Below are 144,179 nucleotides of genomic sequence, written 5' to 3'. Positions count from 1 at the left end.
GATGAGGACACACTGTAATGTTTTTATTTGACAGAAATTGCCATATACCACAAGCAGTGTGTGACATGGAGCGTTGTCATGATGGAGGATGATTTACAGCACACTTTAAACACACCTTCTTTCAACCGTAGCTCACATCTGACTGACTGCCCTGAACAAGTTGAAACTTGTCACACACTGTTACTAAGGTTTGATGTGCTGCTTACCATATTGAAGATCCCTGCCTTTCCATTGGATGGCACTTGGCAGTAGCATTCACCATATTTTTTTTTTTTTTATCACACTTTATCTGCTAATGTGACATAATGCATACACCATAAACTATAAAAAGTGAACATCTTCAAGGTATGTTCTAAAAATAATTATACAGAAGAGTTCTAATACTTTCTTTCCACATCTTTTGAAGTACATTATTTTCCCTCCAGTATCTCAGGAGGCCACTACTGTAGTTCAATAATTCACAGCCCAGGGATGGGGGAGGTGAGTTTCCTGACGTAAAAGAAAAGGGAATTAGAGAAGAGTAGTGTCATTTCAAAAACATGTCATTCCAGATAGCTAATAGTTAAATCTGAATCCAATAGCAAGGAAAGTCTAGGAATTTTTACATATTATCTAGGTACTCAGAGAATAAGCACAATCCCTAAAATAGCTAAAGCCCATTTTCACATTTGTAACTTGTCAATAATAAATTTTAAAACAATAATTATTATTATGTATATTAATTTGTGTATTAGTTGACATTCATGGGAGTGGTGTATGGTTTCGTCCTAAGCAATACAATAATGGACAAGGAGCAGAAGCCAAGAGAAGTGAAAATGGAGCGTTATAAATAACCAAGAAAGAAAAACATTTGTAATGCTATTACATCTAAAACAACTTTGTTAACCTTGTTAGTCAAATGTTTATAGTGATTTCAAATCATTCCCTAACATCGAATTGGTTTTCCTTTCCAAATCCATGTGCTCTGGGCATCTCAACATATTAAATGCAGGTTGGTAAGCCTGATTTAAATATCCAGATTAGTTGATTAAAATGCTAATGAACAACTTGAATCATGTTAGTACATAGCTGACGACTTCCATCTCTGCCTTGGCTCACTAGTTAAGTAAAGGTAGAAATGAAACAAATGATGTGTGTAAGATAACTGAGCTACTTGATTTTCCATCAAAATCAAAGATTGTCTCTTTATAGGGTGTCTGTACGCAAAAAATAAATTATGTTTTGTAGTTTGTATTTATCAAGACTATGTTCACTCTCTTAGGTAAAACAAAGATTCACTGAGTGACCTACAATAGCACGTTATTTATTTATTTTAATACAGGCTAAGAGGCTAAATGTTATAATTAACCAAGTTTTTCTCACCTCCTATTTATATATAACACACCCACTGGGGTATGAAAAGTGGGTTGCGATAATTCTAACTCATCCTTGGCTGGGGAGAATCAGTCATTAATTTTCTGAGCAGTAGAGCTCAAAGTATGCTTTCTCTTTTCAAGTTTTGGAAAGTAGGTTTGCAAATCCCGAGAGGTTTCCTTTACTATTCTAGGTCAAGCATCAGGTTCTTTTATACAGAATGAATGTCACTTATGAAAACTGCTTGTGAAAAAAGACTTCATGTCTTTTAGAAATGTCAGGCTTTGGTCTACTAGATATCTCCAACCTTATCCTTTCGCTGTCCCAATGCACATCCTAACAACTAAACTGTGAACTAACCAAGGGAATTAAATTTTTTTTTTTTTTTTTTCTCTAGTAGTAAAAGTTTCCCTGATACAGAAAACAAACTGATGTTGCTAGAGGGGAGGAAGGCTGGAAGAAGGGTTAAAAAAGTGAATGGGGATAAAAAGTACAAATTTCCAGTTGTAAAATAAATAAGTCACGGGGATGTAATGTACAGCACAGAGAAAATAATCAGTAACATTGTAACAACTTTGTATGGTGACAGATGGGTACTAGATTTATTGCGGTTATCACATTGTAAGGTATAGTCATGTCTAATCACTATGCTGTATACCTGAAATGAATATGATATCGTATATCAACTATACTTTAATAAATCATAAATTTTAATTTTAAGAGAAAAAACAAATTTTATTCAAGAGCCCTTGACTTCTATTGTGTTGTAAAACTAGTACAGTGACATAAAGGATCAGCAATAATAAACTGCTCCGAGCTGATCGCTGAATGATTTATTTTATAAAGATACACCATTTATAAATTTGAAAGAAGATTACAGAATGGGGATTAAAGAATATTAATTAAATTACATTTATGATCTCTTATTTAAAATATAATTTGGGAGAATTATATGATTCATTTTTGTACCACTATAATTTAGTATACAATGGAGATGATTTGCATATACCCCTCATTGCTTTATGGCTTTCATGTTGCATGAGACCTAGAAAGGATAGTTTCAAATTCCTAATTCTGTGGCCTGGCATATTCTAAAGCACTGCAAGTTTTCTATGAATTTCTAGAGACTCACTTTTTATGGCTTCTGTTGTAGTGTTAACCAATACTTGTCACTTACAAACAATTTTGTAAAAAGACGGAACAAAACAAAACAAAAATCCATCCCATGATTAGTATCTCCAGCCAATGTCTGGGCCCATCAAAAATTGTCAAAAGTACTAATTTTCCTTTCTACAGAATGGTTTTTTAATCTGTAGTCACATGGCACTAGTTTTAGACAATGTCAGCTCAGAATCTATGGGAACATGGGTTCCCGCGCCCCTCCCCCTCACCCCGTCCCCTCCAGTGTAAAAAATCCCTTCTACCTCAAACTGGATGTCTCTGCTACCCTATATTGTATCACTCCTCATCATTTCTTAGGACATCAAAGTTTCTCATTTATATACTGACAAGGAGCCTCACCATTTTTCCTCTTTTCCCCTTTTATAGCAAAGGCGGATTACAAGGTGTTATTTGAACGGTAACGCAATGTACAATCTGCCTCCCTCCTTTTCTTGCAGCACACGCATGCGTAAGATGAGAGGATCGCGCCCCTTTTGTACGTGAACCGATCCACACACCTGGCCCTGACACTAACCTGCCAATACCAACCTTGTCCCTCATTACTCAAAAGCGCTGTTACAGAAGTGTTGCCTATCACGTTACATAAAAATTTACATTTAAATAATATTTCACTTTATAACTGTGAACATTTACACAGCCCAAGGTGATACTTAGAAAAGGTATTATTACACAAATGAATGTGGTTTGGGGTATTTATTGTTCGACTTAATAAAAATTGTAAAAATATGATAAGTAATACAGGAGGCAGATGACACTAGTGAGTGATAAACGATTGCTGGTTTTATCAGTTTAAATGTTTGCACAGTAGTGGTTTTAGTAAATCCTGTAATGAAACTTTCAAAATCCAAAAATGATTGGCAAAATAGATTGGTATAGTTACCTGGTGTTCTGCTTTTAAAATTTTGGTTGTTTGGATTTTCCACAATGTGTTTATTGTGTTGGCGCTTTTTAGCCCTATTGTCTGTCAAAAGAATTTGGCAAATAGTTCTGAATTTTATGGCTTTTGTTGGTAGTAAATAGTTAATTGTTTTCAAAACTAAAAGCAGCTGTAGACATTATTGAGTTTAGCAATAGTTTTATTTATATATTTACATATCTCACAAATAGAAAAGCATAAACATATTTCAGAGTAAATTTAAGCAGTACAAATATTCTCTAAATACTTTTACATTATTTTCAACAATAATATATTTGAAAAACTGTTTTTATGATATAATGTAATGACTGAAATTTTAGAGTTGATATGAACATGCTGTGATTATAGAATTTTATATGAGAAAAAATTTAAAAGTAAGAATTTGTATTAGGCAAAATGTACAAGTATGATGGGAATGACAACATACATTCCATCTGCCTAATGAAAAGAAAACAGAAATAGCTACTACATTCTTAAATTAAAGAATATGTTGAGGGCTGATTAGCTGGGTTTGAATTCGACCTTTAATTCACATTATTCACTCTGTGACCTTAGGCTTGTTACTTTATATTTCTATTCTTTGACTTTCTACATATTTAAGATGGAGAAGAAATTGTGCTTGTTTGCCTCCTTGGTTGCTGTAAGGATATATATATATATATATATATATATATATATATATATATATATATATAATGCTTGGTAAGCATTTTGGTGTTAGTTTTTTTTACTAGACCTTTTGAATAAGAAATATCTGTCAAGTTGGATGTCTCAGAATTAATGCAAGATAAAAGTTAGTGGAATGACCCAATAAGACAGATGGAAAAGGACAGAATCCATACTTGGTAGAGCATAATAAGGCTGGAAATAATACGTAAAATGCCCAATGTCACAGACATAACTAATTGAGTTGATAAAAGTTTCAAGATAGCCACTCCCAAGTAGACAGGATCCAAAGTTCTCTGAGAAGTATTTTCTCCTGTGTGTCCATTTACCTACTAATGTCAGAATTGTTGGTGTACTTCCTATAATCTTATAAGAAACACTTCACTTTATCAGTTTATAGTCCCATTCATATCTACCCCTCCTCCTTCATGTTGCTTCTTTGTTTCTTCCTCCTTTTGCTTTATTGGGATTATACTATGTTAAAGGCTTTGAAATATCATCACATCAGTGAGAAATATTAATATTAAGGGTATATTGTTGATATAACAATCTGCTCTGAATTATAGAAACTATGATATTAATAACAAATAAACCACCCAACCCCTCAAAATCGATCTAGAGCAGAAAAAGGAAAGAGAAAGAGGCATTGGCAAAAATGCAGCTCAAAATCTTTCCCCACATTTTTACCTTTATAGTGGGGTACAGCACATGTACTACTTTTGAATTCCATTAAGGCCAAGAATGTTAGGGAAGTGAAAAAAATCCCGGAATGTAAAACATTCTCAAATTGCAAAAGAACTGAAAGAACTGTGAAATTGCCTATAATAGTTCAAGTTTCTTTTTAAGACATTGTAGCATATTCTATATCAGATACTTTCATTATTTTCAAATCCTAATGAGAAAATTAAACAAAGCTCATTACTCTACAAATACAGTTTATAATTATACTGTATAACACTTACTTTATTTTCCATTTCAATGAAAACCTTAACATCAAGATTATACCTATGCAATAACTAATACAATGAGAAAGAAAAAAAATAGATAAAACAATGAATGCACTTACCTAGAAATGTTTTTATTTTAAAATATATTGCTATTGTTTTGTTACAGTCTAGTCCCTATTGTTTAGTCTAGTCCCTTAATGACAAACACTATTAAGCCAATTCTTGTAAAACTTTTTCATCTATTCTTTGCTTATTAAACTTGACTTATTTTTGTTAGTAATTACAAAATGGGGTAATAAAAATAACAACAGCAATAGCAATTAATTGAGGAATAAAATGTATATCTTAAACTAACAGGTGTTACCACTAGAATATATTTCATTTAAAATGAATTTATACAATAAAAATAGAGATTCCCAAGAAGTTATAGAATTTTCCAAGACCTAAACTTCACAGTAGTAGAAGGATACACAAATGATCTAGGTTTTTGAAAAATATAAACGATAATTTTTTAAAAGGGGAGGGGGTTAGTAAGAAAAAATGTTATAAAAATCTAAGGATCTCAGGGTTGATAAAAATTATTGTACTAACAATAAATATTAACATTTATGTAATATTTTATAATCAATAAAGGTCTTACATATGGTAGAGCATAGTAGTGAGAGCTCAATAACATCATGATTAAAACTATAGGCTCTTGATCCCAAGTATTTGGGTTTGAATCCTGGCTGTTTCTTTTTGTTTGTTTTGTTTTGTTTTTATGTCTATAAAATGTCAATTAAAATACTTCCCATTTCTCAATTTATTTGAGAATTCAGTAAATAAATGCATGTATAATATGTACAAGAATACCTGGCTCATATAATCCTGGCTCTTTTCATAAATGTTAGCTATTTGAGTTATAATTACTTAGATTATTATGCCTTCCAACAGCACCTTGGGTACATAGATAGGTTAGGCACAAATCTGTGTACTTTTTCAGATTTCCTTGATCACTTCCTTCCTTTCACTGGGACTGCCCACCTCCAGAACAGTGTTGCCATGGCCTTTATTGGTGGCATGCACATCTCACACTGCCTGGAGTGGCCCTCACACCCTGCAGGCCAAGCTCCATCTGTGCCAATTTACCTTTCCACTTCCAGATGAGCATGAAATGTCACACTTGTGGATATGGACTATGATTGATTTCCTAAGCCACCACAAAGGAGCCAAATGACAGAATCCTGAATGGTCCATGGAGCAATCTTGACCTGTAGTTAGGAATACCTGGGTTTGTGTGAGGCAATTTTGTTTTTCACTGTTGTCAAGTGTAATTATTGATAGTAACCTTTGTACATCTAAAACTTTCACAATAAAAAGTACAAGGTAGGGAATATAGTCAATAATATTTTAATAACTATCTATAGTGTCAGATGGGTAATAGAATTATTGTGGTTATCACTTTGAAGTATATAAATGCCTAATCACTATGTTATTTTGTACATCTAAAACTAATATAATGTCAATAGTAATTGAAAACTAAATTTTTAAAAATTAAAAAGAGCTAAAATTATAAAATACTAGAAAGAAATATAGGAGAAAATCTTTGTGATCTTGAAAAAGGGAAATATTTTAATATAACATCAACAGCATGATCCATTTAAAAAAATGGCTAAGTTGGACTTCGTCAAAATTTAAAACTGCTCTCCCCATGATGCTATTTAAAAAATGAAAAGACAGGCCACAGCTTGGTAGAAATTATCTGCAAATCATATATCTGATAGAGGATTTGATTCTAGAATATAAAAAGAATGTGTAAGCTGAATAATAATCAAATAAACAATCTAATAAAAATGAGGACAAAATATATGAATACATACTGTGTCAAAGAAAAGATGCACATAGAAACTTAGTTCATGAAGGATGCTCAATATGATTAGTCATTAACGGAGTAAAATTAAAACCACAATAAGAGGTAATACACAAATATTAGAATGTCAAAAATGCTAAACGCAGTAAAGATATGGGACTACTTGAATTCTCAAAAATTACTGATGGGCAGCAACTCTGGAAACTGGTATGGCACTTTCTTAACATATGTCGCAGCAACTTCACTCTTAAGTGTTTATTTACTCAAGAGAAATGAAAACTTACATAAAAACCTATATGAAAATATTTATTTGTAATCACCAAAATGGTAAAAAACACACAAATAAACACAAAAAGAATGCTATTGCAACTTTCATATACCCATATAATTGAATAATACTTAGCAATAAAAAGAACTAAACTATGTAACAATATGTTTGAGTCTCAAGTGCATTTTGTTAAATGACAGGTGCCAGCCTCAGAAGTATACAAAGTGAACTATTTCGTTTATATAACTTTTTGAAGACGAAACACTATTGTGACAAAAAAAATAGATAAGTAGTTGCCAGAGTCTAGAGAGAAGAAATAGCTACAAAAGGACACAAATAAATTTTTTGTGTAATAGAACTGATCTTCCCCTTGGTTGTGGATACAAGGCTACATGAGTTTTTCAAAACTCTTAAAACCATACAAAAACAACAACAAAATAATTTTCCTTTATATAAATTATACTTCAATCAAAAAAAGCAAGTTAAAAGGAAAAACAGAGTGAGATTTTAAAGGATTTACTTTTCTGAGAAAAGGAAATTAAAGAATCCTAGAAATATATAAATAAAAAAGAAAAATAACATTTTGAAGATTTCAAAATCTCTTGCTTTAGAATTCTCTAATATTCCTTCAAATTTATAGAGCATTAACTATATTTAAAAATACTATTTCTATGGGACACAAATCAAACTTTATCAAAGAATTTGTAAGTCATATAAGTGTAATGAGATCAATTGGGGGGGTAGTGTTTATTTTTTATGGAAATCACTTTCGCACATTTCAGTATTTACTTTTTTATTCATTTTCTTATCTGAAAAATAGACTACATATTCCAAGGTAATTTGTAGCCTAGAGCTCTAGTTCTATGTCTACACTATCCTAATATAAAATTAGAAATACTTTATGCAATTTCCTTTTCTTTCATTTATCACTGATAAAAGAGAGAAATGCTTAGCATATTTGGTACCCTCTCCATATAATAACATCTGGACTTGAAATTTTTTGTTTTCTTAGTAATGGTGTCACACCACTGCACAAAGGCAAACTTGATTGCAAGTTGTGGTATTGATAAATAATTAATATAGAACCTAAGAATTCAATGTTTATATATATATATATATATATATATATATATATATATATATCACATATGTAATATGTGTTTGCCTGCACTACATATATATATAGTGCAGGCATATAGGTATATATATATATATATATATATATATATATATATATATATATATATAGAATGCAGGCACATATATATTATATATGTGAGGTATAGTCATGCATATATATATATATATATTTCACATATACACATGCATAAATATATCACTGCAATAAATATATGTCACATGCACACACAATGACTATATATGTGTCTATATATGTATATATGTGTGTATATATATTCATAAATATATGAATCTGTATAATTGCATATACTCTTTTTCATTTAACATATTTTCTCAAATTATAAAATGCATTTATAATTTACCTTAATGTTTTCTTAATCAGAAATCAACTTGTCAAGGCCATTAAAATGTAACTTATTTCTTATATATTCTAGGACCATGGACTGACAAAAGAAATAGATGCCTTAGAATTTTCCATACCATCCAGTGAAGAATTTAGAATAATCCACTAGAAATAACTCCCAGATACGCCCCTTCATTTTGAAGTTGTCAAAATTCCAACCAGTGTCTTAAGCCACACAACTGTGTATTATTATCCACAGTGAATTTAATAGACACATAAGTGACCCATCCAAACTTTGCATCTGCCAGTTCTTTGCGCTCCCTATTGTCAAAACCATGTTTTGCTTTTCACCACAGTCACTCAAGCACTGTCATATCTTGCCGATTACTTTTTGGAAGATAATCTCCATGGATCTCACTCACATTTCTACATATCTTGTGAGCAGAGGTACAGATTGTCTTTGTTCTGGATTATCTTTCCAAGGATATTTGTATAACAAACACCCGTGGAATGTAGAGATCGTGTTTTCCTGAGGAACAAAGGACAGGGGTGCTTAGTTCCCATTTTCAAGTATTCAGGATTCCTGAACTCAGAGACAACACAAATGATTGTACGTGCAGGTGTGACCAGGCCCTCTTTGTGATATTTTTTGGGAACTGAGGCTTGGGGAAACAGTACAAAAAAATGCTCATACTCTGGCCATTGCTATTGCTATGAGTCATACATTTGTCTATAACCCAGGATTCTTATTTCTTTGACCAGCTTCCATGAAACTGTCAGCTTAACTTGTTAGCTGTTAAGTGGAGGCTTTCTGGAAGAGGCAGGAAGAGAAAAAAATGGTAATGTAGCCAATAACAGGATTTGAGTGAAGTCCATGTGAATTGGTAGTGAACAAAATGACTAAATTTTATGGTTGACTGGACGATAATGATTTCCCACTCTATTGTCTATTAATAAGGATGAGCAGGAGAGGGGGTTGCCGGCTGAATACTAGGAAGTAGGTTCAAAGACAGTTGCCCCTAAGTGTCCAGTTTGTTGCTCACTCTCTCCTGCTCTGGAAACATCCTTGTCAATCTGGTGATCAGATTGACACTCTTCTATAACAACTGGTACTAAGTTTCACTGTGGATGAGCAGAAGATTCTGCCCCTTTCAAACAATAGTTACAGAGACCCACATACCTACATCACTACACTGAACATAAAAGAGAGAAATTTGTATATGCTACGGGCCCAAACCTGGTGTATTATTAGAATTTTGGCTGGTTCACTTGGGAGAAGAGAAGGCAAAATGTGCAATGTCTGTTAAGGAAAACAGCAATGCTGTGTTGTCTTAAGACTCAGCCCCTCCTAAAGTCTATATTACATCAACCCTAGATAAATTCAGAGATGGCATTAAGAATATCAATGTTTGTCAGTGGATTCTGGCTTTATAAGATAGATTTCCCTGAGACGGTAAAGATGAGGCAATAACTGCCATTCATACTCTTACTATTCTGGATACAGTTTTCAATGATGAACTAGGTGAACTGTTGGAGAAAGAGAAACTGACCCAAATAAATCTAGATAATTGTTTTCCGTTAGTCCTATACCTGGGGAAACTCTGCTAGTCGTTATGTTGACTCTAAGAGATAAGCTAGTAAATGTTATCTTGATAATGGAGGCAGCAAATGCCTGACAAGATGGACTCTTCAAACCAGGTACAAACTTTGCAAGTCAAGCCTGTGTGAGTCAAAGGGCACAAAACCTATAGCCATAGCCAAAATCAATGTGTCTGTGTCTCTGTGACAAAAGTCCCAAAGCTGTCAGTAATGATGACCTTTCTGCCAACTACAAAGCTCCAGGTAGACTGCAAACTTTGCAAGTTCGTTTGATTGAGCCATAAGCAGACATCACAGTACTGGAAAGTTTCTCCTTCAAACACACACTGTGATGAGTTCCTTCCCACTATCCCTGCCTTAGCTGTTTTTAAGAAATTGAATGTTTGTGAGATTAAGGTCTCCTGGAACCCAAAGGGGACTGGAGGCCATGTGCATCCTTTTGAGTATGTACAGGAATATGGGGAAGAGAAACCAAACTTTTATGGCTCTGTTTGATATACACATCCAAGTCACCATTTTGCTGGGCCCCTTTGGGATTAAGTAGTACCAAATTAAACTGATAATGTTTCAAGAGGGTTCTCAATGGAGGAGAACAGTTGACATGACAATTTGAGTGTGGTCTTATAAGCCAATTCAATTTACTCTTCTTATTTCTTTTACAGATGAATGTATAGTAGGAATTAGTGTGTTATATGCTAATACTTCTTGGTCCCATAAATGACAGAAGGAATTCTCCTGATTGGAAAAACTCACATACGATTATAAAGTAGTTTGGGCACTACAACACTAATGACATCTTCAGGATACAAATTCTATGACGGCTGACTTTGCTGGAGACTCTGGAAAAGGGAGGCAGGATTCCCCTAGGGATACCCTGAAAGGGTTTGAATTCATTACCTTTCTGACATAGCTAATGTGTGCTCTGAGTTTTTGAAGCAGTTATTAGGGCTCTTGTTGAATCTGAATGCCTATCCTATGGAGGCTAACTCTCTAGACTGATATTTCCATTATGGATGATCAACTCAGATTCAGTGGTAAATAAGGTTCTTAGGAGTCTATAAGTGTTACTTGTAGAAAATAAATGGTATGCATGAAGGCTCTGTCAGCCTGGTCCTAGTCGTATCTGTACTATACGTGAGAAAGTAAACAAAGTGAAAGCTACCCTTTGGGGGAATCGTTATCCCTCACTTTGCCATCTGAAGCAAAGCTTGTTGCTCATTGGTATCTTCAAGCCACAGACATTCCCATAAGTTCTTGAACCTGGTCTAGTGATGGCTCAACCATGCTGAAACCAGCTGGTCTCCATTCAAGCTCATTGCCAGCTGTGCAGAACAAAAGAATGGGTGTAAATTCTCACTTGTTGGGTATAACTCAAGGGATTATCATTGTTCTGGCCAATATTCCTTGATGAACCTTGTTTGATTTTACTAATTCTTGAGTTGTTACCAGTAGCCTTAATCTACCACTTGGAAAACTACAGATTAGCATATTAAAACACTCTTGTTTGGGGCTACACACCTGGGAGGCAAATCACAGCTGTTGATCTAATCATTAAGGTCATTCATATACATAGATGCCTGCACCATGCCCATTCTCAGATGACGCCATGTAGGAAAGAAGCCAGCTGCTGATTGAGCCTGTACACAGCAGATTGCAAACATTTCTGCCTGGATCCATCATCACACCAGATTTGGCAAGACATCCACCATCATAGATTGTACACAAAATAAAGGACTCTGTTTCTGATGCAGAGGCTACCACTGCATGATCTTATGACTCATCTGGCTGTGTCTTGGCATGCTGCTTCTTTTTATTTTCCTATCTATAACTCAATGCCATCTGAATGATATTTCTACTGGTTATTAGTCTGACCCCAAAGAATCCTGGATTCAAATCTAATTCTGATTTGCAGCTACCTTTGTCCATGGACCCAGATGAAAAGAATAATAATGACTACTTGGTAGAGTGTACTGCTTGGTGAGTCACTCAAAGTGGCTCACAGGCTCACAGAGACCAAGTTAAGGGGCATGACATTTTTCTATAGATTTTATAAACATGCCCTTCTCCCTCAAACTTTTAATGCTTCTGTATGAAAAAAAAAAAAAAAATTGTTTTCCCCTGTGTAAGCAGAGAGAGTATGATTGGGAAAGTAGTGAATTTTTACCTACCAAAATGGAAAACTCTGATTTTTCATGCTGAAGGGAAAGCAATAACCCAAGCATCTGGGAAAGATGAGGACGGGAGGATGTTAATGTTGTTTGTGTTTTTCTAAAGACTATCTGGAGGTGTTGTGTCTAGGAAAATGCACTGGGACGTGGGGAACACTCTCATCTTGTACTGCAGACTGATGCCCTACTTGGCAGACTCTAATAGGCCCTAATATTTATAAGCAATATTTTCTTTCTAGAGGCACCATTTGTACTTCATACTGTACTTATGGTGTGGAAGGTAGGAATTAAATTGACTCCCTCTCAAATTTAGGACTTGCACTTTAGAAGGAACTGTAGCAGAACTGGAAGTGCTTAAGGAACCCCACCAGCAGATCACGGGCCCCTCAGAAGACTGTGGTGATCTTTTCAAATTGATGCTACCCTTACTTACTTACAGAAGCTTCCTGGAAGGATAAATAATTTACTTATACACAACCTGTGGGCAGTTTTTCATAGACTGTGATACAAAATTTGTTTCTGACTCTCGCTTCTATCAGACCTGGGGAAACTTCTTATGATCTAGATTGAAGACCAGACACAGAAATGTATCTCTTTTGGCACCATGACAATCATGGCCAAAACAAAATGCTTATTTGCAATGTTGAAAGAAAAGCCTAGACCCAAACACAATGTTAAATTTGTTGCTAGTTCTTGGGGGGGGGGGGGGTTAAACAATTTGAGAATCATTATTCATCACATGATGTGAAAGTGAGTCTGTGAGTGCTGAAGTGAAGGCAGCTGAAGAATTATTGGAAACTCTAGATAAATTGATTGTGGGGGAAAGTTACTTGCCAGAGCAAATATTCAATATGTATGAAATCTCCCAATTCTAGAGGCAGATGTTAAAAAGGATTTTCATCCATGAGGAGATCAAATCAATGCCAATTTTTAAGGCTTTAAAGGACAGGATAACAGTCTTGCTTAGGGGCAATGTTTCCGCCTACAAATTGAAACCCTTTGTGATGTGGCACAGTGAGAACCCTAAGGCCTGCAAATATACCAATAAGCATATACTATCACTGTATTACAGGAGCAATAAGAAGTCATGGATGACACAGCTCTTCTTCCAAGACGCCCTCCTGGATTGCTGTGCCAGTGATTGGAGAAGTACTGTTTGGAGCATAACTTACCTTTCAAGATTTCACTAGCTGTTAGTAATGCTCCCAAATATCCTCCCTTCCTAGGTGATCTTCATCCCATCATCAAAGTGGTGCTTCAGATACCACCTCTTTGATCCAACGGATGGATTAAGAAGCTATAGTAGTTTTTAAGGCCTGCTACCTGAAGATGACCTCTGCCCCGGCTATTTCTGCAACTGAAAGACACTGAGAAGACACTGATGCAATTCTGGAAGGATTACATCTATGAGCACATCAGGATCCTGGCTTTGGCTTGGGGTGATGTCACCAAGGAGAGTATAAATGGCATCTGGAGGGAGATACCCAAGAGGTTCGCCCAGGACTTCAAACAATTTGCCAAGAATGAGGAGGTTGCAAAAATCAACAAGGTTGTGGTTGAGATGGCAAACAGCTTTAACCTGAGTGTGGATGAGGATGACATTGAGAAGCCCCTAGAGGTGGTGCCTGTGGAATTGACTAATGAGGAGTTGTTGGAAATAGAAAAGGGATGCATAGCTGAAGAAGAGGCAAGAAAAGAGAAAACGGCAGGAGGAGAAAAAGAAAAGCCTCCAGGAAATTTACAGTGAAGGATTTAGCAGAAGCTTTTGCAGACCTCAACAAGCTCCTTAAAATGTTTGAAAACACAAACCCCAACACCAAAAGGTTTTCATTAATAGAGAGGAATGTTCATGCTGCATTATCTGCTTACAAGCAAATTTATGATAACATAAAGGAACACCAGCAAACCCCCATGGACAGACAGATGTCTGAAAAAAATGACACCCCCACAAGAGGAGCTCTGGCAGGTCCTCCAGGAAGCATTCCAGAAGAAGGCATTGGTATCCTAGGAGATGACAGCTCCATGTGTATTACTGCCCCTGAAGACCTTCCAGTGGGACAAGACGTGGAGGTGGAGACCGTGATATTGATAATCCTGACCCTGTGTAGGCCTAGGCTAATGTGTGTGTGTCTTAGCTTTTAACAAAAAAAGTTTTAAAAGTTAAGATAAAATAAAATAAAAATAGAAAAAGTTTATAGGCTTATTCTAGATAAAGAAAGAAAACATTTTGTACTGTTGTACAATGTGCTGATGTTTTAAGCTGTGTTATTACAAAAGAGTCAAAAAGTTTAAAACAATTTAAATTGGCAAAGTAAAAATGTTCCCATAAGCTTAAGTTAATTTATTATTGAGGAAAGAAAACGACTTTTAATTTACTGCAGCTTACATGGACAGTGTTTATAAAGTGCACAGTGATGTCCTAGACCTCCATGTTCACTCGCCACAGAGCCAAGGCCAGTTCTGTTAGCTCCATTCAGGGTCAGTTCCCTATACAGGTGTGCCAGTTTTTATCTTTTATGCCATATTTTTATTGTACCTTTCCTATAGATACACAAATACTTACCACTGTTTTTCAGTTGCCTATAGTATTCAGTACCTTAACTCTGCACAGGTTTATAGCCTGGGAGCAATGAGCTAAATGTGTAGTGGGCTGTACCCTCTAGGTGCACTCTATGATGTTTGCACAAAGGGGAAATCACATTAACAACACATTTCTCAGAATGTATCCCCTTTTCTCAGAATATACCCTTGTTAAGCAATGCATGACTGCGCTTTGAAAGAGATGTAATTAATTTGTACTCTGAACTCCTAAGACATTAAGCTCAATTGAGAGAAAAAAAAAGGCTAACCTGAAACATAGTAGCATGCACTACACTGGATGAAGTACAAAACCACCTAATGCGAAAAGCACCAACAAAAAAAAAGAACAGGACCAGTTGAGAATCATTCAAAAGACAGGCCAAAATGGTTTGCAAATGGGAACAAAGGATGTTTTAGTAATCAATAGTTGAATGCAAAGCTAAATGATGAATAAATTTAGAAGGAATGCCTCTAAATTTCACAGACCTAGGATAAAAGACAGGATTTTTCTAAAGCAGAATGACACAATGCCTTAGTTATTCTTTATTCTTGAGTACAAATTTGTTACTCTCTCTTGAAATTATATGCATTAAGTGGTCTCAATGGATTGCCTTTTTAATACTACTGGTAAGAAATCCTAACAAAGTCAGAATTATATAAAGCCTGATTGAACCCAGATCTACTTAGTGGTTAAAAAAAAAAAAAAAGTGGGTAATTTGTTACTTAAACTTTACTGAATAGGGCTCAATTTTGCTATTATATATGTCACAGAAAACAAAGAAAGAAACTTATTTATTTTGTTCTGGAAATATTGTATAACATTCCTTTGAGGCTGAAGTAATAAATTTTAATATCAAGTTCTGAAATTATATTAGAGATGTTGGTTATAAAATGTTGAAATAGAAAATATATTCTGTTGGGAAGAAACAGAAAAATGTTGATAATTATTCTTTTAAATAGAAGAAAGAAGGTGATCTCAAGTGGGAAACAATAAGTCAAAAGTAACTCAAAAAGAAACAAAAGCTGAATGTATTTTAGAAACCTAGAGGAACAAATACAAGACTAAATAGATCATCAGAAAATGGAGATATGAAGGGAGAAAGTGAAAAATAGAACTACAGAAATAAAAAAAACACACACACAATGAAATTAAAAGTAAAAATCTAAGAGATAATGACAATAATAATACCAGAAAAGATAAATGGTTATATTTAAATTTTTAAAATATGTTTTGTATTAAAAAGACAAATTGCACTTTAAAATGATCTCCTATTAAATCTACTAAAATTGCTTGAAGGAGGCTGACCAGGAGTATTACTTATATTTAAGCGTGCCATTTTTTTTAAAACTTCATTTCAATGTTTATTTCTTGAAAATATTTTTAATATTCTCTAAAATGTTTGACCAAAAAAATGACAACTGAGTGACAAATATAATTTTCATGATTATAATGTAAGGAAATCTTTCCAACATTCTTCTTAAGTGATCAATTAATTCATTAAATAAAACCACAACCATTCTTTTAAAAATCACATACACATACTGAAGCATCATAGTGACATTGAGGACACAGCAATACAAAACCTTTTATGAAAAATATTAAGATGTTGAAGTGTCAGCTACTGTCATAGTCTTACAAGTATATGTAAGATAAAGATAAGAGCAGAAAGGTTTGGCTTACGGTCTGATATTCCTGTGGTTCGGCATATGGTCTCATATTCAACGTTGATTGAAAAGAAAATCTCATGATTGTGGTTTTTGCAAGACTGTGACATCTGAGTTATCTGTCCCAATTTCTAGAAATTAGCAGGAGTCCAAGATAGATATAGTTAGCTGTTGGTTTATTGTTTTTCTTGCCATCTTCAGATGAGAAGTGCTTTGGTTAACATTTGTTTAGGTGACTGCCCAGGCTGTATGTAATAAGAGTCCAGCTTTCTTCCTAAATTATTTGCATATGTATATATAAATAGAATCAATGTATTTTAAAGTAGTGTACTATCTCCTTCTTTTCTCCATCCTTACTGGGTAGTTTGGAAAGTGATAGTGGTTTAATTATAAACTCTCCTGGGGAACATTTTGTATTTTATAGAGTGCTTTCTGGAGAAATAACAGCCAGAAGTATTTTGAGCTCTGCCATCAAAGAAAAGTGATGAAGAGATTGGTGATAAGTTAGCATTTGATTTCCTTTGAAATTGAATTGATTACCCTAAAATCTTTGCTATGATCAGTCCCAGATTCACAAGGTAAAAAATAAAATTTCCACATGGCTTAGGAATTTACTCTGGGAAATGAGTGGTTGAAACCTTGCCTTATTTGGGGACAGAGTAAACAAAAGACTAGAAATTGGAATCTTTTAATGCTTTAAAAAGTTCCCAAGTAGATTTTTCTTTGGTTAGGAGACCATCTTAATGGTTTTGCAATGGTTAGGTAGGCCAAGAAATTTTGGGGCTTAGGGAAGAAACTAAAACTCTTTTAGACATGAAATCAATGAGAGTTCAAGACTTAATGAGTGAGAGAGGAAAAGGGAAGAATTTCATGAGGTATTGGGGTTCCCGGGGAGGGATAAAGAGAAAGTAAGTAAAAGACAAGTAACAAGAGACAGACTGATGCAGAAATAAGAGGTACGCAGCCAGTAGGAACATCTACATGGTAAGAACTTTTAAGACACAAGTATGTAGTACTCAATTTAAGTTAGAGCCTGTATTATGCAATGCTTCAATCTGTGGAGTTTCTTTAAATTGGAATAGCAAACATAAATTGAATTTGTTGATTAAATCAAGGAGAATGAGAAAAGAGCGAAAACTGTTTGAGAAAATGATGCCTTTATAAGAAGTGAGTGAGAACAAAACAGACGTAGAACTCTGGAAACAGCACAGAAAAAATAGGTCTGAGAGAAACATAAGTTTTCTGAGAATCTGTGTATGCAAGGTAAGGATTGGCTCTGTCACTCAGAGGATGTTCTAAAAAGGCCGTGAAGATATTGCTCTTAAACATTAATGGAGCAGTGACTATAGCATTCTGGAGGACTCAGGTAATGGGCTCCGATGAAAGTTTAGGATTTAAACCAACTGGATGAATATAAATTTGAAAATGTCTCTTTCACTACTATTAATTTTAATTCACTTACATTTATCTGATTTGTATTGATTGATATATTGCCTGTTTTGCAATATTATTTAATCCCTGTGGTGGTGTTCCCATTGACCTCACATGACTCTTAGAAATAAAAATGTATGTTTGTTGTAAGATAGACATAACAACTTAATATTTTGAGAAAGGAATATCCAATGCTTTTTTAAAAATAAAGTTTATCTCACATATCTAGAGAGGCCCAGGTATAGAATGCATGCATAAATAATGTAATTAATAGTCTTTATTTCAGGATAATAATTTGTCATTTCTCTAGGCACTACTCTGTTTATTTCAGTTCCCTAGAAAAGCTTACTGCTATCACATATGATGAGGCTATTGTGTAATTTATTAGAATGGAGAGGCTATTGTCTAATTAATTAGACTGGTTTAAAAAAATCATTTTTTTAAAGTCCTACTCTTCCATGAAATCCATTAGTAATTCTTATTTTCTGATGTGACAAGTCCAAAGCTTGACAATACCTAGTGCAAAATGCTATCACCTCTATCCTGCAAGAGTAGTGAGATCATAGGGGAAAAAAGTGTCCTTTAGCTTTTGTGAAGTATTCTTGCATGACTTTTCACAGTGCAAAGTTCATTCTACATTTAACTAAACTCTTTCCATACACACATGCACTACGCTATGTAAGAGGAATGACATAACACAGAGAAACAAATGATGGAAAACATTGGTATGGATATTTAAACTTCCTTGTAATTCTGTAGAACAAAGACAGATGGGATTTAAATATCTACAGGCATCATTCAGGGTTTAGTCAAGAAACCAACGTCACTTAGAGTAAGTGGGTTATTTAGTTACTTAGAGTAAGTGGGTTATTTAGTTACTTAGAGTAAGTGGGTTAATGTAGGGAACTCATAGCTTAATTAATACCTGTTAGAAGACTGGAGAAGCTTAGATCAGGAATTTTGCAGGGAACTGTAGAGCAGTGTTTGCATGGAGGCTTCCACCAGTCTCGGGTTGCTGTAATTCCAAAGTGGTTCTTGTAGAAGAACCCTTAAGAATCTGGGTGCAATCTCAAATTGGCCATTTGCTGAAACCAATATTCTTGCCTGAGGTGCTTGGGAGAATAATTGCTGCTTCCATTTTCTAAATCTTTTGTGACTACCTCTCATTGATTGGTATGAACTAGAGTCCTACTAGAAACTAAATATCAGTGATAAATTTCAAGGATTTATTTTTTCAGTAGTAGATGACACCAAATGTTAATAATATCTAACAACGGAGTAAAAAAGCATACTGACTTCGACAAATATGTGGTACATTTTGATTTGTCAGAGAATAATTATAAATGTTACAATAATCACTACTTCAGAAAAGTTTAATATTTGAATAGGAAATATAAACACATTCACAGGGTTTCAAATAAACTAAGTTAACCACTCTCTATATTATCCATGTATTTGCTTAATAAAGGGGGTAAAAAGAAAATATATGAGTATATATTTTAAAAAGGTGCATGAAAGAATGTAGAAGTTAGCACCAATGGTGACTTGCTTTGCTGAGGTGTGTGTGGGGAGGTGACTAAAGAGTTGGTAGAGATCAGTACGAGGAAATTTTTCAATACACAGTCTCTAATAATTTCTAAAAAAATTTTTGTACTTTTTGATTGGGAATTTATTTTCCATTCAAACAATAGACAATTTAAAAAGTATGATTTCTGCCACATTTTATATTTACCACTGATACAAACATTCACAAGGGCATACCTACTGGATAAATTCTTATAAGTGAAATTGAGCCTGAGGCATTATTATTGAAGGTGTAGTTTGCAAAGAGGCAACATTAGTAACATGTGGAAGGCTATTAGAAATGAAATTTATTACTTCCACCCCAGACTTACTGAATCCAAATTTCAAGAAGTGGGACTCAGGAATTTGCATTTAATGAGCTCTATAGGTGATACTTACGCATGCTGACCTAAAGAAAATGTTTTCATACGTTATGGGCAAATCTCTCTCACGGAGGTTGGTACCAATTTACATTTTTTCAGCAATTCATTCTTCATGTAATGCAAGGCATCAAACTTTGGGATTTTCACCAAGTTGGTAGGTGAAAAATAGTGTTATAGTGTAATTTTAACTTTTATTTGGACACTTACTATTGAGTTTATAATACATATTTTCACATCTTTAAAAGGCACTCAAATTTCTCTATATATTCTAACAGCATAGATGTATTTGTATTTCATATAAATGGAATTATATGTTATGCACACATTTATGTCTGACTTCTTTTGTTCAACATGTTTGTGAGAATCATCTATATTGTTTTGCGTGGTTGTAGATCGTCGATTCCCCGTTACCTAAACCGCATTTTCATTCATATGAATGTACCAACATCTATTTATCCATTAAAACAATGAATGGTTTTAGGGTACTTTGAAGTTTGGTGCTATTATAAATAGTGATGCTGAGCACATTCTATGTCTTTTGGTAAATATATGAGAACAGTTCTATTGGGGATGTATCTTAGATGAGAACTGTTAAATCATTCTGTATGCATTGATCCAAATTCAGTAGATATTGCCAAATGATATTTCAAAGTATTTGTACAAATTTATTCTCACATCTGCAGTGTATAGGATTTTTTAATTGTTCCACATTGTTGATAACACTTGGCGTGTCAGCCTTTTTAATTTTAGGCATTCTTGTGGTGTATACTGGTATCTCATTGTAAGTTTAATTGCATTTTCCCTATGACTAATAAAGTTGAGCACCTTTTCATGTTTAATGTCCTTTTTAATAAAGTATCCTTTCTCCAGGGGAAGCCTATATCTAATGACTGGCTAATATGGAGTATACAAACACCTAACTACATTATCTGAAATTTGGGATGTCTCTGAGGGGATATTCTAGCTCCAGAGCTCTCCATGAGATTGAATAAAATCCATGTTGTAATTGCCTCCCAGTTCAGTTTTTACCCCTAACTAATCCTGTTTCTCTCAGTCTCTTGCAAACTTTGGAAGCAGATTTTAAATTTTATTTTGGATTTCAGAAAGGGAACATCTGCTGGTCATCTGTCAATATATTGTTATAACCTGCATCAGTCACCTAATTTCTGAATTTGTAAAATTTCCTGGAGCAAGGTGTGGCCTGGATTAGTCCTACTTTTGGTTCTGTTTCTCTGGAGAACCCTGTAATGGTCCACACTAAATGAAAAAGAGAAAGAAGAAGGTGAAGAAGGAAGAAGTAGAGCAAGGAAGGTGGCCCACGTTAAAAGTTGTAGAAATGCCGCCACTGCAATAGCAGAGGGTTGGAGAAAGAGATCAAAAGCCTTTGATAATTGGGCATGTTAGTATGAATATTAAACTAGAGCTTGAAACTGCCATTGGAAAATGTCCATGAAAAGGCACAAAGGACTCTCTGTTTACCACACAGATAAGGAAATTTCCAGTGTGTGAGCAGCAGGAGCAATGAGAATCTCAGTGGTAACTGCCCTGTGTAAGGCAGGGCTACGATTACAGGTGCTACTACTGCACAACTGGACTCCCTTTTAGTAATGGGAATAGTAGGATCCTGAAATAATAGAGGCCAACATATGGTCTCAATTATTAGAAGGTATGAAGGAGCAATTATTGTAATGAGTTTCAAGTTCAAAGTGGCAGGCAGAGAAGCCTGACATGAAGAGAATTATGGAGATGGCTAATAGACATGATGAATTTAGGAAAAGAATAGATTGGCAATCAACAGGTCTGTTATTTAATTTACAATAAAAAAATGGATGATCAGTCAGCTGAGAATCATCAAACCATTAAAATTATCATTCCATATCTGGGTTTTGTGGTTTATGGATTTGTAAACCTTTGCCTGAAGAAGAGGACTTATTTCCATTAGAAGAGCCCCTGTATATGGTTATGATACCTCCAATTCTGTCCATTTAATCGGGTAACCATATGTTGCAAAATCGGAACATTCTGATATTTTGAGAATTCCTGGAGATAGATAGGATTTGAGGTGACATTAATACCCAGGGATGTGACATAGCATCATGTCCTCCCCCACAATGAGTGCAGGGTATGTGATGTGAAGTCTAAGAGGTAATCGGAGCCTTGGCATACTTCATAGACATAGACAGCAGTCGTTTCCTTGGTCTGAAATGTAAAGTTAGAATGTTCGTGTTTGTGAGTTGGTAAAAACTACTTATTTGTTCTTGGCATGTGGGATAAGAACTACTTTAATGGAGAAAATCAAATGGAAGCTTCTGATTTTGATCTTCATTCTGACCAAGATAGTAAATCCAATAAAATGTTACATCCCAGGGGTATGGCAGAGCACAGTGTCACCGTTAAGCAATGCAGGCATGGTAGTCCCATCATAACCCCATCTGATTCACCAGTCTATAACGTACAAAAGCTTCCACACCAGACATCATCTGTGAGCAACATATTGACAGTTTAAAGACACAATATGCAGCCATTGTGAGAATGTAAATTGCATTCTCTTCCATCCCTGTTGGCAAAAAGTATCAGAAATACTTCACGTCCATGCTGGACTATATTAGTCAGAATCTTAACAGGTGACAAAAACCACACAGTAGTTTGAACAGAAAAGTTTTATATAAAGTATTATATTAGCTCCCTATTGCTTCTGTAACATATCACCACAACCTTAGTGTCATAAACAACACTAGTATTCTCTTAAAATTTTGGAAGCCAGAACTCAATTTCTCAGGCCTAAGCTCGGGGTGTTGGCATTGCTAATCCCTTCTAGAGGTTCCAGAGGAGAGCCCATTCCCAGCCTCCTTCAGCTTCTGGAGCCTGTCAGCATTCCTTGATTTGTGAATGCATCACTTCAGTGTCTGTTTCCCTGGTCACATTGTCTTATCCTCTTCTGTAGTCATGTATCCCTTTGCCCACCTCTCAAAAAGATACTTGTGACTACATTAAGACCTACCTGAAAATTTCAGGCAAATTTCTGTCTCTTAATATTTTTAATTTAATCACATCTTCTGAGTACCTTTTGACATATAAGGGAACATAGTCACAGAATGCAGGGCAGCTATTTTGGGGGGGCCATTATTCAACCTGCCACAAATATTATAAGTAAGAGATTGGAGTAATGGGAAATTAGCTAGCAAGAGAAAAAGAGAAGCTTAAAGAAGATAAGAGTAGCAGATATAAGCAGCAGCTACTACCCCTAGGACTGAGAAAGCACATACACAGACCAGAGGACTGATACAAATCTAACTAGAAAGGGCGCAGCTATAGCTCCAGGGAGAGCAAAGATGTTTTCTAAGATTCATTGGAAATTTCCTCTCTGGACTGTTGGGAGTATCTGTCACAGTCACGTGTCCTTGTGGTGGCAATTTGCTGCAAAGCTGCCTAAGAAGGTCCCTGGAGAAGCCTGCCATAGGGGAAGCAGCCCACCAGTGACACTGCTACGAAGTAACATGAGTAGGGTATGCTGAGACAGGTCAGTCATAGAGAAGTGTTTTGCAACTCTGGGACAATACTATTTTAGTGGGTGCTGAGGGAAGCTGCCTTTTGTAAGATGCCATATTCTCCTGGCTGCAAGGTGCCATATTCTCCTGGCTGCAAGGTGCTGAAGCAAAAGCAAAACAAAACAAAACTGGATCACTTGTCTGATGAGAGGATCACTCCAAAACAAGGGAGAGAAATCTCATTCTCTATCGTTGTCCCTCATTGCCCTCTATTGACAAAATTTAGCATTGTGCCAGCTAGCAAAATAAAAGTACTTATAGCTCCACTCTTTTTCCCCCAGAGCAAGCAACATAAGGTGGATTGGAGTTGAGAATCATTAAGTTGATAAATGACACTGTCCACCTATTTGGATATTTAGCTTCTGCATGTACCTTTCTACATGCATTTGAACTTCTATACACGAAAAAAAATCACTTCATATTTCCACCATAAGATACAACTATCATTATAACAAGTGAAGAAGTTCTCACTATTTCTCCCTAATGAGGAAATTCACAATCCTGAGTCATTATAGCCATTGTTTATATTAATCAGGCATCAGATTTATTGCAATTCCACTGACTATTGTGTTACCTACAGACTAAATCTCCAACAACTTGTACATTAAACAAAGGAAAAATAAGAGAGAAGAATAAAATGGTTACAATAGACACAAAACAATAAATATATAATTGGCAAAATATCTAATTGACAAATACAGTTCTTGATTTCATAATTAGTCACAGGCTGTAATTGTTATCTATGGCTTCCTTCTACTACTCGTTTGGTATTTCTCTATTCTTAGCCAGAACCTCAGATGGTCAGTTCTTTTACTTGATAGAGTGACCCAAAGCCATTGCGTCCTCATTGCTTTTCTGTGTGTTTTGTTTTAACTATAGATTTCCATTAACTCTTGGCTATGGAAGTACTAAGAGTTGCCTCATAGAATTCCATGGGCTTCAGAAATAGTCCCATGTTTTCACTGTGTAGGACTAACCCAATTTCCCTTGATAGCTGAGATCAATTACTTGAACCTGAAGACTAACCCTTGTTTCTTCTTATTGGTTTACTGGAATAAGAAATTCAAAAGGCCAGGTGGTAGTCTCATCTACCAATCTGATGGAGAGAATCCCACTTGGGGATTAAGAACTCCAGACCACCAGAGTTCAATTTTGCTAGAATGGGGAGCAAAACTTATGTAAGAATTGAATTTAATAGTGAGAGGAGTGACTTCTCCTCTTTGATTCCTGGACCCACATATTCTGGCTATGGGGGAGATATCACTATATAATGGTCTCTGATTCATCCTGTAAGATTGCCCCCACTCTTCAAGGATGTTTTCTCCCAACTGACTACATAACAAAATCTTCAGTAAGCCATTTTTTTTTATTAGACCAGGCGCTAATTGTTACAAAGTTTGTTGTGAAAAGAGTTCCTTGTCAGATGTCATTAATATGGCAGATACAATGATGGATAGAAGCAATACTGGCAAGGAAGACAAAGTCATATAAAGAATATGTGTCTATGCACATGAGGAGGAATTTTAATCCCCTTTATGATGAAATAGGCCTGATGAAGGCCCAGTGGAGGTACTGGTCTCCCTGGAGAATGGTGCCATATCAGAGCTCATTGCTGATTTCTGCTTTTGATAGAAGAGCCATTTAACAGTAACATTTGCAAGATTAGCCTTGGTAAAGGACGCTTATGGTATTGTGCCATGTGTAGCCTTTATCTCCATCAGCATGGCCACCATTAGGGCATATGAATTGATGAACCAGGTCCCTATGTCATCCGTTACTGTTGCTTGGGATCTTTCCCTTAGGACATGCAATAATTAGTCTCTTATGATAGAATGAAGAGGGGGAGAAAAGGCCAAGTTTGGTATATAGGTTAGCCAACAATTTTTCTTACAATTTTTTTATATATCGTATAAATATTATGCATACTATGTAATTATGTCTAACAAAATTAACCTTCTTATCAAATGTACAGGGAAAAATATAAAAATGACCATATACTAATCCATAAAATAAACTCTCTATACATTTAATAACTGAAATTATTCAGATTATTCTCTGATCACAAGTAAATTAACCTAGAAATGCATTTTAAAAAAATAAAGAGAAAATACCTAATTGTATGAAAACAATGCAACTCTGTGCACTCCATCGATCAAAGAAGACATTATAGCATGAATCAGAAAATGTAATTAACTGAATAAAGGTGTAAAAACATATGTCAAAATTTGTGGGAAGATGCTAAAATGATATTGAAATGAGAACGTATAAAAATAATCCTATGTTAGAAGAGCAGAAAAAATGAAAGCTAAAATCAGTACTTCAATTTTCCTCTTAATAATGACAGTAAAAAAGAGAAAAACTTAAGAAAGTAAAAGAAAGAGTAAATAAAAAGAAAAAAATGAGATAGGAATGCACCTAGAAACTCTAGAAAGACAAACAATTATATTATAAACACATAGTGATAATTATCAGGAAAAAAGAAAACATTAACATTGCCTGTATTTAAAATTTTTAAAAATGATATGTCACTGAAGATACGATAGGTATCAAAAAGACAAAAATGATATATAAGACTTTTCATTAATAAATTAAACATTTTTGTATGAAATAGAAAAAATACTTAAGAATACAAATGAACAATGTTAGAAATGGACAAAAAAAATTGAAAATCTGGATACTTGGAAATCTATTTTAAAGAAAACCTGCATACAAATGTCTTTACCAATAAACTGTCCAAATCACAGAGGCAGAAGTAATTCAATCCAGAAACATATAAAGAAGGTTCCTAGTGGGGTTTACTTCACATACTCGTATGCAAGGTTGATTTAATATTGGAAAAGTCATTTACATAATTGTCATGCTAACAGTACTATTTAATTCTTACTGATTTTGTCTAATTTTTCTATCATCTATTGAGAGAAATATGTTTCAAATTACCATTTCTGTTTTTGTTTTTTTTCTAGTTTTACTTTTTTTTTCAACTTGCTCTATATCTTTTGAAGTTATGCTATTAGGTATAAACATATTTGTTATGCATTTTGTGAGCATGGCTTTTTTCTGTTTTTTTTTTCTAATCCAGTTTACCAATTTTACTATTTTACATGTATATTTATTCTATTTTCCTTCAGTTTAATTATTGATATAGTTCGTTTTGTGTCCACCTTTTTTATTTGTTTTCTATTTGGACCACCTAACTTGTATTCCTTTAAAAACAACTTCTTTTCTGTGTTCCTTTGGATTGATAAAAATATTTCATTTATCCATTTATTAATTTATTTCAGCCCTGTAAATATTCCATCCCATTCCCTTCTGGATTCAATAATTTATTTGGTGATGTAACTTTCAATTTTATTGTTCCTTTGAAGATAATGTGTGTTTAATCTCTGGATGATTTGACTTTTTTTTCTTTAGATTGCCTTACTGTGATATTTCCAGGTGTGTTCTTCTGTCTTTTTATCTTTATTCATGTTTACAGTAATTCTTGAATCTGTATCTCGATGACTATCTTCAGTGTTTCAAAGCTCTTGGTAATTATCTCTTCAAGAATTGTATTTCTCCCACTCTCTTTCGCTTATTCTTCTGAGGCCTTCATTGTTTCTATATTTAAAAAAAACTAATTTGCCCCACGTGACTCTTTTTCTCTTCCTTGAGTTTTATCCATTTTTATTTTCCTGCTTCAATCTGTCATTGACCTATATTTCAGTTTATTAACTATTTCATCCAAGTCTAATTTACTTATTATACCTACTTACTAAATTCTTATTTTGAGATATCATATCTTTAGTTGTATAATTTCCATTTGATATGTTAATTTCAGTTATCAGATGAACTAGAGAATCTTATTACCTATCTTATTGAACATATTAATCACAATTAAAGTCCATATATGAAAAACTCATTATCTATATCACCTGTTTTAGAAATAGAAATAGTTTCAATTCTATTTGTGTTTCTTATTCCTGCCACCACGTACACATTATAATTTGTTATTGAATGCTATCAAAATATGTAGAAGTTCTGCTTGGTATGATCTTCCCACACTGTGTGTTGTTTCTACATTAGGCATTCAGAGTAAGGAGAGATAAATTAAATTTGGAGGACTCCAATATGTTTCGCATAGAGGCTATCATGAAAATGACACAAGATGAGACTGGACATGCAGTAGGAAAAGATCATGAAGAGCCTTGTAGATCATCTTAATGCATTTGCATTTCATCCTGTTGGATGGGGAGACATTAAAATATTTTAGACTGGACAGAAAAATCAAATTTTCATTTAAGAAAAATATCTTGGCACAGTTCAAATGGTGAAGTCTGTGGACATCAAATAGGGCTTTTGCTTTTCAATAGTGTTAGAGCAAAATTCTAAACAGTAGTCCTGGAAAGTGTGTAACAGGCCTTATTTTAGCAAAATGCTAAAGTTGGATTTACTTTAAAATAACTCTAGGGATGGCCGGTTAGCTCAGTTGGTTAGAACTTAGAACGTGGTGCTAATAGCACCAGGGTTGCCGGTTCGATCCTCCATGGGCCACTGTGAGCTGCGCCCTCCTTAATGAATGAATAAATACATACATACATACATACATACATAAAGAATAAATAAAATAATTCTAAAAGCTAGAATTAATAATCACCTCTCAGAATTATGTTATAATGTCAAAGTAAATATCTATTTATTAGTTTGCTCAATAAATAGGTACTGCATTGTACTGTTTACACAATTGTACACAATGTTTGTTTACAAAGCTGCAATGTTTTGTAAACATTGGACAAAGGCATTCAATAATCTAGCCATTCTTTTGTACATTGTACATTTGTACATTGACTCCAAACTTTGTATAAACCTTCCTTGCATTTACTATTTATTTTGTCATGATTTCCACAGCCAATTTCTGCTCTGTGACTATAAAGAAGTCTTCTGGTTAAGTTGTGAAAGTTAAAAAAAAAAAAAAAAATGCTTGATTTAGATAAATTAATTTACAGTAGAGTTCTATAATATTTACATTAGTAATATGATCACCCAGAAATAACATATAGTAAAGTAGATGTTTAATGTGTAAAGATTGCAATGGTTTAGTGGAAAAACAGGTATTTTAATGTATCTAATAATTGTCCACTTACAAATAAATTGGAACCATTGATTAATCAGAAACTAATTCATGAGCTTTAAAAATGATTATAGTAGAAAAAATAAAAGACATACTGATTTCTATGGATTACCCCATACTTTCTAAATACAAAATTCAGTGTAATTCTGAGACTTCTAGTATGATAATAACTTCTTTATAATAAGTAGGAATATATTAATCATTGAATGAAATATTGAAGTATTCTGCCACCCCATGTTATTCTATAATATGAATGACAGTTTATATATTCAGTGCAGAAACTCAAGGACCCACAGTTACTTTTGCCTCTTAGGTTAGGACTGAAAATTATGTTTAAGACTAAACAATATGTCTTTTCTTTGTTAATTACCACTTTGGATATCATGAAAGCAGGCTCTTCTGCTTTCAATAACACAATTGAACTCAGATGAAAAATATATTTAAGTAAAATCTCAAATCCTATTCTTACTTTGCATAAGTCAAGAATTGCCTGAGCTACCTAATTTTCTAGATTTTATGCATACTTATGTACATATATACATGTGTAATTTTTTTTGCTAAGGAAATAGACTTGACTGTGTCAAGTAGAGCAATTACTCTAAAATAATCAAGGCTTATACTAATAATTTACAACCTTAAAATATTAATTAGTCTAGAGCTCTTTGGGGTTAGTTACTAGTTTCAGATAGACTTGAAACAGTACAAATGTATAATACCATTTCATCACTAGACACTTGCTTTGCTTAGAAATCTGAAAACATGGAATTTTAGATAATGAAAATTCCAGATGATAACTGGAACATTTTAGTATTCTTCTTGAAACTATATCAAAACAATTCTACAGCTGTACAGAGTGATAAAAGTAGTCAACCATGTTTAGAAGACATTCTGGAATGAAATTTCTGTGTTATACAAGAAAACACATTTCAAGCCCTGGTGCTCAGGTGTACCATCAAATTAAAGCAGAAGAAAATTATTAAACAATTATGATAATGTGAAATTAGCTCAACGATCTGCTTTCACCAAATATTATCCAATGTGAACATTTTATGACTAAGTAGACTTCCAAGTCTTCAGGATAATTACTAACTCATTAAATCCTTAGATGTGATGTAGTGTGTGTGTGTGTGTGTGTGTGTGTGTGTGTAAATTAAAATGAAGAGATGGTGCTTGAGTTCAGGTGTTGTGGAGTGCAATCAAGAGGTATGCACAGAAAGAGGTGAGCAGAAGAACAAAGAATGAGAAGGTAAACAGAGAAGTTGTGGTTTGAGGTAAATTTACATAAATATTTCCAAACTGAGAGACCCCAGTTGAAGTCAGGATGCTTACTTTAACTCCCCATCTATTCATCATTCTATATATTTCTCTCTCTCTCTCTCTCTCTCTCTCTCTCTCTCTCTCTCTCTCTCTCTGTATTTGTTTGTGTTATAAGTGACAGAAATTGTGTTTGAATCAGTCCAAAGGAGTAATAGAAAAGAAGAATAAAGAACATTTTTGAAAGAATTAAAATGTACAGTATAGGATCCTATTCCCTGTTTTTATCAGCGAAAAAAATGTTAGTGACAATAAAGCAACAGAGATACTTAAAAATCGTGCATTAAGATAGAAAGTCTCAGTTTGGATAAAACATGTTAACTCAAGTACAAAATCCAGCTGCTGTATATGCTCTTTACAAGAATAATTACAGGCAAACTCCCAGACAAACCTCCCCAGTTAGACAACTTTGGATAAAATAATGCAGAATTGGTATTAATTTCTATTTCTCAGAAACTAATGGAAGGGCAGATAATCAACAAAATGTAGAAGAATTGAACATTATTAAAAAGTCACATTTTATAAAGCACTTGTGAAAAATTAACTCACTATATACATCAGACAGAAAGATCCAAGGGGTCTGATCGAATATCTAAAACAAAGGAAGCATCGCTCTTAATCTTATTTTATAAAGAAAATAAATAATATTGATTTATAAGCCATTGTTAATTGGATTTTCTGATATTTCATTCAAACTATTTCTGAAATAAATGCACCAAATTCCGGATAAGACATATTCTTTTGTCACAGCACTCTAAGTCTTATAGCAATTCCTGTAGATATTTAATGTCTTTTTAAATATGTTAAATTACAGTAAGGCTGTTAATTTTTGCCTCTGTTTATAAAGATTTTGAGTAATTTCCCCTAAACACATTTTTTCCCATTGGTTTCTTTATTTATTGGAGATTGAAAAAAATAAATAGGCATGTGAGTGGAATTATACCGACAACATGTATATTATATGAAAAGGGAGGAAACTGAAAGGATAAAGAGGAGAGTTTTAACCTTTTAGGTTCCAGTTTTAGGGAACTGCTTTTTATTTAAAAGACATACTAAAATCTGTCAAAATGTTAGTGTTATTAAAACTATGACCATTCATGATATATTAACCTTTGAATCTTTTCTTGTTAGTAATTGAATAATTTTATGAAAATTTAAAAATAATTATTTAATGACTTCTGACATTATAATTGGAAAACATGAGAATTCCATCTGTTATGCTAAACCTATGGAATTTGTATATTCAAATCATTTGTGGAATTTCAGAGTCTCTAACCATGGGAGATAATTATCTAAACTGGAATATGGCATAATGATGTATCTTTTTTTTTCAAGCTCCTATCTCAGAAAAAAGAATGCTTCCCTCTACTTGCGTCATCTTTGAAATCAAATACTGCATTTGTAAGCATTCATCAAGAGTGGGGAAGTGGTGGTGTTAGGTGAGAAAGGAGTATTGTATAAAAATTAGTGAACATACCTACATAAGTAACAATATTTATTTATCAAACATTGTGCTAATTTTGCTTGCAATCTGTACTTGTAACTCTCTGGATAATTTAAGTTCATTAACTGAATGAACTTGGCCATCAGGTGAGTGCACTTCAGTGCATGGTGCATCTTCTAAAGAATAATGAGATGTCTTTCTTTGTTGAGGACTGTGTGACTTGATAATGTGAAGTTATTGACAGCTTCTTTAGGCTATGCATTATTTATTGAAACTTAGAAAATTATTTAATATGCTTGTCCTTATTTCAACAGATTACATTTTGCCCTGGGGCTACAGAAAGCATAACACTTTTATTAGCTTACAAGTTACGACTATGCTTAACTCCGGTATAAATGGCTTTATTTTATATAGTAAAATGCATTTTTTATATTATATAATATTGTGTGAATTATTTTATTATTTATTGGTTTAATTTTTAAAATATATGGTAGCTCACTTTATAGTTTCACTTTTCTTTCTTTTAAATTTTGAAACATTGAAAAAAAATGAATAGAATACGAAACCCAGATCGCTTGAATGGGACTTCTTTGTTCGGTTCTTCGTGGGTGGTTCTCTTCATTGTCTTTTTAGTTGTAGAACAGCTCCACTACATTTTTTTGGTATTTCAGAACATGGCTGTTTGGAAGAGTACAGGATAAAGTGTTGTAGAATTAATTTCAGATTGTTTCCTCTGCATTGTTTTTAAAGTTAATCTTTTAGAGTCTTTTATTTATTTTATTTAAACTTTAAAAAAAATTTACATGAAAGAGAGACTTTGATATAGACCCAAATTTAAGAGGATATGCCCAGATATTTTTTCAAACACTGCTTTATTAAGATACAATTCACATCAAATATAATTTCACCTATCTGAAGTATATGATTCAGCAGTTTTTTTTGTTGTTGTTGTTGTTGTTTTTGTATATCCACAGAGTTATGCATCAACACCAGCTAATTTCAGAATATTTTCATCACCTCAATAAGCACCAGATTCATTGGTAATCATTCACATTCTTCCTATTCTTTTCTTCTGGCACCCACTAATCTATATTCTCTTTCTTTGAATTTTCATAATTGGGACATTTCATTTAAATTGAATCATACAATAATCATACAATACGTGGACTTTTGTGACTGGCTTCTTTCAATTAACATAGTCTTCTAGATTTACCCATGATATATCAAGTATCAGTACTTCATTAGTCTTATTACCATAGTAGTTCCTTATATATTTCCACATTTTATTTAGCTATTTTGTTTAGTTGATGAGCAATTGGTTTACATTTTTCAACTCTTAAGAATAATGATTCTATAGACAATTATGTACAAGGTTTTTTTTTTGGTTTTTTTTGTGAACATATGCTTTCAATTTCCTTGAATATATATCTAAGAGTGGAATTCCTAGGTCATAAAGTAACTGTTTATTTAACATTTTGAAGTACTATGGAGCTGTTTTCCAAAATGACTGCATTATTTTATAACTTCACAACTAATTTCTCCACATCCTTGCTAATATTTGTTATTACTTATCTTTTAGTTTGTGTGAAGTAATATCTCATTGTGGTTTTGATTTGCATTGTCCAAATGACTAATGATGTTGAGCATTGTTCCATATGTTTATTGCTATTTACATATGTTCTTTGGATAAATGTTTATTTTAATTATTTCCACATTTTCATTTCTTTTTGTGCTCTTATTGTTGAATTGTAAGAGTTCTTTATGTATTTTGGAAACTATACCCCAGCAGATTTATCATTTGCAAAAAAATTATTTCATTTATATTTGTTTTTCAGTATGTGTTTAATTTTTTATTTAAATTTATTGAGGTGACATTGGATAATAATATTATATAAGTTTCAAATGTACAATTCTTTAATACATCATCTGTGTATTGAATTGTCCGCTAACCACCTAAAGTCTAGTCTCCTTTCCATCACCATATATTTGACCCCTTTTGCCCTCTTCAACCTCCCCGATGCCCCGTTTCCCTCTAGTAACCACCATACTATTGTCTGTGTCTGAGTTCACTTGTTTATTTATTGCTTTCTGTTTTGTATCCCACATATTAGTGAAATCGTATGATTTTTACCCTTTTCCATCTAACTTATTTCACTTAGCACGACACTCTCAAGATCCATCTGTGTTGTCGCAAATGGCAATATTTCATCATTTTTTATGGCTGAGTAATATTTCATTGTATATATGAAAATGTGAAATGTGGTGATGTATGTGGTGGAAAATGTGTATGTGGTGTTTCCCTGAAAATAAGACCTACCCTGAAAATAAGTCTCAGTTAAGATCGTCAGCCAGATGGTCACATTTGGTACTTTATGACGATGTTCCAGAAGAAGATGACATGACTGTATTTGAATTAATGTAGATTGTTGTACATGAAAAAGTAAGACATCCCCTGAAAATATGCCCTACTTCATCTTTTGGAGCAAAAATTAATATAAGTCCCAGTCTTATTGTCAGAGAAATACAGTATAAGATCCAGTCTTATTTTTGGGGGAACAGTATATATATATGTATATGTATGTGTGTATATATATATATATATATATATATGTATTAATTGTATATATATATACACACACACTACATTAATTGTATATATATACACACACACACATACATATATATATATACACATACACACATATATATGTGTGTGTATATATATATATATATATGTGTGTGTGTGTGTGTGTGTGTGTATATACATAATCATATGTTGAAGGACACTTAGGTTGATTCCGTGTGTTGACTTGTGAATAATGCTACAGTGAATGCAGTGGTACATACATCTTTATGAACAAGTGTTTTCAAATTTTTAGGGTGGATACCATGAAGAGGTATTGCTGAGTTATAATGTAGCTCTATTCTTAATTTTTTGAGGAAACTCTATACTGTTTTCTATAGAGGCCACACCAATTTACATTCCTCCCAACAGTGTATGAGAGTTCCTTTTACTCCATATTCTTTCCAACAATTGTTATTTCTCTAGATGAGGGCAGCAGGGGGAGAATAAAGAGGGTAAAAGGGGTCAAATATATGGTGATGGAAGAAGATTAGACTTTGGGTGGAGAGCACACAATAACTGCATATCATACATATGATGTATTATAGAATTGTACACCTGAAACTTATATAATATCATTAACCAATGTTACCCTGTTAAATTTAATTAAAAATAATGAAGTCGTTATAATGGAATTGCTTTCATAAATTTATTTTCAGATGGCTCATTGCTAGTCTATAGAAATACAATGGATTTTTGTCTAAGGACTTGTATTCTGCAACTTTGTTTAACTCTTTTTTAGTTTTCATGCTTTTTTTTTGTGTGTGGATTCCTTAGAATTTTCTACATATAAGATTATGTCATTTGTAAATAGATATAATTTTCTTTTTTTCTTTTTACTCTTGTCTTCTTTTATTTCACTTCCTTGCCTGATTGCCCAACCTAGAACCTCCAGGACATTGTTGAATAATAGTGGGGAGAGTGGACATCATTGTCTTGTCCTGACTTTAAGAGGAAAGCACTAGTAAATATAAGGTTAAGTAGGGATTTTTCCTAACTGCCTTTCATCATTTTGAGTGTTTTTACCATGACAGGGTTTTTTGATTTTTGTCAAATGCTTTTTTCTGTGTCTTTTGAGTTGACCATATGTTTTTCCATTTCTTCTCTACATGACATATTACAGTGATTGATTTTTGTATATTAAACCAACCCAGCATTCCTGAGATATACTTGGTTATAGGGTATTATCATACCATTAGGTTATGATGTATTATCCTTTATATATGTTGCTCAATTCAATTTGCTAGTCTTTTATTGAATGTTTAGATCTAATTTGTAAAGGACATTTGCTTGTAGTTTTCATTAATATCTGTCTGGATTTGATATTCCGATAATACTAATTTCACAGAATGAGTTGGGAAGAAGTTCTCCTAGTTTTGAATTGGTTTGTGAAAAATAAGTGCTAATTCTTTAAACATTTATTAAAACTCATTAGTAAAACCATCTGAGCCTCGATTTTTCTTTATGAAACATTTTTGATTACTAATTTATTTTGATGTATTTAACAATGATTTTATTATTTTCATGGAGAAGCTAATTTTGGAAGTCTTTATTGTGCCATCCTGGAACTGTATCTTTTTTGAATTTAATTTTAAAAGCAAAGTGTCTCACAAGAAATCTTCACTTTTAATAAACATTGGTAGTGTCAATCTGCATCCCCTTCAAGATTTTAGGTTCTTAGTAGTTTAGATTAAGCTTTAATCTAAGTTTTTGTAAACATTGAAGATATGTATGAATATTGCATAATAATATTTAGAAATAGTGGTGAAGTGCAAATTGAACACATCAATAGCTATTTGTTTGAAAGGTAGAAAGTATTTAATTAATCTATAAATATTGTGTTCTAATATATTTAAGTAGATATCATGGTGTTGAATAACTGCCTCATTTTTGTTAAATTTCTTGAGAGATAGTATTTTTGGTTTTCATTTAGACTTTTTTGTGAACAGAATATTTAAAGAAAAGAAATATATGATGTGGTCTCTCTAACAGATTCCAGAATAAAATTTAGCTCTACCTATGATGATTCTTATAAATATGTGGGGATATGCCCCTACTTGTCTGCCTATCCTGGGTCCTGAATTTTGATGTCAGGTTATAGTCATGTAGTTCTAATGTGGATAATGTAAAGTAAGAAATATTAATAGGTAATAATATCCTTGTTTTTCGGGGACATTTGAAAATTGATATGAAACTATTTTACTACAATATGAAGTCAGGATACTATATATGCAACTGGATGACTAATGGACTTACGTGTCATTTATACATGATAATCTGACAGAATAATATTTTCAGAGTGAAATGAATCTCAAAATGCACCTCCAGGAATTTTTTGAGGGAGAATTGGAGCAAGTTTACAAAACTGATGAAGTTGAAATTAACCAGATAGAATTCTATCTAAAGTAAAAATAGAAAGTACAAGTTACAATTTATGTATAAAATATATAGACATAGGATAAAATATGGAACAACTACTTATATTGTTATTTTCACAATTTATTTAGGATAAATCTATATTGTTTAAAAAGTTATATCACATTTGTACTTTAATTAAGTATACACTGTTTATATCATCCCCGATTTTTAACACCAAGTACCCATGTGTCTAACCTACAGCTTTCCAATAAATAGTTTATTTTACATTTTACATATCTGGATTTTGCACTTCTTCTTTCCAGGTTTCTTTCCTTTAAGTTTTAAACCATAAAGGAAAATCTGAACAAGTCATGAGTGACTCAGCCCCTCTCTTCCCAACAAAGTGGCTCAGGTAAAATAATCATGTACATCTGACCTTTAAATATACTACTGCAGTGATTGCCAAAAGGGCAGTTCGATGCTTTACTGCTCTGCTGCACTTTTACATGTAATACTCAGGAGTTGACATTTATAAAACTGCTAGTGAACTCTGGAGACATCCTGATAGCTGAGGTGTTATATAAATCTCTTTATCATTATAATAAATATGTGTGTTAGAGAATAGCACTGAGATCTTTTGAAAGAAAAGGGATGTTTTATCATTTAGTTGGATATCTGAAGGATAAATATAATTTCATAAAGTTATTTGCTGTGAATATGCAAATTCATATTCATCTTACTCAAAGTAACCATTTAAGTAAAAATGTCAAAAGCAAATGTAAAATATTTTATATAATCCCCATCTGTTATTGCTTTTTATTTGTTACTTTCCCCATATAATATCCCTGATACAATGTTTATTTGGCAATAATTTTCCTCATAGACAGTTAATGGGAGATATTTCATGTGCAGCAAAAACAAAACAAAAATCTTACTAAAATAATTTTGTGGGCTTCGTTGAGACAAATTATTGCGAATTTGTTTCTATATTTTAATAAATTCAAATAAGAAAATGAGTGCATATTTAAAAAAATATAATGATGCTTTTAGCTATGATATCTAACTTTAGAACATTTTCAGTCATCAAATATATGTGCCATACATAGGTTTAACCATCCTGGTGAATTTCCTCAAGACTACAATTACACAGAATTTAATTTTGGGATAGGCATTTATTTCTATGCTAATGTGTTCTTCAAAAATTGAAATATAGTGTCCAATCATTTGCATTAAAAACATCACTACATTTGTCATGTTTAAACTTTGATACCCATATTTAATGGGAACCACATTTTCAGTTGATTCTTCCTGAATTCAACTACTTATATAATATTTATGTGTATAATTACATTTATTATTTTAATTTAAATATACTTTTAAAAAAACATGCAAGATCAAATTTCACTAAATTTAAAAATCAGTGAAATTTACTGATAATACCATAGAAAATTTTTGTTGCACATTATGGTGTTGTACAGCAAATTGACTAATGATACATTTCTGGATCGACACCCACATAAACACACTCACCAATAAATATATTTTTAAATTAATTCATATTGTATTGTAGACCTAAAGATAAGAGCTAAAGCTATAAAAATTTCTAGAAAAACTGTGGGAAATTTTGCATGACATTCATTTACTTAAAGCATGATTCATAAAAGTATACAATTGATAAGCTGGACTTCACTGAAATTAAAAATTTTAAGAAAATGCAAATTGAAACACAGAAAGGGAGAAAATATTTGTAAATGACCTATTTTATAAAGAACTTGTATACAGATTATATAAAGAATACTCAAAATGCAATAGAAAGTAAACAACTAACCCAATTGAAAAATTGATCAGATACTTTACCAGAGAAGAAATATACCTGGCAAGTAATCATATTAAAAGATACTCAACATCATTACTTGTTAATGAAATGCAAACTAAAATGCACTTATTAGAATGTCTTTAAAAATACAGGGAGTACTAATACTTGTAAAAGATACGGCACAATTAGAACTCTCATATTGCTGGGGGAATGCAAAATATTACATCCTTCTAGTAACAGTTCAGCAATTACTGATAGAATTAAACATACATTCATCAAATGACCCAATAACCACACTTCCAGAAATTTGACCAAGTAATATGAAAACCTATGTTTGCACAAACCTGTACATGAATGTGTATGGAGACTTTCTTTATTCACAATTACTTCAAACTGGAATCAGCCACATGTTCCTCAACTGTGAAATAAATTATGAAATATCCAAATCCCAATAATAGAACACTATCCTTCCACAATAAGGAACGAGCTATGTCTACAAGTGACAATACAGATGAATCTCAAATACATTTTGCTAAGTGAAGGAATCCAAACTCAAAAAGTCACAGGATTTCATTTATGTGTCTTTCATTCAAAGGCAAACTTTAGGAACAGATAACAGGTCAATGATTACCAGAGCCTGGAGGAAAGTGGAGGGGTTGACTACAAAAAGACCTAAGAAAATTTGGGGAATGATGTACTTTTCATATCCTGATTTTCAGCAGTAGCTATAAGACTGTATACATTTGTAAAGATTCACAGAACAAGGCAATTAATTGTGTGAATTATACAGTATGTTAATTATGGCTTAAATTTTAAAATGGAAAAATCTATATTCAGCACTTCATACAAAGCTTGGATGTTATAATTGCTCAATCAATATAACCTAGTAATATAATTGTAATTGATTGCACAAAGATATATAAAAATGAATAAAGATGTAAAGATTCAAAAATAGAGAAACAATTTCAGTGCAAGTTACTTTGTTGTCCTTCACATTTTCTCAAAAACCTCTTTTATGGACCCAGTCTCTAAAATTGAAAAAGATTATTTCTCCTCTGTGCATTTTAATTCACCATTTGAATAAAACAACATTATACCTTGCCCTAGGCATGTAATCTGTCATTAGCATAAAACTGATTTAAAATATATCAACATAGAATATGAACAGTAGTATTCAATGAATTGTTCATACAGCTTTTTTGAGTTTATTAGAAACAGGTTTCCTTTGCCTTTTCAAATTTCTTGTAATACAATCTTCATTGTTAAATCAAAATACCCCTAGAAGAATTAACCTGTGAGATAAATCTAAAAGTAATTTAATATTCCTTAAAACATCTTCTTAAGCAGTATTCAGTATCTTTTAATCTTTAAATGGAAGCTGAAGTAATTATTAAAGTAGTAAGTTTTTTCAAAGTATGACACAACTACTAAAAGTGATATTGTCTTTAATCAGTTTCCAAAAATTTTAATAAAATGTACAAAAACCCAAGACAACTGTTCAATAGTAATAAAGTTACATAAATTTGCTATGCAGGAATTACGGTTTCAGAATGTGCATTCTATAACAATAATAGAGGACTTTTATTGTAACGTTAAAACTGAAAGTAAATATTAAATTCATTTTGAATAGGAAGGTACTTTGGTGTTATTTTTATAGTATTTTATGGTACTTCATGCTCTGCCCTTTGACTCATCTACCTGTTTAAATTTAAAATGGGTTTTTCTTTTGTAACATTAATTGGGTCTTATTTTATTTATTCATGTTGAAATCTGTTTTTCAATTGGTGTATTTAGAATATTCCTATTTGAAGATACTATAGTTGGAATAATATCTATTATATTTATATCTGTGTTCTATGAATTGCATTTTTTGTTGTTTCTCCCTCTCCCTCTTTCTGCCTCCCCTTGTTTTAACTATTTAATATGATCCCGTTTCTCTCCTCCCTTAGCATATCATTTATATCTCTTTTTGAAAATATTTAATGGTAGCACTAGAGTTTATATTGTATATTTCAAAACAATCTAAGTTTCTTTGAATGAGCCTCTACTGTTACATGTACCCTTACTGTGCTGCTACACATGTAGTGCCAAGTACCTTAGAGTATTTCCATCCTTCCCTCCCTCCCTCCCTCCCTTTTCTGTCATTGCTTTCACTCTGTTTACTTATCCACATGCCATAATCACCCAACACTTGTATACTATTATTATTTTAGAAAGGGTCATCTTTTAAAACATTTACAAATAAGATTTTTCCCCCTCTTTATTTATTCCTTTTCTGGTGCTCTTCCTTTATGTAGATCCAGTGTCAGAAATTTTCCTTCTCCTTGAAGAACTTCTTTTAACATATCTTGCAGGGCAGGTCTGCTAGTGATGAATTCTCTCAGTTTTTACTCATAAGAGTCTTTATTTCTCTTTCGCTTCTGAAGGATAATTTCCTGGAGATGAAGTTCTAGTTTGTTTCCTTTTTTTATGCAACACATTACGTACTTAACACTCGTTGCTTGGATAGTTTGTGCAAGAATTCCACTGTAATTTTCATCCTTTTCCTCTACAAGTAAGGTGTCATCATGTCATCCCCTGGCCATCTCTTTGTATGTGTTTTTCTGCAGTTTGAGTATAATGTGTCTAGATATGAATTTTTTGGTATTCATCGTAAAAATTGATTTACTCTTATCTCCCTGGGGGGGTGGCTTGGCCATTATTTCTTTTAACATTTTCTGCTCTTCGCCATTATTTCTTTTTAACATTTTTCTGCTCCATTTTCTACTTCTTGTATTCTACTTAGATGTTGTTACATCTTTTGATATTGTTAAGCAGTTCTTGGATGTTCTTTTTTCTTTTGTTGTTATTTAAATCATTCTTTTCTCTCTCTCTCTCTCTCTCTCTCTCTCTCTCTCTCTCTTTGCATTTTGGTCTGTAAAGTTTTGATTGATCTTTCTTATTCTTCACAGATGCTTTTCGGCCATATTGAGTCTACCAATGAGTTCATTAAAGTCATTCTTCATTTCTATTACTATTTGATTTCTAGCATTGCCTTTAAAAATATTATTTCATTGTGTGAACATTGCCTAATTTTTTTATAGCTTTCCATCTTTCTCTTTACATTGCCCACCCATTCTTGCATGATGTCTTCTCTCTTCAGTAGAGCCCTTACCATATTAATTATAGTTATTTTTAAATCCTTTTGTCACAATCCCAGTATCTATTTCATATCTAAATGTGGTTCTGATGCTTGCTTTGTCTTTTCAGACTGTATTTTTTGTTGCCTTTAGCATGCTTTTAAATGTTTTATTGAAAGCTGGACAATTTGTACTGTTGCAGTAGGCTAGGTGATGCCTCTGCCTCCCGCAGGCCCAGAGAAGGCGCCTCAACCAGTGAGTTCTTGGCAGCTCACAGGAAAAAATTCTAGCACCAGCTGAAATGCAAGTAAAGCAAGGACAAGTTTACTCAAGCATAGAAAAGACAAGAGGCAGGCTATTCCATAGACAGAGCAGCACTGCTCCTGCTGGGGTTTGAACCTTTATCATATGTCCTTTTAATTAGGGGCTGTACATTCTAATTTGTAGGAAGAATATTCAGGGTTTCTTGGGAAAGGGTGGAAAATTCACAGAAGGGATCCATCAGGCATTTTGTGTCCTTTTAAGGTCATTCTGTTTCTGATAATGGTGGTTTGGGGTGTGCCATTTAGCATGTTACTCTATTATAATGAGCATATAATGAGTTTTTGGGTCACTCTCAGGTGAAGTCTGCTGCCTTGTTGGATTTAACTGGTTTAAACCAGCTCACAAACTTCTAACTGTCCATCCCACCTTGTGGTCTGGTGCTACGTTTCAGTCTCAGTTTCTTGTTCCACAGCCAGCCCTGCCTTTCATCTACCTCAGTACCAAATAATAGAACCAAGGAACATAAATGTTTAGTAAGAACTTATGCTAATTTGGCTAGTGCTTGAATTGTGTTATTTAATGGTTAATATGTCTAATGTTTATTTTAGCTTTATGTACAAGAGGCTTTAACTTATTCCTCTAGCATATTTTGTTTTTGTTTCCTTTGGTGGCTTTGAGGCTTTCCTATACGCTGCTCTTGGGAGAGAGTCTTTGTCTTATAACTCTTTAGATATAATCTACTATAATTAAACTGGAGCCCTGTTGGAGTGGTAGTAAGGTGTTAAGAGGAACATTTCTGTAAAGTTTAAATTTAATATCCATCTTTTAACGGCCCTGCGTCTCAGATGGCTGTCACAGTGCTTCTAGTTCTTCTCTAATGCTTTCATTTTTTTTTCTCCTCATGCTCTACTCCTTTCTCTAACTGCAGAATTACCAATCTGTTTCTTTAAAGTTCTGTCCCCTGATGAAAAAAAACTTTTTATTTTTTCTTCCCTCCAGGAAGACTGGAGAGGCTGAAACAAGGAGAAATTCTCTTCCCCTAGATGGAATATAGTTTCAGAATTGCACTCTGGTGAAGTTCTTTCCCTTGGCATATAGGCCTTTGTTATTGTTAAGTCTCTGCTTGTTTCAGAGTGGTTACTTTTTCCCTTTGTCTTCTAATGCCATTAGAGATCTTTCTCAAATTCTCGCTTTGAGAATCTGATGGGATTCTCAAAGGAAAATTCACAAAAGACTGGAGTCCCCTTATAATAGAGTAGCACCCCTTAAGACTGAAACCTGTAGTTTCTCATTCTCACATTGTACCCTTTTCTGAAAAATCTCTGGAACTCTTAAGTCAGCCTCTTAGCAGTACCAGATGAGTTCTAATAAATGTTAGAAATATTTCTCTATGAAAGTACTCATCATGGTATAGACAAATTGGTCATGTATCACCTATCAACAACTTAATTCTGGCACACTGTAAATGTGATACAGCCAGAAGCAAATCCTCCAGGAATGTTTGAGCAATGTGAAGTGGATTTTACCTGATTTGCATCCTCTGTGGGCTGTAACTATGTTTTAGCTATTACATATCTATTTTTAGAATGAATTGAAAATTCAGTTTGCCAAAAACTTGCAGCCCTAATAGTCACTAGAATACTGTTTGATTTTATGTTCCAACTTGGGGCATTCCAATGTTTATATCATGTGATCAAAGTACACTCTTTCTGGAAAGAATTATAAAAGAACTCTGATAGCTGATACCCTTTACTCAAAAAATCACACTGTCTTAACCACCCATAATTTTCTGTAAAGGTTGAAAGACACTACTGGCATCCTTAAATTAAAATGAGTAAAACTTTCAGAAAACCTTGAATTCCTTTGGCCAAAGTCACTCCGATTAACCCACAGGGCCATAGAGTTCGCTCATTCATAGACATTTGATTATTTTCCATGAATTGATAACTAAAATGTCTATGCATTTAGAGATTTTAAAATATTTTATGCTAGCCTGGGCCCTGCTACATGCCCATGAGGCAAAAATACTGCAAAGGACTCCTGTACTGTATCCTAACCCATAACTAATAAGTTGAGATTGCCTTCCCTCCTCGTGATCTTGAACAAGGACAATCCATTTATTAGAAGAAACATCACAGAAAAAACTACTCTTGAACCTTCTTGTAAGCAGTTTTACCAGGTCATTAACAACAATACCAGCAAGTTTCAGGGAGTCAATCCTTGGGTTTAAATTTCACAACTGAAGAAGTAATTCAGAATTACACATAATTGGAAGGATACCTCAATAGGGGACCTCAAAGTGAGGATTCTTAGATGTCATAAAGAAACAGCTCATCTTCCCAAGTACACAGGTGGTCCAAGACCTTCAGGATAAGCAGATGATGTCATATAGAGCAATGTTTCCACTCAAAACATCAAACCTGGACCCATGTCTAAGTTCTGTTTTGTTTCTTATTTTCTTGCTTATGATCATTCTTCTTATTTTTTTATAGACCCCTGGTTTTTGTGTGGTTTTTTTTATTTGTTTGTTTTGTATTTAAAATGATCCTTTTTCCTCTTTCTTTTACCTTTACTGTGTTTTAAAAATCAAAACACAAAATGTGACACAACTTTTAGAATAGCCCAAACATAGTTACTACCCTCAATTTCACCTACTACTGCATATGCCATCCATCATCAGAAACCCCACTATAAGCATTTCTGGCCAATTCTCTCATTAAATTCCTTAGGGAATTACAACTGAATAGTATTTCCACTTGTAACTATATGGACACATGACCATAAATAAATTTGATTTTGCTAGTGTTACTCCCTTTTAGAAAAAGAAAAAAAAAATTGTTACAAATCTATTTATAGGCAATTCTAAATTTGAATTCAATAATCTTCACAGGGAAATAAGCCAAATAATTGCCACCTGAAGAGATTGATAGAGATCCAAATATGTAACCAAGCTAATGTAAGGCTTTGATTCTGACTTTGTATTTTGAACAACTTTTTTTTTTTTTTTTTTTCCATGCACCTCTAAGTGCCCCTAGCAGATACTACTTTATTTGCAACCAGGGTTCCTGAACTTGTTTGCCTCCGAAAAATACCTCATGAAATTTAAGAATACATTTAAAGAGTTGTCTGTACATGGAGACCCTAATTCTATAAATAACCAAGTCTGGAAATTCTAACCCAGGCACAATGTCCAAAACAAGGCCACTCTTGATTATTTAAACATTGTATTCTTCAAAATCACTGATTTTTTTTTTTTTTTTTTTTTTTTTTTTTTTTTTTAGTATGAACCAGTGTCCCCTCTGGTGCTAATCATGCAAACAGAAAAGATTGAAACACACATCTAGTATTTCTAACAGAAGTTGTCAAATCTATCACCTCTGTCCTAGGTGGCATATAGGTCAGTCTCAACTCGTTGACATGACTAGTGACATAGACATTTACACTGCTCCCAATTTCTTGTTGGCTAGTAGACATGGTGATGTCTGTGCCATTGCTGATACTTCTTGCTATATTTGCATGAATGAAGCAAGCAAAGCAGAACAGGCTATATATTGTCTTAAGGAAGAAGCTACTTGGATGTTTATGTGCGATCCTCATGGCCTGTGAAATTTGGCCTGGGTTGGGAAGTTTGTGTTCCTGATTCCAAAGCATCTTGCATGGACTATTTACTATTGTTTTTGTTGTAGTAGTAATTATGCTGTTCCATTACACTCTAGCCAGAATCTTAAATGCTTCTGGGCAGCTGCTCTCTTGTCATGTTTATACATGACATGATTACCCTGATGACACAACAACAAAAAGGCTAAGAAGAGCTTGTCATATAGTTGCATAAGGACACCGCAGACAATTATCAAGCAGTGAAGATCTAGGTCTAGCCTTTTTTCAATTGGTCAACTTCTCACAAGTGACAGCATGATAAAAAAAAAAAAAAAAAAAAAAAAAAAAAGAAACAAAACACACACACCTGAGAAACTGAATACACAAATGAACAATGGCCAGATCAGATATGACAATTAGAATTCTGACCCACAACCTCTGAAGGAAATGGCCCAGGAAGATAAACCACAATTTGTGCAGAAATTGACCCAGAAAAGTCTATAATTGCTGATTTGGCTGTTTTCCCTTGCTTCCAGCTAATGACCAACAAATGAAGACCAAGTCAACACCAGTAGTTATGGTTTGAGGAGATTTGGGGAGAAATAGCCCATACTTGATACAAAATTGTTTTGCAGCAAGAGTGAAGGACAGGAAACTCCTTTCTAATGTATAAGAATGAAAGTCCAGGAGCTAGAAGTCGGGAATTTACAATGAATGTATTTCATTAAATAAATGTTTAACACATTCCTTCTTATTCATTTCAAATTGCTACTGGTACAACCTGCATTAACAGCCATGACTAAAGTTCCCTATAAACATCGCAGTAAAAGTACTCTTTCCAGTCTAGATATTTTGTTTTGTTTTTGCTTTGACATGCTTTCTTTCCCATTTAAAGAAAATCACCTTTTCCAAGGCACAGGTCATTCAGTTTATGTGCTAGCTTCCACTTTCTCCTCCAGCTGGGCAAAAGGCAAAGTCTTGCACTGTAAGATGTTCTTTTTCCCACTTTTAATGAAAGCTTTTCACTGTTTGTTCTGTAAAGATAAATGGTTGACTGCCCTTTTGCCACTCATCCGGATGGAAGAGGTCAAGGGCTAGGAGGTGGCTTTCTCCATGAGGCTGTACTCTCTGGATCATTGTCCATTAACAGCAAAATACAGCCAGACAATCTGTGCTTGCTGCATATGAGTGCATTTCTGAAAGATGCTGCCAAGTGGGTCGGAAAACCTAGAATTGGTGTCACTATATATTATAACTTCAGTTCTTACATAATATGGCAAGTCATATATCCATTACTATCTTGAAAGCTGTCAGTGCAGTGTTGCTGAGATTGTCATCCCTGGCTGAAAAAGCACCAGGAAGATGAGGGGGTGGGGCATATTTGGTCAGTTTCTTGGCTTGGGTTCTGGTCTTAGTCCTCATAAAGTTCCACTATATGACTGCACAGTCTCCAGGTTATTCACATCTTGGGTCCAAGAAGCTAGCAGTCTGAGATTATCCTCTTTGGGTGGAGTATGGGGGCATTGGACTCTGGGGAGAAATGTGAGAAGTCCATGCTCACTGGGCAATGCCTTGGCTTGGGAGGCCCCTGGCTACCCAATTTGATATGTATTAGAGGCTAGCCTAGGTTGGGGCTGTATCAGTGGGAGGGTGTGAATTCATATAGGAAAAAGGCTGCTGGAGTACCTCCAGGGTGCAGAGAGCTGGGAGGCAGTGGAGGACAGGTCTAGAGCCTGTCCTGTGTGATGAGTGCAAGGAAGACCTCTGACAGATGTCTTTAGTGAGAGACTGGGTGAATGCTAAGATATTCTTGGACAACTCTGGTCCCCAAATGGCCAAGGGGAGGTTTTCCTGGTTTCAGGAGTACTGGAGCAGGATTTTTAAGAGTTCAGAGCAAAGTATGAATGCTAAGACCAAAGGAATTGTGAACCATGCCAACAGAAATCTAATAGGATCTAGCAGCTGCCTGAGCCTCGTTTTGACCAATAGTTATCTGACTCCAGTTTCTTCCTGGTCATATCAGCTACAGATACAAGTCTTTGGGTTTTGAAGGACTCGAAGTTTACTGTAGCCTGGGCCCAGCACCTGTTCCAGTGTGTCCACAATGTTTGGGATACTCTTATCCTCTGTCTTCCTTTCAGCCCTCGAGCGCTGGGAGGGTCCTCTGGGAGGGTGCACTGAAACCAAGGTGATGTGATTGGGAGGTGGGAGTGGCAGCTGAAAATCTGGGGATATGTGGTTTTTTTTTTAGAGTGCTACCCTATAAAACCATCAGCTTCACATTTAAAGTCTCCTTCTTAACCAAATCTCCTTCCATGACCACAGTATTGGCAGGCCACTTCTTCTCCAGGGCCCTGAGTTAGAGCCATTTCCAGGGTGGGATGAGTGATTGGGATTTGGGTGGGGAGAGGTACAAATGCCACTGATACATCAAATTCACCTTTTTAAGGAAGAACCATTTGGCATGTTGGATGATCCATTCAATCACTAACCACATGAATGGATGTAGCTACAGTCATTTCAGCAAGCATTCATTCATTTTTGACCCATAAGGTGTTAGAAACTGAAATGATTGCAGTGTTTCTGGGAGCATTTTATTAATGCTGCTGGTATGAGCAAACTCCACAATAACGATTAAATACGCGTACATAAAATTAACAGACTTTTGTGGTGGTAACTTCTGACATATTTTCCATAAATCTTGAATATATTTTGTCTTAATCCTGCACACTTGCATCTTGTGTCCATTATTCACACAGATAAAAAGTCATCAAAATTTCAGGCAATTCCTTTAATTAGGACTTTAAAGTAACTGCTGTTACACAGGGGTCTGAATAAAACTTAGGCAGGTGAGAAGCAGGACGGTCTAAATCAGCTCTCAGTTTTTTGAAACTGGAGTCCCCAGCCCTGGCTAAAAAAAAAACATTCTTCTCCATGTTGGTCTCCAGGAACAGCACATCATAGGCTTCAAGTGGAACGACCTCAAGGATTCTTTCAAAGGGGTCCCAAAGCTGATTCCCACCCACTTATCTTAATCAACTCACATTTCAGGGAGGGTCCTTCCTAAGGCAGCTAATGCTTTTCTTTGGTAATCTGCTTGGGCTTCTAGTAATGATCTGAAGAATGTGTTACACTGCCCTTCTTTGGCCGTATAGTTTCACATGACTGCTGCAAATTGATCTTTGTGCTGGTCTACTGTATTTCCAGCTTCACCCATTTCTTTCTTTATGGTATCTATTTTTGATTAAAGCCCCTGAAAGCCGACTCCTGAAGCTCTGTGAGCTTAGTTCACAGTCCAAAACCATTAAATGAGTTCTTTCTTCTGTTTCTGGATGTTTGGCATCTCCACATGCATCCAGCATCTTCCCCAAGAGAAAGTCTTAGAGCTGAGCTGATGCTTCTTGCATATTCTGAGTGAGAAATGTCAAAGCTCTTACCCTGTGCTTCTTCTGGCATCGATGCCACGCTGCTCCTGGAAGCACATCATCAGGCTCTTGTGGGAATGGTGGCACATTGACTGCACTATGTTCATGAAGCTTGAGGGGTAACAGATCTTCTCAGAGGTTGTCTGTTTTCTCAGCTCTGCCCACGGTTGGTTGGCCAGCTGCTCGTGTGTGGTTGAACTTCTTTACTGCAGGAGAGCCAGCCTAACCGTAGGGGATCAGATCCGACAGGGCAGCAACAGCAGCAGCAGAAGTGGCTCCCTAGGCTGGCTAGTGGCCATGTCATTTGTCACTTCTAGGAGCACAACCCTACTTCCGTTTTTGTGTTTCCATTTCTGCCATCTGACTTCAATTTGCACTCTGGTAGTATCTCCAAGTTGAGTTTGGCTAAACTATCATACCATTTGCATGGATTCATGGAAGCGTGATGCTTCTATCAGGTGAAATATAGAAGTATGAAAACATATGGAATGTATGTGATATCACTTTATTTTGAAATTGCATAATTCAAATATAAACATTTAATACCCATACAGTTTGAATCTTTGTAGGAGAAAATCTTCTTTCTAGGATGTATTGTTTTTTCTTTCAAGAAATAATTATAGAGTTACTTTATTGCCATTTCTGAAAGAACATTTTAATTTTAACTTGGTTATTGCTGAAGTGTAACCTTGAAAGTGACTTATCTCTTTAACAATGGTGAAATATATGCTACCAAAATAAAAACTTGCTTTCTCCTCTGTTAAAGTCCTTTCTGAAAACATTCCATTCATACTCTTTACATACACTAAAAATTAAACATCAATATTAAAATGGAAGTTAAGAGATTTTGTTTCTGAGATATAACTAACTTCTATGCACTCTACCTGATATCCAGTTTTCAGTTAATACTGACTTTAGTAACTACTCTATTGTCGCCACCAATGCCATTATTTTGTGCATGAAACAAAGAGAACTTATGAGCATTAGTTTCAGTCTTCATATTATATGGAGCTGGAATGGTCAAGTACGTAGTAGAGTAGTAAAAAGGCTTTAGACAACCTGAATTTGTAAAGACAGCAATGCTGTGGATGCACATTTGAGAAAATATTTAGAGTTTGTTTATATTTTGCAAGTTCAGCATTGCTAAGTAATCAAGTTTACAGGAAGAACTTATCAGTCAGAATCCTTCAGGAATGACAAATGGACAGTTAAATTGTCAAAGTCTGCATTTCAAAAAGAAAGATTATTAATTCACACACAAAAGAACAGAGGCATTCTGGAAAATATTTTCTAGGCAGCATTTTTACTGGTTCTCTCACCAATCATGCTAATTGTTAATTCACATACCACATACCAATAACATAGATTTTTATTGAAAAATAACTCAATAACTGCAGTATTTGTCACTTCTTATCTACATAGTTGACATAGTTTCATAAAGTATTTTCTTTCAATTAAGTATCTTTTCTGAACACTTGTTAGCATTAATTTTCAAACAGTAAAGTCAGCTCAAAAATTTGTCCTTTTTTTTTTTCAAATCATAAGCATTGGTGAATTTTATCACAGATAGGATGAACAACTACTTCCTTACATCCATTCCTCAGGGGGAAAAATATATATATTACAGTTGTGTAAATAATGATTTGTTTTTGTTAAAAGTATAAATCGATTGGTGTTCTCTGAAGAAAAGATAGTCATCCTTGATAAAAAGGAGTTATTGCTTGAGGAAAAAGTGTACATACTGATTTTGAATTTGATCTATAGTAGGAGATGCATGAGGAAAATTTCAAAGGAATAAGGAGATATTCAAGTATGCTTAATTTTTATAAAACCAAACAGAATCATAGAGTTGAATTTCATCACAAAGGACCCTATAGAATTTTTTATCCCAACTCCGCTTTGGTGTAGCGTGAACACCTTACCTAGACATTCCAAACATACTGCTATAATTATTGTAATGTAAGAACATTGTAACGTAAGTTCATCTTACATTATTAGCATTTTCTCTGTTAGCTATCACCTAGGTTTCTGAATGCTTTCCAAGGGTTTCTAAAAAAAAAAAAAAAAAATGTTGTTTGTGTTTTATTTTGTCTAGTCATTAAACTACATAATTGTTTGGCTTTTAACTGATAGCTTTAACTAAAAATGAACCTCTTCCACTAAAAGTGCAGAACTTCAGTTCATGCACATGTATACAAACTCTAGTCAACTTATTTTACTTGTGTTTCCTTGTTCTCCCAATTTAAATCATTTCAATTTGAAATATTGTGTGTGATAAATTACCTATTTAGAATGAAACAGGGGAAAAATGAACAACTAGAATAAAAAACACTAGATTGAGAGGACTGGCAGTTTACATAACTGTAGAGAAAAAGTACAGGAGCTTCTTAAGCAGTTTTCATTGTCAACTCAAATTTTATATTGTTGTTTTAAAATTTCCGTTATTTTTACCATGAGACATCTTGTATGGAAGGTAGCTTGGATCTTGCTGCGACTTTCCGCGAGGGTACTATATTTTATTTTTAAGTAGTTATTTATTCCTTCTATTGGGTTCAGTAGTTCTCCTTTATCAATCTACCATGGGCAGTAAACACAACTGTGTAACCAGTGTTTAATAATTATTATTTGCCATCATCACCATCTTCATGATAATCATGATTATGATCTTCATCATCTGAAACATCACTACTAGAGCAATTAAAAAATTGAAACGTTGCTCTATGCCAGTGGATGAATTGAAGATTTGCATATATTCTTCTTCCATTTATTTGTCACAATTCTAAGTACTATATTTTACTTAAGAAAACGTGACGGAACAGTTATGCAAAGAATGTAAGTAGCATCTGATTAAAAACATGATATCAAAAATACAAACCCTGGTTGTGGAGATGCTAAAAGGCAGTTTTGTGGCAGTGTGTCTGTTTTCTATAGTGGATGTACAGACATTCTCTTAAGAAAAGAGTCAATGTTCTATGGTAGCTATTCTTTGTTTTACCATCTGTATTATTTTTATGTACTCACCCTCAGATTCCTACTTCATCCTACATGCCCTTGTTTGCCCAAAATATTTGAATATTTCTGCCTTTAGAAAGGTAATCCTCAAAATAATATAGTTATAAATGGGTTTGAAGCAAAGAGGAAGAAAACATTCTCATTCTATAAAAGCAATTTATGTAAATTTTACAGTTAACAACATAGTGTTTATGCTCTTGTTGGTAAAAACATGAAAGCTTTTCTCATATGTTTGAGAATAAGGTAAGGACTTTTACTTTCATCCTTTCTGATTTAGCATTAAGTTTGAGATCCTAGCAAGTTCAACAGTGGAAAGAAAGAAAATAAAATGTATACAGTTTACAAAAGAAGAAATAAAACAGTTTTACTCACAGTGAAGATAATATTCTATACATGAAAGCCTAAGAGATATAAAAAAATACCACTGGAATTTATTTGGTAACTTCACTTGTTATAATATCACTATCTAAAATTCACTGTAAGTCTGTATATTATAAACAAACAACTATAAAATGAAAATATTATTTACAAAAATACTGAAAAATATGAAACGTGTATGGACATATGCAACAAAATGTGTATAAGATCTCTATAGTAATACATACAAAACTGTGATGGAAGCCAAAGATGACGGACAAATTGAGATTTATATAATGTGTATGAATTCAATGATTCAATTTTGTTACAATATCAATTATCCCAGAAATTATTAAACATAAATCCTAATAAATTTCCAGAATAATTGTTTTTATAAGTTGACAAAATGATTCTAAAATTCACGTAGAAATTCAGAGAACCTAAAATACCCAAATACTTTTGAAGAAATATTTTAAACATTTTGAGAAAGCACACTAATTCATAATCCAGACTTATTGTGGTATTGACATGGTGATTGATTAGCAGATCAATTGAACCAAATAAAGTGTCCAGAAATAGACACACATTTATATAACCAAAGGTTTTTTTTTAAAATCATCAAATCCACTTAATGGAGAAAGGATGCGTTTTTAACAAATTGTTCTGATGCAGTGGGATATTCGTATGTAAAAGCAATGAACCACTATCTCATACTACACACAATTTGGGACTGATCTTTGACATTTACCTGAAAGCTGGAAGTATATATATTCTACAAGAATGCACCGTAAAATATCTTTACAAACTTGGTAGAGTTAAGATATCATAGAAAGGACCCAGGAAACATTAACAATAAATATTAACAATTATAAAAAAAAAGTTATGCAACAAACACAGGTATAAAATGAGCAGGCAAGCCACAGCGTGTGAAAAAAATAAACGTTATACCTATGTGTTTGGCCAAAGACTTGGTTCCAGAATATGTGAAAACTTCCCGTAAATCAATAGTGAGATGACAAAATAAGCAAAATGCTTTAATGAAGACTTCAAAGAGGAACTTATATATTTTACCAATGAATGAATATATAAAGAAGCAATCAGCATTATTAGTTATTAGGAGAATGCAAATTTAAATATAGCACTGGTGGGCAAGGAGTCCAAAACCCATGTGTGATTTTTTTTTAGGCCCAACTATAGGCAACTAGACAGGCTTTACCTGGCAGGCGTCTCAGGAGTAAACTACCCTCCCCACAGCTGAATTGAGGCAGATAGTGAGTGCATTGCAGTCTCTGAAGGGAGTTTTCTCCCAGGACTCAGACCTCTCTGGTCATGCTCTTACATATATCTGCATTTCTAAACCAGGCTTACATTTCACAGATTATATAAATGCATAGGATCATCAAAAGGATTGCGCCTTGATTCAGATAACCTATTAGTCTTAATACAACTAAAAAAAATAAATTGTATTAATATTTTCAGTAAATATTCATTTATTCAACAGGTAATTATTAGCTACATCTCATTGTCCTGCACTATATAATGCAGGGCCATAGGGATGACAAAGTCTTCATGGAACTTACGGATCCTGAAGAAGACAGCTATAAAACAGGTTTGTCAAATACGCTGTTGTATGACAGAAAAGAGCAAATAGATTCATTTGCAAGAACACATTTTAAGAAAAACATAAATACTTCCTAAACAATTCTCTATTTTTGAATGAATAATTGAGAGTTCACAGAATAACAACAAAAAAGTATTTATGCTCTCTAGTGCTATGTCATATTGTAATAATCTGTATTCTCTTTTTAAGTTAATAGATGCCAAAGGCAATCCATCAATAGCCATTATAATCATTATAACAATTATAGAAAATGTTTAAAGATCACTAATTATATAGCTTACATTGTTTAAGTAATTTATATGGATGACCTCTACCGTTTCTCTATGGGATGGGTGCTACTGCTATCCCCACTGCAGCAATTCTAGTTTCTATGTATAAGTTAACATAGTTTACAAGCTTAAAAAAAGTAAGTGTTGGTTCTTAATAATATAAAAATAATATAATTATTGAAGTTGTGCATTTTTAATCAATTTAGACTTTAGGAGGACATAAAGAGATTTTGAGAAATGATTACTTATTTGACCAATTTTTTAAGGAATTTCAGTAATATTGCATGTAATTAGATTATGAAATAATCAAGGGAGAAACTTCAGCATGATGAATGTTGTGATTCTTTATCGTAATTTTTATTTTCTTAAAGAGAAAAACATGACTCAGGAACCAAATTTTTAGAAGAATGCCCTTTTCTACATCAGTTATCAAGATGAGGTACTTTCTCTAAGCACAACTATGACATCTTTTAACTTCGTTATTCATTCCACAGTAGAATGATATAACTAGTTGTTAAATCTGCAAAAACAAATCACTGGACTTAATCTACAAAGCTGCTTCTTCATCTTTTCAATTTCTTATCTTGGGAAACCTGCCCTAATTGGTGCTGCCTGTAACTGGATGGCTGAGTCAGCTTGTTTCTGGAGTTCAGTATTCGAACTCCTACTGCATCTAACCAAAGATTTAGTATAAATAACACTAAATATGTTGATCTCCTTCTACCATTCCTTTGCATTGTTTCTAATTTTTTTCAGATCTGGTGTAGAAGAGATGCTATGTTCAAGTGTATAGTATCCTATTTAGTGTAGGGGTAGCTATTTCCTGCTTCTGTCCATAATACCACTCATGGTTCATATTCTTTTGCTTCTTTGTTTCAGGTCAAATAGCATCCTTCAGTATTTCTTATAGTGCAGTGTGGGGACAGAGCTGGGAGTGCAGTTTCCAGGCTCTCAGCCTCACATAGAAAGGTGCTGGCTCAGGTAGTAAATGGCCATCAACTGTGATTGGATGGCCAACAGCTGTGGCTAGTTGGCCATCAGCTGTAACCAATGAGCCACTGGCCACTAATATAACTGCTGTGGCTATGCTAACAGAAAATGAGGGCTAGCAAGAAGATGGTGGATGAGCTAGGAAGCGCATATTGCAGTTAACAAGTGGGGTTGGTTGGCACAGAGAAATGGACGGCATTTTGAGGATAGTGTGGCTCCTGCTTCCTGTGTCTCCAACCCACCCGCCAGCGAGAATATAGTGGTATGTCTCCCCTACCTATGGCTCCATGGGTGTTCCTTTTTGGCCTCACCATGTCCTGCATTCTTATGTGGGGAGTGGGACCAGAGACCGCACATGACATCCCGCATGACATGCAGGTCATGTGTTAGAAAATTGCCTCAGCTTCTGTATATCTGGAAAGGTCTTTATTACTCCTTCATATCGAAAGGATATCTTTGCTGGATATATTATTTTTTAACATTTTTTATTAATTTCAGATGCACAAAACAATGCAATAGTTAGACATTTATCATTTATATATCCTCACACAGTGACAAACCCCTTCCCCCATCCACTACCCCTCTGACATCACACACAGCCATTACCTAGCTCATAATTTTTCTTTCAATAGTTTGAATATTTTATTCCACTCCCGTATGGCTTGTAGAGTTTCTGCTGAAAAATGTGATGATAATCTAATGGACTTTCCTATGACGGTTACCATCTTATTTTCCCTGGCTGCCTTGAGGATTCTTTCTCTGTTCTTCATTTTTGACAGCTTCAATACAATGTGCCTTGGAAAAGGCCTGTTGGGATTGAGGTAATTAGGTGTTCTATTTGCTTCTTGGATTTGACAATTCAGTTTTTTCCTCAAGTTTGGGAAGTTCTCATCGACTAATTTGTATATATTCTCTGTTTGAATATACACTCTGTTCTGTTCTCCCTTTCTTCTCCTTCTGGTATGCCCATTATTCTTATGTTGCTCTTTCTAATGGAGCCAGAAAGTTCTTGTAGAGTTCTTTTACTTCTTTTAAGTCTCAAGTCTCTCTCTTCTTCCATCTGTGTCATTTCCAGATTTGTATCTTCGATGTTAGTGATTCTTGCAGAATCATACACTTGAAACCTGTGTAACTTTATTAACCATTGTCACCCCAATAAACTTTAATTTAAAAAAAAAGAGATGCTATCCTTTAAATCTCATTGAAGAACTCAATATACACATTATTTTCACACAATTATCTCCTTTTGAAATCCATTTACTAAATAAAGTTTGAATTACTTATGATAATTGTACCTCTGAAGCACTTTAAGCTAATAAATTATCAAGATTACTTTAGTATATAGACCAGTGTGCATTGCTACTATGGTCTTAGTAGAGTGGCATATACTTTACATCTAATAATGATGGTATTAGTTAATTTTATGATATGAGAAAATGAAGGGTAAAATAAATATAAAATTTAAAATTTTAACTGACATCTTCATGTTCAAATGGATGATAAGTTAACAGCTAAGTCCTCAAATCTAAACAATTGAACTCAGGCATGAACACAAAAAGAGATGGGTAAATCCCAATAATTTACAAATTATAATCACTTTTTTATGTTTATTTTTTAAATTTTATATATATTTTACACTTTATTTTTACATTCAATATTATTTTATATTAATTTCAGGTGTGCAACTTAATAGTTAGACATTTATGTAATTTAAGAAGTGATCTCGCTGACTCGTTTGGTACCGACCCATGTGACATTATACATAGTTATTACTGTATTACTGACTATATTCTCTATGCTTTACATCCTCATGACTATTTTGCAACTAACGATTTGTACTTCTTAATCCCTCACCTTCTTCACCCCATCCCCCAAGCCTCTCTTATCTATTACTCCCATATATTTAGTATCCGTCTCACACCACACTTAGTTATTACAATATTATTTACTATTTTCCTTATGCTATACCCCACATTCCCATGACAACTGTATAATAACCAATTTATACTTCTTAATCCCTTCCCCTTTTCCAATTACCTCCAGTACCCCTATCATCTGGTAACCATCAAATATTCTTGGTATCTAGAAGTTTGTTTCTGTTTTGTTTGTATTATTTTGTTCTTTAGATTCCAAATATAAGCAAAATCCCATTGCATCTGTCTTTCACTGTCTGATATACACCACTCAGCACAACACCCTCCAGATCCATCCATTCCATAACGGATGGCAAAAACCCATTCCCATTCATGGCTAAGCAATAACCCATACTCTTTACCCATTCATCCATCCCAGTCTGCCTCCACATCTTGGCCATTGTAAACAATGCTGCAATGAACATATGAATGCACATGTCCCCTTAAAGTAGCGTTTTGGGTTTCCTCAGATAAATACCCTGAAGTGGGATTATTGGATCCTTCTTTGTCTCTTATTATAGCTTTTATTTTAAAATCTATTCTGTCTAATATAAGTATTGCTACCTAAGATTTCTTTCTTTTTCTTTCTCTTTCTTTCTTTCTTTCTTTCTTTCTCTTTCTTTCTTTCTTTCTTTCTTTCTTTCTTTCTTTCTTTCTTTCTTTCTTTCTGTATTTATTTTCATGAAATATCTTTTTCCTATCACTGTACTTTCAGTCTGTGTGTGCCTTTTGATCTGAAGTAAGTCTCTTATAGGCAGCACATCTAAGGGTCTTATTTTCTTATCCATTTAGCCAACTTATATCTTTATTGCAGCATTTGATTCATTTATATTTAAAATAATTGTTGACAGATATGTAGTTATTACTATTTTATTATTCATATTTTTGATTTTTTTTTTCCATTTTGGCTGCCTCCCTGTGTTTGTTTCTATGTATTAGGTAGGGCTGTTATGCCTCCTGGTCTTAGTAGAGTGGCCTTATGTAGTAGGTGTCCTGTAAAACCCAGTGGTGCAATTTTCCTGGTGTCCAGAGCCACATGCTCCAGGTGTGTCCCTTGTATGGTCTTTATATGCCCTCCTGTTGTAGTTGAGCCTTGGTTTCTGTTTGCATGTAAATGGGAGGGAGGGATTGACCCTTGGGCTGATTGCTTGTGAAGAGTGGCAGTGATTACAGTGGAGAAGATGTGGTTCAAGGGCTGATCCTACAGAATAAGGTTTGTAATAGTGGGTCTCTGGTTACTGCCCAGTCTGCCCTTTGGGTGTGTCATCCTTGGAGACAGATGGATGATGCTCCCGATTTGTCTGAAGCTGGCCACTAGGCATGCCAATTTTGACTGTAACATGTGCCCTGCCTGGGGCCACCTGATATAAGCCACAAAGCGATCCATAGATGGCCACCATCCACATGGGGGCTTGGAAATGCCTGGAAGAGGGCAATCCGTGAACCCAGGCTAGTTGTTGCTAGTGCCTGGCTTAGGACTGCTCAACCAGAGGTGTGGGACATGCCGAAGGGTGATGCTGCTTGTTTGGGTTTTGTGACCCTTTAAGAGATTTTAGGAAAGTTTGCCACATGAGGTAAGACAGGTGGTTTGTACAGAAAATCACTGGAAGTGGCTTGGGTGTGCCCAAAAGTTGGGTGGGTCGTGGTCTCAGAGAATTTCTAGGGTGGGACAGATGAAAGGTGATAGACAATTTGATGGAGACTCAGATATGGTGTCTGCACGTGTCTACACACAGGGGTGGGGGAGGGCTCAAAAAGAAACAATGGCTTTCACCAGCTCCTCCCTCCAGGAGAAAATGCTTCTGCAGCCCTCACCCTGCAGCTAGACAATACAGTTCCTGCCCATATGTCACTGGCACCTTTCAAGCTGCTGCTCCAGTGCTGAAGCTCAGAGTAAGTGAGTCTATCAGTGAGTAAATCTATGCCTGGTCCCTTTAAGAGGAGAACCTGGGACTCTGGCTGCCCTCATCTCACTCAGCCACAATCTCCACGGTATTTCACAGCCAGAAGTTATGGGGACTTCTCTTCCTGGCACTGGAACCCTGGGCTGGGGAGCTTGGGTAGGGCTGGGACCCTTCGCTCCTCTGGGGGGGACCACCGCAGCCAAGATATTCCTCCCGATTTTTAATGGTCATACTCAGGTGTGGGACCAGCCTGCTGCACATCTCCACCCCTCCCATCAGTCTCAAGATGGCTTCTTTTGTATGACCTTAGTTATAGCACTTTGTTTCAGCTAGACCTCAGGTGATTCTCAATAATCATTGTTCTGTAGTTTTGTTGGTATTGATGTGATCCTGAGAAGAGGTGAGCACAGTGTTCATCTACTCCGCCATCTTGACTGCAAAATCTCTTACAATAACAATTTGAGCTTTATGAGTTGGCTAAGAAAATAAATTATGCACTGACTGACTTCCATGAGAAACCCTTATGCATTAGATCTGGATGGAAGTTTATTTATTTTATTTTATTTTTTCTCCTAAAGTGGATGAAAAAGCAGCTTGTATAAAAAATTCAATTACCACTGCTACTTTGTGATGCTAATACACATATCATTTATGAAATCTTTAAGAGTATTTTCATCTTAAGGTAGATCAAATTATCTCTCCATCAGAAGATATCAATTCAGATTTATTAGAAATTTCTTGTATTGAATCAAATTAAGGATTTGTTGATATAAGCAAATAATTTATATATTAATTTACTTTGTATGACACATTGTTGCTTTTAGCAGTAGAGGATGGTTATTTGAGGGAGTAAATTGCTCTGCAGGGTGTAGATGGAGCAAGCCAATGAATGACTCCAATCAAGCCACCCACATTTTGGCGGGGTATCTGTGACTATGGCATTAAGGAGGCCATTACCCAAAATGTACTGCTAATTATAATCTCTATTCTAAATGCAGGAGAATTTAAATGACTTTTGACTGGTAAATTCTTATAGCAGTGTTGAATATCTATAATTTAACCACATCAAGGCATATCTTTATTCTCATTAAAAGAGTATCACAAGAGAGATGACTATACTATATACATATGCACACACACACAAGCACAAACATATCAGGCATTGGGATTCAGACATATTTCTTGCTATATCTGGGAGATTTGGGACTCAGAGCCTTTGAGGTATGAAGACTGAGGTGACATCTTCTGAGAAAAGGATCCCGGCAAAATAGGTTTAACTCAGTGTGAACCCTTACTCATTATTGGAAGCTATAATTTGACATAGAGCATGTTGTCTGTCACACTAGTCATTTCCAGTGTCAGGACCTTAGGTGTCCATTTAGGTCTTAAGGCAAGAGAGTACTACACGTAATCCATAAAGAACTGGGGCACATGTGGATGTACTTTGGTAATCCTCTAATAAAGTACAAAGCTGAAGGTAAAAGGGTGTTCATCCCATCCCCTCACACTGGCCTTTAGTGGACATCACCAACAGCCCAAGTGGGAACTGTGCTGTACAACAGAGCAGGAGACTGATTGTGCAGAGAAACGGGTGAGGGAGACTAGGTGGCCCTGTGAAGCCAGGCAGTTTGCCAGCGCTAAGGTGCATAGTGAAGAAGTGACACTAGCTTGATTTTATGCTCTACAAAGCTGTAACCACTCTCAGTAGAAAAAGTTGTAATAATAGCAATTATATCAAGGTCCACTCAAATGGGGCACATACACAAACACTTGTAGTGCACTCTCTACAAAGTCCCACACATGTTCTGAGTGGACTTCCTAGAAAGCCACGATCCTGCACTCTGCAGGTGGAGGTTCAAGCCAGTGGACATTTCCTACTGTTTCTTTCTAGTGAGGAAGGCAGAAGAAACTTTGAGATAAGCGTATAAACACAACATAGTTTATTAACATTTAATGCCATGTTTCCCCGAATATAAGACCTAGCTGGACCATCAGCTCTAATGCGTCTTTTGGAGCAAAAATTAAAATAAGACCTGGTCTATAATATAATATAATATAATATAATATAATATAATATAATATAATATAATATAATATAATACCAGGTCTTATATTAATTTTTGCTCCAAAAGATGCATTAGAGCTGATTGTCTGGTTAGGTCTTATTTTCGGGGAAACACGGTGGAAATGAAGACAAATACACCAGGAAATATGCCAAGCTTATTTTTATTTCTCATAACTGATGCAATAATATCTCTACATATGTATGTAAGTTAATTATTTTTGAGGGTCAGTAAAATCATGTTCCTGTCCTTATTTATCTTCTTATTTCTCCTTCATTTTAGATATGTCCCCCTTTCTAGTTACATGAAGCTACCTGCAGTGATATGAACACACATGCAACACAACTTATAACAGCACATACAGACTTTGAAATGAGGCAAACCTCTATTGGAATTCAAATTGTGTCATTAAATTATTATATTATCATAATATACACTCCTTTCTTAGCCAGCTCACATCCAGTGAATGATTTCTGCAAGAGTATAATAATTGTTACCAGTTATCACTGTCAAAATTTCCCTTACTTAATTAAATGTTCTATGTATCTCTCTAAAAATAATTCACATAATGTCTGTGGGAATTAAATGAAATAATATACATAGAGTGCTTTTAACAATGACTAGCATATATCAAGTGCTTGGTAAGTGTTAGTCTTACCACTTATAATTAGCTGTGAAATAGTTTTCTGGTTTATTTTGCAATTAGTCAACCCACATCCACATATATATTTGAAACCTAGTTCACATTCTGGAACTCATCTTGCCAATTAGAGGTTCATTATATGAATGGCTCAGCATTAAACTTTCCCTTATTCAGTTCCAAATTTTGTCTTCTCTCTTACTGTCAATAAGTGAGGTGTATTTTTGTTTGTTTGTTTGCTTGTTTGATGGTTTGTTTGTTTTCCCTGTGCCTCACCCCATGGTTGAGGGTTGGGGTTTCTGCTTTACTTCACATGATTACTGTGATGATAGTATCAATCACCTCTCCATTGACAAGGCTTGCATATTAACTTTCATGAAATCCTGCCACAATCCAAATAAATTTATTAATGTTATTTTCAACTCCATTTCACAGAAAAGCAAATTAATACCCAGAAAGTTTGTATAAGTTGTTTGAGATCACCAGACTGCATGTAGCAATACGGGATTGTTAGCAGTGGCTCTCTGGCTTCAGTGCCCTTACTCTTAACCGCTATGCTATGCTGCTCCTCGTAAAACACTTAGCGTAGTCTCTAGCACTTAAGGCACTCGAAATGAATGCAGTTACCCATTTCCCCATCCCATATTTAGTGGTCAAGTTTCTCTGACACTCTCCATAGTCTTTCTAGGGTTGCTAATCTACATTTGATCCTCTTATTGCTTGATTACCTAACCTGATTGGCCTTCCAGTCTTCACTTGATGCCAGACCCCTCCCCTTTGTTTTGAACTTCAGATTACCATTTCTTCCCAAATTATTATTTCCTAATCATCTGTCTAGCCATTAGGGATTTGCCTCCAGTTTGTTTGTATGAGGTATATACCAAAAAACTAGTTATGTTTTTCCACGCCATTCACAAGGCTGGTTTTGGTGTTATTGGAAAAGTTTTTTCTTGACCTATCCAAAGCTTTTATTTTATCTGTATTTAGGATAAACAACCTCTCTTGCCTTTATAGAACCTAGCTACTGACATTGTTGTTGGCAGACAGCCTTCAGCTGCTACTGTACCTTTAGTGACAGCCTCAGTTCCACTTTCCAGGCCAATAACTGATCAGTGCAGGAGTATGATGCCATTTTAGCCTAATTTGTGACCATTGTGAAAAGCCATTACAAATATAGAGCTCCTGGTGAAGTTGCTTGAGGATGCTGTTGGGTTTGTATCATAGATGATGTTACCCTCTGCCCAATTTATCTCTCTTCCACAGCTGTCTATCCCATGGGTACTCCTTAATAAACCTGCATGCCAAGTTTCATGTTAGAGGCTGCTTAATGGAGGAACCCATTTTACAACACAACCTATTCATTGTCTGTGTCTTTCCTTGGACTTTGAACTCTTCCTCTTTATAGGTTGCTTCTTTAGTATTTACACACAGTCAAATCAACTCTATATTCCAATGATAAAAAATATTTCTCAATTTTGCACCATAATAATCTCTCTCCTAATTTCAGCCAGACAGTAGAATGCTTGAATGGTTGTTCACATTATCTATCTGCATTATTTATTTTGTTCTCACCGTCTTCTTACTGAACTGCCATATATCTGCAAATATTCCACTAAAATTGCTCTTGTCAAGATTCAAAATACTGCCTTGTTTCTAAATCCTATACATCCTTTTCCATTCACACTACATTTGAGTTAGCCTTTTAAGTGAAAATTTACTCCTTTAGTAACAATCTTATTTTTCAGTTTTACGAGTACCACTCATTCTGATTTTCATCCTAATTCTTGAGCTATTGCTTTTGTCTTTTTATGAGCTCCCCTTTAATAATTTTGATCATCAATTACAATTATGGGGGATGGATCCTCACACCACCAAGCAATTCTTTGACACCAGCTGGGTATCCTACAATTCAACTCAATTCTGACACTACGTACCTTGAGACAGCATCAGATCCCACTTGTTAAGGACTAAGTCCCACAGGACCGCCTCCCCTCCCCAATGCAGACACCAATCTCAAGTTCAAGTCATCATTGTCACCTGTGTTTCTGACCACCTGTCTTTGGAAGGGAGGTCACCATAACTTCCTTCTCAGGTACCATTAATTTGCTAGAGCAGCTCACAGAACTTAGAGAAACATTTTACTTACTAGATTACTGGTTTATTAATAAAAGTATATAGCTCAGCAACAGCCAGATGGAAGAGATGCATAGGGTAAGGGGAAAGGGCTAGGAGCTTCCATGCCCTCTTAGGCTTGCCACTCTCCTTACATCTCCACATGTTCACACACCGGAATTTTTCTGAATCCTTTCCTATTGGATTTTTATGAAGGTTTCATTACATAGGCATGATTGATTAAATCATTGGCCATTGATGACTGAACTCAATCTCCAGCTCTTCTCCATCCCTAGAAGGTCTAGTCTTATCACAAAGTTGGCTCCCCTAGCAACCATCCCCATACTTAAGTTATCTGTCTTTCCAAAGATCACGTCAATAACATAACAAAAAGACATATTTCATTTTTGCTTTCCTCACTTAGGAAATCCTAAGGGTTTTAGGAGCTCTGTGCCAGAAACTGGATGAAGATTGAATATATATTTCTGATTATGAATCATAATATCACACCCTTACTCTTCCCATTGTTAAATGTTGCTGCTCCTTCTTGTTTTGTCCTTGCTTTAACTCTCATTCTTCATATAATTTATGCATCATCCACTCATGTAACTTCAAAAACCTTACAATGTGAATATTATGTTTCACAGGAAATAATACTTGCTGAAATGAAAGCATAATAAACACACTTAAACCTCATGAGGAATAAAACAAATAGAGAAAGTTTGGGGGAATTGTTTTTCAAAGATATAATGGCATAACATATTCTAGAAATGACAAAAGAAAACAGTCTTCAGATATAACACTTACACGTAGATAAATTATCTTGAAAATCCTAAATTACAAAAAGAAAATAAATCTTAAAAACTTAAAGGATACAAAAAGAAATTGCAAACTACCTAGAAAAAAATGAGACTTACACTCACAGTATACTTCACATCAGTCACATACATGCAAAGAGTCAGTGGTGTAATATATTCAAATTGCCAAGGGATCAGCAGTAAACAACTGTCACCTAAACTATGCCTGAAGAAAGAGAGATAAATAAAGAGTGTCATATAAGTACTTGAGTTTAGCTGTACCAGACCCTAGTCAATGGATTTCTGGAAGAATGGTCTTTAGCACATTATGCCTAGCCTAGAATCCAGAAATGAAATATGAAGAACAATAACATTCAAATAACACAGTGAAGATGTGGTATTTGTCTATGTGTTAACAATGAAAGCAAACTTTCCTTTAATATTGAAAAGTATGTTTTAGGAATTCCAATAACTATTGGATTTATATTTTTGTAACTAATATACCTGGTAAGTAAAAATAAACTTGTTAAAATATTGGCAAAACAAATATATTTGTACACTTAAAAATTGTAGACTGTGCTTGCCTACCTATAAATCTATAATTATCTGCATATAAGATTTAATGACCTAATATGGATTGTTAACTCATTTTGAGCCCCTATTATACTTCACTTAAATTCAACCTGTATGAAAGGACTGTTCAGAGTTTTCCAAAATTAGGAAACTGATTAAAATATGTTTTTAAAATTCTACACAGCAGAATTAAAGCAACTCTAAATGACTAATCTTAAAACCCAATTTAAATTCTCAATCTACACAGAAATAACATAAAAATGTATAGATATGTTTTTTAATTTGTTCCATATTGTCACACTTGTACTGGAGGGTAGAATTATTTTCATTCATTTTTTTTTTCCTGCTAAAAACATTGTGCAACAATCTTACAGATTTCATGGTGGTGAGGACTGTTTTCCCAACATTACTAATTGGTCTGAGGGCATCAGATAAATATAGAGCAGTAACAAATTGTAGAAAATTGACGTGGAATATAGATGGGAGGGAAGTGGAGAAGAATATATAAATATGAATTAATCTGAGATTTCGTTGACTCACATAGTCGTATGTTTTTGCCATTAAAATATATTATTAAATTTCAGCTAAACACTGTATTTAAAATATCCTAAAACATAGTGACACAAAAGATGTAAAAGCAAAGGGATGGAAAGGAGTAGGGAGAGGCTACCAGACTATTATAATGTTTAGAGAGAGAAGAATTCATCATGAAAAGAGGTATGTTGCCACCTAGCCAAGAAAGTTGAAGGATTTTAGTTGATATTTTAATGTGTTCCACTTCTAGGAAGATACGCCTGATTTTTTTTTTTTTTCAGTAAATGTCTGATACTGTGCAGAATTTTCTCAACTTTTCTCTATTTCTTTCCCATCTACCTCATCCCATTTTTAAAATTATCACTAGTGTTTATGACTCTCACATTCAGTTCTGAGATCATCCAGGTCTCCAATTTGACAGTTACTTGATTCTAGATATTTGTCTTTTTAATTTATGTTAAAAAATTTTATTAAAATATATAGCTAACATACAACATTATATGAGTTTCAGGTATATACCATAGTTGTTCAACATTTATATACTTAAAGAAGTGATCACCATGATAAGTCCAGCAACCATCTGACACCGTACCACACTATCACAATATTATTGACTATATTCCCCATGCTGTACATTACATCCCCATGACTTATTTATTTCATACCTGGAAATTTGAATCTCTTATTCTCCTTCACAATTCCCCCCCCCTTTAAATTTTTCAATTGCAATTAACATTCAATATTACCTTATATTAATTTCAGGTAGTGGTTAGACATTTGTATAATTTAAGAAGTTATTCCCCTGACTAGTGTAGTACTCACCTAACACTATACATATCTATTACCATATTATTAACTATATTCCCTATGCTTTACTTTGCTAGATATTATGTCTTTACTAGCGGTGTTTACTGGTTATATTTATAAAAATCAGTCTTATCCATGGTATTATGTATTAATAGTATAATGGAACCAATAGAAAAATAAATGAATTAATGTAATTGACCCAGGTCTAATAAGAGGAAATGTTCAAAGAACAAGAAACCAATAGTTATATTAACTACCAGTGTTTCTTTCTTCTGATATTTGCTGTTTTATGTTGTTACTTTGTGCAGTATTTCCTTAAATAATAGCTATTTTTCTTAATATGAAGTGTGTAAGTGGCAAACTTTATATGTTCCTTTATATCCAAAATTAACATTTGAATGTTCACACAAATGTTCTTGTATAAAAACATGTGTACATTATTCTCCCTTAATCCTTATCCTTATAACTAACTGCCTATGTTATTTATTAAATCTATATTAATAAAATATTGTTAATATTAATAAAACATAGGTTTAATAAATAACATAAATAATAAATTAATATTAATGAAACTGTATTATTTAGTAAACCAATTTCATTTTGTAATTTAACCACATATATTTAATGTTAAAAAATCTTGTTTTTTCAGTTTGCTTATATCTCCTTTTTACCTTCAAATCAAACAATCTGCCTTTTATCTTGATCCTTTTCCCTAATGGCATAATAAAAATTAATGTGAGGTTTGGTTGTTAGTTTTTATTTATAAATAAATAATTTGATGTATTCCTGCCAGTAACTACTGTGGGTTTCTGGCTATTATGTAATTATATTATTCTGATGTGAATGAGAATATTGTGACTCTTTGTCCATTTGTGTAGATCCATATTTTCATCTCATCATTTCCTTCTGCAGAATAATATCTTTTAACATTTCTTGTAATGTGAGTCTATTAGTTATTAATCATTTTACTGTTTATATATTTGAAACAATCTTTTTTCTTTTTTGCTTTTGAAAACAATTTGTTTCTGTTTATAGTATATAGGTGTCAGTGTTTCTATTGTTTTAAAGATTTTGCTCCACTGTCTCTCATTTGCATTATTTCCAATGAGAAAACTGCTGTCACACTTATTTTAATCTTCTGTTTACAATATGCCCCCCAATCACTCAGCTATTGTTATGACACTGTCACTTGCTTTTATCAATATTATTCAATGTCTTGTTTCTTGTGCCTGAAATGTATTAATCTTATTGTACCCATCAGTTTATAAGTTTTATCACTTAGAAAGTTTCCAGTCAAAATTTCTACAAATATTATTTTAGTTCCTCCACCCCATCATGTTTGGGGATTCCTATTACACATATATTAGGTTGCTTCAAGTTTTCTGTCAGTGAATTGAAACTCTATTAATTCTTTCAGGCTTTTTCTTCTTGTGTTTTATGTTAGGGTCTCTATTTGTGTCCTAGCTACCATTAATACCATCTGGTGTGTTTTTAACACATACATTGTAGTTTTCATCTTACAACCTCAATTCGCTTCATATTTATATCTTCTATGCGCCAATTTTTTTTCAGTATAAGAAATACAGTCATAATAGCTGCTTTAAATCTCATTTGCTATCCTAACATCTATGATAATTCTTGGAGCATTTTGGTTAATTGTTTTTCTACTCATTATGGATAATATTCTCCTGCTTCTTTGCTAATCTGGTCATTTTATTTATTTATTTATTTATTTATTTATTTATTTATTTATTTATTTCTATCTACCACATGCTTTTTATTTATATATATTTTTAAATTTATTAAAAATATAGCTAACATACAATATTATGTTTCAGGGGTACACCATAGTTATTCAACATTTATATACCTAAAGAAGTGATCACCATAAGTCCAGCAACCATCTTACAGTGAACCGTGCTATTACAATATTATTGACTATATTCCCCATGCTGTACATTACATCCCCATGACTTATTTGTTTTATACCTGGAAATTTGGACCTCTTATTCCCCTTCACCTGTTCCCCCCCCTTTAAAATTTTTCAATTATAGTTGACATTCAATATTATTTTATACTGTCAGGTGCATAGCATAGTGAGTAGACATTTATATAATTTAAGAAGTGATCCCTCTGACTTGTCTAGTTTCCACCTTGCCCTATCCATAGTTATTACCATGTCGTTGACTATATCCCCTATGCTTTATTTTACATCCCTGTGACTATTTTGTAACTCCCAATTTGTACTTCTTAATCCATTTACCTTTTTCACCCTGCCCCCCGACTCCTTCCCATCTATCACTCCAACAAATCTTACACCATATTTAGTTGTTAAAATATTATTGGCAATATTTCTTATGCTGTGCCTACATCCCTATAACTTCTCTGTAACAACCAAATTGTACTTCATAATTCTTTACTCTTTTTTCACCCACTCCTCCAACCGCCCTCCCATCTGGCAACCATCAAAATGTTCTCTGTATCTAGGAGCTTGTTTCTGTGTTGTTGTTTTGTTGTTGTTGTTGTTAATTTTATTCTTAGATTCCACATATAAATTAAATCACATTGCATCTGTCTTTGTCCATTTGACACTCCACTTAGCACAGTACCCTCCAGGTCCATTCATGATGCTGCAGATGGCAAGAACACATTCCTGTCCATGGCCAAGCAATATCCCATTGCATATATGTACCACTTCTTTAGCCATTGATGGACACCCAGGCTGCCTCCACATCTTGGCCATTGTAAACAATGCTGCAATGAACATATGTCCCTTTGAAGTGGCGTTTTGGGTCTTTGGATAAATACACAGAAGTGGGATTATTGGGTCCTTCTTTTTTTTTTTTTTTGTAATAGCGTTTGTTTTAAAGTGTATTTTGTCTGGTAATAGTACTGCTACCTCAGCTTTTTTTTTCCATTTCTATTTTCATGAAATATCTTTTTCCATCCCTTTACTTTCTGTCTGTATATGTTTTCAATCTGAAGTGAGTCTCTTGTAGGCACTATATATAAGAATTTTGTTTTCTTATCCATTCAGCCACTGTATGTCTTTTGATTCGAGCACGTAATCCATTTACACTGAAGTAATTATTGATAGATATATATGAGGATGGACAATTAAGTTCACGAACTCACCCTAGAAAAAGTGCTACATACCTCATTGCTGAATATCACTAAAGTTACCTTCAAAGTACTCCCCTTGGGATGCTATGCACTGATGTGAGCACCTAGTCCACCCTGCAAAGCAATTTTGGAACTCTTTTTCTGGAATGGCCATCAGAGCCATCATCGTATTACTCCTGATGTCCTGAATGTTATCAAAATGCCTTCTTTTCAATATTTCCTTTATCTTTGGGTAAATAAATAAGTCATTGGGAGTTAGGTCAGGTGATAGGGAAGGTGTTCCAATACAGTTATTTGTTTACTAGCTAAAAACTCCCTCACAGACAGTGCCTTGTGAGCTAGTGCATTGTCATGATGCAAGAACCATGAATTGTTGGTGAAAAGTTCAGGTCATCTAACTTTTTCACGCTGCCTTTTCAGTACTTCCAAATAGTAAACTTGGTTAACTCTTTGTCCAGTTGATACAAATTCATCATGAATAGTCCTCCTGATATCAAAAAAAGGTTAGCAACATCACTGCAACACGTTTGTGAAATTAATTGTCAGATCTGGTAGCTATTGTCATTTTATTATTCATAATTTTGATTTTGATTTTTTTTGTTGTTGTCTTAAAAACTTCCCTCTAAGATTCCTTGTAATAATGGTTTGGTGGTAATGTACTCCTTTAGCTTTTTCTTGTCTGGGAAGCTTTTTATCTGTCCTTTGATTTTATTTTATTTATTATCATTATTTTTAAAGATTTTATTGGGGAAGGGGAACAGGACTTTATTGGGGAACAGTGTGTACTTCCAGGACTTTTCCAAGTCAAGTTGTTGTCCTTTCGATTTTAGTTGTGGAGGGCACAGCTCAGCTCCAGGTCCAGTTGCCATTGTTAGTTGCAGGGGGCACAGCCCACCATCCCTTGCGGGAATCAAGGAGTCAAACCAGCAACATTGTGGTTGAGAGCCCGCACTCCAACCAACTGTGCCATCTGGCCATCTGGCCACCCAAGAGCTGAGTGGCAGCACATTGACTTCATTCTAGTTGCGGAGGGTGCAGCTCCCTGGCCCATGTGGGAATCGAACCAGCAGCCCCGTTGCCCAGAGCTCGTGCTCTAACCAACTGAGCCACCCGTCTGCCCTTATCCTTTTGTTTTAAATGATAGCCTTGCTGGGTAGACTAGCCTTAGTTGTAGGTCCTTGCTTTTCATAACTTTGAATATTTTGTGACAATCACTTATGGCCTATTAAGTGTTTTTAGGGAAATCATCTAACAATCTTATGGAAGCTCCAAGAATGTTGGTTCTGAGGCCTCTTGAGAGGGGCTCTGGTGCAGGCTAGGGTTATCCACTGCCTGTGACTGTTTGGGGTCCTCCTGGTAGGAGCTACAAAGTGATCCATGTTTGTTTACTGTCTGTGCTAAACCCGGAGGCTCTTGGGAGAGGCCACACTATGAACTAAGGACATCTACCACCAATACCAGGCCTGGGGTAGCTCCACAAAAAGCCAGGACACCCTGAGGCCTGCTGCCACCTGCCAGCTCCCTTAAGGTTCGGCTGTTGTTAGAGCCTCATTAAGTACGCAAGTTGGGTGAGGCAGGGTCTCAAGGAGTCACTAGAGTGGGAAGAGTTGTGGTCACCAATTTAATGTTAATTCTGGTTTGGTGCCAGTGTTGAGCCTGGAGCTACTCAGCAAAAGTCTCAGAGCACACTGAACCATTAGCTGCCCGCCAAGGGCATGCCCAACTCTGATCGTTTTTCAAGAAAGAGTACAATGCAGGTGGGGCTGACTCTTTGCAGAGAGAGTGCCTCCAGTGTTGGGGGAGTTGGGTGGGGTGGGATCCCAGTAAGTCAGCAGGTTGGAGTCCTAGAGCTTACCTGACCAATTAGATTCAGATTCAGCCAATGTGGAGGAGGGCTCAACACATTAAAAATGGCGGCCACCTGCTGACTGCATGGAAGAAGGACTTCACATACAGATAATACTGACTGTCCTCTGCTCCTCCCCCTGAAGCCACACACCTCACTGTGCCCCACACCTATGTCTCCGATGCCACCCCAGTCACTGTCCTCTGCTGGTGAGTGCCTATGAAGAAGTGAGTCTGTGTGTGAGGTGTTTAAAAGGATGTCTGGGTTTCTCATAGCCTTTCATCCCACCTGGAATATAGGAATCCCCACTGTTTTTCACAGCAAGATGATGTTGGAGCTATTGTTTCCTGTACCAGTACTCCAGGCTGGGGCACCTGGTGTGGGAGGTTTGGGTTCCTTGCAACTCTTGGTGGAAACTCTATGGCCAAGGTATCCTTCCTGATTGTCAACCTTCACATGGAGGTTTGGGGCCCATTCTGTGTCTTTGCCCTTCCTATCAATCTTGACGTGTCTTCTTTATATTTTAGTCACAGGACTTCTGTTTGGCTAGACTACAGATGGTTCTCCAGGTTGATTGTCTATAATTTAGTTGTAATTTAAGTGTGTTCATGGAAGGACACAGGCAGAGTGTTTATCTACTCTCCCATATTGGATCACTCTCAGTAATCTGGTGATTTTATTATATATTACAGACAATGTTTCTTTTACCTTCTTGAATGCTGGATATTTTTGTAATCCTATAAATACTTTTGAGCTTTGTTCTGGGATACATTAGCTATACTTGGAAGGAGTTAGATCCTTTTAAGATTTGTCAGGTAAAATAAAATTTGTGTTTAGTCTAAATCTTATTCTTCACAAGTAAGACTCCTCTGAGTATTCTACCAAGTGTTCATTTGTAAGGTTTTCCAGTCCAGTCTACTGGGAATAGGCATTATTCTCAGCCTTTGTGAGTACTAGCTACTATTACTTTTAATCCTTTCTGATAGTTCTTTCCCCAGTGTTGATTTTCCCAAGCCCATGTGCTGTTGAGTACTTGAGGGAGACCCTCTGCAGATCTCCAGAATTTTCTCTCTGGAAGGCTCTCTCCTTTCTGATACATTGTCCCACAAAGTCTAGCTACCTTCATCTCCTGAAATTGCAACTCTATCTTCTTAATTGAGGAAGTCTGCTTCCTTAGTCTAGATCACCCCCACTCCCTGAATTGCCATTTGGAAACTCAAGGTAGTATGGCCAGGTAATCATAAAGCTCACCATGCCACTGCCTCTTAGGGATCGGTGTCCTTTGTTTCAATGTCTTGAAAATTGTTGTTTCACATATTCTGTCTGGATATTCAGTTATTTCCGGTAAGAGGTTTAATCTGTCCCATTTATTTCATATTGACTGACAATGGGAGTCCAGGATAACATATAAGAATGCCCTCTATTGGTTTCTTCCTACTCTGATTTACTAGGTGGTATTGTTTGAAGAATTTCCATTGAAATCGTGTACGTTGTTTGTCTTATTGAGAAAGTTGGTCTATGGTCAGAAAATGTCCATAGACCAATACTTTGTATAAATTGTACCTATATAATTGTATTTATTTCCTTGTAGACAAAATGAACTCATCAAATTTTAATGAATTTGGAAGTGAATAATATCTGAGCTTTTTAAATGAATCACTTTCAAAGACCATAGTCCAAGATTTAAAACAATTTCTGCTCCAAATCATGTTCTCTATGTCTGTTTTAAACTTAAAATTATGAATCAGACTTACTATAATAAAAAAGGTTAATCTATGCCTGATGCTGATTAATCTAGAAACTAAAAATTGAAAGAATATCTTAGGACTCAAAAGTCAGTATAAATCAGTATAATATGTACTCCAGATTTCTTTGATCTGAATCTCTTTCATAAGTCTCTGTGTATCCCAATATGCCTGTGGTATTGTCCTTCATGTCCAGGCATGGAGTCTTTCATGAAGAAGTACAACAGTTGTTTTAAGCACTATGTTCATTTTTAGACTTACTTTTGACACAATATTGTTTAGGTGCATGAATTTTCCATTAAAAAAGCTACCTTGCTAAATACGTCATATTTATTGGTTTCCTAGCGTTCTTTTTCAAAACAAGTAATGATATATTACATATCTATGCACCTGTTGCAAAACATTTTGTTATTATATTTTGATATACACTAGATTGTATATGTTACTTCCTATTACATGCTATTATTATATATTATAACACAGATGTTTTATGCAATATAACCTATAGTAAGTCATATTGAGTAGGGAAGACACTCGTAGAAATCATCTAGACAACATTTATGTTCCTTCTCTGGACCCTAGAAGGCAATTTTTGTTATTTGGTGGTTTCCCTGTATATCATCTATCTCCAATCCCTGACTTTGGTACCTCAGTTACATGTGCTTACATATACGGTAAAAATGTATTAAACAGATAATCACATGATAATATCTAAGGTATTTATTTCAGAAATGTTAATATGTAGGGACATACTTATGATAAAATATTCTCATTTGAAGAAATATTAACCAAGTTAGGAAAAATAAAGTGCCTTTATTTTTTTCTATATTAATCCCCAGACTTCCATAAAACAGTATTATATTGAGATTACAAGAAATGATGACATGACAGGCCTAGACTGGTATCTCATAGAAAACTAGTCTTTTGAACCATTACTGTTTGTTAAATGGCCTTTTGTAGAAATATTTGTTACCTATATGATTGCTTTGGTTTTAGGAAAATAAACCTATTAAAAACTTTGAGGCAGCCAAAATGAGATACCACTTAAACATTCATTAATTGGTCACTATAAAACAGCAACAACAAATAACAAAGGTTGACCAGAATGTGGATAAACTAGAAAACATGTTTTTTGCTTATAAGAATGTAAAATAGTACAGCCATTTTGGAAAGCAATATGGTAATTACTAAAAAAAATAAACATAGAATTCCCATATGATTCAGCAATTCCACTTCTTGGTATAAATCCAAAAGAACTGAAAGTTGAGAGTCAAACAGATATTTGTATACCGATGTTCATAGCAGCATTGTTCACAATAGCCAAAAGGTGGAAACAACCCAAGTTCTTATCAATAAATAAATGGATACATTCAATATAGTTTATCCATACAATGGGATATTATTCAGCCTTAAAAATGAATGAAATTTTCCTTCTTTCTATAACATTGAAGATCTTAAAGACATTATGCCAAGGGAAATAAGCCAGTCACAAAAGGGCAAATATTGTATGATTGCACTTACATAAGGTACCTAAAATAATCAAATTAATAGGTATAGAAGTAGAGCTGTGGTTACCAGGGGCTGAGGGAAGGGAGGAATGTGGAATTATTTAACGGGTACAGAATTTCAGTTAGAATGATGAAAGCGTTTTAGAGATAGTGATGATTATTGCACAACAATGTGAAGTTACTTAATGCCATTAATTCTATACTTAAATGTAGTTATGTTGTAAATTTTATATTATGTATATTTTACAGAAAAACAAACAAAATAACAAATCACAACTTTACAGGATTATCCAGATTTTTTTTTGTCACAGTTGTTATAATTAGTTATCACTTGGAAACTCAAGGATTTATAGCAGTAATATTACCTTTAAAGTATAAATTTAAACTTTATTAGATGCAACTATTTGATGAAAGCATAAGGACCTTTAGCTGAGCATTGAAATGAGGTCTGCATTACTGAATGTCAAAAAAGATTGACATAATGTATCATTTTTCATATGAAATAAAAAAGAAAACATTTTTTTCTGGCCTTTAGCATGATTCTTGCAACTAGACTTCCATTGCCAAAATACCTTTGGCAAGTGCTTTCCAAAGGTAAGTACCTTTGGTACCTTTGGCAAGTGCACCAAATTTATATGTATAACTCTCTTCTAAAATGATAGTACTAATTATGATATACAAGGTTATCATATTAGGCTATTTATATTTTTAGCCTGTTATGCAGCATCTATTGAGAAAACTTTTAGCCACACTGATGTATACAGGGCCAGATATCACGTCACTGCTTTTCTTTTAAAACTTTTTGCAGTTGTATGTTTTTATAGCAGCTGATTTACAAACATTGCCAGGATTAGACAATTATAGTACATCATTGCTGAGGCACAGAAGAGCCAACTACTACATTTTGGTAGGAAAATATATGAACCTTTTATTCCACTTTATGTGGGGAATAAAGAGAATTAGTTGAGCTTATGTGTAGAATTCTATAAAAGCGGGAGTTAATATTGGGATGATGTAGGAAGATAGTACAAAATGCTTGCAAGGGGATGTGTCAAATGTTGGAAATGCCCTTTGGATATACTTTATACATGGAATCAATTTCCTAGGAGACTTAGGCATTTAAATTATATTTAGGCGTATTGAGTTGATAAATAATTATTTATAGATTCTTGGAAACTCAAATAGGTTTAGGGATTTTTGTAGGGATTCTAGATTGAAAATTATATTAAGCAGTTATTTCGTGGAAAAAAAAATAGATGAAAAGGGTACAGAGATAGTAATGAATTGGCTTCTAGGACACAGGTTCCTTTGTGGTGAATTGACTTCCAGTTTTTACAACTTGAATTATCATTCAAAAATTTTAATCTGGTCAATTTGTTTCTGTAGTAGAGATCTTATATAGATCTCTGCTGCCTGCAGAAGATGTCTACATTTCTTAGAATATCACATCAAGTTCTTTTATGATTTGTACCCATGAAAATTTAGTCCCCCTCTTTCTTTTTTTGTTCCCCCTCTCCCCTTCCCCATGCCATTGTATATATGGTATGAAACTTATTACCCTATATATCAGAATTTTTTCAAAAACTCTACAGCATTTCATATATTACTTCTTTACCCAGGATGTGGTAGACATTTCTGCTTTATAAGGAATGAGAGGGTACCATTTCTGGTCAATTACTACTATCTTAGGCATCTTGCAGACAAATCAGCTCTTTCCAGTTGTCTGGTTTGGAAGAGATCATAAGAAAAGCATAAATATCATAAATAAATACACTTGGAAATTTCTATCAATTTAGGGACAAACTAGGGGGAGGTCACTATAACAACATCTTTTAGTATCATATTTATGACAAAAACCTCTTAGTACATATAAATATATAACTGGCATCTAACTTTATTTTTAAAATATAGATTAGTGAAATCATTTATTCTTTCTGTTTTACAGATATCACCCTACCAGCCATAAATTAAGAACAATAAGCTCTTTAATGCTGATGATATAGTTATACTGGTTCCACATTTCAGTAGTACCTCTTTAAATAAAATATCCAAAACAGGTTACAATGAAAGCACTGAAAATAACAAATTTATTGAAGAAGAAAACAAATAGCTGGCTCCTTGGAAAAAATTAAAACACAGAATTTGATTCAGTTAGAAGTTTGAAAATTGTCATAAATTATCACTAGAAAATTGTCATAAATTATCACTAGATAATTTAAGCCCACTAGAAATAAGCCCCACTAGAAATAAGATCATTTTTGCTGAAAAGACTTTCTCAGTCGGCTTCAAAACAAATCTTGACACAAACATCAATTTTATCTTGTTCATATCTGAAGGCATAAGAAAGTACTCAGTAATATAATCTTTCTTTAAAGCAACATATATGTTTTGGTAATTGAGGGTTTAAAAGTAGCATTAAGTAGCATTGAGGACACTTGGGATAGAGAAATTCCCAGGTTTTCTACATAAATATACATTGAAAAAGTAACTGCTCAGAGAGTGATTTGTTATATGATCTATGATACTTCCTTGAAACTATAAGCTTTAGATATACTAGAGTTTCAAATAAGTAATAAATTAGCCTCATATATTTATTTTTATCATCCTTGGCTTATCTCATCAAATTTAAGTTACTTTTTCTAAATTCAGCAGAGTAAGAATTTAAAGTCATAATCTTGGTTATTTTGAACTGAAAACAGAATTATGTTCCACTATAGGACTGAAAACTATTTTTAAAAATACTGGAATAATTTAAGTCTGCATTAGAAACTAACCTCAGTACAAAAATAATGTAAATTGAGCATTTAATCAAAGTATGTTTTTATATAGTTATAATGTAATGCATTTTTTTCATAGTGTGTTAGACAATTTTATTTTAAATGATGGTATTTTAAGTTATGTGCTTATGGAATGGAAAAAGAAAGACTGTTTTTTAAAAATTATTTTTGTTATTTACAAAATGATAAGTTTTTTTCTGAATTGCTGTTAGCATTGATCTCAAGACCAAGTATGTGCTTATACTTTTCTCTGGAATCTCTGTTCCATTGTCTATCTTTATACTCTTGTGTCAAATTCATACTTTTTATTATTATACTCTTTTACTATCTAGAAGTGTTTGTTTTGTTGCTTTGACTATCCCCAGACATTTGCATTTCTACACAAATCTTAAAATTAGCCTGTCACTTTCAATAGAAAAATCTGCTAAGATTTTTTATAGGGTAGAATGTCAATTTGGAGAGAATTGGCATCTTTCCATTATGTATTCAGTCTTCCAAACCATGATCATTATATAATCCTCCACTTACTTTCACTTCTCCCAGTAATGATTTGCAGTTTTTGGTGTTGAGGTCTTGTAAGTCATTTAATAGATTTATTGTTGGTTACTTGAATTTTTAACTTTATCAAATATACATGCACATAAGAGCATGCATCATAGATGTAGAGCTCTGAATTTTGACCTCTGAACATACCTCCAGACATTTGTAACTCACCTTCATAAAAAGAGTCAGAATAGTACCAATAAACTGGAGTGAAAGCTGTGGCAAAAGGTGGTGGCAGCAGACAGAAGAATGAGTAAGCCTGAGGGGAATGACGCTGACCTCTACCCAGGACAGGCAGAGAAGCTTCATGGGAAGGCGACAGCTTTGTAAAACTCTTTAAGTCAAAAGCTGGAGCTGAGAAGAGCCAAGGTGGTGCCTCTCTCGATGCTCGCTCTTCTGTGTTCTGTCAACTTCACTACTAGGACCCCTGTACCAACAGGAACTTCCAAACCTGCAGTGCTCACAGGTGTGTCCTCAGCAGAACTCACAAGACTACAACATAAATACTACTCTAACATCTAACAGCACAGATATTTTTTTCTATAAAGATGAAACTATACGTGATGTAGTATTTTAATCTAGCTTTTGCTCTAAATTATGGATGTAAGTCACTCACATTTTCCAGTAATTATAAATATTTTATTCACACTGTTGTATTGATTTCATTGTTTAAAATTATTACCCAAATGTTATCTCATTACAAGTCCCTATATTTACCACTGTTTCCTCAAATAGGAAATCAGGATCTCAAAATATTATATCAAAATGTTCATAATTGGATTACTACATACACATTAAGTATAATTATAGATAATGAATCATCATATAAGCAATTAGGTACAGTGAGCAGTGGAAAAGTTAGAGAATCAAGAGCTATACACCATATATCTTTCAAAAAATCATGAAGTTATAGAATCATGAGATACCTTTACCTCTACTGACAGCTGGTCAGATTTTAGTATAGCAGTTTCTTAGATTCATGTAGTCTATTGAACTTATTAAGTAATAGCTGCCTTTAGAAATTAAGCTGCTGTTAAATAATGCATCAATATCCAAATTATACACTTTAATTATAATGATATAAATGTACCAAATTTTAGATTTCAGAATATATGACAATAACTCTTAAATGCACAAAATAATCAAAACCCAAAACTTTTTTCTCCCATTTAAGAGTTATGTGTAGTTTTCTATAATCTTTCCAATGGAGATGAGCTAGAATAGAACAATGCAGAGTTATTTTGTTTTGTAGAACATTAGAATGTTTTTGAATTTACAGATGTTGCATGATATTGAAAATGTGAATAATGTGTCAGCCAGACCATGAGTAGTGTGCTTACGTATTTCCAAATAAAATTAAGAGATTTACCATGTTGCAAAATTAAAAAAAAAAAAAAAAATAGGTTGGGAAACTATCTGGATTATTTTTCCATCACTAGGCTATTTGTACAACTGTAAATGAACACATTAGGGGTAAATGAGATTGTGACTGTTTGAAACACCTTTCTCTCACACACACATTTTCATGGATATTAAATTTGTATGCCTCTTATATAAGAGAGATACAAAGAGAGACAGACACAGAGATTCATCCAGAATTTCCAATTATTTCCGACCCATTTTAGATAAGGAAGGATCATATGAAAAAAACAAAAGGGATAAGAAATGATCTGCCCCTGTTTGTAATACTTTATTAAAGAGTTATATGTTTCTAAGAACACAATGCATGATTTTACCCCCTAAACAAGAGACTGGATCTTCAGGTAGAATTTAACTATTCCAAATGTCTACACTTTATATGTTACTAGTAAGATTTCCAACATCAAGTGGTGATTTGGTTTCCCAACAGGAGAGCCAAGATATTTAAATTTGCATTTATGATGATTTAAACAACACTAATCCTGCTTTTATTTTATAGCTGTTTTAGTTTCAGATTCATTGGCAACCGGACATTTATTCCTGGAGCTGGCTTTATTTCAAGTCACTTTCCTGGTAGTTTACTTGTCTCTCTCTCCCTTGAGACATTTCCTTAATGGAGATTTGAGAAGTCGATAAGAAGACTGCAAAGGGTATTGAATTTAATAGTGAGTCACCTGATGGGGTTTGATCACTATGACCTTCTCACCCCGATATTCTTCTCTCAAAAGGAGACAATCTATGGTGCTAATATTCTCTCTAGGGACACTCAGGCATTTATCTGATTCCCTTTTTCTCACCTACACTGTATTGCTCTTATCTATGTTCAGGAATGCGTAAAGTGATTTTCCCTTCAGAAATACTAAGCTGTTCAACTACTCATCGCTTTACTTGCTAAATAAACAGATGGCTTGGAATCTTCTAGTCTTTATATGACCATGTTCTTTGACTCTGTGTTAAAAATTACATATTGGGATATTTGCAGAATATTTAAAAATTACATTGCTAATTTCACTGGCATGTTGTCAATAGTACTTACTCACTTATACATAGAGTTTAGTTTGGTTAAGTATTAAAGTATTCAAGTATTAAAATTCCTCATTTATTTATTGGAACCTGAGAATACTTTTCAGAGATGTTTCATTCAGCAAATTGTTAGATATTCAGCAGATTTTAAGGGGGGAGAAAATGGAGGATTTTTCTTACTTTTGAAACCCAGAAGCTATTGAACAATTTTTAGTAATTGCAGAGAATGGTATAACCAATTCTCTGAAGAATCACAAAGGAATGAACAGAGAACTTTATCTGAAAGTTTAAGTAGCACTTATGGAAAAATTTTGAGAAAATGTCACTTGTGAAAACATGCCAATAAGTTTTATTTTCACGGCATTTATATTATTGGGAATTTCCATGAATGAAGTCTTTGATCTGACTTCTTTCACTTAACACGTTTTTGAGGTTCATCCATGTTGCTGCATATGTCAGTTATTCATTCACTTTTATTTATTATATCATTCACATTTAAAGTGATTATTAATATAGTTAAACAAATATTTAACTTATTTGTAACTGTCATCTATATTTTGCGCTTGTTCTTTGTTTCTTCTGTTTTTAAATGTTCCCATTTTTTCTGACTTCAGGGTTTTAAATGAGCATTTTATATTAGTCAATTTTCTCTAGTCTATTAGTATATCAATTATATTTCTTTTAAAAATATTAGTTACAGTAGAGTTTGCAATATTTATTTATAACTTACCTAAGTCCACTTACAAATAACAGTATAAGCTTCAGCTACAAGACACATACTTTTTATGGGAAAGTTTCCAATTCCTTCCTCCTTCCCACTGTAACATTGCTGTCATTCAATTCACTTTTCTGCATATTATCAACATTCTAACATTGTTAGCATTATTTTAGACAGTTACCTAGTAAGAACTAGGAAGAAGAAAAACAAAATGTTTTATTTACTTTCATTTATTCCTTTTCTGACACTCTTTTTATGTAGATCTAAGGTTTTGATCATTATAATATTCATTGACTGAAAAATTTTTAACGTTTCTTGGAAGCCAGATCTTCTGTCAACAAACTCCTTAGGTTTTGTTTGTCCTACAACCGCCTTTATTTCTCCTTCACTTCTGAAATATAATTTCACTGGATAAGGAATTCTAGGTTGGTGGGTTTTTCTTTTTCTTTGAATACTTTAAATATTTCATTCTACTCTCATTTGCATGGTTTGTGAATAGGAATGTGATGTAATTCCTATCCTGGTTCTTCCCAGCTAAAGTGTCATTTTTTTACTTGGACGTCTTTTGAGATTTTCTTTTTGTTTTCCTGCGTTCTGAATAGATATGCCAAAATGTAGATTTTTCTTTCTTTCTTTTCTTTTTTGGTAGTCATTTTGATTAATGTTTGCTGTAGTTCTAGGTGTCAGAGGCTTCAGTTTTCTCTAGTGTTCTTGCCCCCTCCTGTGCCATTTTCTTTATATTTTCCTAAGAACTTAAATAGAGTTTCTTTTTTGCCAATCTTTCTCTGTTATTGTATTCTACCCCTGCTGAAGTGGATGATGGAAGGGTGTGTGGGAGGGAAAATGTTCTATAATTGGATGATTATATCTTAATCTTTTAGTGGGCCTGTGATCCTGAGCTGTGACTCTCAAAAGTGTCTCTTAGCCACCAACCATCTCACCCCCCACACACACACACATAAGACAGAAAGGCCAAAGGGTGCTGGAGTGAGATAATGGCTCTTTCCCTGATAAATCTCTATTAAAGTAGTTTCCCTTGGAATGTTGGCCTTTGTTGTGGAGAATGCTCTGGGAATATTTTGCTTTTCCTCTTCCTCTAAACCAATGTGAGGACAATTATCTTCCTTCCTTCCTTCCTTCCTTCCTTCCTTCCTTCCTTCCTTCCTTCCTTCCTTCCTTCCTTCCTTTCTCTCCGCCTCCCCCCCTTTCTTTCTTTCTAAACATGAGAACCTGGTGGGATTCCTGAAGGTACAATCCAGAAACATTTTGACAAGGATCCCAGGAGTTTTTCATTCTCACACACTGAGTCTCGAGCAACTACTGTATTTCCCAGAAAATAAGACCTAGATTGGCCATCAGTTCTAATGCATCTTTCGAGCAAAAATTAATATAAGACCTAGTCTTACTTTAATATAATATAAGACCAGGTATAATATAATATAATATAATATAATATAATATAATATAATATAATATAATATAATATAATATAATATAATATAAACTGGTCTTATATAATACAATACAATATAAGACCGGGTCTTACATTAATTTTTGCTCGAAAAGATGCATTAGAGCGGATGGTCCAGCTAAGTCTTATTTTCGGGGAAACATGGTAGTTGAAGTGACCATGTGTTTCTGCCAGTTTATGACTCCAGAAGTTTCTGTTCCAGGTAAGCTGATATAGATTGTTATTCACTGTATTTATCAGTTTCTATAGAGTCCAGGTAGTAGTTTGTCCGCTGACCTCAGTTCTCTGATAGGTATAATAAAGTCACTGCTTTGCAGTTTGTTCAGCTATTTTCTTGGAGTGATGGAAAGACAACTCAAAGAATTTTACATGTTGGAGTTAAATCAGAAATCCACAATCACATTTTAATGCCAAGAAACTATTTTACAAGTTATAAAGAAAAAAGCAGAGAAAAGAATAAAAATATATAATAAAATGTTTTCAGCACATTATCTGTATTCCTGACCATTTGAAACATACTCTTTGAATGTTAATTCCCATATTTCTAAATTTATGATGGTGATGCTAGGATATTTAAAATTCATATCAAATAAAGCAAATGAAAATGCCCTTATAAATATTAATGTCAGTTAAGAACTAATATTTTTGCTGATTTTTTTCCTATTAACTATTAACTTGAATGCAAATAATACAAAAAACATACTCATAGTATTGTTATATACTATTTGAATAACATTTAGTATGCCTCTAACAGTTTTCCTTTCCAACATACCTCAAGATATTACACATACTCATATGCTATACATTATGTAACTTTTATGTGGATTATATGTGGTAATTCATAAAGCTAAATGATAATCTTTCTTTTTATTTATATTTATTGGGGTGACATTGTTTAGTAAAATTTCACAGGTCTCAAGTCCACATACATTCCTATAATACATCATCTATATATATTGTGTTGTGTGCTCACCACCCAGAGTCAGTTCTCCTTCCATTACCATATATTTGATCCCTTTTTCCCTCCCTCTTCTACCATCCCCTTTCCCCCTTCCCCTCTGGTAACCACTAAACTATTGTCTGTGGCTATGAGTTGTTCTTTTTTTTTTTTTGAGGATTTTTCTTTAAAAATTGTAGGATGAAGAAAATTTATGATTAAGTTATAGTGTCATTTTTTTCTATTAAATAATCAGAAAAGAAAAACCTTTCATGTACTTGTAGCCTATTTTGATAAATACAAGGAACCAAATAATGAATAAGCTTTTCTCCTTGCCCTCATTCTTATCTATTGATAGTGATCTCTGTTACAGGGACCGTATTAGAGAATCGTGACTAACTCATCATTCACACAGATTACCTCACTCCAGGGAGAACCCTATATGCCTCTTCTCATGAAATTTCTGGCCTAAAAACAGGTATTAATCAGTTTCCTTTCATTCTATATTTCTATCAATCTACCTAACACCTGTCTTTTTTTTTTTTAATGTGTTTCCTCCTATCAACTATTATGTACTGATTTGAAGTATATGCTCTAGGACATACAAATAGTAATTGAAGCTGATTCTAATGTCAAAGAGCTTACAGTTTCGGTTGAGAGATTAAATGTGTAAGTAATAAAGAAACCTGCTAAAACCAAGGAGCAGTTTGTTTCCATAATTTTGTGAACACCATATAATCTGACATAAAATAAATGAAAATAAGTTAATATGGGACCCTCGAGATGGGAGAACTTAATCTGAGTAGTACAGTAAAAGATGGTTTTGAGAAGGTGAGGTTAAGAGAAACAGAGGGGTTAGATACATTTTTTATTTTAACACAGATTTTGAATTTTCAGTTTTTTTCATTGTATGGAATTATTTAATCTTTCTTAACCACATTTATAAGAAAAACGCACTTCTCCTGTGGGTCTCTTCTGTACTCTCACACTATTACAATACTCACAACACTTCTGACATCATACCTGTGTGGTGTTTTCCCACACCAAGCAATTTCTTGTGACACCAGCTGGGTGTCTTACAGTTTAACTTAATTCTGACACTATTCACCTGGAGTCAGCATCAGATCTCACAGGTTAAGAGGTCAGTCCTGCAAACTGGCCCTGTATTTCAGATGCCAATTATAGTTAGTAGGTCCACAGATTCTCCACAACTTCTGTCCAACGAGGCTACCAATTTGGGGTTACTATGATTTTCTCCTCATGGATTTGATTATTTACTAAAACATCTGACAGACTCCATGAAAACACTTACCTTTACCAGTTTAATATATAACACAAGATATGATAAAGCATATAAATGGACAGCTTGATGAAAAGATACATACAGGGAGGTCTGGGAGGATACTGAGTATAGGAGGTTCTGTCCCTGGGGACTTAGGGTATGTCACCCTCCCAGTACATGGATGTATTCAGCAACCTGGAAGCTCTCCAATTCTTTGGGAATTTTTAGAGGCTTCATCACATAGGTGTGATTGATCATTAGCTGTTTTCAACCCCTCTCCCCACTCTGGAGGACTGGAATTGGGACCAGAAATTCCAAGCTTCTTATTATGGCTTGGTCTTTCTGGTGACCAGTTCCATTTAGGAGCCTTCCAAGAGTCACCTCATTAGAACAAAAAAACCCAGCTATTGTCCAGGAAATTCCAAGGAATTTAAGAACTCTGTGTCAGGAAACATGGTCAAACATGAAATGTTAGAACAAAAGATGCTCTTAGTGTTCCACATAGGAAATTACAAGGGTTTTAGGAGCTCTGTGCCGGGAACCATGGACAGAGACATATATACATATATATATATATATACACACACACACACACACACACACATATATACATATATATGTATATATACACACACATATACACATATATACATACATATATACGTATATATGTAAACGTATATATGTATGTATATATGTATATATATGTGTATATATGTATATATGTATACATGTATATGTATATATATGTATGTATGTATATATATTCTATTATTCTATAACATCCAATGCTAATTTAATATAAAAATAAAAGTCATTTGTGGATGAAATCATTAATAAACATTCTATCATAATATTAGCTTAATCTCACGTAGAAGGGGCACAGGAGAAAGAATATGTATGTGATACAGTAAAAAAAAATACAGTTCTAACAAAATTCATGCTGCTATGTAAATATCTAAAATGTGGTATTCTCATTTATCTATGTTTGCCGTTTCTATTTCACATGTATTTGAGAGAATCAGAAGAGATAATACATTTTGAACTTAGGAACATGTTGGCTATTTTTGAATTTATTATTTTAGTTTCCCCAGGTACTACATTGTACTAGCAATGATTCTGAAAAACTTTCATTCAGAGTAGAAAAATACATTGAAAATAAGGCATCTTGATGTCATTCCTCATATCCTTTTGTCATCTATAATGACTAAGCTCTGAAAGATATGGGATTACTCTTCTATAAAAAAATCAATAGTAACAGTCTTCCTTTTGGAATTGAGAGGACTCTAAGGATACGTGGAGCATAAAAGCTTGTCAATTTATTTTATTTTATTTTTTTAAGAATGATGTATGTTGAATGAAATGTCACTGTGTTGGACATGACCATTCTATAAGTACTACAATTTCCTTCAACTTTTATTTTTTTAGAAAGCAATTGAAGTTACTTTTCTCTGTGATCAATCCTTCTTTTAGAGTGAGGATTAAAATATTAGTCCATTGTTCACCTTCGTGAAAGCAGTTGTCATGCACTTTTATCACAAGTGAATAAAAGGAAATGAAATAGAGCTTCATACTCTGTAGACAATCATCAACCAGTACATTCTGTGAGCAATTCTTCTTTTCTTTAGAAAAATCTATCGGAAATAATGTTACATTGCTTTATTTTATCATAATATTGGCATTATAATTTGTATTTACCTTAGTTTATATAATGAATTCTAAATCAATATATTTCTAAATTACAATACAAAAGGTAATATCATAGTACTTGAAGAATATTCAAATTAATCAGTCCAGCATTATAATGCATAAAGCTAAGTAAGTATAAGTTAATGTATAAAAATATGTTCTATATTTGCCATTTGAAAAATATTTACTCAATGAAATATAAAGACATATAGTCCTGAATCAGGATACGTAGAACTAGAAGTCCATAAGAGGGCACTAAAAGGAAGGCAAACTGTATACATTTTTCTCATAGGATACAAATAACAGGCCCTTTATATGCATAAAACCCAATACTGTAAGTTACTTAACACTCCAAACTCCTTACTTGTGTTAATTTATTTTAAAATTACTTCATAATGTTACTACCTAATTAACTCTTCACTTCTATTTTATATATTCCTGCTATTTTAGAAATAGCATATATTGAATTATTAACTAGTCAGCACATTAATGTATTTGATGTTTTTAATATTATGTATTATAGATGATCACTTTTGTATAGGCCATGAATAAACATAATTCAATATTTTAATGCTTCATATGTCCTTTTTGAAAAACTGCTATCTATTTATGTGATCTTTTACTTTTTATATATAATGTAATTATTTTATACAAAAATTACAATAACACTAATTAATAATGCTATAGACTGAAATTTTAAGTTTGAGAAAACATAACTGACTCAATGATTCCTGAAAACACTAGGAGAAATACAAGTGTAAATAATTTTTAGAAATTATGCAATTCTAAAATAAGTGGAACTTAAAACATTACTATTTTGGGGCTACTATTACGATTATTCATTCAAGAACTGTTTATGGAGTTGATATTATACAGTTTACTTCCTTTTAATAACAACCATTCTAAGCATATGTATGCAATTTTTTAAATCCGTTGATGTCTTTAGGATTTAATTTATTATCAAATTATAAAAATAAGTTCCATGATCAGGTGAGCAGGTGCATCCTTGTGTCAAAGAGGAGGAGTTAGCAAGTCACCACCTTTGTTTTGTTTACAGTGAGTGTAACTGGGTTAGATTTTTTATTTTACAATCCAAATAGCATTTTTATTTTGAGATATAATAATATGCCTAAAAGAAACAGTTCAGAAGTTTCACTTTAAGTTGCTTAGTGTTTAGACAATATTTTTTAATATATAAGTGTTACTCTTGGTTTCCTCTCAGGCATGTTATTAATTGTATATTTATAGTTGCAAGGACAGGTTTCGGGAACACCTGAGTTAGAGTCTAGATTCAAATATGAATTCACTCAATTATCTTCAACTAGGCATTTGACTACTCTGAATCTTATCTAGGTAACAAGTGGATAACTGGAAGTAAAAACAGATGTCTTTTCATGTAAAATATAAATATGTAGTTGTGACTACAGGTATTGGTGGTATTTTAATATCTGATACTAATATTTTCTATGATTAATTAATTTCAATATTTTCTTAAGCTTACTTGCAGATACCTATTCAATATCTTTAATAAAACTACTAATTATTATAAATAACATAATTAAATAAAAATTACCTTTATTTTATGTACAGAATTAAGAGAAAATAAATTCTAGGCTAACAACTCTTATATAGAACTGTAAACTGAATTATTTGTCTCATCTTTTACTGTTGTGAAACATAATGTAAAATTTACATTCTATTGAAGAAAAACAAAAGATTAGTTGTATTTTAAGTTACTTTAAAAAGAAACAGTAAATGTGAATTAAAACATCTCTTTCCGAATAGAGAAAACCAATTAAATTTGTGTGTTTGTTGTATCACTATTTGTGAACCATAAATTACTTAAAAGCACTAAACTACATTCTCTACTTTTCTTTTTTCATTCCTGCAAATCTGCCTCAATGATGTAACTTGTGGAATTTCAATAAATGTTCAAAATCAGAGGTGATTCTCAGGATAATAATTTGCTTTTCTCCACTGATTTTATCAAAGATATAGGTGTCAGTTAAAAGAAACTCTCTCTGGATGCTGTTTTTATTTTATGGCCTCTAGGATATGATGCAAAATATATTAAATATTTCTATCTACCATCTTCTGATACAAAATACTTAAAAATGTTAGATAAATTTATTTAAACATATAACTCAGCTGGCAAGAAAGTTAGGACAATGCTCAGAATACAAAAAAAAAAAGGAAAGAAAAGAGAGAGAGAGCAAGATAAATTATATATATATATATATATATTTCCAGAAAGGACAGCCAACACCACTGTATCAGGAGTCTTCCCTGAAGTCATGTGTTACTCCAGAGTGCAGAACTTTGCTTTTATACGGTCAGGAGCAGAAAGCAGGGGACAACATCTCTCCCTTCCATCTTTCTGCATTGCTAACTTATTATGATTTATTGTGGAAACAAACCTTTGTCCATATATTTGAAATGCCACATGTATTATGTACACATTTTATAAGTACTTGAATCTGTTTCAAGACTACTTTCAATCCCTCTGATCTGCCCATCAATCATGCTGACTGTACTAGATTAATTAATATATAACTTAATATACATCATGCTGTCTAATACAATACATATGCCTTTGTAAGTTTGATTTTTTCATACACTTTTCAATATTTCACAAAATGCTATTGAGAGTCTGACTGAATCATATTAATATATTTTAAGTTCAATGAACTATTTTCAACATAAAGGCTTCTTATCCAATAAAAATAACATTTTTATCTTTTGTTTATGTATTTTAAATCTTTCAACAGAAGAGATTTGAGTCTTTTCTATTAATGGCATGTGCTCTTCATATATCTTAAATCAATCTAGTTGTAATTAAATGTCAATAATGTACACAATATTATTATGTGTTATTCTCTCCTCCATTATAAAACAATCTCATCTCTATCCTATAAGTCAATCTGTAAACGATGATTGATCTCAAGTACCGATATGGCAGTTTCCTCTGAACAATTCATTCTTTATATTTAATTAGTTTAATAAGATATCAGGATTCTCCAATTTTTAAAGAAATTATTCTTGACAGAATGTAATGAAACCATGGTTTTCTCATTAATAACATGAAGAAGAGATGGTGGCAGGCTGACATCTCTGAGGATTCCTCAGTCTTATTGATTGAATGACAGTTAAGAGAATGTTCCCATTGTCAAGGCACTGAATTGTCTAGATACAAGTTTTCCCAGCTTTGTTCTTCCCCTAATTAAGCTTTATTGTGAGGATCATTATTATTTTGTTTATCTCAAAAGTTTTTAAGAGTAAAATATACAAGTTTAACAAGAGAAAAGGAAGGGACATAGCAGAATTAGCTATAGAATGCAGGTAATGTTCACTACTGAATCTATATGATTTAAACAAAGAGGAGTATTTTTTCTAGCACCAAAAGGCCATAATGTTAGTGAACACTTAGTACAATTTGCTTTGAATTAGTGGATACTGTTTACATGTGTATATGTGTTGGTGAAGTGATCAGTCTAATGAGAAATTTCTTCTACAGTGCTTTCATTGACAGCTGCCTACATAATCTAACGGCATTTCTATTTTTTAACTTCCCTGTATGCACTCATTTTATTCAAAGACATCAGCCCATCTCATTCTATTTGATGCATGTGTTGATCTTTTCCCAGCCACGGATGTCATTGTGATATTGTGCTTACAAAGTGTTTCAATAAGTCCTTGAGACACTTATATTGCTTACCAAGAGCATAATTGTCCTCTTTGTGTTCACTTGACAATTGCCTTGGCAGCGATGTTCCAATGATTCATTTTACATAACCAACTCTACAATGCTAAACTGCAAATTTCCTAAGAACAGAAATATTTTAACAGTCATAATTTCATTCATTCATTCATTGATACAATCACGTATTATTATTCATTGTGAATTTGTGTTTTGGGGATATAGGCAAATACAACAGATTGACCTTTAGAAAGTCAAGGAAACAGCTCAGAAAAGTTAAAGTACATTATAACAATGCAGTATACTATTAGTGAAAAGTCTTGTAATTGTAACTGAGAGGAAAAATAAGTCGCTTTAAATTAAAATGTTGAATAAGGGAAATAGGATTTAGCACTGACTTTGAAAGAGGTTTTTGTCAGCTTGCATTATTCCTGGCTCCATTAGAGCTGTTTATAATGAGCCACAAGTCAAAGAGAGGAAGGATTTTAATGTATTCACAATAGCCACTCTGAGCACCAGTGTGGTTTGGCGATGTCCCTTTACCTGATTAAACTACTAGACACCTCCAAGGTGCAGAAGACTGCATGGATGTAGTTTAGGGGCCATTTTAGTAAAGTTGGCATGAGATAACTGATTTTGAATTTGGAAAGAATCAATACAGGGCAGTAGTTAAGACTTTCCAACTGAAATTTCTAAAATATGAAAACATATCATCTCAACTAGTGTAAACTGGACAAAGGGTGAGTCTTGATTTTTGACCTGATTATACCCTGGAATTACCTTGTTTCAGTTCTCTTCCATATATTTACTTCAAAGCCACTATCTTATTGAAATGGTTGCAGATTCATAACTGTGTTTAGTATCAAGAAACATAGTTTTCTGTGATAAAGCTTTCTGTTAAGAGAAAGGGAATATTTCCTACTAATTACAAGCAAACTAATCATCATATCTTATTTTTACATATTGATTTGAATGCTAATTTTTGAACTAGTTCTTGTCAAGGATTACATTTTGACTAATCAGGAATCCTTCTGAGTCAATGAGAGTGGTCAGCTTCCCTGAAGCACATTAATTCCCATGGATGAAGAATGGAGGTTGGAAAAAAATCATAGTTCTTCTGGAGAATATTAAGTGAGGAATGGATGTTTGATGAGTGCCAAACATTTTTATTATTTTGTAGAAATTGTGAAATTATTTAGACTACAATAAAAGTTTTATAGTATTTTAAAATATTTATTATTCAAGCTTATTTTCTTAGTTAATTCTGATCATTTCTATATTTCTTAAAATATATCCATTTTTATATATTTAATTTTTTATTATATTGTTATTAGTAGCATTTAAATCTTTATATCTTATTTTTTCCCCTATCTTTCAACTGTCAGCAAGATGGTAAAGATCCAAAACTACAATTTTTTATTCATCTGTCACTTTTTGCAATTTTATTAATTATTGCTAACAATGAAAATTTTAGTGTTTTATATATATATATAGATGGTTAAATATGTTTCTCTATTGTTACTTTTCTACAGTATATATTCTCCTACATTTATCTAGAAGTCAATTTTGTCAGAAATGAAATTGCTGCCCTAATTTATTTGATTTATCTTTGATTTGTAAAAATTTATTCTTTTATTTGAATATTTTTATGTAGTTTTATATGGTTGAGTCTTTGTAAACAGCATGTTATGATATTTGGTTGTTCTACACAACAGAAGGTCAGTTTTTACAATAGTGATTTTGTTTTTTTAATTTTTTGTCATTTAATTTAATTTATTATTATTAATTTCCAGTTTATAAAACAACATAATGATTAGATATTTACACACCTCACAAAGTGATAATCTCAACTAATCTACTATCCATATGATACCGTACATAACTAATACAATATTGATTATATTCTCTATGCTGTGCTTTACATCCTATGACTATATATATATTTCTTTAATTATAATTGACATTCAATATTATTTTATATTAGTTTCAGGTATATAAGCACATGCTTAGGCATTTATATTATTTAATAAGTTATCCCCCCGATTAAGTCTAGTACCTATCTGACACCATACATAGTTTTACATTATTGATTAAATTTCCAATTATGTATATCACATCCCCATGAGTATTTTGTGACTACCAGTTTGTACTTCATAATCCCTTCACCTTCCTTACCCTTTCCCCCAATCTTCTCCCATCTCTCAACCGTCAGTTTGTGCTCTGTATATATGAGTCTATTTCTGCTTTGTTTGTTCATTTATTTTTCTTTAGATTCCACATATAAGTGAGATCATATGATATTTGTCTTTCTCAATCTGACTTATTTCACTTAGCATAATATCCTGTAGGTCCATCCATGTTGTCCCAAATGGTATGATTTCATTCTTTTTTATGGCAGAGTAATACTCCATTGTATAAATGTACCACAGTTTCTTTATCCAGTTGTGTATTGATGGGCATTTTCTTGTTTCCATAACTTGGCTATTATGAATAGTGCTGCAGTAAACATAGGGGTGTTTGGGTAAATATTCAGAAGTGGAATTGCTAGGTCTTAAGTTAGTTCTGTTTTTAATTTTTTGAGGAAGCTCTGTACTGATTTCCATGGTGGCTACACCAGTTTGCAATCTCACCAACAGTGTACAAGGATTCCCTTTTCTCCACCTCCTCGCCAACACTTGTTTTGATTTATTGATGAAATGCATTCTTAATTCTCACAGGAGTATCTAATTGTGGTTTTTATTTGCATTTCCCTGACGATTAGTGATGTTGAACATCTTTTCATATGTGTATTGGCCATCTGTATGTCCTCTTTGGAGAAATGGCTATTCAGGTCCTCTGCACATTTTTAAATTGGATTGTTTGTTTTTTTGGTGTTGAGCTGTATGAGTTTTTTAAATAAATTTTGGCTATTAACCCCTTATGAGATGTATCATGGGCAAATATCTTCTCCCCTCAATAGTATGTCTTTTCATTTTGTTGGTGGTTTCCTTTGCTGTGAAAAAATTTTTAGTTTGATGTAGTCCCATTTGTGTATTATTTCTTTTGTTTTTCTTGCCTGGGGAGATAAATCAGTAAAAATATTACTAAAGGTAAAATCTGCGAGTTTACTTCATATATTTTCTTCTAGGAGAAATCATGTGAATCATATGGTAAGTATACTAGGTTGATCCAATCTCTACTGATTTTCCTTCAGAATGACTGTAAATTTTACTTATATATAATTTATAACAATTTATTTTAAGTTATTTGTAGTAAATGATCAATGGTTTGGGGACAAATTGGCAGTGATATTTGCAGAACATTAACTTATTGAAGAGAAATAGATAACTTGGAAGCAGAGATACAACTTTAAAGACAAAGTGGAAGTTACCTCAAGGTGATGTCAGTGAGAATACAAAAGCAAGGATCTTTAAGTCATTTGCTTAAAATTAAAAATAATGTAGAATGGGGATTGATTTTGACATTAGACATAGAATAATTCAAATAATGTTAAGCAAGATAAATGCTATTGACGTTTAAAGAACAGAAAAGGGGATGGGAAATAAACTTTCATGGACCACACTGAGTATTTTTCATTTGTTGTCCATCAGTAGACTCAGGTTAAATGATGGTCACAAAATAATGAGTATAAACTGCTGCTTGATTTCATTGCTGATAATAATTAATACTTTCTGTGCTGGGTTTGAGTTCATAACCAAGAGTTGTTTTCATATATTTATGGTCATAGGAGCTTCTCCATATCTGTATACACTGACAAAGAAATTAACCACAAGTTCTACTTGCTCCTCAGTGACTGACTATACTTACTCTAGAAGGAAGTTTGGTATTTATAGAGATTAATATTTCATAGACTGTTGACCAAATCTACAGCTGAGAGTATTGGGGGGAAAAATACAAGATTTGATAATAGATTAAAATTCAAGTGTATGCCTCTTTCCTACTTCTGCATAGCCTTAGAAGAACTAGTCAATATCTCTTAACCTCAGTAGGGAGAAACATATGTGAGATTCATTCTATCTTTATTTTACTAGTTTATATCTTTATTATTTCAACAAAAACATATCGAGTGTTATACCTATTCTAAACAGAACAAAAAATACTAATGTGTATTTATGAAATATCCTGCTCTGAAGAGACTTAAAAGGAGTAAATAGATAAGTTAACCATAGTCTATAATCTACTATATTTGGGGGGTGCCAAAAAATGTATGCAAGTAGACACTTTGGTCAGCTTTGCTCAAGCAGTAGTTTGCCGTAATCAGAAGTGTCTGGATGCTGATGGTAACCACTTTGAGCACCTCTTGTAATTGCAGAATTGAAGCGTGACTTGTCTTCATCTTTTGCTATAGGTATATATTGAGTATAACAATGTTAATAGTTTTTCCTTTCTTAAAATGTGTATACATTTTTTGGCACCCTCTGTATACTCTATTGTAATTGTATTAGAAGGTTAAAATAAAACAGAAAAAACTATCAAATCATATCAGAAGACCTAATGCTTTATTTGATATATAAATTAGAGTAGTGTTGGAAAGTACACATAGAAATTGCCTCTAAGCAAAGCAGACAGTTCATTCTAAGCTAGAGACATGAAAGACCACAGACAATTTATCAAATTGAGCTTTTATGCTAAATAATCATCCTCCCTATCATTGAAATTTACAACAGCAAAAATTTATTTATGGTGGACAGGATAACCTTGTGGCAGAGGAAAAAGACATATGGCAGCCTCAAGAGCTAGATCTTATAGGGATTTTGCTCAAAAGTGACATGTACCACATCTTCACATTTATCAATGTTCAAGGCTACCACAGGCCAAGTCTGACTTCTTTGGGGCAAGGAACTATAATTCTGTTAGAGAGCTGGGCTTAGCAGACAAGGACACCATAGAATTTGAATAATGACAGAGACCTCCACAGAGTATTTTGATGATTGCATATAAAATTTGTTAGGCTTGGAACACAATATATCTTTGAAAAGTCGTAGATATATTAGGTAGTGGTGCTGAGGCAAATTATTTTATCTACAGAAAAATAAATTTACTACTTTTTTATCATGAAAAAATTAGTTAATGTGGAAAGTCAAAATTTAATCAAAGGAGAAATTATAGAAAGCTCTATATATTATACATCTGGGATAGGAAAATATTTTTTATTATTTATTTTATTTTCAGTTACAGTTGACAAACAGTATTATATTAGGTATACAACACAGTGATTTTAAATACATATATATATATATATACATATATATATATATATGTATATATATATATATGTGTAGTGATCACCCTAATAAATCCAGTACCTTAGTGATCACCCTAATAAATCCAGTACCCATCTGTTACCATTCATAGTTAATCCAATCTACTGACGATATTCCCCATGCTATACTCTACATGCCCATGACTCTTTTGTAACTACCAATTTATACTTCTTAATCCTCTCCCTCTTCAACCTTCCTCTCAAAACTCTCCCCCCACCCGCAATCAAGCAACCATTAAAATGCTCTTTTCATCCATAGCTTGTTTCTGTTTTTTTTTGTCAATTTATCCTGATCTCTAGGTTCCACATATAAGTGGAATCATGTGACATTTGTCTTTCTCTGTCTGACTTACTCCACTAAGCACAATAACCCTTAAACCATCCATGTTGAACCCAAAAAGACTCACACCAACACACATCATAATTAAAATGTTAAACATTAAAGAGAAAGAGAGATTCTTATAAGCAGCAAGACAAAAGCAGATTCTAACCTATAAGGCAGTTCTCATAAGGCTGTTAGTTGATTTCTCAACAAAAAACTTTGCAGACCAGAATGGATTGGCACAAAATATTCAGTGATGGACAGCAAAGACCTTCAATCAAGATTACTGTACCCAGCAAAGCTATCATTTAGAATTGAAGACAGCTAAAGAGCTTCCCAGACAGGGAAAAGGTAAAGGAATTTATCACCACCAAATCAGTATTACAAGAAATGTTAAAGGGACTACTTGAAGAAGAAAAAGAAGAAGGAGAAGGAGGAGGAGGAGGAGGAGGAGGAGGAGGAGGAGGAGGAGGAGGAAAGATAAAAAATCTGAATGATAAAATGGCAATAACGACATATCTATCAACAATTACTTTAAATGTAAATGGATTAGATGTTCCAGTGAAAAGACATAGGGTGGTCAAATGGAGAGCAAAACAAGACACTCACATATGCTGCCTACAAGACACTCCCTTCAGATTGAAATACACACAGAGACTGAAAGTAAAGGGATGGAAAAAGATATTTCATGAAAATGGGAATGAAAACAACAAAAAAGAGCTGGGGTAGTAATACTTAGACAGAGTAGACTTTAAAACAAAGGCTATAGCAAGAGACATAGAAGGAGCCAGTAATTCCACTTCTGGGTATTTATCTGAAGACGCCCAAAAACGCTACTTCGAAGGGATGTGTGCATCCATATGTTCATTGCATCATTATTTACAATAGCCAAGATATAGTGGCAATCTATGTGTCCATCAGTGGATGAATGGATAAAGAAGAGGTGATACATATATACAATGAAATATTACTCAGCCATAATAAAGGAATGAAATTTTGCCATCTGCAACAACATGGGGTAGGAAAATATTTTTAACCAAAACGTATCATTAAAAAAAAAGTTGGTGATTTTGCGAGTATTAATATTAAAAGTATCATATTTATTTTAAAACACCATACTGAGAATAAATGGGAAAGCAACTAGAGATTATTTGCAAGCCAAATAAATTATTATATGCATTTATTTGCTAAATATATTTTGCATATAAATTTCAACTGATGAAAAGACAAAGAAGCTAGGAGAATAATTGCCAAAAGTCATGAAGAAGAATTTCACAGGAAAAAAGATCACATGTGGCCTATGAACCCACAAAAACAATGTACAAACTTGTAAATAGTTGTGGAAGCACATTAAAGTTCTGCATTTTATACCCAATACCCTTATAAAAAGTAAAGGGTCTGACAATATCAAATCTTCGCAAAAATAATGCAGAATCTGCAGTCAAGAGCATATTGTGGTATTGCCATTTCTAAATCATCTTAACAATACCTTTTAAATAAACGAGGTATTCTGTTTGATCCAGCAATTTCATTTCTCCCTATGCATCCTAAGATAATTCATTACATATGTGTGAGGAGAAGTGTAGAAGAATGTTTCCTGTAGCATGGTCTTTTGATAACAATATAAACTATTGGTACAATGCATTAAATTATGTGGTAAAATAGAAAAATAAGTTATGGTATTACTGAAATTACATAGCAGTGAAAAGGAATATATTAGAAAAATATGAGTCATAATGTATAAATCATGAAAACATATCGTGTTTCCCCAAAAATGAGACCTAGCTGTACAATCAGCTCTAATGCGTCTTTTGGAGCAAATATTAATATAAGACCCATTCTCATATTATATAAGACCCGGTCTTATATTATAGTAAAATAAGACCGAGTCTTGTATTAATTTTTGCTCCAAAAAGCGCATTAGAGCTGATTGTCCGGTTAGGTCTTATTTTGGGGGAAGCACGATATTAAAAAAATAAATTGCAAAATATAATATTATTTACTTAAATGATCTTTTAAAGATACTTACATAACTGGTAATAATATAAAACTATGCAAGGAATGGCAAATGCCATATTCAGGAGAAGGTTTACTTATCGTTGGGAGATGTGGGAGGAAGTACGAGTAAGAGGGTATTCAAGTTTATCTGTATTTTGTATTGATTATATTTAAAATATTATCAAAGTAATATAAAATGAATGACCAAATGCTTAGTTTTCAGAGCCAATTGAAAGTAGATGTGGATATTGTGGACGTAGATGATTGCATTCAAATCCTAGTTCTGCCATTTGCTAGCTGTGTGACCTTAAATAAGCTACTTAATCTCTCAGTATCTCTTCATTTATAAATGGGAATGGTAATATTTATACCTCATAAGTTTATTATGAAGAATACCTGAGTTAATATTTATAAAGTGTTTAAAATGTAACAACCCTAGGTTGGTGTTTGAGAAATAAGGTAAAATTAATAAAATATGTAGTGTGTATTTGGTTGCTTACTAAATTCTTATAAAATAATTTAGGTAATTGTCATCATGTCAGTTTTAAAGCAGTTATATGGCCAAGAACAATTTAATGAACAAAAGAAAAAGAAAATATCTATTTATTTCAAGAATCTTGACTAGAGAAAAATAGTGGCAAGTCTATAGTCACGTGGCCATGAGAGGACTTTTTCTTTATTTAATTAAAGTTTATTGGAGTGAAAATTGTTAGTAAAGTTACATAGGTTTCAGGTGTACAATTCTTTAATACATCATCTGTATATCACATTGTGTGTTCATCACCCAGAGTCAGTTCTCCTTCCATCACCATATATTTGATCCCCTTTACCCTCATCTCCCACCCTTCTCCCTCCTTACTCTCTGGTAACCACTAAACTATTGCCTGTGGCTGTGAGTTTTTTATTCTTTATTTACTTGTCTTGTTCATTTGTTGCTTTCTGTTTTTATCCCACATATCACTGAAATCTTATGGTTCTATACTTTTTCTGTCTGGCGTATTTCGCTTAGCATAATAATCTCAAGAGAGGATTTTGCTTCCAAAATGAGTCAGAAGACCTGAGTGAAAGGCTGGGTAGACGATTCTTGGAGAAGAAGTTCCCTAAAATCTGTGATCTGATTTAATCCTGAGCCTAATTAAAACCTTATTTTTGGAGAGGACTAGGGGTCTTCTCAGGTAAGAACCAAGGGAAAAGATATAGACAAAATAAAAAATAATATTAATTCTGGAAAAGAAGTTGACACAATGCCTAACTGAGGGCTTCTGTTTCTTGGGAGGATGTGTGATTAACTTCTGACAACTACAAAAATTTGAGGGGAGATGTAGTAGTAACAAATTAAGTTTGATAATTAGTGGCATCTCAAAATCATTGTTTTTTTAAATTTTCCATCAGAATCATGGAACATAGTATTAAGGAGTAGATAGTAAAAAACAACTGATAAAAATGTCTCCATTATTTTTTTTTTATTGAGAAACAGTTTGGAGTAGTGATTAGAACAGTGGCTCTGATATCAGAACTCCAGGGTTCCAGTTAAGACTCTGTTTTTTTTCCAAGGTATTTAATGTTTCTGTTTTTTTACAGTATCAGTAAAATGGCCACAAAAATATAACTTACATCACAAAGTTATTGTGAGAAGTAAATGTGTTAAAGTACCCAGAAGTAACTGAAACATAGACAATATATGCATATAACAAATGTTATCTATCCTAATACTTCTATTATTATTATTACTATTGAGAGCTGTGATCAAATTCTTTATGCCTCAAGATTATTCCTTCTTATGAACTAATATTGGTTTTAGTCTAGATTTAATAAAACATGCACAGAATTTTAAAATCAACTATTTCAACATAAAAATCGCATATGGATAAATCATACTGACTTCAGGATAGCAGTTTCCTTTGAGAATGGAGCAGAATGAATAAGATAGAGGAAGTTCAAATGTATCTGTTTCACTTTATATTTCTAACTTATTTTATAAGTCTGAAAATACTACACCTAAGAATTGTTTTAATTGTTAATCATAGTCACCCTTCTCAGCATTCACTGTTCAGCGAGCACTGTGCTAAGAACTTTGCATGTGTTCATTCGTTGTTTTTTGTATTCTACACATTGTTTATATATGATGTCTGACAATTATGTTTGCAAACTCATCCTAGAAAAAGTGCTACATACCTCATTGCTGAATGTCACTAGAGTCACATTTGAAGTACTCCCCTTGGAAAGCTATGCACCGATGCCAGCACCTAGTCCACCTTGCAAAGCAATTTTGGAACTCTTTTTCTGGAATGGCCATCAGAGCTGTCATCGTATTACCTTTGATGTCTTGAATGTCGTCAAAATGTCTTCCTTTCAATATTTCCTTTACCTTCGGGTAAAGAAAGAAGTCATTGGGGGCCAGATCAGGTGAGTAGGGAGGGTGTCCTAACACAGTTACTTGTTTACTGGCTAAAAACTCCCTCACAGACAGTGCTGTGTGAGCTGGTGCATTCTCGTGATGCAAGAGCCATGAGTTGTGAGCGAAAAGTTCAGGTCATCTAACTTTTCCACGCAGCCTTTTCAGCACTTCCAAATAGTAAACTTGGTTAACTGTTTGTTCAATTGGTACAAATTCATAATGAATAATCTCTCTGATATCAAAAAAAGATTAGCAACATCACTGCAACAAGTTCACAAATTTAATTGCCAGACCTCATATATATTCTTCTTTTTCTACTCTATATTTAATGAGAACACATCTTTAAAAAGCAAGGGATGAAAGAAAATAAGAGAAAAGTTAGGATGTTCTTTTCAGGAATATTTTTTGAACAAGAGCTGCAAGACTGCATATTGTGACTCTGAACTGTGAACAAACTACTTGGCAACTTCTCGGGTCATGAGAGCACGTTGTGGCAGAGAGCCCAGCCTGTTGTGATCCTGAGACTGTAATCATAGCCAAGGAATGGAGCTGAGAATGGATTAAGTCACCCTACTTTATCGGAGAGTATTTGTTTTACAGTTTTACACTGAAGATGTGAATCGATTCTTTAGAAAGTGCAGTTCACCAAATCTTAGGGAAAGACCAATCTGAATTAGAAAAAAATAATTTTCTTTGACCAACATTATAATGATAAGTTTTGTTGAATGATACATAATTTTATTATTAATACTATTAGTACTGATGCAACTTGCAACTAGTACAGCTACTGATGTTTCTGCTAACACATTTTTTACAAATAGATCAAAATAAATGTTTAGCAAAACAGAGCTTTGTTAGATTTGCATTACGATACACTTAATTTTAATGCTATGTATCATTTTTTACAATCATTTTAATTTCCTTAGAATGACCTTCACACATTTTTATTAACTAGGAAAATAACAATAACTGAAATCTATTGAGTCCACACAATGTATTGGCACATTGTATACTTTTCTAAAGTCACAGAGCTGGTATATATTCAGGATTTGAACCCAGTTCTTTTGATTTCAAGAGCTATTAAATTCCCCCAACTGTCAGTTAATTTTCTAACATCTAAGAGATATAACATGTGCTTGGAACATGAATTGATATCTCATTATTGGATTGAGCATCTCTTATCTGTGCTAATGCTCAATCTTCCCTCTTCTCTCTTCCTCTTTTTAACCTTTTAAACAGCAATGACTTTTGCACCAACCTAATACTGTAAACTCTACTAGTGCTTTATACATTTCAACACTATTCATCACAAGTTTTCATGACCCACTTCCAACCTTTCACATATAAGAAAATGCAGGATTTCCTAGCAAATTATTATTACATAAAAGAAAAATATTAATTCCAGAATGGTCTATTTAAAAATGAGTGGTTTTTCTCACTGTTTTTCATTGGCAGACACTTTTCACTTTACAGAAAAGCACAAATTAATGGAACTAGAATACATGATATTTGATTCCAAGAAGACTGTATAATTTTTCCTAACTGTTGCATCTCATATATGATACACAGTATCACTTTCTGTAAGGATTCCGTACGGAAAGGTGCTTGGTAATTTTGCCAGATAATTTCAGATACCGTTTTGTCATTTGTTTCTCAAAACAACCCTGAGAGGAATACGTGGCTTGTACGATTCTTACAGTTTTGAGATTTTGTGAAGAACCTCAGACATATGCTCAGGTTGCCGAAAGTCACAGAACTGGTATATATTCAGGATTTGAACCCAGTTCTTTTGATTTCAAGAGCAATTAAATTCCCCCAACTGTCAGTTAATCTTCTAACATCAAAGAGATATAACATGTGCTTGGAACATGAATTGATATCTCTTTATTGGATCAAGCATCTTTTATCTGTGCTAATGCTCAATCTTCCCTCTTCCACTTAGATATCAAAAGTCTAGTTATTTATATTAATTTATGTAATTCTTATTTGTTTTGAAGTGTTAAAATTTTATATTTTTCTAAAAAAAAAGGTGTCATTCAGATATACAGTGGGCAGCCTTTGTTAAAATCTGATGCATGCTTGACAGAAAACCTAGCCTGAACACAATCTTTCAAAAGAAATACTATCTTGAAAGCCATACTTTAATTAGGAAGAAATCTCAAAGATTAGGGGTGAAGGTTCATAGGGGAGCTAATATTACATGGAACATACCTTTTCAATAGAAAATGGTAGTTGTAGGTTTGCTTGTTTTTTGTCCTAAGTCTCCTTCAAAACCATTACGCATTACTTTTTCCTTTTAATTTCTACCTATCACCCATCTTAGGCTCTGATGCCTTTATGTAGTTATTTATTTATTTATTTATCTATTCATTCATTCATTTACTTATTAGTAACAGATGTACAAAACAATGTAACAGTTAGACATTTATACCCCTCTCAAAGTGATAACTCTCCTCCCCAATCTTCCGTGTTTCCCTGAAATAAGACCTAGCTCAACAATCAGCTCTGATGCGTCTTTTGGAGCAAAAATTAATATAAGACCCAGTATTATATTATATTATATTATATTATATTATATTATATTATATTATATTATATTATTAGACCTGGTCTTATATTATAGTAAAATAAGACCAGGTCTTATATTAATTTTTGCTTCAAAAGACGCATTAGAGCTGATTGTCCAGCTAGGTCTTATTTCCGGGGAAACACGGAACTACCGCTCTGACATCTTACATAGCTGTTACAATTCCATTGACTCTATTCACTATGCTGTACTCCACATCCATGACTATATAGATATATTAAATTATAGTTGACATTCAATCTTATTCAGCTTCAGATGTACAGTGCAGTGGTCAGGCATCTACACAGTCCATGAAGTAGTCTCCAGAATAAGACACGTGCCCATCTGACACCCTACAAAATCTTTACAACATTATTGATTATATTCCCCAAACTCTCTTTCATATTCCCACGGCAATATTGTGGCTACTAATTTGTCCTTTCTAATCCCCTCACCTTCTCTTCCATCCCCACCCTCTGATGCCTTCTTTAGCAAGCTGAGTTGAGGCTGTTTCCATTGAGAACCAGACATTCACTCCATACACAGAACAAAAAGTCTTTTTCTTATCAAGCAAGAGTATTTTGAAGAAGAAAAAAAATAAAAGACATTCAATAAAGGCACATTTTTTTTTTAACAAAGATATTCTCTTCCCACTCGGAAGATAACATTTCATCTACAGCAATAAAATATATAATTGTAAAAATTGTCCCATTATCAGAGTGCAGATCATTTTTAATAGTAAGCACTTTTAATTTTAATGATATACATTAACATTTAAATGAAAAAGCTATCATACTTAACTTGAAGTTTAGCTTTTCTTAAATTGGCTTCCTACCATTATTTTATTCATTGGACCAATATATTTAATTGTGAAGTTATAAGTTATGCTAAGATTGAAATTTCTTAAATTATAATATACTACATTTTTATTATAGAGTAAAATAATTTGGATGGTATAAAACATTAAGTTCATGTTTATCTATATTTCTGTATTTTATAAAAGTTTATTTTGATATCCATCATAGAAAGAAGTTATAGAGCATAACTTCTTAATTTAAGAAAGTTATATTTAGTTAATGTCTTGATTTAATAAAATTATATTTAGTTATTACTAAAAAGATTTACAGATTTTAAAAATCACAGTATATCCAGCTAAAGAATATTTTGAATTATGTTAAAATAAGTAAGGTGGGTTTTTTTTTAAATCATTATATGGCTAATTTTCTACACTGAATTATCAGAAACATTTTAAAGGTAGTGAATTACTTGGATATTATTTATTTTATTTTCAATGAATATTCAAAATATATAGAAACTTGAATGACTCAATTACGATACAAAACTGTTTTAGTACAATGTCAATATCAATATGATTTCCTTTTCACCCATTACTAGCTCCTATTAAGCCTGCTACTGACCCCCCAGCAGCTGGAGACATAAACAAAGTCTTGAGATGTGAAGGAATTCAGGTGGAAAGTAGAGTACAGAGATAGCTCTCCTTGAGGGTACAGTCACATTGGAAACTAGTCATAGAGAATGTGGATTTAAAACGTGTAAGCACTAACTACTCCGCCAGCCCACTGGGTGCTGCTTGAGTGTGTCTACCATTCTAGGTCACCAAAGTTAAGAAATACATGAGTAGATGGACTGATTTTTTTTTATTTTTTTATTTTTTTTTTTATGTTGTTGAGGCACAGAGTCACTAAGAATTAGGGAAGTACTTCCTAAATGCTTCAAAAAAACAAACAAAAAAAGAAAGTGGAATGGTTATGATCTTTCCATGTTCTTCAAAAATTATGTATGAGCAATATCTTGAAACATGCAAAGCTGCAAATAATTTTATTAAACAAACAAACAAAACCATAAAACTTCCAATACCTTTAATTGGGTGCTCTCAGGACAGGGCAGCTTAGTGGATGGGGAAAGGGAGGACATTTCTTCCTGAGTCCCACTGGACAATTGGTCAGTCCTCATCCAACAGCAACTAGACCTTGCTGAAGTCAAAGCAGTAGGATTCCGTGATCGGGAAGACCACTGGTCTCTTGGTACTTCACAAGCCTCTCAATCTCCTGAAGGGTAGGTGCTACCAGAGATGAGGATGATAGAGAAGTCCCCAAAAATTCACTTTCCATACATCCATTCTCAGGAGTTATTTCTTTCTGTCAAGTGGTAAAAATGATTGGCAAACCAAAACACAAGCGGAGCCATCAAAGGCTTACTCATACTATTTAAAAATGAACTTGGATTGCCCTGCCAGGTAAATAAATGCATCTAGGTGTTTCTCGTTGAGAAGAAAGGGAATGTGGAATGAGTAGGAAAAGTTACAAGTAGTAGGAGGTATAAATACCTCATAAATGATTACAGAAATGAGGTCTGTAGCAAATATGCATAGTTTTCTTTGTTTTGTTATGTACATATTGGTGTTCAGTCCTCTATCTCTAATATTTTATACAGAGTATTAGTGATGGCTGCAAATAGATGCATATATTTAATTTTATATAAATTATATGTAATTTACTTTCAGGTATTTATTTGGTCATTAATAGATTACACAGTATCTACATCATCCAGAAGTGGATACAAGTTATAGGGATGGCTAGGTGATATACTGATGATTAGAACTATGTGCCTTTCCTCTTTGGAGAAAAGATGAGTGTGTCTTCATTTGTAAAAAGGATAATTACACGTAATTAGGCAGAAGTATGATGCTATATAACTGGCTTAGGAGGATGGATAAGAATAAAAACCGGTGCAAGAGATAGATAGTAAGAGAGTCTTGACATTTTAACATTATTCTTATTCCTTTCTAGGCTCTCCCCAGTATCACAGGGCCTGACGTCTAGACACTAAATTTTCAAGGCAGTTTTGCAAGCATGCTTACAGTTTGGGACTTACCAACAAGAAATACATGTATAATGTGGAATGTAGGGCGTAAGGAGAAACCATTATAGTTCCCGCAGTAGTAATCAAGCAAATGGGCTTTGACACATGGCAGAAGGTTTTGCCAGCAGCCTCTGCCTTGTCTTCCTGGGAGTTACACATTTTTGTGCTATAGGCAGCAGGGATTATCAGGGGCAACTCCTAAAATTCCACACCTTCTAATTTTCTTAGCAATAGCAGGTGTGTTTCTAACCTTTATTTTTCCAGCTCTTGCAACAGTTTTATAAGCATCTAATTCACTATATGAAATCTCTTTCTTCTTAATGTCCCTAGACTGTTTTCTGTTTTCCTAAAGAAAACTTAGTAATACTAGAAAGGCAGTATTGTGTTTGAGGAAAGCTCTCTTCTTATCCTGCTCCCCTTATGGTTCCCCACCTCAATCAGAATTTGTTTACCGAACACTGAAACTGCAGAAATTTTTACCTTGTCTTGTAGAACCTTCTAGCCAAGATTCCCATTATCTACATTGCTCAGAACTTAGCATTATCCTGTGGGAAAACAGACCATACATTTCAGGCACTTGCAGTTTCCAGTTTTTCGCAAGAACCACCAAAAGCTCCATTGATCTTTCTTTACCTGAGGACTAATATGCTCCACCCAGAATCATCAAATGCCCTAAGGGAAAATGTTTGCTGGTGATTCTCTGTTCACCTAAGAACGTTTCTGCTTCTGTGGACTTTGTCTTTATCTAGGTCCCATTCCTTCCACATTTCTCAAGATGCCTTGAAAGCTCTGCTTGTGTTTTGAAATGTGGCTGGCTGTTTTATTCAATCCCATCACAGGAGCATTGGCTACCAATTGACTCCACTGTCTTACAAAGTGGTAAATTTTCTATTACCAGGAATGCTAAACTGCGAATTGGATAAATACATCTAACACATTTTATTGACTGGATTATCATTTTGATTATAGAGATTTAATCTACTTTAAGCAGGTATGCATTTTCTAAGTAATTTTCCAATATGTGGCTCTATGGTCATCTTTCTAATGTAATAACTATATTGCTAAAACAGTCCCTAGAAGTACTGCATATCATATGTCTATGTTTGTGTATGTATATACAATAGAGTTGGATTAATTTAATTTTGCCAATGTTATTTTCTCTTCTTATGAATTAATTATATTATACAAATCCTTTAAGAAAATTAAAGATGTGTTGACATGGCTATTACATGTTTGGGAATTTAAAGAGAGTAAATGTTGATTGTAGAAAATAGTGGTCTTAAATTTGATTTTGCATCAGAATCACCTGGGGGGATTGTTAAAACAGCCTGCTGAGCCCCACCTAAAATTTCAGTAGATCTGGAGTGAGGTCTGAAACTTTGTACTTCTAACAAGTTCTCACCACTAATGCCATTTCTGCGGACCACACTTTGAGAATCACTGGTATAAAGCAATGAAACAAGCACATGATTTAACTGCCTTTATTTTGTGTTACTATATAAACCTGAAATACAAAATGTGTAAGTGGGGGCAGAATGGCCCTCATAGCTTGTAGTTCTGCTCCATAATTTGCACTTACAAATGACTTGTCAAGTTGATTATATGATCAGCTATTTAAGTATTGACAAGACTTTTTTTTTTTTTTTTTTGCTTTCCTGCTGTTCTCAGCTATGCCAGCTTGGAATTGTAAGCAAATTATTTTGTCAGTCTACATATAACGCACATTACTTTCTCTTTCTGTACCTCAATGTATCTTCCTCCAATAATTTCCTGTAGCACTTGCTGCTTTCCTCTGAGGGGAATAGCGGAGCTCAGGTCATCCATCAAACGGGTGCTCCATGTCAGCAGCTTCTGAAGTGATAAAAGGTGATTCTTATATGACATAACCATCAGAATGCTACAAAGAAGAAGTCACAGTTGTCAACTTGGGTCATAAACCATAGGAAATCTCAATGAGCCTTCTAGTACCTGCCAAGACTAGTATTAAAGAGACAAGAGGATGGAAAGATAGCATAGCTACAAATGACAGGTAAATATGTCTTTCAATATTAAAATGCGTACAGTGCAGCATCTGCATTATGGTCACTATTATGTCACCATTTTCCTGATTTCTAGAAGTAGAATTCATATCAGGCATAACATTCTAAGAGATAATTCACATGTGGAAAATGCAGCTACTCATTCAAGCATAAAGGATTTAATTTAGATAAAAATAATAGAGATGTGATTGTTTTGGGTTCGTTGCTCAGGTACATATATTAATTCCTATAAAAAAGCCTTTGTTTTGAATTTGCCAAATCAATATATTTGATACATTTTATTAGTCAAGTAGGTTTTGTGTAATGTTAATTTAGTGATTTAAAAAGAACAAGATATATATTTTTTAATTTTCTTCCTTTATTTTTACATTTTTCTATTTAAAAAACAAACAAACTTGGCATAATTTCCAAATAGTTAAAGAAAGAAAAAAAAAATCTTGGGTTTTAAATGTTCGATTTCATGGAGGACAAGCTTGCTCATGTTTTGGAAATATGGGAAACGTGTTCTAAACCAAGTGGATATATATTATAAATAATAAAAAAAGAAAGAAAAAAATTAACAGAAAAATCTCCCAATGTCAAAAAACAGTGTGGAACAAGATAAAAGTTGTTAAAATTGAAAAGCTTAAAACACTAAAATTTGAAGTGCAATTTTAATGTAACCCTATATTCCTTCTGAGATTTCCCCAATGCTCAAATGCAGACTGATCCTGTCTGTCTCTTAACCTTCCTCTCATATTTTTTAATTTTTTTGCCATGTTTGCTATACAGGCTGTAAGATTATCTGAATGTTTTCAGGGTTTCCAATACTTTTTGTTGTTGGTCGTGATCATAGTTTCAATCTCCAAAGGCTCTTTCATACTCCCTATATTCTTTTTACAGCATCAGTTTTGTTATTTTAAGGATGTAATTTATTATATTTGTCAAGGGTTTTTATTTGTATTATTTTTGTCATTATTTCTTACAAGGTTTATTATCACCTATGTTCTTTATTTTTGAAATTATCTTCCTTTGATTTTTCTTTTGTTTTTTAATTAAAGTTTATTGGGGTGACAATTGTTAGTAAAGTTACATAGATTCCAGGTGTACAATTCTGTAATACATCATCTATATATCACATTGTGTGTTCACCACCCAGAATCACTTCTCTTTCCATCACCATATATTGGATCCCCTTTATCCTCATCTACCACCCACCTCCCCCTTACCCTCTAACCCTTTGATTTTTTTTTCTTACAGCTATCTAGTTATTATCATTAATATTTATATTTAAGAAAAGAAAAAGAAAGAAGAAACGGTAGCTGGGTGGGTTCCTGTGCTGTCTGATCAGTTGGATTATTTCTAGATCATTTTTTCTAATGGTGCATTAACAGGAATAAATTCATTTTAGTGGCTTGACACAAGACATTATTTTTTGTTTGTGTTGAATTTCTGTCTGTGGTTTGGATCTATGTTGTGCTTTAAATTGCCCTCACTTTGGGACTTATATTGGCACAGCAGTCACTATTTGGATTTTTTACTGGTCATCATAGCAGAAAGAAACAGCACTAGAGGCTCTTTTGTCAACAGTTAAATGCTCCCACCTTGGAAGTGGTGCTCATTGATTAGAACTAGTTAGAGGGGCCACATTTAACCACAAGAAGGCCACAAATTGCAGTTTTATCATTAGGCCCTGGAAAGCCAGACAATAAAGCTAAAGATTTATAATAGTCATTAATCGCTGCTATAGCTCACAAATTTACCAGGAGCTCAATGCATTATAGAATGGGATATGTTGATTCCTAGACTTCAATTTGAAAGTTTAGCTGAGAGGCTTCTGTAAGGAAGTGGATTTTCCAAGTGCCATACTGAGAAGGATTTTTTTCTAGGAAATAAAACCCACACTAGAATGTCTGCTTTCTCCACATTCTTCAATTAATTGCATTAAAGAAGAATGAGTTGCAATTTTTCCTTGATGTAAATGCTTACAGCCTCAATTCTGCATAATGAATGAGGGGAACAAAGGGATTGGAGGTGGACTCTGTTTTCAATTCTAATTTTTACCCTTGCACAGTTTTATACTTAATGAATATGAGCCAAGAGCACTTTAGGGTGTCAGTGTGTCAATTGTAATACAACTTCTGTTGCACACCCTCATAGCTTACCTTAAACAGTAGCTTTCTATGAATTTCAGCCAGTAAATGTGCTCCATCTAATTTATCATTTGAAGAAATTTGCTGTTATAGATTGATTTTTACCTATTTTTACATTTTGGTTTTAATCCAGTTTCAGGAGTGAGAGTCATATGTGTTCAGTAGCTCTGTCCAAAAGGAGAAGCTAAGGTGTATTTTGTATTTTTTGTTATTTAATTTAAAAAAAAAAATGTTTTATTTTTGAATAGAGTTAGATTTATTGAAAACTTGTGAATACATATAGAGTCCCACATACCTATACCCAGTATCCCTTATTATTAAGATTTTATATTAGTGTTGTATATTTGACACAACTAATAAACCAATGTTAATGCATTATTCTTACTAATTAAAGTCCATATTTTAACTGGATTTCCTCAGTTTTTAACTTAATGTTGTTTTTTCTATGCTAGGATCCCATCCAAGATACCTGTCACATTTAATTCTTATGTCTCCCAGCACTCCTATTGTCAGTGACATTTTCGCAGACATTCCTTCTTTTTGATGATATTGACAGCTTTGAGGAATGCTACTTGGATATTCTGTAGGCTATCCCTCTCAATTTTTTTTTCCTGTTTTTCTCATGATTAGAGTGGGATTTTTGAGAGGGAGATCACAGAAGTACAGTATCATTTTCACTTCATCATATCCAGGGTTTATACTATTAACATGTAATAACTGTTGAAGTTAACCTTGATCACCTGACTAAGTACAGGTCAAGTTGCAACACAGTAAAGTTATTTTTTCCCCTTTTCTATACTGTAGTCTTTGGAAGAAAGTCACTATGCACAAGTCACATTTAAGGAGTGGAGAATTAAGCATCACCATTATGAGGGTGGAGTATCTACATAAATTAGTTATAATTCTTTTGCAAAATATAATTATCTTTCCCCTCAACATTTATTCATTCAATCATTTATTTATATAATTATGGACTTAGAGGTACCAATTTACATTTTAGTTTATAATCCAATATATCCCATTCTATCATACTTTTTCTTTGATTGACTGTTCAAGCTTTGATAATAGGAAGTTCTTTAAGTTGGATCCTGTGTCCTTTTTATATATCTCATCATTGTGTGTGTGTGTTCTGGTTTTAACCATGTTCTCATTTTCTGGTATTATAATTGCCCCAGGCTCATCTTGTATATTTTTTAGTCCATTCTGAGAATTAGCTATGTTTTCAAGCAGACTTGGCTTCTTTAATTGAAGAAAGATATTAGAAACCAAGATCTGGAAAATACATGTGCTTATTATGACTTCAGGACATTGGTTCTATGCCCTCTCAACTATAATGAAAAAGAAAAATAAGACCTGACACAATAAACTGCATAGAAGAAAACATAGGTACTAAACTTATGGACCTTGGGTTCAAAGAGCATTTTATGAATTTGACTCCAAAGGCAATGGAAGTCAAAGCTAAAATAAATGAATGGGACTATATGAAACTTAAAAGCTTCTGCACAGCAAAAGAAACCATCGACAAAATAAAGAGGCAACCAACTGAATGGGAGAAGATTTTTGAAAACAGTGCCTCCGATAAGAGGCTAACATCCAGAATATACAAGGAATGCATGCAACTCAACAACAAAAAAACAAACAACCCAATTGAAAAATGGGCAGAGGACCTGAAGAGACATTTCTCCAAAGAGGACATACAAATGGCAAATAGACATATGAAAAAATGCTCAACATCACTAATCATCAGAGAAATGCAAATAAAAACCACAATGAGATAGCACTTCTCCCCAGCCAAAATGGCTATCATCAACAAGACAAATAGTAACAAGTGTTGGAGAGGCTGTGGAGAAAAAGGAACCCTGATACACTGTTGGTGGGAATGCAGACTGGTGCAGCTGTTATGGAAGGCAGTGTGGAGGTTCCTCAAAAAATTACGAATAGAATTGCCATATGACCCAGCAATCCCTCTCCTGGGTATCTACCCAAAGAATCTGAAAACATTTAGAGATAAAGACACGTGTGCTCCAATGTTCATTGCAGCTTTGTTTACGGTGGCCAAGACATGGAAACAACCAAATTGTCCTTCGATAGATGAATGGATAAAGAAGTTGTGGTATATATACAGAATGGAATACTATTCGGCAGTAAGAAAAGATGATATAGGAACATTTGTGACAATATGGATGGATCTTGAGAGTGTAATGCTGAGCGAAATAAGACAGAAAAAGCAGAGAACCATGTGATTTCACTGATATGTGGTATATAAACCAAAAACAACAAAAGAACAAGACAAACAAATGAGAAACAAAAACTCATAAACACAGACAACAGTTTAATGGTTACCAGAGGGTAAAGGGTGTGGGGTGTGGGAGATGAAGGTAAGGGGGATCAAATGCATGGTGATGGAAGGAGAACTGACTCTGGGTGGTGAACACACAATGGGATTTATAGATGATGTAATACATAATTGTACACCTGAAATCTATGTAATTTTACTAACATTTGTCACCCCAATAAATTTTAAAAATAAATTTAAAAAAAAGAAAAAGAAAAATATGTGTGTAAACAAACCCATGAATATATTTATTATCTATCTATCATCTATCTACAGAGAATGTGTGTATGTATCTCCACTTGTATTGATAGTACATTAAACATGGATTCACAATGATGACTTGAACTCTCATCTTTTAGCACATGCATCATTTATGGTTTATCCCTTTCTTGGTCCGTATCCTCAGACTCCAACAATGACAAAACTGGCCACAGTCACCTGATTCTTTTACTTAATTGTCCAGTTCCAATATACATGAATAATGTTTTCAGAATTCTTAACCCATGCACACGGGAAGAATTTTGTCAACTGTAATACAGTGCTTATGTTCAGTTCATTTTTTCTTTAGTCTTCATTTCCAAAGTTACTTAGATCAGCATCTTCTTCCCTCATGTCAATGAAGATGTTTCATACATTTACAACATGGTTACACTCATTTGTGAAGTCTACAATCCACTTTGTGATACCTCAGGTTTGTTTTTCAAGTCTGAATTCTACCCTGTGATATCTCCACCTCCTAAATATATATGAGGTCTGAAAATTAAGTCTGTGAACTTGTTGCAATGATATTGCTAACTTTTTTTGATATTAGAGGGATTATTCATTATGAATTTGTACCAACTGAACAGTTAACCAAGTTTACTACTTGAAAGTGCTGAAAAGGCTGCATGAAAAAGTTAGACGACCTGAACTTTTCACCAACAAGTCATTGCTCTTGCATCACAACAATGCACCAGCTCACACAGCACTCTCTGTGAGGAAGTTTTTAGCCAGTAAACAAATACCTGTATTTAAGCACCCTCCCTAATCACCTGATGGCCCCCAATGACTTCATTTACCCAAAGATAAAAGAAATATTGAAAGGAAGACATTTTGATGACATTCAGGATATCAAGGGTAATGTGTTGACAGCTCTGATGGTCATTCCAGAAAAAGAGTTCCAAAATTGCTTTGAAGGGTAGACTAGGCATTGTTGTCAGTGCATAGCTTCCCAAGGGTGACCATAATGATATTCAGCAATGAGGTATGTAACACTTTTTGTAGGATGAGTTCTCGAACTTAATTGTATATGTAAAAGAGGTAAAAATTATTAATACGAAATATGTGAATGCATTTCTCCCTTTTTACAGTTTTGTTGTTGTTGATAACATTCTGTTTGGTCAAAGTTTCTAACTATCTAGACAATGAAGTGTGCCCTTCCAAGAGTGGGGCAGTGATGGTGAGAAGTTAGAACTCTTATAATAGGAATAAAGAAAGATATAAAATTTGGATTCTTAATTTAGTAGCAATACAATAGTCTGGGAAACCTGCTTTTTTGTTGTTGTTGTTGTTGTTTTTAGTAAAAGAAAAATAAATTTATCCTTTATTATGTATTAACATATCAAGGGTGAAATCTAGATGACCAGATTATAACCTATTTCACACTGTAGAATGAAATTCAAAGACTCGTGTTAAATTAAGAATTTTGCTGACCACTTGGTGGTGGAAGGAAGACTATCAAGAAAAAAAGAGTCTGGGGTAGAAGAGAAAAGCATTAAGTTTAAGATCCTGTTCTGCTGATGAATCTGGGGAGGTATTTGATATGTTGATAGGTTGATAGGTGGAGGGAAATGCCAGGAAAAGCTCTTACTGCCCTACTTTCCCTTTGGGACCCTGGGAGAAAACCTCTCAATGGAGAGGCCTTGCACTGACATGGGGAGGTCTCAGCAAGAAAAGAGGGTAAAACAGAGTGAATGTGCAGAGAACGGGATTATTTAATAGCCCCAAACTTCATTAAGCTTGCAGGTAGTGCATCAGCACACATGCTTTCTTTCATCTGTTTGATGATTACAGAGGTTAGCCTAATTAAAAGCCTGTCGGTAAGACTGAAATGTCTTAAGTTACCACCACCAACCCTAGCAGGAGGTGAAGTGACCCCACAGCTGTGGATGTAGCATAGAAATCCTGGGCCAGGGACTGTAGAGAGAATACAAAGAGACTTCGAGGCCTTGGGGGAAAGGAGATCTAAGATGCTGCATAAGCTTTCATGAAAGGTTACTGGGCCCTAAGCAAGCCAAGAGAATGACCAGATCAGGAGTTAAAGCAGCCAAGAACTTTAGCAGCAGTGACATGGCTCTCATCCAGGAAAGGACATGTCTTGCCTCAGCTTTTACTCAAACCAGACACTCCATAAAAGCTACAGTAAGGAACCAGTGGACAAAACAATAATCTGTGGATACCTCTCTCCTCTGCTGTCACAAAATAATGGAATGCCACTGATTCTCTCCATGTACAAAGAGCAGTGGAAGGAGAAAAACCATAAACAACACATTAGTGTCAGAGAAACTTATAAAGGAGAAAAAAATCAGAGGATCAAAATATATCAAAATAATTTGCTTTCCTTTTTTATCCAATCTAAATCAAGGAAATTTATCTCTGGATATGTCAGTTTTCTTTGTAAAAACCATTCAGATGGAGAAATAGTATTAGCAGTTTTCCTATTATGTTACTGATTTTGTTTTATTTTAAACCAGGATATTTTGTTTTCTTTACCATTATTGAAATTTATAGGGAAGAATGTTAATATCAACTTCAAACTTTATTTTACATACTTTGAGAAAGTTTTAAACATAAAAAAGGCAAAAATGTTACATTTTTCCATACATTTGATTCTAATTATACATTCTAAAAATGTGTGTCATCAAGTACCTGTGTACATATTGGCAATGCCAAGTTGTCATATACTATGTATATACATACATATGTATATATGGACTTTAATTTAACTTTAAGTAGATTAAATTTGCTTTAACTTTTATAGTCATATGTATATATGACTATAAAAGTTAAAGCAATTTCATTGGTAAAATTATAGGAAAATATAATAATGACCAATTGTATTAATTGTCAGTCATCATCTTTTCTTAGAGAAGGTGTTTATTTTCAAATGGGTCTGATACAGCTTGTACAAGAAAAAAATAATAATCACAAAAAGGTTGTAAGGATAAAAAGGAATACAGAAAATGGGTGCTTCTTATAAGGATATTATACAATTTAGCTCCCAGTTTTAGGATGATGTGTTTGAATGTCACATTGGCATTCTTGTACTCTACTAATTACAGAAGACAACTGTTCTTGTTTGATGGGCAATATGTTATTCTTATTAAATGGACACCTGGGTTTTTTTTCCATTCTTCCAATATATGTGTAAAGGATAACCCTAATTTATTTTGAGATTTTCCTCCATTTTAACCAGTCAGCTTCTACTTCAATCCTACTCTTTTTCTCTATCGAGGTGTAATTGAACATGTTAGTTCCACGTGTACAATATAATGATTCGATATTTGTACATATTACAAAATTATCCAGCTTAGTCTAGTTAACATCCATACATATTTAATCCATTAAAAATGAGATCATTTAAAATTTCTCTAATCTTGAAGAAAAGGATGTTCACCTAAAAATGTACAACACTCAGGAAGCTGTTCACCAATTCTTTGTGGGTGGATTTAGCATGAAATGATTCCATTCGACATCTTTAAGTAAGTAGACGTTGAAGGTTACACACAAGCTTCAATGAAATTGCATGCTTCCAGGTCTGCTTGTGCTACTACATATATTGAACTTAGGTTTTCATTGATATAATCATTCTTAAAAACGTATTACTGTAGAAAATATAGCCAGGCATATTTAATTTTATTACAGTTCTGACTAGATAGCTTTGAGTTTTATTTAATAGTAAGGTGAAATTATTCGCCACAATGAGCTCCGTCATGTCCCAATTTCAACTGGTTGTTGTGGTTTGTTGTTGTTTGACTTTCTTGTCTGCCCTCTTACTCCTTTGTCCTTTCCCTCAACTACTTTGCTTTATGCTTCCCAATACACTAGGAACAAAATATCCACATTCTCCCTCTTGGAATAGGAAGGTTTATTGTGGTATAGCCCCACTGTTGTAAAAGCAGGTAATTTTTTAATTAGTTTCTCAGATCCATTGATGAAGAGAAATTTTGTCTCAGAACAGATTATACCCATAGTATCACCCATACCTGATTTATATGATTTAAGGTAGTGTAGCAAATAAGATTCAGGATTTTTGAACTGATACTATTTATATAAGATTTTGGACTTAAGAGTTAATGCTGTAATTTTTTGAGAATTTTTGGAACTTTTGGAGGGGGTGAATGCATTTCGCAAATGAGATGACATACAGTGATGGGAAGAGAACTGGCTATGGATGGTGAACATACAATGTGATGTATAGGTGATTTATTATAGAATTGTACAATTGAAACCTATGTAATTTTACTAACGAATGTCACCTCAATAAATTTAATAAAAATTAAAAAATAGCATATTTAATATATGGTACAGGAGGAGAAGGCATATCTCCAAGTCTTAAATTAACCCTTTGTTCCTGAGAATCTGACCTCATTAGAATAAAGGTCCTTTGCAGATATATTAAGTTAAAGATCTGGAGATGAGCTTATCCTGGATTTAGGGTGGATCCTACATCCAATTATGAGTGCTTTCATAAAAAAACACACAAGAAAAAGACATAGAGATACCCTTTAGGTATGTGAAGATAGAGGCAGAAATTGGGGTGATGTATCACATTCCAGTTGATCACAGTAAGTCTAATTAACATCTATATATAGTTTGGCAAACCAAATCATGGCAAGATTTACCTGCAACCACCAGAAGTTAGCAGAGTGGAATGACACCGATCTCAGAGTTTCCAGAAGGAACCAAATCTGTTCATAGCTTTAGAATTCTGGCCTCCAGTACTGTGAGCGAATACGTTTTTGATGTTTTAGGTTCCAACTTTGTGCAAATTGTTATATCAACCATAGGGAACTTATATACAAGTCTAACCATATGACCTGTAATCATACTCCTAAATATTTACTCAACTGGTTTTAAAACTTATAACCACATAAAACACGCATGAAAATGTATATAGTAGCTTTATTCATAATTCATAATTACCAAAACTGGAATCAACCTTCAACAGGTGAATGTATACAAAAACTGTGGCACATCTGTTGAAAGGAATTGATTAAAAACCCCACACACACATGCGCGCGCGCACACACACACACACACGCGCGCAAAGATGAACTTAAACAGATGCACAATGGTAAGTGAATAAAGCCAGTCTTAAAAGGCTACATGCTGTATGTTTCCAATTATTTGGCAATCTGTAAAAGGCAAAAAAAAAAAAAAAAAAAGGTTAATATTTGCCAAGAATTTTGGTGGGAGTGTTATTGGAGGGAAAATGAATACAAGAAGCACAGGGCATTTTTAGAACAGCAAAACGATTCTGTATGATACTATCATGGTGAAAAAAAGGTATCAAGCATTTGTCAAGAATCCACAGAACTTTACAGGTCTAATGTATGCAAATTTAAAAAAATATGTAGGATATTGGGGACACCACGATAGAATGAGGAATGTGATAAAAGGATCAAAATGAATTTTTCATTGCTTTTTGCTGTCGAATAATTCACATAGGCTTTCTTCACTACTTTTTATTCTTTTTGTGTTTTTTTTTCCTCTAATTGGCTAATCTCAAATTATCTTTGTTTGTTGGTTCGTTTTTCTGCATGATAAGGTCTGTCCTTGAAGTTCTCTATTAAATTTTACAGTTCTGTCACTGTATTCTTCAGCTCCAGATTGTCTTTTTTTAAATATTTTTTTAATTTTACAATTACAGTTGATATACAATATTATATTAGTTTTATGTGTACAACATAGTGATTAAACACTTATATAACTTACAAAGTGATGACCCCAATAAATTTAGTACCCATCTGACACAGTGCATAATTATTAAATATTACTGATTATACTCCCTATACTAGCTATACTTTCATCTCCATGACTATTTTGTAATTACCAATCTGTACTTCTTAATCTCTGCCCCCTTTTCATCCATCCCTCCAATCCCCCTCCTATCTGGCAACCATCAAATGTTCTCTGTATCTATGAATTTATTTCTGTTTTGTTTGTATGTTTATTTTGTTTTTTTAGATTACACATATAAGTGAAATCATATGGTATTTGTCTTTCTCTGTCTGACTTATTTCACTCAGCACATTACCCTCTAGATCCATCTATAATATTGCAGATGGCAAAATGTCATTATTTTTTATGGCTGAGTTATGTTCCATTGTGTATATGTATCACTTTTTCTTTATCCATTCATCTATTGATGGATACTTAGGTTTTGTCCATATCTTGGCTATTGTAAATAATGCTGCAGTGAACATATGGATTCATGTGTCTTTTGGAATCAGTGTTTTGGGTTTCTTTAAATAAATACCCAGAAGTGGAATTACTGGGTCCTTCTTTGATCCTATTGTAGCCTGTTTTACAGTCTATTTTGTCTGGTGTAAGTATTGCTATGCCAGTTTTTTTATTTATTTATTGTTTCCATTTTTATGAAATATCTTTTTCCATTCCTTTACTTTCAGTCTCTGTGTATTTTTATCTGAATTGAGTCTCTTGTACGCAGCATATGTAAGGGTCTGCTTATTCATTCAGCCAACTTATGTATGTCTTTTTTTATATTAGTTTCAGTTGTATAAAACAACATAATGATTCGATATTTACAGTCCTCACAAAGTGAAAACCCCATCAAGTCTACCTGTTTGACATTGTACCTAGTTATTACAATACTATTGACCATATTCCCTATGCTGTACTTTACATTCTGTGACTATACACACACACACAGGCACACACACATATAATTATAGTTGATATTCAATATTATTTTATATTATATTCAGGTGTATAGTGCCTGGTGATAAGGTATTTATGTATCATATTTTGATGTGTATAATGCACACTTTTTTGCCCAAATTTGTGAGGCAAAAATAAGGAGGTGCATTATACATTGGTAGTACGAATTCCATATCCATATAAAGTTTTTAATTCTTTTATTTATGCTTATGAGTTAAAAGCATAATTCTAGAAATCAGTAATGATATCTGCATATAAAATAACACCCTGGATTATGATAATCGGTTTTGTTGAACTTACCACAAACTTGCAACAACAAAGAGTTTTTGGTCTTCTATGATGAATGAATATCATAAATTTGTTACCAATACATAAAACTTCTTGTACCTTGTATCTGTTCTTGTGTTTTGTAATTATTTGTTACATTAAATTTCTTGCACCATAATATGTTAAAAAGTATATGCTGAAATTCCTTTATTTTTTTAAAGATACAGAATTTGATTTTAATATTTAGCTTTAGTAAATCCTGAATACAAAATTGTGCAAAAATTTAAATAATGCAGAAATATATATGAAGTAGAAAGTGAAAGTCCACTATAATCCACTCTTTCCATGCCCTCAAATAATCATTATTAAGAGCTTACTGTATATTTTCTTGATTTTTCATGCACTGACATACATGAAAGTGTATGTATCTGTCATGCAGGGTGTCATGTGGGGTCTCAGCTCCTGCTCCCCACATAAGAACCCCAGGATATGGTGAGGCCAAAAAGGAACACCCACGGAGCCATAGACAGGGGAGTCATACCACTATATTCTCGCTGGCGGCTGGGTTGGAGACGCAGGAATCAGAAGCCACACTATCTGCAACCTGCCGTCCACTTCTCTGCAATCCGCAACCCGCATTCCACCCTTGCAAGCTCAGCCACCATCTTCTTGCTAGCCCCCCCATCTGCTGCTAGCATAGCCACGGCAGTTATATTAGTGGCCAATGGCTCACTGGTTACAGCTGACGGCCAACTAGCCACAGCTGATAGCCATCCAATCACAGTTGATGGCCATTTACTACCCGAGTGAGCACCTTTCCACATGAGGGCAAGAGCCTGGAAACTGCACTCCTAGCTCTGTCCCCACAGTATCTCTTTTATCAAAAATGGTATTGGATTATACATACTCTTCTGCAAACTTATTCACTTAACAGTTGATCTTTCCATGTCAGTGTGCATGGTTTTCTCTTAGTTCCTCAAACATACCAAACTTTGATGACCTTGGGGCCTTCCACACAACCCTGGAATATTCTTTCCCATACTTGGTAAATCTAGTTCCTTGTTTCCTTTAATTTTCTGCATGAATGTCATTTCTTTGGATGAATTTTTCCTGATCAATTTATGGAGTCCTCCCCACTGTTATTCTCTATTCACTACACCATATTTATTTCCGTTGGACCAGGTACTACAGTTTCTAATTATGTGTTTGTTCACTTGTTGAAATTCCTTTATAATACAAAACGCAAGTACCTAATTGTAAACAAATAAAAATGTTGGTGTGCATTATAAACGGGGGCACGTTATACACTGCAAAATATAGTATTCTATGAAGTGATCCCACTGATAAGGGCGGTACCTGTCTGACACCCTACATAGTCTTTGCAACATTATTGATTATATGCCCCTACTGTATTTCACTTCCCAGTGACTATTTTGTGACTACCAATTTGTACTTCCTAATCCCTTTACCTCTCTCACCCATCCCCCAGAACCCCTCCCATCTACACTCTATGTCTTTTGATTGGAGCATTTAAAGTAATTGTTCATAGATATATAGTTATTGCCATTTTATTATTCAGATTTTTGATGTATATTTTCATCTTCTTTTTCTTAAAGAAGTCCTTTTACATTTCTTGTGATACTGATTTGGTGGTAATGAACTCCTTTACATTTTCTTGTCTGGGAAGCTCTTTTGCTGTCCTTTAATTCTAAATGATAGTTTTACTGGGTATAATTATCTTGGTCATAGGTCCTTGTTTTCCATCACTTGAATATTTTGTGCCAATCACTTCTGTACTGCAAACTTTCTGTTGAGAAATTAGCTGACAATCTTATGGGGTTCCCTTGTAGGTAACTAACTGCTTTTCTCTTGCTGTTTTTAAGATGCTCTCTTTGTTTTTAAAATTTGGCATTTTAATTATGATGTGTCTTAATGTTGGCCTCTTTGGGTTCATCTTGTTTAGGACTCAGTGCTTCCTGGGCTTGGGTGTCTATTTCCTTCACCAGGTTAGGGAAGTTTTCAGTCATAATTTCTTCAAATAGGCTTTTAACACGTTGTTCTCTCTCTTCTCCTTTTGGTAGACCTATGATATAAATATTTCTATGCTTGATGTTGTCTCAAATGTCCCTTAAACTATCTTCACTTTTTTGGATTTTTTTTTCTGTTTTGTTGGGTATTTTCTGCTACTTTATCTTTTAAATTGCTGATTTGATCCTCTGCTGCATCTGATCTGTTGATTTCCTTTAATATATTCTTCATTTCAGTTATTATATTCTTCATTACTAACTGGTTCTTTTTTATGTTTTCTGTCTCCATTTTTATGTTTCCTATTTCTTTGCTGGAGTTCTTCCTGAGATCATTGAGTATAGTAATAACCAGTGTTTGGAACACTTTAGCTGGTAGTTTGCTTGTCTGCATTTTGTTTAGTTCTTTATTTGGAGTTCTGTTTTGTTCTTCCATTTGGCATAGGTTTCTTTGTCTCCCTTATTTTGGATACCTCCTGTGTTTGTATGTATTAAGTAGAGCTGCTATGTCTGCTGATTGGTAGAGTGGCCTAATGTTGTAAGTGTCTTAAGGAGCCCAATGGCACAGTCTCCCCAGTCACCTGAGCCCTGTTTGGTAGGTGTGTCCCTTGTATGTGTTGTGTGTGCCCTCTTGTTGCAGTTGAGCCTTGATTGCTGTGGGCACATCAATAGGAGGGATTGACCCTCAGGACAGTGAGAACTGTCCATGACTTAAGTGGAGTAGTTATTGTGCAGAGACTCACCATATGGAACAGGATTCACTTTTGTGGGACTCTGGTGCCTGCACAGTCTGCCCTTTGTGTGTGCCATTTGTGGAGGTGGTTGAGTGATGCTCTGGTGTAGTCTGAAGCTGGCCACTGGGTTTGTTGTTTCTGGGGCCTGGTGGGAAGGGCTTTGCTGCAAGGTCACCTGCTGCTTGTGCCCTGCCTGGGCCCATTTAGTATGACCTACAAAGTGATCTGCAGATGGTTGCCACTTGTGCTGGGATTACAGGTATCTGGGAGAGGCTAAGCTGCGAACCAAGTCTGGCAGTCACTAGTGCCATGTTCGGGCTGCTTAGCAAGTCATATGGGGCATGCCAAGGCCAGATGCTTGTTTTTTGAGGTTTGTGAACCTTTGAGAGATTGTTGTAAAGTCCACAGCATGAGCCAAGGCAGACCATTTGTACGGAAAAGTCACAAGAAGCACTTGGGTGTTACTGCAAGTTGGATGCAGTGAGGTCTCAGGGAATTACCAGGGTGAGGTGAACAGTGTTAGCCACATTGATGGAGACTCAGGAATGGTACTCGCCTGTGTATCCAGGCTGGGTGTAGGGAGGTCTCAACCAAGGAACAATGGATTTTGCTAGCACTTCTGTCTGGGAGAAAGTTGCTTCTCCAGCCCTTACCCTGCAGCCAGACAATTCAGCTCCTCCCCATATGTCCCTAGCACCTTTCAAGCTGCTGCCCTAGTACTGGAGTGCGGAGCGAGTGAGTCTGTCACAAAGTAAGTCTGTATGCAGGCCCTTTAAGAGGAGACATGTGCCCCAGCTACAATCTCTGCTGGTTTTCACAGTCAGAATTTATGGGGATTTCTTCACCAGCACTGGAACCCTGGAGTAGAAAGCCTGGTGTGGGGCTGGGACCCCTTGCTGGTCAGGGCCCCTCTGAAGTCAAGATATCCCTTCCAAATTTTAACCCCCATACATAGATGTGGGACCAGCTTGTTCCGCATCTCCACCCCTCCTACCAGTCCGACATGGCCTTTTCTGTATGTCCTTAATGATAGAACTTCTGTTTAACTAGACTTCAGGCAATTCTCAATGATGGTTGTTCTGTAGATTAGTTGTAATTTTGATGTGGTCATGAGAGGAGGCAAGCACAGCAAGATATGTATTCTGCCATCTTTACTGGAAGCTAATATGTGTTTCTTTGCTTTTTTGTGGTTTCTATTTATTAAACTTCTCATTTTGTTCATGTATTGTTTTCCTGATTCCATTTAGTTGTCTGTGTTCTCTTGCATTTCATTCAGTTCTTTAAGATGATTATTTGGAATTTTTGTCAGACACATTGTAGATCTCCAGATATTTGGGTTCAGTTAGTGGAATTTTATTTGTTTCCTTTCATGGTATCATATTTTCCTGGCTCTCTATAAGCCACATAGCCTGTGTGGTGCCTGTCCATTTGAAATAGTGAACACTTCTTTCAGTCCTTACAAGCTGCTTTTAGCAGATGAAGACCTTCTTCTATCTGTTCCCCAGGTTGGTGGAACTACCTCTAGAATTGCAGTCTTGCTGAGTTAGAGTTGGTTACGAGGCTATTGCTGAGTCTGCAGTTGGATCTGCAGTTGGCAGGCTTGTTTCCAGGGTCTTGGTTGAGTGTGGATCCTGTCTGGTCCCTGGGTGAATGGGACTCCCTCCAATACTTTGTTCTGGAGGGTGGCATTGGGACAAGTGTTCACTTCAGGGTCCACATTTGGGTCTTCAGACAGCAGTTCTATTACCTGTTGTGTAATAGTTGTGACTTCCACCAGGTCCTGGGGAAGGCTGCTGCCTGGTCACTGGATGGGTCCCTGGATGGACCATGGCTGACAGGGGCTGGAAACAACCTTAGGATTGTTTCAGGTTCCACAGCCAAAATTGTGGTATGAGTTGTTGAGTGACTTAGTATATCAATATATTAACTTCCAAATAATTGTGTGAATGAACAAAATTTAAGACAATTTTGGGTTGCCATATCTGATGTATAAAGTTCACCTACAAAGCATATAGTAATATATTAAAATCTTCTAGGTAAAATAAACATTTTTACATAGCTCATTTTAAAAATATTTACAAACTAGAATAATTTTAAACATGAAAACAAGGTGAAGGAGCTCAGAAAGCATGTCCTTTCAAAAGAATTCATAAGATAATACATTTAATGAAGAAAGATGAGGACACTCAACTATTAAAAGAAATGATGTGCAGAGGTAGTAGACGTAGTATTCTTCTAGAAAGATGTAGTATTCTTCTAGAATTCTTCTAGAATTCTTCTAGAAAGAATTATTAAGACTAAATTTTGGAGTTATCTAGATGCTGACTTTAGTTCAATTTAAATGATGAACCTAACTTTTTGGACACTGGACTTGTACTATAATATCCTCTTGATTGCCAGAGATTTTTCTAACAGTGGATAGATAGCCCTCTTCCAATTATGGGACAATAAGTATCTCTAAACTCAGTCATGAATTAGAATAGAAATCTATTCAAATTTGTGTTACGATGCTTTCTAAATGAAATATTCTACCATTTTATAGTTTTCCTTGATAAATATCTTAGTGTATCGTACATCAAGGGTTGTATCATTCACATCATTATTTTCTAGATGTAATGCCCAGAGATTAGTTTAGACCATACAGAAGATATTCCTGAGTTCTTCAGAAACAACATGACCTAAAAATAATTTTCTTCAAATAAACTTGCCAATCTTGAATACGATAGAAGGATCATTTATATCATCATAGATAGAATGTGCTTTGTTCTTCTGAAAAATGTGCAATATTGTGTATCAGTTAAGTTACAAATTTTATTGTTGTTTGCTTTATTTCCTTTTCTGTAAAAATAAACTGGAAACTAAAAAGTACTTAAGTAAAAATTACTTACAAAAAATCATGCCTTATGGAATACATCAGCAGTATTTCAACTCGTTAGAATTAAAATAAACTTAAAATTTATATTTACTTTCTAATCATGACAAATACTGAAACTTCAATAGCATTGTAAGTGGTAACCTTTCCCTTTTAATTTCTAAAAGTAATGCAGATGTAAAGTTGTCTAACACTTTATCATTTTATATCAATTGCGTTGTAATAAATACCAATTATCCCGAACCCTCAGTCCCAAATTCTAGTTTTCAACATTGTTTTTCTGACATAAAATTGGTACTGAGACAAAATGCAAAAGTAATTAGATTGCTTTTTCATATTGCTAATATATCATGTAATTGAATGATGGTTCAGAATATTTAAGACATCTTTGAGTTTGGAACCTATTATAGTATTATTTATTTACTGATAGCATTTTTTTCTCCTCTGTCTCCCCTTATAATTCTAACTAGCTTTATGGGATGAAATTGCCCTTCAATAATGACTGATATTTTTTCCATTGTTAAAAGTTTAGTATTCTCATTCTCTACCTTCTTAACTATGTGAAAACATTATAACATATGAACATTTGCTTTCTAAATATTCTGTGAACTGATCAATTTAAGTGAGGTGGCATTTCATCCCATTATTTAGTATAAATGTAACTAGTAAAGCAATTCATTAGCCCCTGTGATCATTTGTATTTAAAGTATATCATGCATATTGATCCCTCATGCATTTCTTTTTCTTGTTAAACTATAATCAAATAGATGATACTCACATTCATTTTGAGAGCTTAGATGAGTCTATTTTTCATTTCTATTGATGCCCATTTCTGGATTTCTTGTTGAACAATACAAATACATATACTGAATATACACTAAAACTTTAAGAAACTTGCATACCTTTTCTAATCATTTTAGGAATACAATTACATTAAATTACAACTACATGACAGCTTAACCAAAAATGATATACTACGCAAGAATGTAAATATTATGTAGTACTTTAAAATTTATGATTTGATTTTCATAATATTTTCATCTCTGATTAAATTCTATTGTTTTTCAGTGTAATTTACATTTTCTTTTCAAAGTTCTACTTACCTTATGTGTCAGGAGGCCAATGGCTTGATTCAATGAGCTGTTTTTCTATGATTATTGCATGAACATGAGGTCTGCATTTTTCTCTTAGTCCAGTCCATTGATACTAACTTAATCCAAGATATTTGTTAAGAGAAAATTTGAATGTACTTAATAATTAATTTAATATTGCTTATATTCTTTAATCCTCTATAAAAACTATTACAGCCACATATTAAAAGGGTGCCCCACAAATGTATACACATTTTAAGAAAGGAAAAAAATGTATTAATTGTAATACTCAATGTAAATTGATAACACAAGATGAATAGAAGTCACATTTGACTTCTGCAATTACAAGAGGTGCTCAAAGTGGTTGCAATCAGCGTCTGGACACTTCAAGCTGCGACTACTGCTTGAGTAAAGATAACATCTCTTAAAATGTGTATGCATTTTTTGGCACCCCTGGTATTATGACTTCTACTTTATGTGCATTTATCGACAATACTCGCATAAACTGAAAGTTTGAAATGTGTACCAAATTCCAAATGAGATGTATATATAATAACTCATCTACTCACAAATATATCTCATTTAAAGTTATATTAAACATACATAGACCAATTATTTTCCATGCCTCTAAGTGGCTAGAGGCATAAATGTATCCATTATACTTGAGCATTAATTGTTAATTTTATGTACTTTTATATAACCGGGCACATAACCCAAAACCTCTTGGAGCTAAGTATTTAAGGTCAGAAAAGGATGGATTAGGAGTAATTTCCTGCCATTAATTTTCATTCTTACACTTGCAAGATGGAATATTGTAGATTCTAAAATATTAGATACCTCTAGTATTATATATAGAAAGGATATGAATTAAGTAACTTAGAGGAATGTAACTTAGCCCCCTCAAAAAAATAATAACTAAGCCTATTTTGATATGGAATGTGAGAAGCTATGAAGTAGAAAAAGGGATGTCAATAGTATCTTAATCTTTCTTAGAGAAAACAATATATTTATCTCTGCAGACCAGGAAGAATCTCTGTCCTTTCCATATTGGGAGGGGCAGAGTTTATTTTATTTCTATTATTATTATCTTTCTATGTAAAAGCACATAATCAAAACTAATGCATAATTGAATGCAGCTCTTCCCCCTCACAGCTAAGAATCAGGTGGATGAAATGAGTAAGACTTTGAAGTAAAACATGTAAACTCCTTGTAAAACTTGCAGTATTTTAATGTTCTATTCAGAATTTCTAACCCTCTTATAGCAGATTCCATGCCTATTTAAAACTTGTCAGCACTGTAGATATTCTGATGAAATTACAATAAATGTCAGCGAAGAAGAATTTTAATAAGTCAAATAGTTTCTGAGTTAAGCATATTTTCATATCCGCCAGAATTTCACCACCTGCTCAAACTGTACATTCTTCTGTCTCAGAAAAAAGAATATTCATATTTTTCTAAGGGTGACAATTAAGCTAGTTCAGTATTGGAGTTGTTTAAAGCATCAGTTAGCATTTACCTAAGATTATCAAACCTTAACTTAGCCAAAATAGACAAGATGGCATAAAGGAGTGACTCAGGTGCTCTGGGAATATGCTGACCGTATTAATAATGGATCATGGTTGTCTCTGAATTTGATATTAGATAACTTTTCTTAATAACTCCTTATTTAATTTCTTCATGAATCTAAACAAGGGGAACATTTGTGTTAATGGGAGAAGACAGATAATTTAAAGTATATAGTCTTATGTACATATGTAAATATGTACTTGTCTAAATTCATTAGCCCTTAGAATAAATATTTTAAAGAGGAAAAAAGTCATCGATTACCAGAAAGTATTTGTAATATTTAGTAGATTAGATATAGAGAGTTGGTACTTTCTTATTTCCTTTTTGCCACTAATGTTTAAAATTAATGCTTTTTTAATTTATTTATTACCTACTGCTGCATAACAAATTACTCCAGAGTTTAGCAGTTTAAACAACATTTACTATATCACCATTTCTGACTTATTTGGAAGTGACTTAGCTGGGTGGTACTAGTTCAGGGTATCTTAGGAGGTTACAGTCTAGATATCAGCTGGGCCTGCACTCAACTGACGGCTTGACTAGCCTAGAGAATCCACTTCCAATACGATTTTCATATATGGTTGTTAAGAGGAAGCCCCTATTCCTCGGTGGCTCTGGGCACATGGTCACAATTCCACATCACGTGGGCCTCTCCATAAGGCTGCTTGAGTGTCCTCCTGATATCCCCAGAGTAATTCCTTAGAGCATAGGTGGCCATTAGAGACTTTGACTACATGGTCTTAGCACACATGGACATTTTTGCAATGCTCTTTTGATTACACCGATCTATCCTTTTTGACGTAGGAGAAGATTATAGAGGAATATAAGTACTAGGAGATGAGGTTAATTAAGATCCATATTGGAGACGCTGGTATTTAGCTTTAACTCTTCCACTGCGTTAATTGATTTCAAGGTGGTTTTTTTTTTTTTTTTTCAAAATGTGTCAAAAATACACAAAAAAACAAAAAGTTGATATTTTGACTATTTTATGCATTTAATAATAACAATTTCAGCTGCTTTGTGTATAAATGACATGACTTTATGTATGAAAATGTCAAGATTATTCATTCATATATATCTGACTGTTGTGGCAAAAGGGTTAAACTATAATCAAGGAAGGTTGTAAATGAAATTATTGCTATTTTATATACATGCACATTTTAAGAAAGTTTCCCCAGTAGAAGTTGCTGAGATTGGTTTTTAAAAACTTTCAAAATACCCTTTTAAAAGTTATTTCTTATTTTTCTTAATTAAAAATGTTCATTGAAGGCAAGAGAGTTATTTCAGAAGTTTGACTCATTTTCTCCTTTATGGGGAATGTTTTTATCCACTATTTCACATATGCCACACTCTTCTGGTATTTGAATAATTTTCATCTTTCTGGGCCTCATTCATGCTTTGTCTAAAATTGACTACAAAATCATTGAAAACTCTACCCTTCTCTAACAATTCTAATCATCAGTGCAAATGCATTAGGTATTTTTTCATCATTAGCAAATGACTTATATGTGTAAAGTGCTTTTTCCTAAGAAGAATACAGTTTTCTTGAATGGACAACACCTTATATTCTTTTCTTTTAATTCCTCAATATATCACTCAGGATAAGCCTGAGCACAAAATCATATTTATGCGTTGAATTATATATACAAAAGTATATATTGAGGTACATATGTATTGAGGTCAGAAACCCATCAGTGATGCTCTGTATCAGAAGGACTCCAACTTATTTGCTCCTTGATGGAAAGAGAGAGTCTTCAGATGAGTGATAACTGCTGCCAGAGCTCTTTAGCCTACATTATTCCATTGTCTACCATTAATTCATGATGACTTTCCTGAAAAAAAAAATCCTCTTGATCACAATAACTTAGAAAAATAAAATTCTTGAAAATATTTTACATATTCTGCTTATATAATACATAAAACTACTCAGCAGTCAGTTTTATTATCTTGCTTAAAGATTTCTTTTAAATTTGAGCTGCTATTTTCAAGAAACCTTCATCCTGGAGATTGTGTCATAACTCAATTAGAACTGACAGGTCATTTCAAATTCCACTTTTACTTTAACAAATTACTGTACCAAATTTCCTTCAGGCTGTACTTTGATTGTTAATTAGCACACATATCATGTAGCTAAAGGAAGATAGGCATTTTATGGCAAGGGTTTTTCTCCTAATTAAGTGCAACGGCTTATTCATTTCCAGTGACTTTGAGGTTAACTTTTAAAAATCATGTTTAACACCTTCTTTATTTTTCTTAGTTGTAGGACACAGACTTCTGTGGTTTCATCTGTAACCAGTGGTGAGTATTATTACCACTTTATATTCTAGTAATGGTTCTGATTTAGAAAGACAGCTTCCCTCCGTTTAGTTATTGTTTACTCTTTGTTAAACTGAGCAAACTTGGTTGCCAAGTATGTAAAAGTGTACAATGCTGTGTAATCAATAGATTTTTTGAATTATGAAAAACATCAGAACCCTCCGAGCCATGTGTTGGAAAAGATAGGTTACAAGCATTGAATACATACTGTAGGAACTTAGGGAGCTTCCATTAATTTATCAGTAATGGATGTATTCTACACCAGTTTGAGCTCCAAAGTATGTTTACAGACGGTTTTCAGTCTCACTTTTCCTGTCATATTCTCCTCTCCTACCTGGCTTTCCCCTTCCTATGACAACTCAAAAAGACACCTAAATTCTGACTGCTGTTTTAAAAATGAGTCATGATTGCTCATACATTTAATCTTGTGATGTGTCACCTGACTTGGAGACAGCTGACCAAACAGCTCAAGAAATCCTTCTCTGGTGGCACTGCCACTTCTGTCATCTCTAGCACACACTGTTTCTCATTCAGGCAATGAGGCTGCAGCAGTCTCTTCAAGACACAAACAACTACTGTAAATAACCACCAGGTCTATAGTCTTTCAAAGTACGAGGGAAAGAAAATCATTGTTCCCACCAGCCATGTAGTGGAATAATCATGTTTCCTATAAAACCTGGCCTGACATTTCAACCTAGTTGCTATTTAAGCTTAAAAACTCCCAGAGGAAGTTTGTTCTATGTTAGACTCCAGTGTCAACCATATCACAGATGGAAATTCATGTTCACAAGTGTTACTGTGTTTCTGCAGGATCTAGTCCACAAGTTTCATTTGTTGTTATATCATGATTTCACATCAGGGGACTCATTGCTCTACTGACCAGTGTGGTTCACTTTCACATGGTTAAAGAAATACAGGTTTCAGGAGAAAGGTAATGAGCGCTTTGTTCTTGCTCTTTTAGAAAGCATTGTGGCGCTTTATAAATAATGGTCTCCACTACTCCTCAGCAATCATAAGTATCTGATGTATTTTTCATGCAGAGAAAACTAAGTCCCTCCTCAGCATACAAACTGATACATATCTGAAAACATGCATATGGATGTGTCCTTGCATCAGTGCCTCAGTGTGTGTGTGTGTGTGTGTGTGTGTAGTATTTTTTTTTTTTTTTAACTGCATTCTTCAATAAAAATTCTAGGTACAAACTGGAAACAAATTAAAATACAACTGCCAACAGGGATAACTTGAAAAAGCAGATAAAAGTAAGAGTTTTAATCTCTCTATTGTGTATTGATCGCACTCTAGATACAACACTATTTATAGGCAAAAATAAAAATAAGAATAACAAAGAAACAACTTGTATAACTGTATGTTTTAAGAGACCAAAGTAATGTCTTATGAATTCTCCTAGAAATTGACATATGATCACTTTCTTTATAAGATGGTAAAATGTTAAACCAAGTGCTCATGAGAACAAATTGTCCTATAGTTTACCTCTACTGCTATCAGTTTATCCTCCCATGCCTTTGTTATGCATTTATTGACAACAGAAACCTGTTAACTTTTGGTATCATGGATTTCAGATCATTTTACTTCAGGGGTTGCTCACTGATGCTATTTTCAATTTGCAGTCTAGTGGTGGGCTTAATGAACGACTTAAAATACAGCAGTTTTCCATCAATAAGTTTATCTGCCTTATAACAAAGTCTAAAAAACATGTTGTTGGCTTCTAGGTATCGTAAGCAAAACACAACTGGTTTATTTCAACATTTCAAACAATGTTTATAAAATAACACAAATTGCATCTCTCAGTAGTCAGACTGCCACACATCTATGTTTATGATCAACCAATTACATTTAAACTAATACATTCAATAATTAGTATCTTGATAGTGATAACATTTGATTAGTGCTAGGAACTACTTAGAAATTTAATGTTTAATGGGATGCTATAATTATAATATAAAATTGAAAACCAATGAAACACAATGATAAGATAAATTACAAGAGTGGTATTATAAATTATTTGCCTATTACACCCAGTGGACAGACTATGTGAACAAACTGATGAGTATATAATCTTATTATATAAGACAGACTTTAAACAGAAAGGTCACCTCATAGCTTTTCTAGGTAATTCTGTCATTTTAATGGTTCAAATAAATCATCATTTATAAATCTTTTCAGTATTTAATTTCCTGAACATTCTGAATATAAAAAAGCATAAAGCTAATGAAATAGCCTCTGTGTGGATTTATTTGTATACATGGAGAGTGTCTACTCTCTTATCCTTAGACAAGGACTTCCATCTAAGAAGTGATATCACCTGACAGGAATGAAGAAGCAATAAATCACAATTCAATTTGCAATTGTTCTAGTCCCTTTGACAATGGCCAATGAAATCTCCAAGGATTAATTTCAGTTTAGTACCAAAATGTAATCTAATATTGGTACTATTTATTTTCATAACTTTTATGCTGTTGTCTTGTTTTTTCAATAATTTATTTAAATGAGGTATGAAATAGATATTATAAAATGCATAGATAAGCCAGTGAGTTTTGAAAAATGCATACAGCCATGTAACATACATCCTTAGCAAGGAGTAGAATTTTGATTGTTTGTTTATGGCCCTTGCAGTCGATTCTCTGTACTGTGAACTCCCAGGTATGATTTCTATCATCATAGATTTGTATTGTCTGCTCTCAACTTCATAATAATGGAGTTAGATAGTCTGTATGCTACTACTTTTCAGTTAGATAGTACTGTATGCTTTCTTGTATGCTACTACTATTTCTTACAAAAATAGCTTTCAGCAATATCTCTGCATCCATATTGTTGCATCAATCAATACTTTGTTCCTTTTTATTGCTGAGTAGTAATCTATGTTAATAATGTGCCAGAGGTTATCCATTCTTCTGTTGATGGACACCTATTTTTGGTTACTTATAGGTTTTGCCTATTAGAAAAACAGCTGCTATGAAAATTCTATTTAAATATATATATTTTTTTTTGTGGTACAGTTTTTATTTCTCTTGGATAAATAACTAGAAATGAAATTCATGGGAAAAATTTTAAGGCCCGAGTGTGAAATATATAATACTATTGTTTTTCGTACTGTTTAAGTGAATTGACAGGTAAACTTGAGGGCGTAAAAGTAATTTATGATTGAATATAAAAACCTATCATTCTTCCGAAAGTGGACTTGGCTCTATGCTGGATTTAACCCAATATCTTTTCACTTTGTGACTGTACAAGAAATAGCCTTGTATCTTAAATATAAATAAACAAATAACAAACGATGCTCAGAGCTGAAGAACAGTGATGAAGAATAAAATGTAAACAGCTAATGCAGAGGAGAAGACATGGGAATGTATGTCAGAAGCCTAATTATTAAAATATGATTCTAAATTCAAAGTCCAAGGACTTTATTAATTGGACTAGCTTCTTGCAGTGCAAAGTAAATACATATAAAACTAAATCTCCAAATCATTATTATAGAACATTTATTTAATCATTTTTGAAAACTGCAAGTATTAAAATAGTTAAATTTTAATGAGTTTTTGGAAAATGTGGTTGTCTGCATTTTTGATTGTTTACTTATTTGCATTTAATATGAAGTTTTATTCTTGAACTGTGAGGTAAATATGGTGGATTGTCTTTCTCAAGTTCCATTCCTCTTTCCTTTCTTAGAGAAGTTGGAAACCTACAACTTTACTTCTCATATTCCCTTGCAGCTTTGGTTCTGGATTTAAAAAAAAAAATAATAATAATAATCCACAACTTAGGAACATGTGCATAAGGTTTGGAAGATAAAAACTAAGCAGAGGCCAATATACTGGTTATTTTTGTCCTTTTTGGTGGCAAACAGTGTTGGAGCCATTTCAAGACTTTTGGTAGCCATCATTCAGGTCTCTTCATCCAGTTTGCACTGTGTGAAGAGAGCTGTGGCATCAGTAGTGGCAGCTTCTTGCTTCTGAATTTTCATTTCTTTAATTTCATTTTCAGGGGTATATTCTTGAAGTCTGGCTCTAATTCTCAGAAGGAGTAGGAAAGTGCTGTGGTATCTGGGAGTTATTCCTCATTGGTATCCATTATGATTTGTGACAGTATCTATTTAAAACTACGTCTGTAGAGTTGTTTCTGTTTCCTGTAGTTGATTTGGCTGATGCCAGAAATGGATGTAAAAACAGATGCTCAAGGATGGAAATCTGTATTTTGTTTTGTTTTGTTTTGTTTACCTGACCTTCTTGGATATGCATTTACCTGGCAGCTACATTTGGAGGATGACAGTTGTATAGTCCATGGAAAGCAGTGGCAAAAAGTACGAAGGAAGACATGGCTGCTGTGAATAGAGTAATGGCTACAATAGAGTATCATGGTGAAGAGAAGGAAATGTAAGAACTCGGAGATGGGCCAGTTACTTCTGACAATATTCAAAAGCTTAAAGAAAGATAGTTACAAGCTCTGTCCTTTTAATTCACAGATCCAGGTACAATTTTTATATACTTAGTAGCGCTAGGACCAATAAAAGCAAAAATCAGGTGCGGAGTTTTATCCTATTATTGAATCAATACATTTGCTGTTCTCTTACGTGAAGGCTGGAGCATTGATTGGAAAGGAGTGGAGCTTCAGGATTGGAATGGGTCATTTAAGTGGATTTATCTGGATATTACTTCTGTGTATTCCTAACCTGTGAGCCTCTCCTGATTGCTGTTCATGCTTTGGGGGAAACATTTTAATCACTCACCTGAGACTATTGCCTTGGAATAAAATACCAACTCCCATTACAACAACACTCCTACTACCTCACAGCCTCTAGGCAGATAAGTAGATTCTGATAGCAGTTCACCCAGGGGACAAATAAAAGTAAGATCAAGTTAAATACACTAGATGACAAATACTACATTATTTTCACCATTCATAATGGCAAAACAACCTGAGCAATTTATTTGGAAATGTATTCTAAGTGAAGGACAAGGAAGAAAATAATAGATTAGATCAGGACAACTTAATCAATATGGCTTGCAATATACTACTCAGAACAGCCAAGAGTAGTTCAGTTTGTTTAGTTGTTTGACTAAAACCCAGTCTTTGATGTAAACGACACTAAATTAATATGAAACACCAGACATTTAATGGTAAAATGTACAGGTGTAACTGGTTACCGACTCTAAAACCATGCTTGTCTTTGTGGAAATATAATGCCACTGTGTACTACCAGAGCTAGGGCTTATAGTCAGATGTTAAGCGTTTTGGCATGAGTCATTTTCAGAGCAGATTCAGTAGTTGATTATGAAACCTACTCCCTACTCCTGCTACATTGCTTCTCACCCTCATCCTATCACCATGGTCTCATGAGGGGTTTTCTATGATCAGTTAACTGAGGAAAACAACATTTTAGTTTGCGTAACAGGGGTTCTGCATGATAAGCAGACACCAGCTAAAAGTGGAGCACTGCAGAATTAAAACTCTGGTTTGTGAGAACAAGTGACTGAATTTCAGTGAGTAAGAGAGAAGCAATGGGCTGATGAGCATGGATTGTATTATATTGCTTTTGCTCAGTGTCCCAGCTACCAGTAGCATCTAGAATACTAGAATGGCCTTCCAAAAAATGTAGAGGCCATGTAGCAAAGGAATGGAGATAGGCATGGCATTTTTTCACATCTAGTAACCCACTCATAAACCATTTTATTCCTTTTCATAAAACAATGGACATTGACAGTTTAAGTTTTCTTTTTCATTTGTTTTGTTTTATAACAGCTTTATTGAGATATAATGATAAACAAAGAATTGCACATATTTAGTGTATATAATTTGATGAGTTTGGACATAGACAAACACCTATAATCCCATCATCACAATCAAAGCAATAGACATATCTAACATTGCCCAGTTTCCTTGTGTCTATTTTTGTGTGTGTGTGGTAAAATCACTTAACATGAGGTCTACCCTCTTAAGAAATTTTGAAATGCAAAATACCATTTTTTAAAAACTATATGCACTATATGTTGTATAAGCAGATCTCTACAACTTACTCATCTAGTGTAACTAAAGCTTTGTACCCACTGAACAGCTATTCCCCATTTTCCCCACCATTCCAACTCATGACAACTACCATTGTATTCTCTTCTATGAGTTTGACTATTTTAACTATTTTGACTTCATTTAAGTGGAAGAATGCATTTTTCCTTCTGTGACTGGCTAATTTTGCTTGGCATAATATCCTCCAAGTTAATCCATATTGCTATAAATAACACAATTTCCTTCTTTCTTAAGGTTCAGTAAGTATATAACACTTTTTCTTTATTCATCTGTTGATGAGCACTTGAGTTGTTTCCATATCTTGGCTACTATGAATAATACCACAACGAACATGAGAGAGCAGTTGTCTCTTTCAGATCCTGGTTTGATATACACCCAGAAGTGGGATTGCTGGATTAAAACAGGTATAGGAAAACGTACTGAACATCATTAATTATCAGAAAAATGCAAGTCAAAATGACAATGAGATATCATCTCACACCTGTTAAGATGGCTATTTTATATATATATATATATATATATATATATATATATATATATATACACACACACATATACATACATATATATACATATACCCCAAATGTTGAGGATGTGGAGTAATTGGAAATCTTGAACACTGCTGGTGGGAATGTAAAATAGTACAGCAGTTATAGAAAACAGTATGAGGTCCCTCAAAATATTCAAAATAGAGAGTTTAGCAGTCTTAGTTTCTAGATGCTGTGAACTGAATTGTGTCTCCCCAAAATTCACATGTTGAAGCCCAGATCCCCAATGTTATTTGGGTATTGAGCTTTTAGGAGGAGATTAGACTTTGGAGAAGTTTATGAGTCTGGGGCCCTCATGATGGGGTTAATGCGCTTATAAGAAGAGATACCAGACTTGCTTTCTGTCTTACTCTGTCATGTGAATACACAGCAAGATGATGACTATCTACAAGTGAAGAAGGGAGCCCTCATTGGAAACCAACCATGTTGGCACCCCTGATTGTATACTTCCTGCCTCCAGGACTGTGAGAAAATAAATTGCTGATGTTTAAGCCACCTGATCAATGACATTTTGTTATGGCAGCCAAGGAGCCTTAAGACACTATCCATATTGTCTTTCTTGCTTGATGTATGTATAAATCAAGCCAAAAGGCTATATATCTATATCTATATCTATATCTATCTATCTCTATTTCTATCTCTCTATATATATTACATATCTTTTCACCTCTTATTTTATATGTACTGGTGATAGTAAATGTGAACATCTATTACACTTTCTAGGTTACAGTGTATCAAGGTTTTACTAGATTGTGACAGTTATTGAGGACAAATGAGTACTACTAAAACCTATTGCTGAAATTCTCTGACCTCTTTCGGTGAGAATCCGTTTTGGTAACAGCAAAGCCTTCTTCATTCTCATTTTCTGATCCTTTGCCCATAACTACGAGGTTGGGGCACACAATTATTTCAGTCGCCTCAGAAGTAGTATGAGTCTTATGAGTCCATTTTCTGTTGCTTAGAGGGACATATTTGAAATTCCAACCTAAACCTCTTCCTTCTGACCTTGGAAAGATGTTATATGCTTAGGGAATAAAGACATGTTTCCTGCTTAAAATTTTTGATTTTCTGCTTTGAACCATGACTGAAAAGTTAAATGTGCTCATTTTGAAGAATTTGACACAAAAAAATACATGTACAAAGAAAGAAATTGAAATCACTCAAAATTTTACTATCAATGGATATCTAGAGATGAATAATCATTATTGAGAATATTTTGTATAAATGTCCACATCACTTTAAGTGTACTTTTAATATTTTCAACAAAAATTAGAGTCTAGGTTAAATGCTGGTAAGTACCACATCAGTACTTCAAAAAGACTGATATACTCTCTGCTTTTAGGACAAGAATTCTGTAAGAAATATGTCAGTTAAAGTTTTTTAAACTAAAATGTGATTGCAAAAGTTTAGAACACGAAAATTACTTTTACGTTTTTTCTACTTTTCCCTTTTTATTCTCTCCTTACTGGTCAAAAACTTTGCCTTTTTTTTCTTGATACCCTTCTTTTGCTTCTTTCATGAATACAGTTATCTTCCTTTTCTAATCTCTCCTGTCTTATGAGACACTTTAAATCTTCATTTCCATTTTTTATTCTTTTTTCCTGAGCTGACACAGCTTATCTCTTTTATCACATTTTTCAGTCTCTATGGAGCCATAAGAAACTAAGCCAACTATAAATCTTCAATACACAAAGTAAAAAAGAAAATATGACACTTTTTGTGTCCTAGGTAAGTCAATGTCAGGATTAGAATTTCTGCAGAACATTCCTAAAATAATTATAGCAAAACTCCAGGCATTTTAATATTTTCATGTATTAATACTAAAGAAATTCTAGATAGAGAGTAACAAAAGCAAGAAATTCTGACTTTCTTCTGTATCCTCAGAACTTTTTATTAATATAAGTACTGAAAACATGCAACCACATTAATAAACCTATTAAATAAACAAATAGTGTTCTATTTATTTTCAAAATTTTAAAACTATAAAATATATACCACTTCACCCATGCCGCAAATTTTTGTACAATATTGATTGAGAGTGTGATAGTGATGAGATAGCTATAAATTGAACGTATTTATTTAAAAACATCAGAACTTCTACTAAAAAAAATTTCATTTGGACCTGACAGTATGTATACCAAGGAAATAATTACAATCAGAATATATTAAACGTTTGCATTTTAAGTGCAGTTTAGCACTTAACAAATTCCTTGCATTCTAAATATAAGTAGCAACATTTTCAGAATAATTCAGTTATTGACTTAGTTACTTTCTTTAGTAACTCTGTAACAATTTATCTTTTAAATTTTAGTTCTTCTTAATATTTATTTTATTATATACATAAAATTTGACTACTTTGTCATCACATTTAGAAAACAGATTTGTTTGATGTTAAATATATCAGTGGCACACCAATTTATTTATTTAAAATTCAGTCATAACTTTGAACCTGAAATTGATATTTTATTATTTTGCTTTTGTGGAATCATTTAGATGTCTTTTTAAGGAATACCATTAAATAGTTTTTATTTACATTAATTCGAATCATGCACTTTATTCCAAGATTTATATTTGAAGGTAGGCCATTCAAAATACCTTGGGTATGAAATCATATCTTATAAAACATGAGCCATCTTTTTTCTATACCACTTAGCTATTTTAGGGTTTCACCACGTATATATTTATGCAGTTATTATTTGTTAGTAATTGTGCTAATTTGTGAAATGACAAAATTAGAAAATTGTGGTCTCTGAGTTAAAAGATATCATAATCCAAACCTCGATAACAAACATTCAATATAGTACAGCAAATATTATCTAATATATTTCTATATTTCTTGTTGAAAGTTTATTTCCAAATGGAAAGGCAATGAAAATGTCACATATTCTCCATATTCCTTAAAAGAAAAAAAGTGTCCTCAATGTGTGAGTTGGTGTAAACCCATAAAGAAGCACCACTAAAATGTTATATATGAAGGGAGAGGGGAGTAGGGGACTATCTTTTTATGATTCTTAAGATGGTTAGTATACTAGATTGCTAGTGCTACCATAACAAAATACTACACAGTGGGAGGCTTAAACAATAGACATTTATTTTCTGACAGTTGTGGAAGCTGGAAGTCCAAGATCAATTTGTTTACAGATTTGGTTTCTCCTGAAACCTCTCTCCTTCGCTTGCTGATGGCTGCCTCCTACCTGTGTCAGTTTTATTGTGCACTCACACCCCTGGTGTCTCTTCCTCTTCTTATAAGGATGTCAGGCCTGTTGGATTAGAGCCAACCTTTATGATCTCTTAATTACCTCCCTAAAGGCCCTGTCTCCTCCAGTCACATCAGAGATTGGGGCTTTGCTGGGAAAGGCAGATCATGAGCATGCACGCAGCCACATAAGAAGGGGCCTTGGACCTAGAGTATTTCCTTAGAGCTAAAAAGCCCACACAACCTGTTTCGGGCTTATCACCTGTGTGGGAATATCTTTCTCTATTTCAGACTCAGTGTGTGCTCCTTTATTCTGCTTTGTTCTGGCTCACCTCCAGCATTTAGTATTTTTAACTCCATGGGAGACATAAGAGGGTCCTTCGGCTGCAGCATAAGAGGGATGTTAGTAGGCCAATTGCTCTTTGTCACCTGCTGGGGAAATCTGCTAGTCTTGGGGACCCAACACACTATTGGAATTTATTTTACCCCATCCCCTCTTTATGTGAGTATAACATAGTTCCACCCAATGTTTGACTGTGTTGTGTTTTCCTTGGCAACTCCGATGCCAAGATGCAGTGGACAAGTGTTTGGACTTCTATTTCTGGTGGCTGGCATTGTGATAATCATTGCTGTCCTCCAAGTAGTTGGAGTCCACCTCTGACGTTGACAATGGGTGCATGTTGTTTCTGCCCAACAGGTGTCAACATTTGAATTTTGGAAAAGACACAATTCAGTCCATAATGTGTCTTAAATAAGTTGGAAGTAATTTATTAAGTAAGCAGATATGTTGTGCTTACTAGGTGTCAGGCACTATTGTGTGTTAAACAAATATTAACATTGAATCCTCAGAATAGCTTTAGAGGGTGGGGACTATTATCATCTCCATTTTACATACAAGGAAACCAAAGCACAAAAAGTTTCAGTAATTTGTCCAAGGTCACACAACATAACCAGAGTGCAGAACTAGGTTGTCTGGCTCCCGAGTCTTTGTTCTCAACTGTTATGTGAGGCTGCTTATCTAATTCAAGGATATGAGCGCTAATTGTCTTAAACATTGGGAAAATGAAACAGACACCCTGACCCCAGGAAAAGGCCGTAGGTAGCTCTGAGCAGCAGCAGTAAGACCATGAAGTAACGTGGGGAAAATGTGGAACCCAGTGGCTCATGGAGCAATCAAAGCTGACTTAGGAAAGAATTATATAGGAATAATCTTTGGAAATGATTTCCCCACCTCCTAATCAAGAATGAAAATTTGGATCTGTTCCTAGAAAGGCCCAGTTACTTGGAAGCTTGGCAGGCTGTCCTCTGCCAGCATCCACAGCCTCGGGCTGGCGTCCTGCACTTGGTGTGCTGACCATGTAGCCGTAATACGTATGAACCCTGTAATATATGCCTATCAGTGAAAGACGAGCTACCAGGTATCTACTGATAACTTCTTCAACATTAAGTTGTTGGGATTTTTGTTTTGTTTTGTTTTGTATACTGTTTACCTTTTGAGAGGTAGAACCGTTCCAAATGCTCTTTTTGTGTTTCTGACAGTTTTGCTGATTGGGGCAGAACATTTAAGCTGTGGTTTGGTGGATTTTAGATTTTTTTAAAAGGTGACTGTCTGCACTATCTTCCAAACCTTGGGTTTCACCATCTAATTCTTTTGGCGTTCAAACAATTAAAAGCTTTTTATCTTGGTTTACACAAGTTTTCTTTCTCTTCCTTTTGTAATGATGAAGATATTATATCTGGTTTGCAGTCCAAATGTAGAAAAAGTGAACTGACCCACAAACTTTGATCTGCCCCCACTCTTTTTTTAGAATCCCACCATTCCCTCTCTGGGCAGTAGAAGGTATTTAAGAGGAAGTGAATATCCTTAATCTCACTCTTTCGAGCCATGAAGGTCAACAGTCTTATGGCATCCCAGAATAATTTTAGGTCTTCCAAGAACAAAAGTATAAGAGGACATGGCTGGCTGGGTGAGATCTGTAGGGGACAAAGGGCAGGATTCCTTTCCCATTCCCTCCATCCACCCCCTAACCAGTCACAGCTCCTCCTATAGCACCCCTCTTCTGAAAGTCTACAGTTAAGGAATTATATATAGGCTCTCAGGTCTCCCAGCCAAAGTACAGCGCTATCTGAAAACTCCACTGAGACCAGTACATGAAGGCCCGTGGTTCTTGCTTGTATTAATGAGCCACTGAGTCTTGTGCCCCAGTGCAAGCTCCTTCCCTGTGCCCTGCAGTAGGGGGCTAGGGAACAGGCCTGGGAAGCCAGCAGTTCCAGGAGCAAAGACTTAAGCAGTGCTCCAACTCTCCTTACCTAGCTCAGGGGTTACTGGTCTGTGGCAGGTGCCACGAGTCGCTCCTGTGGCTGTTCTCAGTGGCTCTTCCTAAATTCCCACCACAGGCAGCATTTCCTCCCTTCTCCCTCTTCCTACTTCACTTGTTTCCCTTTCCTGTGCTTTAGGCCTCAAGCAAGTCTGCCAGGGTCTGCCCTGGGGAGGTGGACAAATGACCCAGGACCTTTCTCAGTAGCTAATCCCCCACCCTCAATTGTCTTTTTACCAGTTCAAGTTGGGAGAGAGAAGAAACTTCAGCACTCCCCAGAACTGGAGCTACTCAAATGTTAGGGCTGGAAGGGAGTGTATTTAAATAACTCTTAGATCTCTGGTCTTAGACCAGTGATTCTTCTTAATTCTAGGGACTTCACTTCTTTCGTGCAGACTTTTGGGGAAAGGGGGTCCTCTCTGACCACAGGAATCAAAGGGAAAACACATTCAAACAACTGCCCCCAAATTGACTAGCCATCTGCAGAGGTCAGTGACATGGCCCTAGCCTGCCTCTGAGATATGCCACTTATGAGCAATGCCTCAAAAGGAAGAGGAGACTCAGCTGTCCCCAGCAGATTGTACTCACCTTCTTCGGGGCTGGAATCGTTCAGGGGAGCCCTTTCCCTTTGCTCAGAGTCACATTGTCAGGCAGTAGGAACCAACAACATTTCAGGGAAGGCCTGCTGCTGCTCTGCACACCCAAGTGTCAGAGCAGCACATTGTAATCAAAGTATGAATTAAGTTTAGATTCAAATTTGGGGGGAGCAGGCTAAATGACCACCCCGCCATATGTGTGTGTGATTTCTCCATTTCCCACTGCAATTGACATTTTTTTAAATAGGAATTTTCAGCACCTGTGCATGTCTAACATGTGCTCAGAACAGTTAGAGTCCCTCTTATTGTTTTAACATACAAGCATGTTAAGATGAATCTCCAATGCAAGGAAAATAAAACTCAAAAAGCTTTGTGTACATATTGAAAAAAAAAAGAATTATGGCCTCTGCTTTCCATCATCTCCCACCACTGTTTAATGAACTGCGTCATTATGAGTTTCCAAAATACCTGATACACTTTACATAAAAAGAAGGTAGACATCTATGTTTATGGTTCATGATTCATTTAGATGTAAATGTTTATGAGCTATATTTTCAACTAAAATTTAAAGATAAATCTGTAAAACTAGTTTTGACTTGAATAAGTGACTTCTAGAGACTATAACTGTGCCACTGTAATTTGGTCCATTATAAAACACTCAATAGCATTACCTATATGTTATGCATTTCTCTATTCGTGTTAAAAAATAAAATACTCATTACAAATGAATCTCAATATTTAGAGGTGAATGGGTTAAAATGTTTTGTTCTCATGGCAAAAGTCACCTTAATTACACTAACATAAATAAAAGTAAAAATGAAATTATTTAAAGAGTTTGTGGTATTATCAGAGCCCAATGGACAGACATTTTAGGCTGTGAAAAAATGTTTTTGTACACATAGATATTTATATTCTTCTATGTAATGTTCCTTGACTAAAATATAACATATAAATGTTCTATATACAATATACATCTAGTTATAACAATCTCTATCAAAAACCACTTTGGTATTATTTTTCTTTGTACTGACAAAAATAACATTAAAAGTATTGTACCATTGTGTTCAATGGCCTTTGTTCTGTTTTAAAATTTGTCCATAATTACCTGAAAATAATTTAAACACACTAAGTCAATACCAGTTATTGATCAAATTATATGTTCAAGTTGCTTTGACATTTACCTGAGTTTTTAAAATTGAAAATGTTAGATGCAAAAGTACCACATCCTTAAAGGGCACTGTGTTTAAGAGCTGTTAACTTTGTTGAAACTCTTAGGACATATTGAAATTACTTAATATATTTTAGGTTTAGTTTATTTTGGTGTGTAATGAAAACCAAAGTACCTATATTTCGTGGGATACTGTTGGGACTAAATTTAAAAAAAAAAATAGTAGGATGATTTTTACAATGTCTGGCACAGGGTCATTCGGCTATATCTTTGAAATGAAGGCTGTATCCTGTAACCTAGCAATTTTGCCTACAGGTAGACTTTTCAAAGTCAACATATTGCATAAAGGATGTAATTGTGTTATTTGCAATAATGAATACTGGGAACAGCTGAAATATACCTCAATATATGTTAAATAAATGTTCTATTGTTTATAGATAAAGATAACAGAAAGGCTTTCTAGTCCTGTGGCTTTAATTTATGGTTCAAGTACAGTGACATTGTGGTACAATCATAAAACAGAATACT

The 144,179-nt window shown here is 34.0% G+C and overlaps 1 pseudogene; it reads right to left on the bottom strand.

Moving 5' to 3' along the window:
* Positions 1–47,503: 47,503 nt before the first annotated feature.
* LOC109458478 (rho GTPase-activating protein 17) lies at positions 47,504–140,927 on the bottom strand (annotated as a pseudogene).
* Between the last annotated feature and the right edge of the window lie 3,252 nt (positions 140,928–144,179).

The sequence above is a fragment of the Rhinolophus sinicus genome, linkage group LG03 (genome assembly GCF_036562045.2).
Source record: "Rhinolophus sinicus isolate RSC01 linkage group LG03, ASM3656204v1, whole genome shotgun sequence".
NCBI classification, from domain to species: domain Eukaryota; kingdom Metazoa; phylum Chordata; class Mammalia; order Chiroptera; family Rhinolophidae; genus Rhinolophus; species Rhinolophus sinicus.
The sequence above is the reverse complement of the archived record's forward strand: the minus strand, read 5'-3'. Positions and strand labels throughout refer to the sequence as shown.